Here is a 144,179-nt window from a genome sequence, read left to right as displayed (position 1 = left end):
GTGCTAAGGCATGGAGAGTGAAAGAATGTGAGTGTTTGAAGAATAATGCAAAGTCCAGTAAGGAAAAGATGGGAGAGAGATGAATTGGATACTGTTATTTGACATTTGAATCGCTAAGCATCATTCTAAGGAGCTTAATTTTTATTTTGGAGATAATAGAGAAGAATTGAAAAAAATTACACAATGAAGCTTATAAATAGATTGGTGTTCTAGGAAAAAGAATTCTGACTTTAACGTGAAAGTTGGATTGAAAGGGAGGGAAGAGATTGGACTGGAAGAAAAGCGATCAGTTAAGAGGCCATCATAAATGTCTGGTTGAGAGATAATAAGAGAATAAAATGCTTAGTAAAATTGAAGTGGGAGAGAAGGATACAAATTAGTGAGGTATTTATGTATCACTGTGACTAATCTTATTTGTGGGTAAAGGAAGTGAACAAGTTGAATATGAATTCCCAGTTTCTGGTTTGAATGTCTTACTAGAGTTGAGAATAAGTTTTCAAATCTCAATCAAATTTATCTACAAAGTTAGACATAGACGTTGAGGGAAAATAATAAACTGGTAAACAGGGAATCAGAGGCCTGTACTAATCAGCTGAGTAACCTTGAATCATTAACTTATTTATGCTTGATTCATTTACTGCATCTATGAAATACAGTGGTTGAAACAGAGCCTTTCATCTCTAAAATCATGCCTCTGACTGACTACTTGTATTTATTAACTTTGTATTGTTGTATAACTTTATCCCTGCAAAAGTAGGTTGTCATACTCTGTAATATTTCCTTTTGAAAAATATAACAAGACTAGCATGAAGTAGGCATACAGAGGTACCAAAAGTGAAGTAAAAAGGACAGTGATAATACACAGGAGAAATTTAAAGAGTTTATATGGAATTTATGTTGAAAAACGATTAACCCTACTTAATATAAAGACGCTATTTCCTACAATGGAAAATGGGAATAGGGTGAAAGCAGCGCTCTTAGGTAAACTCCTTAATTTAAAAACCAAACCAAACAAAAAGGATCTAAGACCTTGATTTAAAAAGCAAACAACAAAAAAAACAAGACCAATGGCAAGATTTGACCAGGAGGGCTCAAGAAGTGCTCCAGCAAGCTGTGGTTTGTGAATTATTGGCCCCAATCCACTCCTCCTTGCATCCGAGTTCTTTGTCATGTGACTTTGCAGTTCCTATCTCTGGATATAAAGTATACTTCCCCACTCCTTGACTTTGAGGTCGGTCTGGAGGTAAGCTTCGGCCAATGAGATGTTAACAGTGACTTCAAACATACTGAGCGGTTAGGCTTACTCTCTTGCACCTCTGATATCTCCATGAGAAGAACTTCTCCAGTAGCTGCTGCCTCTTCAGCCTGGACCCTGGGATAACAAAAAGACTAGAACAGTCAGACTCCCAGTTTGAGGCAGAGCCACATAGCTGCCAGCTTCTATCGTACAACTATCAGCCCAAGAAGCACAGACTAGTGAGTGAGCCAGGGTTCTCAGTATAGTTTGTAATTTAGTATTAATGAGGCAATAGCTAACTGGTACACAAGCAGAATTTATTATTTTAAAGTAGCATATGAAATTTTGGGGTAAATTTTTGCTACAGATAAAATAATCTTGCTACAGATAAAATAAATGCTACAGATAAAATAAAATACAGATAAAATAATTTTGCTACTGAAAAAAAATAATCTAGCCATAGGTTTCCCCAATCTCTCTCTCTCTCTCTCTTTCTCTCTCTCTAACATGCACACACACAGACACACACACAGAATTTACTTGGCTCCTGAGATAATTGTTTTGAAAATGTGAAATAATATTCATATATTAAAAATTTTAGCATACAAAATTAGAGAGAACTCTATACCTTATAATCTAGCTTTAAAAAATGTCAATCCATTACTTTCTGTTTGTCTTTCAAGGAGCTGACTTTGAAATATAGGCTGCCACGTATTCATCCTCACCTACGTCAAATGATATTACATAATTATATCATTTTAGCACGATGCCAATAGCACAATACTTTTGTTGTTGTTGTTGTTGTTGTTGTTGTCGTTGTTGAACTTGAGGTCTGCTTTCTATATCTAGAAGGAGAAGTTCAGCATATGAGATCACTCATGGCAAGGTCCTGAACAGAGAGAAGCAATAGAGTAGAGCAGAGTCATTAAAGGATCAGAGCCAGTTAGTATCTAACCTCTGCCACGTATTGGCTGTGTTACCTTAAAAAAGCTTTTTAACTTTTCTTTTACTTTAAGGAAGTCATCTCATCTCTAAATTAATGATAATAAGCTCCTATTTGATAATGTCATTGCGAGTTTAAATTAAATCATAAAAGTTAAGAGCTCAGTACTAAGCCTACCATAAAGTAAACATACAATAAATATTAGATAGGATTCTTCCTATTATTCTCATTAAAACAAATTCATGTTCTTTTCACCAAAGTCTAAGTTTCTATTTCATGCTCAAATCTTTCAGAATTGAATCTGTGGCTGGGATCAATAATGATCAATATTAACTAAAAATTTGAGTAGGTCAGGGTGATGGTGTGAAGACTCAATCTGTTGGTTTCATAAACCACTGAACTTCACTTCCTTTCCACTGAATCTAAAAGTTAGAAGAATTCTTTCAGTTTCCAACTACCTCCAGTGGCTCCTCAAACTGCAGAGGGAGAGAATGGTTTTTGGATGGCAGTGTGCCAAAAGGGAAGGAGTTACATGATTGGTCAGACTTCTGAGGAAGTTTCATCATAGTTTTTATATTAACGTCATACTCTCATCTGAGATTGTCTTAACATTGTATCTCATTTTAGATTGTCTTAACGCTGTATTTTCATTTTAGATTGTCCTCCTTTGTATTACTGAAGCTAAATCCAAGTAGTGAGCAGGGATCTTGAATCCAGTTGTGTTTACTGCAATCAGTACATATTTTTACTCAAAAATAGACATGGATGACCACATAAGGATGATGAATGCAGGAGACTCACAGCCTACAGGTAAGAAGCACATGTAGGACAGGCTCTTGATGATATTTGTGAAGGAAACAAATTTACATTTGGTGAGTCTTTGCTATCACTCCTGAATCCTAACCTTCCCGAGAGAGTCAGTGTTTCCATGCTCTTCATCTCTTCTATCCCTGTCAAATTATTTTCAGCTATCTACCCAAGGTAGCTTATAAACAGATCCACACTGTGTGAATAAAAGATAAATGATTTTTTTTCTATTCTTAACAGCTTTACTTAGATAAAATTGACATATGTACATTGAAATGCACATATTTAAAGTGTATAATTTGATAAATTTTGACATACCTGTCATACACCCATGAAATCACAAATACATTCAAGATAATGAACATATCCATCAACATCAAAACTTTCTTCACACCTCATTATAATCTTTTTCTACTGCCACTTTCAGCGTGCTCTGCTTGAGACAGTTGTAGATCAACTTTGTGTTACTATAGATAGATTTGCATTTTCTTGAATTTTATATGGATGGAATCATACAGTATGTTGAGCACAATTATTTTAATATTCACCCATGTTGTTGTAGGTATCAATAGTTCATTCCTTTTTATTGCTGACTAGTATTCCCTCATATGGATGTACCACAGTCTATTTATTCATTCACCCATTAAAGAACATTTGGACTATTTCAAGTTTGGGATTATTACAAATAAAGCTGTTATAAAATTTTATGTATCAGTCTTTGTATGGGCATATGCTTCCATTTCTTTTGGTGAAATATTGATGAGAAGAATGGGTGAGCCATGTGGTAGGTGTATATTTAACTTTTTAAGAAATTTCTACACTGCCTTCCAAAATGTTTGTACCATTTCACATTTCTACTAACAATCAATGAGAGTTTCAGTTCTTCCATATCCTTACCAACATTTGGTATGGTCAGACATTTTAATTTTAGTTATACTAATAGGTACATGGTGGTTTCTAAATTTGGTTTTAACTTGCATTTTGCTTATGACTAATGATGATGCACATGTTTTTATGTGAAATTTGCCATCTATGTATCTCATTTCAGGAAGTGTCAGTTCAACTCTTTTGCTTATATTTTTTATTATGTTGTTTGTTTTCTTATTAAATATTGAGAATTCTTTATGTATTCTGGACACAAGTCCGTTATCAGACTTCTGATTCACAAATATTTTCTCCCAGTCTCTGGCTTGTCTTTTCATTTTGTTAACACTGTCTTTTGAAGAGCAGAAGTTATTAGTTTTTAGGAAGTCAAATTTCTTTTTAATGGATGATGCTTTTTGGATTGGACTGAAAAAATGTTTGTCTAACCCAAGATAACAATGAATTTTTCCTATGTTTTCTTCTATAAGTTTTAATGTTTAGGTTTTACATTTATTTGTATGATCTATTTTCAATTAATTTTTGTATATGGGATGTGATATGGATCAAAAATCTTTTTTTTTTTTTGCATATGGATGTCCAATTATTTCAGCACCATTTCTTGAAATGGCTATCCTTTTTTATGTCTTTGCCAAAAATCAAGTGTCTGTATATGTGTAGGTCTATTTCTCAACTATTAGTCTGTGTTTACATCAATAGCTGTAGCTTTATAAGTCTTTAAACCAGGGAATATTCATCTTCCAGCTTAGTTCTCTTTCAAACCTGGCTATCTTAGCTCCTTAGCATTTTCATATAAATTTTAGAAACAAATTGCCAATTTCTACATAAAAAAAAGGTTGCTGAGAATTTTGCTTGGAATTGTGATGAAGCTATAGATTCATTTGAGTAGAATTGAGATCCTAACAATTCTGTGTCTTCTGACTCATGAAAACAGTATCTCTCTCCATTTATTTATGTCTAATGTTTTCAGCAATGTTTTTTTAGTCTTCAGTGTACAGGTTTTGCATGTTTTTTGCCAGAAATATCCATAAGTATCTAATATTTTGACATCATTGTAAATGATATGTTGTTTTAATTACGTATTGATAATAGCCAGTATGTAGAAATATGATTGGTTTTATATATTGATCTCGAATCCCACAACATTCTAAACTCACTTATTAGTAATGAAAATTGCTTAATTTTTCTATAGGAGATGTTATCTCTTCCAACCTTGCTATTGAGTCACAAGAACCCACAAAAGGGAATAAAAAGAGACTCTGTATCTCTAAAATTGTCACCATTGTCATCTTCTTTCTGGTGATTCTAATAACTACACTGGCCACAATCTTAGCAGGTGAGTTGCCCATTTCCCAAATATGCTTTTGTTAACACTCTGATAAAATGTTTCACCATATGTGTGCCTTTCATACTTTAGCTCAAGATTAAGGGTAATTTCAGACACCTGTGTACATGCAACAAGCATATAATTCCTCTTCTATAAAATAAAGATAATGGCTGTACTAAATATTGTGAGGATAAAAATAACAATGTATATGAAATTTCCTCCTAAACCAATATTACTATAGTCTTTACAAGGTAAGGAGTTTGTGGTAAAATGTAAATCACCGCATTGCTTCCTTCATCAAGAAAATCTCATTATGAAGAAATATCAAAAGAACTAAACAGTATATTTGATGATATATTCAATTAGCAATGTGCCACAAGGTCCTTATCTCACCGTGGACTGGTAGTAAACAGTTTGTAGAACATTATCTAGCTGTGGACCACCTGGCCCTAAGCCATATGCTTTTATATAGATGTTAGTATTTTTTTTCTAAGCTGCTTCTAGTTGATGGCTGTGTTTATAAGAATGAAAATAGAGTTCAACGTGCAAAACATTTGTTCTTTCACTGGTTGTACAGGTTGTAATCACGGGGTCAGATTTCCAAGTCCTATTCATAATTCACAACCATACATACGGGTTATAGAGAATTGCACAAGAAAAAAATGTTACTGTCTTAATGACCACATTTTTTACACAAAATATACATTACTTTTAGACTCAAAAAGCAGCATGATACCTCTAAGCTTCATGATATTAAATTATGGACATATATTGTACAAATTACTTGAAACAATTTTAATAATATGTTTGAAAATGTATCCAGAAGTATATATGCATATAGACATCTATATAAATTTATATATGATTTACACATGAATATACATGTTATAAATGTTTATAAAGAATATACCTGTATAAAGTAATTTATAGAAATTAATGTGCATATATGTTATATATGCATGTATACATAACTGCGCACATATATGTAAATGAGTTTATATTATAGATATCTTAATCAAGCTTATTATATGAACTAGAGATTAATATATATGTGAATATATGTATATACATGACTGTATATGCACATATGTATTTATACTTAAATACATATTTGTATATACTGTGTGTGTGTATATAGAGAGAGAGAGAGAGAAAGAGATGGAGAGAGAGAAAGTGAGAAAGGGATCATTGTGTGAATGACACACTATGCTAGGTGTTAACAATAAACAAGACAGGTATGGTTCTTGCCTCATGGAACTTACTTAACAGGAGAAAAAGTCATGAGTCAAGTAATAAGGATGATGAGTTCTAGGAGGAGGACATAGGTAATGAAGATCAGATAAGTAAAAGATTTTGCCAAAGGGACATTGTATTGTGTGAATGGGCTTCAGTATTTACAGTAAAAAATTTTAGCACCAAATTATTTCTCATCAGGGCATGATGCAAAAGTTATAATTTTATACATAACTATAAACTAAGAAAACTGTTGCTCAAATAAGATCATAAATAATATCTATTGGTCAAGGTAAGGAAATAAATATTATTGATATTTTTACATAGCTTAAATTAAAGATAGTCATTTAGCTCTTCTGAGTAAAATAAATAAAGAAGAAAAAGAAAAAGTTTTGGTAAAACAAAATATGTATTTATAAAGCATTTTACAAGATATTTTCATACATAATACCCCATTTGTGTTTTTGAGTAACCTAGAGGGGTAGGGAAGTAAAGTATTATTATCCTTTTTTTCTTTCATTATATGTGAGGAATTTGAACTTTAGAGGTATTAGTTGATTGTCTAGACAGCTAAGCAGAGCAAAGTTACAACCTGAATCCAAGTCTTCTGATTTTTATTCGTCGTTCTTTACAACATCTATAATGTCACCTCTCTGTCTGATTGAGCTTATTTCACCCATAATTTATTTAAAAAGCTGAAATATATCCAGCCTGTTCCTAGTCAGGTTTTCTTCCAGGCCACCTCCTGAAGTTACTGCAGTCTGTCCTAGATAGGTGCTTCTGATTTTCCCTAATGGAATTTACTCAATGGAATTCTCAAGAACCCTCATTCTTGTTCCCCTGGTTCAAGCTATGTTTAAGAGAGTATAAACTTGATCGCATAAAGTATAGATAATTTTTAAGGATTAAAGCTGATATCCAATTTTAACCCTCATAGTGATTTGAATCCTTTCAGATATACGAAAATGTAGGCCGAGAATTCCATTTCCAGGTTTTGTCATTGGTGAATTAAATCATCCAGCATCTAGCATCCCAGTTTCCCTATCTATACAAAACAGAATTGGACTGGATAATTTTTAAGGTCACTTGTGGTGCTAAAACTCCCCTATTTCCTAAAGTTATTAAGCAACAGTAAGGAACATTTGACACAATCTCTGGGAGGAAAAATAAACAAGCTAAACTCAGATGGCCCAAGTCAGATGACTAATTTTGTGCTTTGGCATAAAAACAGACTTTTCTTATTTAACAGATATTGATATTTAGGTTAAAACAGTCTATAACACAACAAGTCAAGGATCTAATCAGATCTAGAATAAAAATTATTCTTACACTTAGATATTCTTTTTTTTTTTTTTTGAAGATCGGCACCTGGGCTAACGTGTTGCCAATCTTCTTTTTTTCTTTTTCTTCTCCCCAAAGCCCCTGAGACATAGTTGTATATTCTAGTTGTGAGTGTCTCTGGTTGTGCTGTGTGGGACGCCGCCTCAGCATGGCTTGATGAGCTGTGCCAGGTCCGCACCCAGGATCCGAACCAGCGAGACCCTGAGCTGCCAAAGTGGAGCACGTGAACTTAATCACTAGGCCACAGGGCTGGCTTTCACTTAGATGTTCTTAAGAAGGGTTATGTGGATTTTTCTTAGAGATATATGACCGTTATCTATCAATAAATGACATAATTATATACATACACAATTTTATAGATGATACAAAAGTTATATATAGCTATATCTATATATAAACATACATGTACACAAATACAAATGTATATTGTTTATATATTTTGTTGACATTCAACAAACAGGCACGAGATAATTATCAGGTACTGGGATAGAGAAAGAAGAGGAAAAATGGTAATTATAACTATAACACATTAAATTTGATAGTTCATTAGAAGCAGAGAGCATGGAAAGGAGAGTATGATCAATGCCACTGGGGTGGGATGGAGGAGATTCACAGAGGAAATTATGCTTTAACAGAATAGATGATTTAAATACAAGTAGATTCTTTCTGGTTGGACAGGGATGGAGTGTTTGATTGCTAGTTCAAGGTGGGGGTACGGCAGTGGAGAACATAGATCAGCATGAACAAAGCCCCAGATATTACATAAAGTAATACGGCATGTATAAGGGACTATAAGAAGTTTGGTATAGAAGGAATTAGATAGAGAAACAAAATGCCTACAGAAAATATAAAGCTACAAAAGTAAACAGAGATCAAATCCTGATGGTATTTTTCATTAAAGTTTAACCAAAAAGATAGACTGTAAACACAGTTTAAGCATAGAGTAAGCATATGCTTAACTGGATCAGATATATCCCACTTAGCTGTTTTATACACTTTAAATTGAACAGGTCTTTTCCCCAAATCTGTTTTTCCTCTAACAGTAAGTTTTATGAATCAGTATGCCATCAATCTAGTACATACGTCATTATCTATCTCTAATTTTGAAACAAGCCTTTAGTGTAAGATTTAAAACCTTACCATGCATATAAGACTGGCTCCTGCTCATCTTTCTGAACTCAGTTCTTGTCATGCCTCCTCTTTCTCTCTATACTCCAGTCATGCTGATCTTCTTCCTTTCTCAAGTGAAAAAGTCACTCACTCCATGGCCTTTCATGTTCACTTCCTCTTTGCTGAGAACATACTTTTCTCATTCTTCATCTAGTGATCTCTCTGCATCGTTAGTGTGAGCTTAAAAGTCTACTCCAATCCCCACCTCGAACGAGGTCCTCTCTCCTCAACACGTTTTAGTATCTATCATATTCCTTTTGTATCATTCCTTGAATTCACAATTATTTGTTGAACATCTATCTGGCCCACTAGACTCTTAGCAAATAATGGAAGGGAACATGCCTATAATAAACATATACAACAGTGCTTAGCACATAGTGTGTACTCACAAATATTTTGTTATTGAGCAAATGAGTGTCCATTAGGTAGTTGTATGTAGGAGATATCTGATGAGAGGCCTGGGTTGGACATATCAATTTAATGATTATCAGAATATGCATGATAGGTAATGTCATGAGAATGAATGCTATCACCTGGAGGAGTGTGTCACTTGAGAAGAGCACCAAGCCTTGAATCTGAGTAATAACAGCATCTACATGAATGGCATCCACCAAAGATTTCTTTCAACCTAGCAAGAAAATAAGTACAAAAATTTAGGAGCTGTTCTCATTTGCAAAAAACTACAGTGATTAATGAAGTCCAAAACCTTTAGACTGAATGGCCAAAACTAAGCTGGATAATTTTGTTCATATGGATAGATAAATATTTTAAATTAAATTCTACTGTATCTCAGAGCAGGAATTCAGGGCATTCTACCCCCTCAGTACTTAATATATTATTAAATCATTTTTAGTTGAAAAACACAAATCTTCCACTGAACACATGTCATGCCTGGATGGCTGGATTGGTTATCTAGGAAAGTGCTTCTATTTTTCTGAAAATACAACCTGGGCAGCAAGCCAGAACTTCTGCGCATCTTATGCAGCAACTCTTGCTGTATTCAACACCACAAAAGAACTGGCAAGGAAATACTTTTGAACTATAATTGTGTTTTCAGAGGTTATAGCTGATATACAGAATGCACACTGGAAATGGAAATGGTCCAGGAAAGACCCTCTCACCCAGCATAAAAGAGGCCCTATTCCAGCTCAGCTCAAAGGACCATAAAAAGAGCTCATATCAGGGTCCAACCACATTCACCTTACAGGTCAGGTCAGATCAAACTTCATGGTACAAATTACTGTGAAACATTTAGGAGATGACTTCCCCTGTTTGACTTTTCAACTGACAGTAGGAGTATTTAGAAACCAATTACATGTTGGGCATTTTCCCTTTGCTGTATATACAGCAATTTATATACTGCTGCCCACCAGAATGACCTCAACTGTTCCTCGAAGAAGTTCAACTGCATAATTACCTAGCTCTACATTTTCAAGTGGAAATAGAGCACCAAAATCCAGGGAATGTCCAAAATCATTTCCATAGTTCAGATCTGGGAAGCCTTAATAAAACCCTGCTAATAAGCTATCGTTCACCTACGTATTCTATACTAAATGGAAATTGTCTTTTGTGGGACTGTATTAAAAAAATAATGAGCAGAAAGTCATGACAGACCATTTGTCAGAGATACTGGAAAGAATTAATAAATGAGTCAGTATAACCAAGAAGATCTGGGAGGTCTGGAGCACAGAAAAGGGTAAATGGAGAAACTCAAAAGCGTACAATACAAACCCCTCAAAAACAGAAATAATGGAGATGTAAAATATCAGAGGTGGTAAGAGAAAGAAAAGACCTCAAGGAACATAGGAGTATATAAACATTTATTGAACACCTACTCTACCAGAAATGGACAGAGGAGGGATTGACCTAATCTGAAATTAATTTAGAACATTTTGCAAAGATTTTTAAATACATTGGGTTGACTAAAAATATAAATGAAGTCATACATTCTATAGAATAATAAATTAAGAAACTAAAGTGGGAAAAAATAAGAAAGTATCATATGAACATGGAAACAGAACAAAGAAAAGAAATATTTTAACTAAAAAATGTAGTCATTGAAATAATTTTTGGAATAAAAACAAGAGAAAAAATAGAAAAAGGAGTGCAACAAAATAAATGAGGACATACAAAAGCAAAATTGGTTCTCCAAATAGTTGGGACAGATCACAGGAAAAAGAGAAGACATACCCACCCTAATAAATACAATTACAAACAGCACAGATTTAAAAGGATAAAATATTACAAATAATTTTATGTCAATAAATTTGAAAACATTGAAGAAATCGATAATTGTCTAAAAAATTATTGAAACAATTTAAAAATTGGAATATATATAGATAGACATATTTCTTAAAAATTAAATGACAAACATCAAAGAATAAAAAATGTGTAAAAAAGCTGAAGTGTCTGAATAAACTAAAGGCATACAAAAAGTACAAATCTAACAGAATTCAAAAAAGGTAAAAGAAGAAAAAAGTAGTAGTCAGAAAACACAACATTGATAAATCCAAATATAACAGCAATTATGATAAAATGTTTTTAATTTAACTCTTAAAAGATAAAAGTTATCAGATTGGTTTGAAAAAAACAAGAGTCCGGTTACATGGTACTTACAGAGACATACCCTAGCGCGTGTACACAAAGACACACACAAGTTAGAGATGAAGTGAAAGGAAAAGGTATACAAAGCAATTACTAACCAAAACCAAACCAAACAAAAAAGCTGGTCTGGTCGTAATAACAACAGAAAATATAATGTATCGGAATAAATTAAGAAGATATATAAAACCTGAATGAAGCAATACTCTTCAATATATTTACTGCTAGCCAAAATTCTCCCATCCTAAAAGGCACCAAACCTAGAAAGATTTACTGGCAAATTTGACCAAGCCTTCAGAGAACAGATAATTCCTGTCTCATAAAAACCCTTTTAGACAACAGAAAAGAGAGAGAGCTACTCAACGTAATTTCTACAGAAGTTGTTATAGAAGTAGCACAACCCATAAACTAACCCATGAACCAGATAAGGACAATGTCCTCTAAGATCATTTCCAAATCTGAAACTCTATATTTTGATGGAGTATAATGAATTAGACAAAAGAAAATCCAAGAGAAGGAAGCATTTGCTATTCATCCTGTAAATCTACTTTACTACAGGATTTCCTGAAGCGATATTCTGACCATTCTCAATATTGGGTTGGACTGAGCCGAAAACCAGGACAGACCTGGAAGTGGATAGATGGAACCACGTACAGTGGTTGGTAAGTCCAGAGTGTGTAATTCACACATCTAAAGCTGGAGCTTAGAGCCCTTTCCCACCACTGAGAGATCTGAGTTACAATCCATGCACACCATTCCCCTGGAGACGTTCTTTGTGGTGGAGAATAAAATGAGCCCTGACAAAAAGCAGTAATACAGATTATTATACAAATCATTTAATACCTATAATATCCCAAACACAATGCTTCATAATCGTTATATCATTTGACCTCCACAACAATTGTAAGAGGTGGGTATATACATCTCCATTTTGCAGATGAAAAAATTGATGTTTAAAAATGTTGCATAATTATAATATTTTACAACGTATGTTTAAAGTATTTTTGTCAATAAATCCTGCACTTCTCTATCATATAGGTTATAGATTTTTTAAGGTTATTAAGCTACATTTTAGGCCAGGCAAAGTATATGAATTCGGTTTGCTTTAATTCAAACAATGTGGTATTGGGTTACAGAAAAAGCTCACAGCAGAGGAAATTTTTTCTCTAACTCTTCCAATCAGTATCCACTCATTCTGTGGCCTTTTTTTGTGTGTGTTTTGTTTTAGGTTTAAAATAATTGGAATTGGAGAATGTGCCTATCTGCACAAAATTGGAATTAGCAGCGCCAGTACCCATTTGGTCAGAAAATGGATTTGCAGCAAACCAGACACACATATATCAGGAAGTTAAGACATCATAGATTTAAGATGTTTTGCACAAATGTAGTTTTTATTCGTTTTAAAAGATATAGAACACATTAATGTAAAAGTACATGAAATTCATGCTTAATAATTTTCATTGATGTTTCACTCTAAATCTCTAAATTCACTTTTTATGAGTCTATTAGATTCTTGGCATTCAAGAAGTATATGCCTCAACATATTTAACAGTTTGCAAATCTCTTATAGAATAACATTTCTGATACATAATACGTTAAAATATGAATAAAAATTTAAATGACATTTTAAGATATTTAATCATATGAATTCAGACTAATGTCATTTAAAATTACTTGTTTTTCAAAGAACTCATGTTTTTGCACTTCTTCTTACCTTTATTATCAACACTAGTTGTTGGTTTTCTTTTAGTTTTGCAATATTTGAATCACTTGATGAGATTCACTCATGAATGTAGTATAATTGAAACATAGGATAATGTTTAAATGTGTTGATTAATAGCTAAATTAATCTCTTTCACACACCAACCTCACAGCAAACAATAAAACAACTAAGAAAAAGATTTCATGTTCAGATCATCATATGAAGGGCATCAAGATTACAAGTAAACAGTCTGAACTAGCAGTGTTCTATTTGTGAATGCCAAGGGCCTATTGCATAATAGATAATATGAATAATACAATTTGGGGTGCAGATGGATGAGGGAGTGGTTTGAACTTTGCTGCTCAAGCTTCTTTCTATTTGAGAAACAATAAATTAGGTTCTGCATCAGAATGTATACTTTTTCAGAGGATATTATCTGCATAATTATTCAAGGATAACAATATCCCTTTGTAAGATATAATCCTTTTCTTAAAGTTATTGTGAAATCTGTGATCTGCATCCTGTCCTGTACTGCTTAATGTACGCTCATTGATAGAAATTAAAATAGGTGTATTAGGAGAACACATATTGGAGAATGGGACTAGTAAAAATTTAGGAAAATAACTTAGTAAAGTCTTATTCCTTTTTTAAAAAATTTTTTAATTGCTTTTTTTGGTGAGGAAGTTTGGCCCTGAGCTAACATCTGTTGCCAATCTTCCCCCCAACCCCACTTTATCTTCTCCCCAAAGCCCCAGTACATAGTTGTACATCCTAGTTGTAAGTCCTTCTAGTTCTTCTATGTGGGATGCCACCATGGCATGGCATGATCAGCAGTGTCTAGGTCCACACCCAGGATCCAAACTGGTGAACTCCTGGCCACTGAAGCAAAGTGTGTGAACTTAATAACTACGCCACCTGGCCAGCCCTAAAGTCTCATTCTTCTATCTTCTATTGTAGACCATACAAAATTTTCCATCTTTTTATCTTTTCTCCTCACCCTCGTTTTCATTTTCTTTCTTCCATGCACTTCCCCCTCTACCATTCTTTATAAATACTTATTTGATTATTTTAATCTCAATAAGAATAAGGGAAATAATTGTCCATAGTCAAATAAGTACCAAGACAGTAAAAAACTAAAAGGAAAATTCCCATCTAATTAAAACTGACCACTACACGGATCCTTAGAAAACTCAGGTCTTTATTCTTTAGGTCTTTACCAGTTTGTACTGTATTATTACTCCATTGTTCTCCTGTATCAGGAGTAAGTAAAACTATTTTTAATGAAAACTGAATTTAAAAAATGGTAACAAGAGACTTAGCATTAAATCTACAATTAGTTTAGAAAATGAGAGACTGGATAGATGAAACTTCAACATTTAATTACCAAACAGTGTAAGAAGTACAAAAACAAATGCATAAGAGGTATGAAAATGTTCAGTGGCAGCAAAAGGAAGAAAGTATTCAAAACTTGAGAAAGAGGTGCCTAGCAAAGTTATTATAAGGAAAATATTTTTAAATTGATAAGTAAAGAAAGTAAGGGTTCTTCAGGAATAGAATTCTCAGGAAGAACATTGCCAAAAGAGTGAAAATCATATGTGAGTGTTCCAAGTGCTGCACAATTGAGAATTTATAATACTCTGGAAGCACTGGAATGAGAGGTGTAAGATAGGAAAGAATAAGAGTTGGGGTTGAGGTAAGAGATGGGGAGGGAGGGAGGGCATGATTTAAGGGGAATTGTACAACATGCTAAGTGAAGTGCAGCCTTGATGCTCTACATTGCTGTTCTATAGTTATTGAATATTTGTAAATAGGAATAGTGCTATCTTTAAATATAACTCTCAGGACAGTATAAAATCAAACTGAGGTACTAAGAAAGTATTTAGAAGGCTTTTCAACTGCCTAGAAGAAGAAATGATAAGAGCAGTGGTAGAGAGAATGGGGAGGAGTGAATGAATTCAGGAACTTTTTCAGGAATAAACTCTTAGAAAATATCGGGTGAGGGAGATTAAGGAGAAATAGTTAAGAATAAATTACAGGTTTCTCTGTAAGTCAATCAGGTGAATAGTGGTGCTATTAACTGATATAAAAAAAGATATTTCAGAATTACTGAGTTTCGGGAGTCCATAGGAAATCCCAGTGGAAATGTTTAGCAGGAAGTAGGATGTTTGGAGCAAGTCTGGCTGGATATAGGGAATTGATGTAGATGGAGCTGAAAAGATCTGAGGTAAAAGCTTACATGACAAAAGTAGAAAAGTGAATGGTAGCAAAGAGCAGATAATTATTTGCTTTAAGGAAAAATAATTTTCTTCCACATATACTTATTTCTTAAGTTTTTTTTATTGTTTAGGTGAGGCCTAAATTAAGGTCAAGTTTTGTCACAGAGCTGAATCTGTGCTTATAAGAGCATAAGTAGAACAGTAGTAAAGCTTCAGACAAATAAATCAGTTCATATGTATTTACAGAAGCATAAAATAAGAGTAATGCATATTTTTCAGATTCTATAGTAATCTGAAGTATTGGATCTGCAAAACTTCTAACACTGAATAGTGTACAGACCAAGTAAGAAAATGTACTAATGCTTCTTTTCTCTTTCAAGTTATAGTTTTAAAAATTACATCTTCACTGTATCAGCCCTCTCTAATAATAGAGAAACAATGTTAAGAATCTTTTTGTGTAACTAATGCTTTTATGGTACCAAATGCTATTTCATAGTTAATGGCATAGATTTTAAATTGCCTCAAATTTGTTAATGAATACTAAAATAAAGTTCTTACTTTAAGAGCAAATTGAGAGTTTTGCTGCTTTTTAAATAAAATCACAAATATTCTCACATGTCTCTTGTGGAATGACAATGAATAATTATGCCTGGAAGTGCATCTCTAAAATTTTGGAAAGATAACTTCTAAGGGTTAAAATTTCTTTATACTAGATTAAAAGTTTTGTTATACTTTTAAGCATTATTTACATATATGCACTTAAACGTAAGAATAAATGTATGTGTGTGTATATATGTATACTCTTAAAAATACATAAAGTAGGAAAGTAACATGTTAATTTTTACAACAATTAGTGGGAAAGCCAAGGTATTCAAAACAATGAAGTATAAGTGGGGAATAAATATGTTTAGGAATATAATCTTATTATTATGTGAGAGTAAATATATGATACCTCATTTGACTTGAATGATTCTTACTTGGAAATGCAAATGTTAACTCAGTTAATACATGGTATCTATGGACAGATTTTCCCAGAATAGTAAGTTAATACTTATGGACATTTTACAATTAAGGCTTTATTGATTGATTCTCCTATCTTCTTGGAGTTCTGCTTTTCATTTTGTCTAAAGCAATACCCAACATGCACCTCAGGCCTACCACACTTGAGTTGCCACATCATCCAATATACATTCTAACTATTAAAATAATCCCAATTTGTCTTTGGCTTTTAGGAAATAAACTATTTTCTTGGAATTAAAAAGAAAATCAATAGGAAAACAATGATAATGGTGGAAAGGGAGCCCACAATAGAATAAACAAGAAAAGGAGTATGGAGAGTTCATGCACTTTAACCAAGTGTACTCAAACATGTTCATCCTGCTGAACTGGCTGCTCAAAAAATAAACAAAGCAAAGCTTTGAAGGGCAGCATTCAATAAAGTTCACCTTGCCACATCAACAAAATGTCAGAGAGAAACATGTTGAGAGTGGCAACTGTGCAGGTGTGACTTGCCATTTCTGTATTTTCACATTTCTATCATACCTAATGTTAGGTATTTTTTCGTTGTTAGACATAATGCATCAGATGCAGTCAAAAATAGTTAACATAGTATAAATTATTTCAAAGAAAAAAGGACCAAAGAGCAATGGAAGCAGAAAATGACACAATAAAAAAGATTTCAGGAGCAAAGAAATATCAACTACTTTTCCATTCTGGGAGAAAGAAGGCGGATTTATCACTCAATTTGAATGAAGGAATAAGTGGGAAGTTGAAAGCAGTCTCATCAGAGCCCCTACCTAGCGAAGCAATGATTTTCCCCAATTGCAAACCCATACAAAAACACATAAGCATGCATACGTTATAAAGAAATCTAAAGCTTAAGACAAAAACTTTTGAAGGGCCATAAATTATAATTATCACCTTTATTCCTAAAGATTTTTCCACTGAGAATCTTCAATTTACATTTTTTTAGTATGCTCCCTTCCCCACTAACAGGACCACTATATAATTAAAAATATTAGATCATCATGGCAATGTGAGAGGATCCCTTTATTTCTCCCCTTTAATCAATGGTGATAGAACATCCATAACCCAATAAATGCTACATTGCCCAACACAATAGGTTTACTGAAGAGATGCACACATTGGTACATATGAAGGTGGGTGGACTGGAGCAGATAGAGGAGGCTAAACAAGGGAACAGCAGAGACAGAGCCCAGGACCCTGGATTCCCAGCTGTGGTGACTAAGCCAGCCACATCTAGATCCTGAGAACTCGGTGGGCAGCAGTGAAGGTGTGCCTGCAACTCCAGCTAGCCAGTTCTGGCAACACATGCAGCAATAGGAAGTAGAATAGCAGCAGAGGTGGAGCCCCGTGAGCCCAGACCCCTGGCTATGGCTTGGAGCCTAGTAGCAGCAGTGGAGGTGTGTACATGAATCCAACATCCCAATGCTGTGATGCCTGCAGCCACAGGTAACAGGCAAAAGCTGAGCTAGTACTCCCAAATGTGGCTCCCTCCTCACCCTCCTCCTCTCCATGCCACGGTGGCAAAGCTTCCAACCCAGGTGATCCCAAACACAGCTGAGGCCTCAGTGATCCCTGTGACCTCTAATGGTGAAATCAGGGAGGACAGTTACACCAGCAACAGCAAGGCATCAGTGACCCCCAGAGGTATGGGCAGTGATGGCAAGAGTACCAGTGACGCTCTGAATAGAGGCAATGGAGGGTGCAATGTGGAGATCCTCAAATATAGCCAGAGACAGCTCAGGTAAGAGAAACCAAAAACTAGCACTGTAGGACCACCTACTGAAAAACAAAAGAAAGACTTCTAAATCTCCAAGTGGTTGAAAAGTTTGAATCAAAACTAACAAAGTTATGTCTAAATAAGAAACGTGTTTACTATAACAAATGCACCAGCAGAGGAATAACTCAGCAAACATCACAAAAAGCCTTGGTAACATGGCATCACGATAAGAAAACAATTCTTCAGAAACCAAACATAAACTCATGGAAGACTGTGATCTAACTGATAAAGAATTCAAAATAGAAAATGAGCTACAAGAAAATTAAGAAAGGTGGTTCAACAAGAACAGGGACAAAATCATTAAATAAGGAATTCTTTACCAAAGAAGTTGAAATGCTAAAAAAGAACCAAACCGAAATTCTGGAACTGAAGAACTCAATAAATGAGATGAAGAATAAATTAGAAAGCATTGGAAATAGAGCAGATCATGTGTAAGAGAGCATTAGAGAGCTTGAAGAGAGACCTAGAAACAATGCAGGTAGAAGAAGAGAGAAAACTAAGACTTAAAAACAATGTATAAATTCTATAAGACTTATCGGACTCAATTAGAAAGGGCAACATAAGGATAATGGGTATCCCAGAAGGAGAAGAGAGAGAGAAAGAAGCAGAGAGCATATTCAAAGAAATACTAGCAGAGAGCATCCAAACCTGTGGAAAGAACTGAATATACAAATCCATTAAGTTAAAAAAATACTCAACTCTCTCGACACAAAAAGACCTTCTCCAAGACACATGATAATAAAACTGTCAAAAATCAATGACAAAGAAAGAATATTAAAGGAAGCTAGGGAGAAAAAGACAATAATCTACAATAGAGCCCCTATTAGGCTATCAGTAGATTTCTCAGCAGAAACTCTACAGATCAGGAGAGACTGCAAAGACATGTTCAAAGTATTGAAAGATAAAGACTGTAAGCCAAGAATACTCTATCCAGAAAAGTTACCATTTAGACATGAAGAAGAAATAAAGGCTTTCCCAGATAAACAGAAGCTGAGGAAGTTCACCGCCACTAGACCTGCCTAATAAGAAATGTCAAAAGGAGCTTTCCTCCTGAAATACAAAGGCAAACTATACAAAGCTTTGAGCAAGGTGATGAATAGATAGACGGAATCAGAACATTGCAACACTGTTAGAACAGGATAGTATACACTTAATTATAACATAAAGACTAAAGGGAAAAGAAGCATTAAAAATAACTCTAACTACTTCAACTTGATAACAAACTCACAATACAAAAAGGGATAATTTATGACAACAAAAGCAAAGAAGGGGAAAAGTAAAAGGATGAAACCTGCATAGCCAAATGAAGATAAGATGCTATCAGCAGAAAAAGGACTATCCTATCTATGATAACTTTTATGTAAACCTCATGGTAACCACAAAACAAAAATTCACAGCAGAGTCACAAAACATAAAAAAAAGACAAAACTGAGAAGCACATCACAGAAAACCACCAAACTAAGATGACAGACAGATATACAAGGAAAAAGAAATAATGAAAATATGGAGCAATCAGAAAGCAAAAGATAAAATGGCAGTATTAAGTCAGCATATATCAATAATCACCCTAAATGTAAATGAATTAAATTCACCAATCAAAAGACACAGAGTTGCTGGATGGATTGAAAAGCAAGAGCCAACAATGTGCTGCCTTCAAGAGACCCATCTCAGCTCTGAAGATAAACATAGTCTCAAAGTGAAGGGATTAAAGATGATACTCCAAGCAAATGACAACCAAAAAGAAAAGAAAGCAGGTGTAGTCATAATTATGTCAGACAAAATAGACTTCAACCCACAAAAGAGACAGAGATGGACATTATATAATGATAAAAGGGACTATCTTTCAAAAAGGCATAAAATTTATTAGTAGATATGCACCTAACATAGGAGCAACAAAGTACATAAAGCAATTATTAACATACTCAAATGGAGGACTTTAATACACCTCTTACATCAATGGATAGATCATCCAGACAGAAAGTCAACAAGAAAATATAAGCTGTAAATGAAACATTAGACCAGATGGACAATAAATATATATAGAATATTCTATCCCAAAACAGCAGAATACATATTCTTCTCAATTGCTCACAGAACATTCTCAAAGGTAGACCACAGGTTGGGAAACAAAACAAATCTCAATAAATTTAAGAAGATTGAAATTATATCAAGCATCTTTTCTAACCACAACGGTATGAAACTAGAAATCATATTAAAACAAAGCTGGAAAAGTCACAAAGATATGAAAACCAAACCACATGCTACTGAAAAGCTGTTGGATCAAAGGAAAAATAAAAAAATACCTGGAGACAAATGAAAATAAAAACACAACATACCAAAATCTATGGGATGCAACAAAAGCAGTACTAAGAGGGAAGTTTGTAGCAATACAGGCCTACCTCACAAAACAAGAAAAAAAGTCTCAAATAAACAAGCTAATATTATACCTAAAGGAACTAGAAAAAGAACAAAGACCAAAGTCAGTAGAAGGAAGGAGATAAAAATCAGAGTAGAAATAAATGAAATGGAGACTAAAAAGACAACAGAAAGGATCAATGAGACTAAGATTTAATTCTTTGAAAAGGTAAACAAAATTGACAAATCTTTAGCTAGTCTCACTAAGAAAAAAAGAGACACATCTCAAATAAATAAAATCAGGAAGAAAAGAGGAGAAATTACAACAGATACCACAGAAATACAAAGGATTATAAGACAATACCATAGTAAGTGACATGCCACCAAATTGAATAACCTAGAAGAAATAGATAAATTCTTAGTTTATACAACCTTCCAAAACTGAATCAAGAAGAAATAGAGAATCTGAATACAGGAACACCTCAGAGATCTTGTGGGATCAGTTCCAGAACACCTCAATAAAGCTAATATCACAATAAAGTGAGTCACTCAAAGTTTTTGGTTTCTCAGTGCATACAAAAGTATGTTTAGACTATAATATAGTCTATTAAGTGTGCAATAGCATTATGTCCAAAAAAATAATGTACACACTTTAATTAAAAATACTTTATGGCTAAAAATTGCTAACCATCATCTGAGCCTTCAGTGAGTCATGATCTTTTTCCTCGTGGAAGATCTTGCAAAAAACTCAGTATCTGCAAAGCACAATAAAGTGAAGTGCAGTAAAACGAGGTATGCCTGTAGACAGATCACTAGTAAGGAGATGAAACAGTAATCAAAACCTTCAAAAAAACAAACCCAGGACGAGATGGCTCCTCTGGTGAATTCTACCAAACATTCAAAAAGATTTAATATCTATCCTCCTCAAACTCTTCCAAAAAATTGAAGAGGAGAGGATGCTTCCTAATTCATTTTATGATGGCAACATTACCCTGATACCAATACTAGACAAAGACATTACCAAAAAAGAAAATTACAGGCTGCTATCACTGGTGAACAGAGATGCAAAAAAATCTCAAGAAAATATTAGCAAATAGAATACAATACATTAAAAGGATCATATACCCCTATCAAGTAGGATTTATTCCAGAGATGTAAGGATGGTTCATCACCCTCAAATCAATCAACATTATATAGCACATTAACAAAATGAAGAATAGAAGTTACATGATCATCTTACTAGATGTAGAAAAGGCATTTGACAAAATTCAGTATCAATTTATGATCAAAACTCTTAATAAAATGGATACAGAAGGAAAATACCTCAACATATTAAAGGTCATTTATGAGAAACTCGCAGCTAACATCATACTTAATGGTGAAAACCTCAAAGCTACCCCTCCAAGAACAGGAACAAGACAAGGATGCCCATTGTCACCACTCTTATGCAACATAGTATTGGAAGTCCTACCCAGAGCAGTTAGACAAGAAAAAGAAATAAATGATATCCAAATTGGAAAAGGGGAAGTAAAACTGTCACTACTTGCAGATGACATGGTTTTATATATAGAAAGCTCTAAAGAATCCACCAAAACTTTTAGAAATAATAAACAAATATAGTAAAGTGGCAGGGTAGAAAATCAATACACAAAAATCAGTTGTGTTTCTTCACACTAACAATAAACTAGCAGAAAGATAAATCAAGAATACAATCTTATTTACGATTGCAATGAAAAGAATAAAATACCTAGGAATAGGGGCTGGCCCCGTGGCCGAGTGGTTAAGTTCGCGCTCTCCGCTGCAGGTGGCCCAGTGTTTCGTTGGTTCGAATCCTGGGCGCGGACATGGCTCTGCTCATCAAACCACGCTGAGGCAGCGTCCCATGCCACAACTAGAAGGACCCACAACAAAAAAAGAATATACAACTATGTACTGGGGGGCTTTGGGGAGAAAACAGAAAAAAAAAATACCTAGGAATAAATTTAACCAAGGAGGTAAAAGATCTGTTCAGTGAAAATTATAACACATTGGTTAAAGAAACAGAAGAAGAAAAAAGGAAATGAAAGATAAACCATGCTCAAGAACCGGTATAATTAACATAGTTGAAATGTCCATAAAACCTAAAGCAATTTACAGATTCAATGCAATCCCTACCAAAATCCAAACATTTTTCAAGGAGATCTAACAAAGAATCCTAAAATTTATATGGAACAACAAAAGATCCCAAATAGCCAAAGCAATTCTGAAAAAAAAAAAAGAACAAAGTTAGAGGTATCACAATTTCTGATTTCAAAGCATACTACAAAGCTACAGTAATCAAAATAGCATGGTATGGGCAGAAAAACAGATACACAGATCAATGGAACAGAATAGAGAGCTCAGAAATAAATCCATTTATGGGCAGCTAATTTTCAACAAAGGACCCAAGAATGTTCGATGGAAGAGAACCAAATTATCTTCAACAAACTGTGTTGAGAAAACTGGACTACCACATGCAAAAGAATGAAACTGGACCATTGCCTTACACCATACACAAAAATTGACTCAAAATGGATTAAAGATTTGAATTTAATACCTGAAATCATAAAATTCCTGGAAGAAAATATAGGCAGCACACTCTTTGACATCAATCTTAGAAATATCATTTTGGATATGTCTTCTCAGACAAGGGAAACAAAAGAAAAAAATTACTAAATGGAACTACATCAAACTAAAAATCTTCTACACAGCAAAGAAAATCATCAACAAAATGAAAAGACAGCCTGCCAATTTGGAGAAGATACTTGCATATCATATATTCAATAATGGGTTAATATCCAAAATATATAAAGAAATCATACAACTCAACAACAAAAAAAGCAACCTGATTTAAAAAATGGGCAAAGGATCTGAGCATTTTTCCAAAGAAGATGTTCAGATGAGTAACAGGCACATGAAAAAATGTTCAACATCACTAATTATTAGGGAAATGCAAATCAAAAGCACAATGAGATATCACCTTACATCCCTCAGATTGGCTATGATTAAAAAGACAAAAGTTAACAAAGGTTGATGATATAGAGAAAAGAGAACCCTTGTACATTGCTATGGGAATGAAAATTGATGCAGTCACTATGTAAAACAGCATGGAGATTCTTCAAAAACTAAAAATAGAACTACCATATCATCCAGCTATTCCACTTCTGGATATTTATCAAAAGAAAATAAAAATAGTAATTTGAAAAGATATGTGCACCCCTATGTTCACTGAAACATTATTTACAATAGCCAAGACCTGGATACAAACTAAGTGCCTATCAACAGATAAATGAATAGAGAAGATGTGGTACATATATTTACAATGGAATACTACTCAGTCATTAAAAAGCTGAAATCTTGCCATTTGCAACAACACAGATGGACCTTTAGGGTATTATGCTAAGCAAAATAAGTCAGATGGAAATAATAAATACTGGATGACTTCACTCATATGTGGAAGATAAACAAACACACGCATAGATGCAGAGAACACATTGATGGTTACCAGAGAGGATAGTGGGAGGGGAGCGAACAAAAGGAGTGAAGGGGAACTTTTATACGGTGGACAGATGGAACTTAGATTTTTGGTGGTGAATTCGATGTAGTCTATACAGAAGTTGAAATACAACAATAGACACATGAAATTCATATAATGTTATAAACCAATGTTACCTCAATAAAAAATAAATTGCACTTGGTGACTGGGTGATCTAATAATAACTTTAGCTGTGATTTAGGCAATCTAGTCCTGCAAAAATACACATATAAATAAATAAAATGAAAATAATAAGTCAAGCTTTGGCTTTTATTAGGATTTTTAGGCACAGCTGATTGAATTCACAGTAGTTTTTAGAATTCTCATATCAGAAGTTCACAGGTGAGACATTGCTTTACGTGCAAACATAAATTTTATAACTTAATGGGAAATATGACTTCAAAAGTAATTCTTGGATAATAATGAAAAACGAAACGAAGCCAGAATACTTGTTTCATGTTTTAATGTTTAATTATTTAAATGCTTGAATATTTAAATCAAAATCAATGTTTTAAGGCCATCAGTAACTTGGCTTTGACTATAAAAGAAATCCTCAGATCTCTTACTCTTTGATCTTTTTTTTATCTTCCTTTCCTTCAATTGCAACTTCTCTCTAATCCTTTTTGTCTGTATTTCTCAAATGTTCACATTAATAAAATAATACATATTTTCACATTTATAGACTAAATAAACATGATTTTGTGTTTGTTTTTTTAATTGACATTTAGTTGACATACAATATTGCGTTAATTTCAGGTGCAGAAATTTATTTACGTTACAAAATGATAACCCTTATAAGATTAGTAGCCATCTCTCATCATACAAAGTTATTGCAATATTGTTGACTCTATTCTTTATTATGTTGCACATTACATTCCTGTGACATTCATTTTATGACTGGAAGTTTGTACCTCTTCATCACCTTCACCTATTTTTCCCTTCCTCCCACTTCCACCCCTATGGCAACCACCAATTAGTTCTCTGTGTTTGTAAGTATGCTTCTGTTTTGTTTTGTTTCTTCATTTGTTTTGTTTCTTAAGATGCCACATATAATTGAAATCATACAGTATTCTTTCTCTGGATGGCTTATCTCATTTAGCATAGTACCTTCTAGATCCCTCCATGTTGTCACAAATGGGAGAATTTCATTTTCTTATGGCTGATATATATATATATACACACACACACCACATATATATGTATGTATATACACATACATACACACCACATATATATGTATATATGTACATATATGTATATGTATATATATATATATACACCACATCTTTATCTACTCCTCTATCATTGGACATTTAGGTTGCTTCCATATCTTTGCTATTGTAAATAATGCTGCAATGAACATAGAGATGTATATATCTTTTTGAATTAATGTTTTTGCTTTCTTTGGATAAATACCCAGGAGGGGAACTACTGGATCATGTCATAGTTCTATTTTTAATTTGGGGGGGGAGTTTCTATACTCTTTTCTCTAGTGGTTGCATCAACTTACATTTCCACCAACGGTACATGAGGATTCCCTTTTCTCCACATCCTCACCAACACTTGTTAATTTTTTCTCTTTTTGAATAGCCATTCTGACAGGTGTGAGGTGATATCTCATTGTGGTTTGGATTTGCATTTCTCTGATGATTAGTGATGTTGAACACCTTTTCATCTACCTGTTGGCCATCAGTATGTCTTCTTTGGAAAAATGTCTATTCAAGTTCTCTGCTCATTTTTTAATTGAATTAATTTTTTCTTCATATTGAATTGTATGAATTCTTTAATGTTTTGGATATTAACCCTTTATTGGATATGTCATTTGCAAATATCTTCCCCAATTTAGTAGGTTGCCTTTTTGTTTTGTTCATAGTTTCCTTTGCTGTACAAAGCTTTGTAGTTTTGTGTAGTCCCATTTGTTTATTTTTGCTTTTGCTGCTCTTGCTTGAAGAGATGTATCCATAAAAATATTGCTAATGCTGATGTCAAAGAGTTTACCAACTATGTTTTGTTCTAGGAGTTTTCTGGTTTCAGGTATGTTTAATATTTTAAGTGACTTGAAGGTTTTATATTTCATTTCTTATAAATTATAATTAATTCTGTTTACACATATGAATTTAAAATAAATGTTTCTCTTTTAATTTATACCTGAACTTTTAGTTTTACTCTTAGTGGATCCAAGGTCTTGAAGAAAGTTTCCTATTGGTGAACTTACATTTAATTAACAAACATTAATGTATTACTCTCTCTGCTAAAAACAAAAACAAACAAAAAGTGTGGGAAATTTTATTTATTAACCCATGTAAACCTAACATTGGGGAAGTTGTGCTGGGGAAACAATTGAACGTGTTACAAACAATACTCAACAATATAACAAGTACTTATTTATCATTCATTATCCATCAGGCGCCTTGTTCCATACAATGATGAAGACTATTGACCTTACAGAGCTTACAGTGCATTAATAAATACAAATAATTAAGCAAACAATGGCCCAAAAATAGCATTCAATATTAAGATTAGATAAGTACAGGGAGCTATGAAAATATATATTAAATCTTTATAACTCAGTCTGGAGTGGAGAATGGTCAAGGAAACATTTTCCTCCAAATGGTATTTCACTTGGGACCTGAAGAATAAGCAAGAGTTAAACAGTTGAGCAAGAAAGGGAAAAATGTTTGTTAAACTAAGGCAAACAACATATGATTAGATTAGAGGCAAGAGAAAGCGTAACACATTTGACGAACTGAACAAAGTTTACTGTGTCTCCATTGTTATAAGTATGGAAGTGGGAGAGGAATGAAGAGAAGCCAAGGCACAAAGGGTCTGCCAGGAGATGGAAAAGGGTTTAAGCGATGAAACGCCACTGAAGGGAAGTAAGTAACTGAGTAATGTGGTCTGAGATGAGGTTTAGACCGTCTCTATGGTCACGATATGGAGAACAGACCTTGGCAGAAAAACTAGAAGCAGAGAAAAAGACTAGTGCAGCAATTCAGGATGATAAGGTCCGTATGAAGATACGTAGATTCCAGAAATAGTTATGTGGTAAAATTGACAGGACTTAAATGAGTGTTTGAACATTGAGAGTGAAAAGAAGGAAGAAGTCATGATTGATTCCAAGGACTCTGGATTGGACTAGTGTGGGCATGTCACTACCATTCACTAAATTAATGAGTTTAATTTTTAACAGGTAAAGATCGATAGACCTTGAGATGTCCAAATAGAGATGTCCGATGGGCAACCAGCTGTAATAAGGTCTAGGCTAGAAATATTGGTATGGAATTTATCAATAAATTGATGGCAACTGAAGTTATAGAGTGAATGACTTCAGCCAAGAATTGTGTATGATAGAGGATCCACACAAAATTCTGAGGAATACCCATATTTAAGAGATCAGAAGAGGAAACAGATGCTATAGAAAAGACTGAGGAGGAATGACTGAGGAGGAATGACTGAAGAGGCAGATAGAAATTTGAGAGAACACTGCATCACAGGTGCTGAGGGTAGAGAATATTTGGAAAGGAATAGGTCAGTAATGAGCAATATTGTTGAGAGTTAAAGTAAAAGCTAAAAAGTCCTCACTGTATTTTGCCAGAAGAAGGTCATTGGTGAAATGATGAGAACACTTTGGTGAAATAGTAAGAAAAACAGAAGCCAGATTTTAGAAGAACTTGGAGTAAGAGGTAGAAAGAGGGGGAAAGCAAGTATAACCAATTTTTAGGAAGTTCAACTTAAAAAGAGGTGGAAGAAATTGGCCAGAAACCAGAAGCCACATGTGGTTAAGGGGAAATTTTCTTGTGGCTCTCATATGTTTAATTGCTGATAGGAAAGGAGGCATAAGAAGAGAGAGATTAGGGAGATAATTAATGAAGGGATCTCCTTGAAAAAACTAAAAAGGATACAATCCTGACAACTTGGGAGTTCAATTTAGACAAAAAGAGGATACTCCTTTTTTGGAAATAAGAAGAGAGAAAAAAGTAGTAAGTACGATGCAGACCAATGTGTAAACTCAGTGGTAGAAAGTTCAGGAAATATATCATCTGAGGACTTCTTTTTAAAAACAAAACAAAACGAAAAGAGAACAAGCTCCTCTGCTAATGGTGAATGAGAGAAGTAGGGAGAGAATTATAGAGGAGACAAAAGCATGGTTTCCATCTGAAATAGCCACTATCACGAATGGCAGATGACTACGGAAATACAGTACAAGTGACCAGGTGAAGCTAAGGACCAGTTAAGGCTGATTGCCTGCATTTACAGTAACACAAATCTACCATTATCATTTACCACCATAACATTTGTTGTAGAAACAAACCGCTTCTACAAAAATACATAAATAAAAAGTTTTTGTGAACTTTTTTGAATGAAGAGGATACCTGTGTTGAATTCAGAGGTCATTGTCCGAAGAAATCACATCTTGACAAATCCAGTAACTCTGAATGAGACATTTTTCAGAAAAAACACCCTTCTTTGTTATCACAGCACAGGAGTTATCTTCAACCTGGCCCATGACTTGAAATCTGTAGAGGAAAAGGGACACTCTGTCCTCACTCTGCTAAGAGCACAACTGTGTGTATTTTGTGTGTTTTCCGTCTTCTTAGGAAGAACGTATTCCTCAAGCTGGAGATCTAAAGTATTGTCATATTTGGACAGGAAATGTACATTAGTAAATGATTTGCTTAGAATTGCTCCAAAATGCAATAAAAAAAAATTGTCATTTGTAGATGGAAACACTGCATGGAATTAAAATGGAAATAACAATGTGAGCAAGAAACAGTAGTTTCTCAATTCCTTGAGTTCACATGAAAGATAAAATTCTTAGAGGACTGCTATCATCTTAATGTTTGTACGCCCCCAAAATCCATATGTCAAAATTCTAACCCTTAAAAGTGATGGTATTAGGAAGCGGGGCCTTTGGGAGGTACTTAAGTCATGAGGATGGAACCCCCGCGAATGAGATTAGCTCCTTACATAAGAGACCCCAGAGAGATCCTTAGCCCCTGCACCCTGTGACGACACCGTAAGAGAGTGTCAGCTACCAGTCAGCAAGAGGGCCCTCACCAAAACAGGGCTCCCTTGATCTTGGAATCTCACACTCCAGAACTGTGATCAATAAATTTCTGTTGTTTATAAGCTATCCAGTCTGTGGTATTTTGTTATACTAAGACAGAGGACAATTATGCCATTTTAGGAGAAAAATTCATTTTGTTACTCTAAAAATTCTTCAACAATTGAATGATACAAACTCTATAGCAGACAATATCATATTTATCATTTTAAGATTTAGTAATATCAACACATTCAAAAGTATGCACAGTTTTCAAAAAGTATTAATTTCCTGTAGAGAGTAAATCAAACTATTAACCTTTTCATCTTCCAGACTTAAATCCCAAATGCCACACTTTTCAAAATCTTCCCTCACTGTCTGTGATGAATCTCCTTGCTTCTAAAAGAGATTCTAAGAAAGATGAATGCTCTTTGATGCATCTTGTCTTTACATGCTGAACATGGCAACAGTAACCCCAGACAGGACTGAGGCAAGGAGTGAGAGTGAGGAAAAGGCGAGATCTCCCTCCTTTCTGAAATGTTTTAAACTCACGTAGACACCTCAACAAAAGAATTTCTTTGCATATGTGTTCATAATATGCACATCCTTCAGCTTTAACACAAAAGAAGGGAACTTCCTCTAAATTCTGTTTTTCCACGATGTTAAAACCAACTTTTCCTGTGTTAGACAAAAAAGCCACAAGTCGTCTAAAAAAAGTCAGGAACTACTCGATTTTAAAACCCAGATCAGCAAATTAATAAATCTGAGAAAGTTTGTGTGTAGGTTGACAGAACATCTCTTTAAAAATATGCTAATAGGTTTTTATTAGAAATAATCAAACAAAATTTCTGGGTTTTTTGTTTGTGGTGTACAGAAAGCATGCGTGGGTGGGTATAGAGTGTAAATTTTATTTTACTTATTTACTATTTTTTATTTTTTTATTGAGATCACATTGGTTTATAACACTATATAAGTTTTAGGTGCACATCATTATATTTCAGCTTCTGTATAGACCACATCATATTCACTGCCAAAAGTCTAGTTTCTATCTGTCACTGCACAAATGTCCCCTTTTACCCCTTTGCCCTCTCCCCGCCTCCTTCCCCTCTGGAGATGCTGTAAATAGTCGCTGGGTAAGAGTATTCATTTGTGGGGTGACTTTCTGTTTCAGAGTATTTTTTTACTACCCCTCAGCCAGCCCAGTGGACGTGTTGTGTCACTCCAGAAGATTTATATTCCTCCTAATCTCCTTAAATCCACATCTCTTTAAGAGACATTACAAAATTAAAAATTTTAAAAAAGCTTAATTAACTTTTGATGATCCCCACAACCTTGATGCTAAGAGTAGTTTTCGCCCTGGACCCCTCAGACTTTCTGCCTATGTTTTGGGGATTTGCACATAATCCCCAAAGATTCAGCAATCTCTATTCATGGAATTTAAGCAGAAATGAATGAGGGACACAAAAATAGATACAGATATTGTTAATTGGGGCGATAGAATTAAAAAACAGTCAAACGGTTATTTGTTGCGTTATGTATAACTTATTTTTTAATATTTCCCAATAATTGAAGTTCTTCTACTAATCAAATTAAACATTATTCTGCAAACCTGTAAGAAATACTTCATAAATTTATATAAATTTACATTGAATACAATTTTCCATTTATACCTCTCCCATTATAGGTAAACTAAAAGAAAGCTCATTATGAAAATAAATCAGTTTAGGAGTTTTCATTTCTCTAAGGCAAATTTCCTAATTATTTGCAAATTAACAAACATCAAAGTCTTCAATCTTTAGGAACCAACTGGCTACTTGGACTTTCAAGCAGCCCCCAGTAGGGATTGGCTGCTCAGCTCTCATATTCCCCCATGGTACTTAAATGCCAACACTCACAACTGTCGATTTAATGGGGTGCCATCCAGCCAGGTCCGTGTCTTTTGTGGATGTGTAATGTTCAATCCAATCCAAAAGTAAATTCCATCTTGTATATTACTCTGTATGAAATCCTGTGAAAGAAGATCCAGAGGAAATTAACTGAGTTAAATCTATTAAAATAGCCTCTTAGAACTTTTGTCCAGACCTGTAAAGGTTTTGCTATTGATCTCTCTAATCAGGAAAATCTTAAGAAAGCTGAGGAGGTTTTCTATACATTTAGGGAAGGATATTGATAGGAAGATATTCAAAATACATGACTCTTGCATACATTATGTGAGGACATGTGCTGCTTAATGGAATTCCTGAGGGTGGTGATATAAATAGCAACTGACGAAGGGGCACAAAGAGGATGTGAAGCAAAAGCTAGGAATGAATGAGTCTGCCTAAAAGACCAACAGCTATCCATGGATTGCTTTTGTCTACCAATGGTGCAGTCTTGAGAAAACTGATGCCTAAGGTGAAACTACACACAAATGAAACTAAGGAGCCCCAACTCTCTTACCCAAGATACGAGGAATATTGCCAGATATTGGTAATGCTTTTGATCAGCACCTGAAAGAGCTCCTATCTTTCTCTCCGGGAGATAATGTTCGAGGATAGCATTGATATTCTAACTTTGTCATTTGCTTGAAGAGTGAAGTAGGCAACTTTATACAACCTGTCAAGTTCTATAGATTCCTCTCATGGAAATGGGGAAAATACTGCTTCTCAGATAAGGTTATTGTGAGCACCAAGTTATATAACATGTCTACCATAGTGCCTGGCATATGGTGGGAATTCCATAAATGGCAGTAATTATTAGTGCTATAATTCTTTTATTACAGCATGCACCTATTTTTCCCAGTTGTTAAAGTGATAATTTTCATGGCAAATTAGCTCTTACCAGTTCAGCCTTGTCTTGGATCATCAAAAGATGTGATTTCATTATTGAACAGGATTTTTGGCTATTGATCCATGAATTAAAGGTTTTGAAAAAGTTATAGCATTTCCCTTTCTTCTGTACCCAGTCATTGGGGCATAAATTTAGCCTAGAGTTTGCTGAAAATAGGAAAATAGGAAGAAATAGGAATGAGAACAAGATTTAATTATTGAAAACAATTTTTGCACTAATTTTGTAAATTGTTTCCTTAAAAGTAAAGATTTTGCCCCCGTTTAAGAAATGAACTCCCTCTCCACTGATGAATAGTCTTTAGAAGAGATAACTGTCAGAAATATTCAGTCATTATTTATTGAGTAATTATTATATTTCAAATAGTTTCTGAATTCTTTATGCACATGAGTACTATATGAAATACTCTTCCTTACAAGAAACTTATGAGATACATAAAATTATTAACTTCATCTTCCTCAGTTTGTAATTAAAGACAGTAAAGTTAAGGTTAAGTAAAATATAAAGTGGGAAACTAAAGGTTAAGTAACTCATTCAAGGTCATATAGTTAATAAGTGGTGGGATATAGGGAAACAAAGTAAAACAGAGAGTCTAAAAGCCATCAGGAGAAAACTATTGTGGAAAAAATGTCTTTTTAAGAGTCTCTTTTTGATGCAGAAGAATATATTTCATAACACTTTTTTTTCTCTACAAACTACAAACTCCGTCACGATGCCTTGTTTTTCTTTTTTGAAGATTGACACCTGCGCTAACAACTGTTGCCAATCTTTTGTTTTTTAATTCTTCTCCCCAAAACCTCCCAGTACGTAGTTGTATATTATAGCTGTGGGTCCTTCTAGTTGTGGCATGTGGGATGCCGCCTCAGTGTGGCCTGGTGAGAGGTACCATGTCTGCACCCAGGATTTGAACCTGCAAAACCCTGGGCCGTCAAAGCGAAGCATGTGAACTTAATCACTCGGCCATGGGGCCGGGCCGTCATAACACGCTTTATCAGAAACTTTGTAAAACAAATTTTTCATGGTGACCCCAATATCTATATGTCTTGATGACCATCAGACTTACCTCTATGAAAAGAGACAAACCTAAAATAAGTATCAAAATAAACATATTCAGAAATTGGTACGCACAGGTTTCAGATGAACTAATTCTTTTTATATTTTAAGCTGAATAGTAGGCATATAAACATTGCTTGTATGCTATTTAAAGTTTTGTATGTCTTAAATGTTCCATAATATCTTTTAAATATCCCCAAATTTATGTAAAAGTTTACCTGATTTGCTTATATTAAATGAGACTAATATGAAAATATAAACTATAAAATACTCTTCTCAAAAGTTAGATTTACCATTAGAGCCCATGGGAGATCTTTGAGAGAGAGTATGAAGAATCATATTATTTGGGGAAAATATCACATAGTAAGTTTCTGGTTGAATCAGTGAAGTGCCCTGGTTCTTCAAAGCCCTCTTCCCAAGGCATTTTATTTTATAAGTAATAACAACAAAATGGGCATTGAAATAGTGTATTAATGAACTAAGCTTTAACTGCATTGGCCAGGAAAAATACCCAATAGTACATCTCACACCAAAGCTGGGAACAAATTTTAGTTTTGCTGAAATTTACTATCATAATTTATTGACAGAAACGAATGACTTTAAGCCGTCGTGCTCATTCAGATGTTTACCTTGACATGCTTTGCTACGGTAGCATTTGGCCTCTAAAATAAATCATGAATTATTCACTTCCCTCTTCTTTTTATTTGCCTGAAAGTCATCTACCACAGGCACAAAGAAGCCCCAGCTTCTGTCAGTGCAGTAAAAGGAAGGAAATTCATCCAGTGAAAATTACAGTTGTTTAGAGTCTGCAGGACTGTTACTGCTATGCCAAAGATAAGATGATGGAAATAGTCAACAAATAGCTCTTGAGTGCAGTAGTGCTGGGACCCCCACTGAAAGAAGGCCTCCAGGTGGTCTAGAGAAGCCTAGAAGAGTACATGAATGGGGAGGAATATAGAAATGTCCACAGCAGGGAAGACTGAGTTGACCAATTAAAGAGATGGGATATAAAGGCTAAAGTCTCAAGGGAAAAGTGTCATCATAAGCATGCACATTAGTTGTATTTTTCATATTGTGTTCTATCACTCTCTTCTGATCATCAATATTTAAGTAGAAAGCACTTCCTAATTATCCATATTTAACATAAGGACTGGAAATATATTTTAGTATAATTCATGATGTTTAAACTGTGCAAGAGTTTATAGTTTTGGTAGATTTCTTAGAAAATTGTTGTAACTTGTGAGAAGTTAATTTTCTTATTCTAAAATAAGCACTTATAAATAAGAAAAAATAAGCACCGTAATTTTTTTTTAAAAAGGCAAAGATGATGAACAGGCAGTATACAGAAAAAAAAATACAAATATCCAATATATGTGATTTTATATTTAATTGCCCTATCATATAAGAAATGCAACTAAAATCAGCTATATGTATTTTATCATATTATATTAGCATGTATAGTCTCAACTATGGTGTGCGCACACATACTAGAAGGGTTCAGAGGGTAGGAAACTGCAATGAAGAGATAAATATTCAAAAGAATGGGTTGGATCAGCATGAACAAAGACTCAAAGTCGAGAGAGTATGCTGCATTATACTACCTCACAGAGGTTTGTGCTGCTGGGGACTAGTGTACAAAGAGAGCTGCACTGTGAGAAATGAGACTGCTGTTGTAGGAAATCAAGGTGCAGAGGACCTTGCAAATAAGTTAAAGTGCTTAGACTTTGTCCTAAGGACCAGAGAAAATCACAGGAGAGTTTTAAGCATGCAAGTGCCCTGGTCACTGATTTGCATTTTAGAAAGATCCTACTGGCTGCACAGAGAATGAATGGAGATCTAGATGACAGTAAAATAGCAATTAGTAATCCCCTTCTTTGTGAGACATACTGATCTCCAAATGCCTTATAATTCAACCTTTTCACGTTATAATTTTGAAAGAACAATCTAAAACACTTTAATCATATATTGTAACAAACAATAATCACAAAAACAGCAATCACTATTGCATAGAATAATATATGGATATAGTACATGGATACTATCCATATAATACTACATAAGTAAATATAGGAGCATAATGCTGGTATAATGTCCTTGAGTAGTAAAGTAAAAAGCAATCATAGCAATAAAACTATTTCAGGCCAATGAACCTTACATCCACCAAATCATCTCCAACAGTTAAGGATATTGAACTTGTTCCTTAAGGGCCTAGGCAAAATTTCCTGAAAGATTGATTTCATCTTAAATTCTTATGTAAATATTACATTCTAATCCTTAATGTACTTGTGAGTTTGATTTAATATGATACTATCTAGATTACTTTCCATTGAATAAAATTGGTATTCCAGGAATATGACTCTACTGTCATCCAGAAACTGTTATCACATCATCCTTAACCACACTCCACCCTCTGTACTAACCTCACCTTTAGAGACACTGATGCATAATGCAAGAAGCTACTCTAGACCTCTATCAGGAAGGAGTTTATTCAGCCTAAACCACATGTGGCATTGCCATTTGACTGTCTTTGCCATCTCACACGTCAATCATGAGATTCTTGAGGGCAGGGACTTTTTCTTAAATTCTTTGCTATCTTGTCAGTAAACCAAGTATTTTATATATGCCTAATAGATATATGAAGTAAAATAAATAAGTTAAGATTTTGAAACTTTCAAGAGATAGTCAGTGATATGTTTGTTGCCTAGCAAGGGAATTTCAACACTTGAAGTAGCAGCAAGCCAGCTATTGGAGACAGTGTATTTGAAGAGAGTTCTAGCAGCAGTAAGGTGAGCGAGGAAGCGGTAGTCTAAGCAGTGAACCTGAACAGACTTACAGGAACCGGAATTGGAGGTAAAGAGATGCAAGAAAAAGCCTCCTCAGAGCCTCCCTTATCTGACCAAAAGTAGAAGCTTCTGAGAAATGAGGTCGCCATAAATTCCCTCTTTCAGGTGGTTTACTCGCAGGAAAAAGACTGAGAAGAAACGTACCATACACCCCCTCTCTGGGGGAATTTTATGGCCATGAAGAAGAGAGAAAGACTGCTTATACTTGCGTAAACAGACACTATCACAAACTTTATCTCCAGTTTGTTCTCCTAAAAAACCCTCTTGTCTGGTGACGTATAAAAACTAGGCTATTGGTGGTGAGCATGATGCAGTGCATACAGAGATTGATATACAATAATGTACATCTGAAATTACACAGTGTTATAAACCAATATGACCTCAATCAAATAATTCTTTTTTAAAAAGTAGATTTCCTTGCACCATCCCCCACCCAAAAACCCTCTTGTCTTTCTTAAAGAAACATATTTATTTTTTCCACAGAAGCCAGCCATTTCTTCCCCCTCCCTTTCCTCTAAGTTAGGTATATAAGCCTTTAGCCATTTAGAGCTAGCTACATCTTTTGTTAGCTCTTCTATGCATACAAATAAATATTTTTGTCCCATTAATTGGTTCTTTGTCCATTTAATTTACAGGCTCCAAGCACTAAACTTAAGAGGGTGGAGGAAAAATTTTCCCTCCTCTACAATACAATCAAATAAAACCACTTACTTGTGGATTTTGTATTGTCCTGCTGTTTCCTGGGAAGAATATTCATACAATTGCAATCTTTGGTTCCATTCTCACTACCAAACATCTCACTGTGGTTGTCACTGAAGGAATGTATGCTTAGGTAACTTACTAAGAAATGAAGAAAAATAGTAAGACTAATTAGATTTCTGCAGATGTAAGCCTGTGCCTTTTAACTATCCATTAAAGTGAACCTGCAAGGGAATGCATGAAATGCTGGTGGACAGGAGGTCTGTTTAGAGCATTTCAACCCTCCAATTTGACAAAGAATGAATAAACTTAGAGATTCGGACATTTCTACTTATAGAAAAGTGATTAGAAACAAACAATAGAAACAAATTATCTAAATAAAATTAAAACATACTTAAATTTGCATCTGTTTAGATAGGTTAGAATTCTGTATGATCTTGAACTAGTTACATAGCCTCTCTGTTTTTCAGTTTCCCCTTATTTAAAAGAGAGAAATGCTTAACAGACTGAGAGTTGTTGTAAGGCCAAAAGACAATGTATATAACGTGTTTATTACAACTCCTAAGATGTAGTGGGTCACAACAAATAGAAACAATAACAGATACAATTATCCAGAGCTCTTATTGAAGTAGAGTTCATTTTAGAAATAGATCTTTAACTTGGCCTTAAATTTTAAAGTAACTGATAAATTTTTTAAAAACTTCAAAATGTCAAGTAACCTGTAAAGTCCAAAAGTTTTATTTAAAGGGCCAAATCAGCTTCCATAAAACTAAGTACTTTCACTAAAATATAAGACTTCAGTTCCTAGAATTGTGATAGCCAAACCCACACTATTTACCAATTAATTAAAATTATGAGCAGAATAGACTTTATTAATTAACAAGTTTAATTCCTCCTCTGTACAGGGAAAAATTACTAATTATTAGTGAAATCAGGAACTGTGTCATTTAATATCAGTGTAATTAAAATAACAATGAAAGAGAATATGAGATAAATGTGAAAAATAATTCTGAAAAGGCTAAAGAAATAAAAGTAAACTCCAAAGGAAATACATTAATCTCTATAGTTGAACATATAGCTTTCCACATATTCACCCCGAATTGTTAGTCCTATCACTGTGGCAGCGAGTAGAACCAGCGCAATGCTGGTCAGTCTCAGGGTAGTCTGATGCCACTTTGGACATTTAGGGTAATCTGTAATGATTAATTTTTCCTTCTGAAAAGTTCAGACCTTTCAAATGAACTTGAAAATGAGTCACAGAAATGTAAAATTCTGAAGGTACATATTATCTTAAGGTGAGGGAAAGAAGTCTACAATCTCTATTTAAATCATCTTGACATGAACACATATTTAATTATCTTTAAAAGGTTGGATATATTGATCCTAAGTAAGAAGTCAATATGCTTTATTTACTGCTTATTAAATACCCTTATTATGTTAACACTTCTCTTCCAAAAGTATAATTCATATAACAATCAAATGGGTGGATATTTGTTGATCAACTGCTTAGTCAAAACATTTCCTCTAAAATTTGTCCTTTACCTTCACTTACATTTTGACTGAATTGTACAGATAACATTCAGTGAGAAGAAAAAATATAGGTAGTACCAAAATAATTGAATGATAGCAAAAATGAGTGTCTAAAGGAGAAACATAAGCAAGATTGAGTACTGCAGCCATCTTCCCAAATGTTTGAGATAAAAGTTATATATCAATTCATGAAACAGAACTCAGATGCTAATCTTTATAATTATAAACTTTCCTTCAATAAAATAAGCATTATAATAGTTTAATAATCTTCAACCCAGGTCAAGTCAAATCTGACCATTACATTCAATTTAACAATATTTATAAATATACAGCTACACACCAGAAACTGGGCTGGATGCGAGGGTTGTGGAGATAGAAAACTGTACAATCTAGTGGGGAGATATCTATGTAAACATACTATTTCAAAATAAGATAAATTTTCTGATTAGATTCTAGTTCAAGTTCTTCAAAGTTCTCATTAAAAGCCTAGGATTAAAAGATCCACAGAAAATTCCAGCTGTATAATCTGTGGTCTGATGGGAGGGCTATGGATTCCTACCTTTGCATGTCCACTTGCGTTGGCAATGATAAGGAGGTTTCCTTGGCTTCTGCATCATCAGTCCCTCTGTGTTTTGTGTCTGTCCAAACATCCTATAAATAGAATAATCCATCTTTGAATGAGATGGAAAGAGAGGCATCACCTGATCAAAAGCAGAGTCAGTGGCATTAAAACAAGCCTGTAGCTGTAAAACCACAAAGGATATGGTTTATGAGTGACAGGAACCTCATTACTTAAATAAACGTTTTGTTTTAGGATAGTTTTAATTTACAGAAAAATTGTGAAGACGGTACAGAGAGTTCCCATATACCCAACACCCAACTTCTCCTATTATTACTCTGTTATATTAGTATGATACGTTTGTCAAAATTAATGAATCAATATTATTAAAAATATTAACAATATATAATTATAAATATAATTAATTAATATTAAAGCCTATACTTCATTCAGTTTTTACCTAATACCTTTTTCTATTCGAGGATGCCATTCAGGATACCATGATATGTTTAGTCTTCATGGCTCCTTAGCTGGGACAGATTCTCATTCTTTTCTTGTTTTGATGATTTTTGACAGTTTTCAGGAATGTTGGTCAGATATTTTGTAGAACGTTCCAGAATTGAGTTAATCTGATGGTTTTCTCGTCATTATACTTGGGTTATAGGTTTCTGGAGAAAGACTTCAGAGATAAATCGCCATTCTTATCACATCTTATGAAGGGTACATACTATCAACATGGCTTATCACCGTTGATGTTAACTTTGATCACTTGACTGTGGTAGTGTTTGTCAGGTTTATCTACTGCAAGTTTATCCCTTTTTCCCCATTTCCATACTGTACTCTTTAGAAGGAGATCAACATACGCAGCCCACACTGAAGAAGTGGAGAGTTATGGTCCACCCCTTTGAGGACAGAGTATCTACATAAACTGCTTAGAATTCTTCTGCAGAGAATATTTGTCTAATCTCCCATTTACATGTTTATTCAATCATTTATATCAGAAAAAAACTCATTCATATTTACTTTATAGCTTGAGTTATAATCTAATACTACTTTATTTCATTGCTCACATTGTTCCAGCTTTGCCCATTGGGAACCCTTTTGGTTGGCTCCATGAGTTCATACGGATGTCTCCACCTCTAATACATTACAACATAGATCATGCTAACCTCCTCCCTCGCATTTCTATAACCTCCGACTCCGATAGTGAGAGACATGGCTATCACCATCACCATTTGTTTACTCAGTTGTTCAGTTCCAGCATACATATTTAGTAGTTTCAGAATTGTTATCCCATACCTCGTGGGAAACTACTTTATCAACTAGAGTACAATATTCACTCACAGTTTCTTTTATCACAAGTCATCTTAGTCAAGACAACTCGTTTCTAAAGTTACTTAGATCAGCAAACTTTATCCCCACACCTTTCAATGAGGCTATTTCATACATTTGCAATACAGTTAGATCCTTTTGGCAGTTTCTGCCTTCCATACTGGGATCCACAGTCTCCAAAATATTTTTTTAATTTGCATACATTAAGATTCACTCTTTCTGCCATAAAATTCTATAGGTTTTGACTAAAGCATAACATCATGAACCTACCATTACAATATCATATAGAATAGGTTCAGGGCCCTAAAAATCCCCTGTGTTTCACTTTTCAATCCCACCCCTCTCACAAACCCTGATGATTTTCACCTTCTGTAGATACTATATATATGAAATTATATATAGAACATAGCCTGTTCAGACCGGCTTCTTTCAATATGAAATATGTATTTGAGATGTATCCATATATTTTTGTGGCTTGATAGCTTATTCCTTTTTATTGCTGTTTCCATCATGTAAATGTACCACAGTTTGCTTATCCATTCACTTTGAATGGATGTATTGAAGGATACCTGGGCTGATTCCAGTTTTTGGCAATTATGAGTAAATCTGCTATAAATATTCATGTACAGGTTTTTGTGTGGATATGTTTTCAAATCAGTTGGGTAAATACCTAGGAGGGTAGTTGTTGGATCACACAATAGACTATGTTTAGCTTCATGAAAAACTGCCAAACTATCTTTTAAAGTGGCCATACCATTTTGCATTTCTACCAGCAATGAATGAGAGTTTCTGTTGCTCCCTATCCTCTCCAGCAACTGGTATCGCCAATTTTGTGTATTTTAGCATTCTAGTAAGTGTCCAGTGGTTTTTTATTGTTGTTTTAATTTGAATTTCCCTAATGCCAATGATATTGAGCATCTTTACACATGCTAAACGTCCAACTGTATATCTTCCTTGATGAAGTGTCTTTTCCAACCTTTTGCCTATTTTTGAATTGAGTTGTTTCCTTACTGTTGAATATTGAGAACTTCGTATATTTTGAATACAAGTCCTTTTATCAGATATCTGTTTTGCAAATATTTTCTACGAGTCTGTGGTTTGTTTTTTCATTCTCTTAAAAGTGTCTTTAGCAGAGCAGAAGTTTTTAATTTAAATGAAGTCCAACTTATTTTTCCTTCATAGATTGTACTTTTGGTGTTGTATCTAAAAATTCCTCATCAAATCAAGGTTATGCAGATTTTCTCCTGTTTTCTCCAGATGTTTTAGAGTTTTTCATTTTGCATTTAGTTTTATGATTGTTGAGTTATTTTTTGTTAAAAGTGTAAAGATTATGTCTAGATTCTTTTTATTTTTATATGTGGATATCCAATTGTTCCAGCATCATTTGTGTATATGTGTATATACAGTCTGTCTCTATTGAATTGCCTTTATGTCTTTCTCAAAAGGAGTTGACTATATTAAAATGAATCCATTTTGGGGGTCTCCATTCTGTTCTATTGATCTATTTGTCTGTTTATCCACAAATACCATTCTGTCTTGGTTACTTTAGCTTTATAGTAAGTCTTGAAATCAGGTAAAGTGAATCCTCCAACTTTGTTCTTCTTCCTCAGCATTATGTTGACTAGTCTAGATTTTTTGCCTTTCCATATATTTAGAATAAATTTAGTCAATACCTATAAAATAGCTTAAAGAGATTTTTGGGGGATTTCAGTCTACAGATGAAGTTGGAAGGAATCAACATCTTTACAATAGTGAGTTTTCCAATCCATAAACATGGACTATCTCTCTATTGATTTAGATCGTCCTTGATTTCTTTCATCTGATCAATATTTCATATTTTTCCACATACAGATCATGTACATATTTTGCTAGATTTATACCTAAGTATTTCAATTCTTTTTGATGCTGTCGTAAATGGTATTTTTAAATGTTAAATTCCAGTTTCTTGCTGGACTATATAAATGCAATTGATTTTTATATACTAACCTTGTATCTTGCAAATTTTCTATATTCACTTTTTAGTTCCAAGAATTTTTTATATTGATTCTTTGCAGTTGTCTAACTAGACAATCATGTCATCTGCCAAGAGTTTTTTGTGTTTTTTTTTTCCCAATCTGTATGCCGTTCTTTCCTTTTCTTCTGTTCTTGCATGAGCTAGGACTTCTAATAGAATGTTGAATAGGACTGGTGAGAATGGACATCCTTGCCTTGTTCTTGATCCTAAATGGGGAATTATCATGTCTCTGTGAAATATGATGTTAGTGGCAGGTTTTTTTATGGGTGTTCTTTATCAACGCAAGGAAGCTCCTCTCTGTTTGCTCAGAGTGTTTATCATTCAAGGGCATTGGATTTTGTTAGATTTTTTTCCTCTGTCAGTTGACATGATCTTATCCTTTTTTTCTTTAGCATGTTGACATTTATTGATTTTTGAATGTTGACTCTACTTGCATACCTGAAATAAAACCCATTTGTTTGTGATGTATACTCCTTTTGTACATTTTTGGATTTAATTTGCTAGTGTTTTCTTGGGGAGTTTGTTGGTGTGTTCATGAGAGATATTATCTGTGGTTTTACTTTCTTTTAATGTCTGCATCTGCTTTCAGTATTATAGTAATGCTGGTTTCATAAAATGAGTTAGAGAAGTGTTCTGCTTTATTTCCTTTAAGAGATTGTGGAGAATTGATATTACATCTTTCTTACATTTTTGATAGAATTCACCAGTGAAACTATTTGGCCTTGATTTTTTCTATTTTGGAAGGTTACTAATCATTGATTCAATTATTTTAATAGATATAGGCTATTCAATTTATCTAATTCTCCTTGTGTGAATTTGGTAATTTGTGTATTTCCAGGAATTGGTTCATTTCATCTGTTATCAAATTTTTGAGACTAAAGTTGTCTGTGGTATTCCTATGTTATCTTTTTAATCTCATGAAATCTCTTATTTCTGATGTTGGTAATTTAACTCTCTTTTTTCTTAGCCTGACTAGAGTTTGATAAATTTTATTGATATTTTCAAAGGACCAGCTTTTGGTTTCCTTGATTTTCTCTGTTGCTTCTCTGTCTTAAATTTCATTGATTTCTGCTCTAATATTTATTATTTCTTTTCTTCTGCTTCTTTTAGGTTTAAAGACTGGCACCTGAGCTAACATCTGTTGCCAATCTGTGTTTTTCTCTTCTTCTCCTCAAAACACCCCAGACCATACTTGCATATTCTAGTTGTAGGTCTTTTTGGTTGTTATATGTAGGATGCCGCCTCAGCATAGCTTAATGAGTGGTGCCATGTCTGTGCCCAGGATGTGAACCGGTGAAATCCTGGAGGGTACAAACTTAACCACTCAGCCACAGGGCAGGCCCCTCTTTTAGATTTAAATTGTTCCCCCTGTCTAGATTCCTAAAGGTAATTTTAGGTTATTGATTCTAGATTTTACTTCTTTTCTAATATATTCATTTAATGATATGAAATTTCCTCTAAGTATGCCTCACTGCCTCTCACAAAAATTCCTAAGTTGCATTTTCACTATCATTTAGTTCAAAATATTTTTAAATTTCTCTTGAGAATTTTTCTTTGATCCATGAGTATATAAGCATATTATTTAAGTTCCAAATATTTGGGGATTCTCTAGCAATATTTCTGTTATTGATATGTGGTTTAATTCTACTTCATTCTCAGAACATACTTTGTATGCTTTTAAATTTGTTATGTGTATTTTATAGCCCAGAATGTGATCTATCTTCGTGAATCTATGTGAACTTGAGAAGAATGTGCATTCTGCTATTGTTGGATAGTGTTCTGTAAATGACAATTTGATCAATAGAAACTCGTTTTATACTTAGTACCTGATACTACAAAAGGAAAAAATGATTTGATATCAGAGAAGAGATTTTGGAAGAATTATTATTAGAATATAAGCCACATCCTAGAACTTTTTATTTTCCTAGTAATGCTGAAAAACTGAAAATATGAATAAAACAGAGTTAAGTCGACTAAAGTAATTTCTGAAGACCACTGTGATACCTGAAGTGAATGTGTTTGATGAAGCCTTATGGTATAGCACATGTGTGGTAAATCTTAGGTATCTTAATATCTTCTAATCCTAGGTTTCGCCTTTAAACAAATCAGGCACTTTCTGTTCATTTCTGCACATTATTCATGCAATATTCCCTGAGGCTCTTTGTATGCACAGAGATCTCAGCTTGTTAAAAATCTTCATCAGTGACTCAGTCAATCATGTAGAGAGTGCTCTTTTACAAGGAACGGAGAGAAGATTGTAATCCTTAAACAGCTGAATCACAGTTATTCTTTTCCACAACAAAAAAATTAAATATTTCAAAGGAAAAAATGGAGAAATGAAAATAAGAATAAGCTAAAATCACTTAAAAATAATCTAAATAAATGTACCTTCATTTACCACATGAACCATCAAATGTTCATATCTTTGGGTTAATGTGTTGAAGCATAATAATGGTGTTTTTTCATATTAGTTATTCTTATCTTTGAAATCTATTTTTGAAGGAAATTACAGAAGGAGTAAATGTAGGATAAGAGAAATTAAATATGTCTTTCCTGTAATAAAAAAGACTGGGGAAGAAAGAGTTGAGGAGACATATTAGGAAAAAAGAGTGATTTGATTTTGGACATAAGTTTGAGATGCCTATAGAACATCCAAATGGAAATGTCAAATAGGCAGTTAGCTATTTGAACCTGGAGCTCAGGAAAAAGAACTGTACATGAGGGGCCAACCCAGTGGAGTAGTGGTTAGGTTCATGTGCTCTGCTTCAGCTGTCCAGGGTTCACAGGTTCGGATCCTGGGTTTGAACCAACACGCTGCTCATCAAGCCCTGCTGTGGTAGCGTGCCACATACACAGTACAGAAGATTGGCACCCATGTCAGCTCAGGGCCAATCTTCCTCACCAAAAAAAGAAAAGAAAAGAACAGAACTGTACATGAAGCAGGATGAGCTCACCTAGATAGGAGTACATATTCAGGGCTGATTACTTCCCCTTAAGGAATTTCAACACTTAGAACTAAAGCAGAGAAAAGGAAGCCAGTAAATGAGATTGCTATTGGGGCATCTAAGGCTGTAGGAAGAAAAGTAGAGACATGTTCAGAAACCCATAAAAGGAAGTTTTTATTAGCAAGAGGTGGTCAAATATGTCAAACGCTGATGAAATGTCAAGAAATATAAAGACAGTGAAATGGCCATGTAATTTGGAAATGTGGAAGTCCCTAGTGACATTGATCAGAATTGATTTTATGGAGAGAAGAGAAATGGAAGGAGTTGAAAAGAAGGCATAAAATGATGAATTTGAGTGTGTATTTAGCCAAATCTATTGGTAAGTATGCTCTGAGAGGGAGAGGAATAATGGAGTAACAGCTAGAGGATATGTATGGTCAAGGGAGATGATTTTTTTTTTAAATATAGTAGGCTCTAGACCATTTTTATGGCAACAGAAATAAATCAGTGAAAAGGGAAAAATTGATCCTGCAAGAGAAAGGTAGAAGAGAAATAATTACTGAAGTAATGTTTTGAGAGGTCAAGAGGAGCTGGATTCCAGAGTACAAATGGCTGGGTTGGCTTTTTATAGGAACAAAGATTATTTCTACTGTAGTAATAGAGACAAAGGTTTTAAATAGATATTCTTAGTGCATAGAGCAACGATTATTCTATGCTTTTAATTCTAGACACATTTGGTTCATCTACCAAGAGTTGTGCACGGATCTCTAAGTTGTTTTTCTATATCAAAAAAAAAGCAGCTGTGGAAAGAGGAAAGACAAGCACAATCTCTTTCTTTGTGGGCAGCTTACTTCCTCTCAGCAGTGGGTATGGCTTTTCTTGGACATATTTTGAAGTCTGCGGTTTACCTAAAATTTTACTATGTATGTCCAGTGGTTCCTGATTTTTTTGAATTTTTCACAAAAAATGATAATTCAGACCAGCAAGCATGTAAGTAGATATGAAGCAGCGAACAGACTGCTTAGGAGCCAGGTATATTATCAGAAGAATTGCTCTGAAAAAGAGAAAGTTTGGAATTAAAGGAGATCCTTCAACAGTCTTTACTTGAAAAGACTATTCTGTAAGAGATTAGAAGGAAGTGGGGGGAAATAGAGGGGAGAATATGGCAAATAAGTGAAGAAAAAAGAAAATGGCTTAAAAAAAAGGAAATGATGACAATACTATGGCAATGAAATTTATAGAATTAAAAAAACAGAGTACAAAGCTAAGGTGGACCTCAAGGTCATTCAGTAACTATGAATTTTTATGTCCTTGTCCTTACTGTATGAGTATTGGAGTTATATGTGTATCAGGAATAGTCTGGTTTTCATCTTTGGATTTACATCACCTAGCAGAATGCCTGACAAATGTACCTTTAAAAAAAATATGTGTTGAATAAACAAATACATGAATGGGGTTGACAAAGCCCAGTTAATACAAAGCGCTTACATAAACACACATATGATTGGAGGCAAGTAATGGAAAAGATGAGAAGGGTATTCACTTATTTGGAAAACACAAAAGCACATTTTTTATGATCTATATTACTTATTTAAATAATAAATATTCTTTTAAAAATACTATTGAGTACTTACAATATTTCAGGGACAATATAATCTCATTTAACCATTCAAATCCTTCAATTAGGGCTATTATCTCCATTTCATAGATGAGGAAACAATGGCAGAGAGAACAAATTACTTAATGTAGTGTTGGAACTAGAATTTGAATCTGTGCAGTCTGATATAGAGACGACTTTTAAACATATGGCTATATCATTCTCAGAAAATTTTTTTTCTAAAAGATATCTGTTCATGTCACCTAAAAGTCTTGACTTAATTTCCCTTTATCCTACGAGAAATTCTACTAGTGAGTATTAATATGTGAATAAGTCATCTTTTTAATCACCTACTGTGAACTTGGTTCAACCAAGAATGATATCGCCCTAATTACATATTATTGAGAAAGCAACATTTTGATAGGGAAAATAATCAAAATAAGCATTGAGAACTGTAGGGTCTCCAAGACTGAGAAAGTAGAGCAAAGTGGTCTTTAGACAGCCATAGAACAATTTAGTCGTGGAGAGGTTCGACCAAAAGATTCTACAAGGGAAATAGGTTATATAAAGAATGATTTTCCATAACTGTCTAGAAAATATAGGGACAATTTAAAAAATCGATAGATTTATTAATATTCAAATGTAAAACTAGTGTACACCATAACAAAAATGAAAGACAAATGAGAATATACCACAATTTCTTTAACTATTCACTTGTTGATGGACACTTGGCTTTTTTCCAGTTTGGGCTATTACTAATGAAGTTGTTATGAACATTTCTATACAAGTTTCTATGTGAACATATACTTTCATTACTCTTGAATAAAAACCTAAGAGTAGAATGGCTCAATAATATGGTGTGTGTATTTTACCTTTTTATAAATAGCTTTGTTGACATACAATTTACATACCATAAAATTCATCAGCTTAAAATGTACAACTCAATGTTTTTTAGTATACTAACAGGGTTGTGCAACCATATATAAAAGTTTGTGACCATTAGCAGTCACTCATTCTCCCTCTCCACCCTCTTCCCTAGCTGCTCCAGACCTTAAGCAATCTCTAATCTACTTACAGTCTCGACAGATTTGCTTACTGTGGACATTCCATGTAAATAATATCATATAATACGTGGCCTTTGTCACCAGTATCTTTGACTTGGCACAACGTTTATATCTTTAAGAAGTGGCCAAATTGTTTTCCAAAGAATTTGCACCCTTTTCTGTTCCCCCGTTAACAGCATATGAATTCCAATAGCTGTGTATCCTTTACAACACTTGATGTCAGCAATCTTTTTTGATTTTGTACATTATAATACATGTGTACTGGTATCTAATTTTGGCTTTAATTTTCATTTTCCTAATGAGTAATGATGGTAAGCATCTTTTCATGTGCTTATTTGCCATCTATATATCTCTTCTGGTAAAGTGTCTATTCAAATCTTTTGTCTTCTTTTGAATTGTTTGTTTTATTATCATTGAATTTTGAGTGATCTATATGTATTTTATTCAGGTCCTTTATGAGATATGTGATTTGCAAAATGGTTTTCCTAGTCAGTGGCCTGTCTCTTCCTTTCTTTAAAAGTATCTTTTAAAGACGTGTTCTTAATTTGATGAAGTCCAATTTATATTTTTTCTTTTATGTATCTTGTGTTTGGGGTTGAGTCTAAAAAATATATATCTTTACTCAATTCAAACTCACAAAGATTTTTTTATGCTTTATTCTAGAAATATCATAGTTTAAGGTTTCAGATTACATCTGAGATCCATTATAGATTAATTTAGAAATAATTGAATTTATCCCCAGGTTAATATTTGTATATGAGTTGCAGACCGAAGTTCATTTTTTTTTTGCATATTGATCATATACCCTACAACTTTGCTAAACTCAGTGTTGGTTACAGCAACTTTTTTCTGTCTTCTCTAGTATTCTTTACAAGTCATCTGTGAAAAAGCATTTTTTCTTTTAAAGATTGGCCCTGAGTTAACATCTGTTGCCAATCCTCTTCTTTTCTTTTTTATTTCCTTCTTCTCCCCAAAGCCCCCCAGTACATAGCTGTATATTCTAGTTGTAGGTCCTTCTAGTTGAGTTATGTGGGACAACACCTCAGCATGGCTTGATGAACGGTCTTAGGTCTGAGCCTAAGATCCGAACCGGTCAAGCCCTGGGTGCTTAAGTGGAGCATGCAAACTTAACCACTCGGCCACGGGGTTGGCCCTCTGTGAAGAAGTTTTAATTCTGCTTTTCCAGTTTGGATACCTTTTATTCTTTTTTCTTAACTTATTGCAGTTACTTATCCCAGTACAAGGGTTGGTAGAAGTAATGATAGCAGACATTGTTTTTTTGCTCTGGATTTGGGGAAGAAATCAGTATTTCACAAATAAGTATGACGTTAGGTGTAGGTTTTTATTAAATGCCCCTTACCAGATTGAGAAACCCCCTTCTATTCCTAATTTGCTGAGAAATTTTATCAAGAATGGAAGTTAGATTTGGTCAAATGTTTTTTCAGCATTTATTGAAAAGATCATATGTTCTTGCTTTTTTTAGTCTATTAATAGGTTAATGACATTTATTAATTTTTCAGCATTAAGCATTGCATTCAAGCATAAACTCTATTTGGGTCATTATGTATTATCTATATTTAATTTACATATTCAACTTGATAAGAATTTTTGCATCTATGTTCATGAAGAATATTAATTTCTGTTATTCTTCTCTTGTAATGTCTTTGATTTTGGTATTAGAGTAATGCTAGGTTCATAAAATAAGTTGGCAAGTATTCCCTTTGCTTCAATTTTCTGGAAGGACTGTTTTAGTTCTTTCTTAAATGTTTGGTAAAGTCCGCAGTAAAGCCACATGGGCCTGGACTTTCTTGGTGAGGATATTTTGAACTACAGTTTCAATTTTTTTAATATAGATATAGGGCTATCCGAGTTATATATGTATTAGTGAATAAAAGATTGTATATTTCAAGGAATTTGTCCATTGCATCAAAGTTGTTGAATTTATTAGCACTAAGTTGTTCATATTATTCCCTATTCTTTTAATGACTGTAGAATACGTAGTAGTCTCTGTCATTTCTTGTATAGGGAATTTGTGTCTTCTTCCTTTTTTCCTCATCTCTCTGGCTGGAGGTTAACCAATTTTATTGTTCTTTTCAAAGAATCAGCTCTTCTTTCATTGATTTTTGTATTATTTTTGTGTTCTATTTCTTTGATTTTTCAATTTTATCTTGTTTCCTTTCTTCTGTTTACATTGGATTTCGTTTGCCTTCTTTTTCCAGTTTTGTAAGCTAAAAACTCTAATCCTTCATTTAAGACTTTCTTCTTTTCTAATGTGTATTTAGAGGTAGAATTTTTGAGTAAGTACTGCTTTACTGTCATCTAACAAGTTTTTATATTTGTATTAATTTCCAAATAGTTTCAAAATTTTCTTTTGATTTCTTCTTTGAGCCATGGATTAATCATAAGTGTATTATTTAACTTCCAAATACTTGGAGATTTCCTAGACATCTTTCAGCTGTTGATTTCTAATTTATTTCCATTTTTATCTAACAGCAGGCTTTGTATGACTTGAACAGTTCTACATCTATTAAGACTTGTCCCATTTTATGGCCCAGAGTATAATCTATTCTGTTAAGCATTCTGTGAGCACTTGAAAAGAATATGTATTCCTCAGTTGTTGGATGGAGTATTCCATAAATGCCAACTAATGCAATCCACAGATTAGGAGAAAACATTTGTAAGTTAAATAAATGATAAAGAACTTCTATTAAGAATGTAAAGAATACTTACAACTCAAGAAGAAAATAATCTAATTTAAAAATATTCAGGGGGCCGGCCCGGTGGTGCAGTGGTTAGGTCCACACATTCTGCTTCTCAGCGGCCAGGGATTCGCCAGTTCGGATCCCGGGTGCAGACATGGCACCACTTGGCATACCATGCTGTGGTAGGCATCCCACACATAAAGTAGAGGAAGATGGGCACAGATGCTAGCTCAGGACCAGGCTTCCTCAGCAAAAAGAGGAGGACTGGCAGTACTTAGCTCAGGACTAATCTTCCTCAAAAAAAAAAATTCAAAATATGAGAATAGACATTTCACCTAAGAAGATAGATAAATAACTAATAAGCACATGAAAAGATGTGTTCAGGATGCTACTTATAAATATGGGTATTAAGGACTTAACAGCAGCATTCTCCTTTCTTGTCCTTTGAAGTGTAGCTGCTTTAGTTTCTCTGATCTCTAGGCTCCTTTTCAACTCAGAGACACTGCCAGGATGGAATCTGTCTGGGTTCTCACTTCATTGCAACCTGAAAACATTCTCAAGTCAATGAGCTAGTGCAATCACAGGACAAATCTCATTTGTTTCCCATTTCTCAAAGATGACTATGATCCATTGCCTGATGTGCAGTGTTCCTGAACCTGACTTTTTAGTAGTTTCAAATGGGGAGATAAATCCATTTCCTCTTGCTGCATCTTAGCTGACAGTGGAATCTGAGTTATATGTAAAAATCAGAAACACTGCCACTATGAACAAATCTAAAAGATCATAAAAGGGGGCCCGGCGTGGTGGTGTAGCGGTTAGGTTCATGTGCTCTACTTTGGCGGCCTGGGGTTCACAGGTTCACATCCCAGGTGCAGATCTGCATATCACTCATCAAGCCATGCTGTGGCAGCATCCCACAGACAAAGTGGAGGAAGACTAACACAGATGTTAGTTCAGTGACAATCTTCCTCACCAAAAAAAAAAAAAAAATCATAAAAGAAATAACACCAAACAAAACTATGAACAAATGTTTTTTGAGGTCATAGCAGTGTGGAAACTATATATGTCTGTATTTGTGATGAGACAAGCCAACAGCACAGAAGAGAAAACAAATATAGGAGGGAATAATCTGCTGCTCTTGAGACTAAAAAAGTGACTTACAGAGTATAAGAATATATAACCTAAGTCTTTAAAGAAAGCGTTTAATTCTGAAGCAGAAATAAAAATCTGTTACTGGTGGTTTATGCAGAAAAAGTAATAAAATGGTAGCCAAGATCAGTTAAAGGTACGGTGAGGCAATGTAAATTTACCAAGAGAATCACTGAATTTGTATTAGATTTCAGAATTTCCAGAGAAGTTAAAGTTCCAGTTGGTCCTCTTCATGACAGTTTATCTATAATTTGAGGACTGAGAAATTCATCATACTACTGTTTCAACACTGAGATTATGTTCCATTCATTTATTTATTTTATCTCATTTTTAAAAATTTTAATCAGGGGCTGGCCCCGTGGCCGAGTGGTTAAGTTTGCTCCCTCCACTGTGGCGGTCCAGTGTTTCGCCGATTCGAATCCTGGGCGTGGACATGGCATTGCTCATCAAGCCACGCTGAGGCAGAATCCCACATGCCACAACTAGAAGGACCCACAACTAAAAAAGTATATATACAACTATGTACTGCAGGGCTTTGGGGAGAAAAAGGAAAAACAAAAATCTTAAAAAAAAAATTTTAATCAGATGATGGGAGAGTTTGATACCTGTTTATATCTTAAAATTGTTTTTATCCCTTATAAATAAGTCAGTTGAAATAATTAAATGCCTTCCCCTCACAAAATTATTAAAAATATTTGCTGCCTATTTTTCTATAATGAATGCCAATTCACATCACACAAATAGAGTGACTTTTTAATTGTTAGTCTACAGTGAAGAAATACATAAAATGAGATAGAAATATACGGGGTTTTTTTTTACTTTAGTTAAAATGCTCATTCAAATTCTTCATTTTTCACACATTCCAACAATGTCTTATTATTTGAAGAAAAAATTATGAGTTTACAATTCTCCAGTCAGAAATGAGGGATTGAATTATTAATTTACACTTTTTTTCTGAGCAAACATGCAAATAATCTCAGTTGTTTTCTCTGGTCATTATCACGTATTCTGAATGATCTTATGAAAGATAATTCTGTGGTCTTTTTTGCAACAATACTAATTCTGAATATCAGAGTTGGCTTCTGGAGTGTTAGAGAAAGGAAGTACCAGTCAGAGAAATCAGACACAATCTCTGTGAAAAGCAAAGATCTCCCATTTGCACGTAATCTGATGTCATTGCTACCTAATGATCAGAGAAAAGCGGAGCTTAGTCACAAGCTATACAGGATTTGGTCACTGCAACTCAACACATTATTGCAAAAATTTCCTTTGTCTTTTTTGTGCTGATGAAAACTTAATACAATTCAAAATAAACCATGAGCTAACAGAACCAAAGCATTTTTTAGGGTCTTGCTTCATAATTCTTCTGGTAATGCCCAGTTAGCATAAAAATTCAAATTGTTGACCCTGGGATGCTTTAGAAAGTGACATATGGCAATATATATTGAAACAACACAAAAATAATTATAAGATTGTAAAAAGTGTCTTTGAAACTAGTGAAATACATAACAGAATCATAGAATTTGAGTGTGCAAGGAGATAATGAACCAAATTTGTAACTTTGGAGCTGAAATCAACCATAGATGTAAGCATTGTTCCAAGTTTGTCATCACAGCTTTTAAAAAGTTCAGATTCCTTGTCCCCAGCCCAAAGATTCTAATCCAATAGACCTGGGATAGTACATGGGAATATATATTTTAAACAAAGAGCTCTCCAGATTATTATGACACACATCATAATTTGGAGCTATTGATATAAACTAACAGTCCAGTTTTGAAAAAGAAAATAAAAGAAACAATAAATCTTGAGATGTTAATTGCTAACCCAGATAACTGTAGTTAAGAAATTGGAACACAGTATACCTGATTCTGACTCCAGCATTCCTCTTAGCATACAATATTACTCTATTAATTACTGCATATGTGATTGTAAAAGTAACTCTTTTTTTAAAAAAAATGTATTTTGACTAAAATGAAATTGATACCTTGTAAGAAAAGTAAATTCAAGTGTCTTCTTATTACCCTAAATATCTCAAACTTTACTAGCTAGGTTGTATGCCAGGTAATGTTTCCCTTTAGTACCCAAATCATGATATCCAAGCTATAGTCCATTTTTACAGAAGAAAGTCGGTATTTACAAGTTTCCCCTTCCCAAATCTCCAATAATTCCAGGGAGATTTTTATATTTTTTACAACTATGCATTAAATGTTTTTTACTCCTTCAGCTGGGATGACTCTGGATACGTACCATGCATTTCAACAGTTCCTTTTTTTTTTTCCCAACCATTCATCAATAGGTTTCCTGTGTTGTTGTTGCTTTTCCCTATACAGCCTGTCCTCAAGCATTATAAAAATGTTACTCATTAATTCCCTGTAACACAGCAGACAACAGGCTGAAAATTTGGTAAAGTTTATCAAAAGTTTTTAGAATACTAGATGGGAAGTACACCACAAGATCACTCTTACCCCAATTACACAGAGCTAGAGCCATCCAGGAGCAACGCATCAATCCGCCCCTGTATGGTGAGCAGTTTTCCTCCTCCTCCTCCACTCCCAACACCCGAAAGAGCTGCTGCCATCCCCAAGCCTTGTGGTATGAGCCAAAATATCCGGGCCTCAAACAGAGGAGAGTGTTTTCTTTCATCTAAATGGAAGACATTCTTTCTAAGCCCTTGTCTCCTGCCCCAAATGAACTTCACCTTAATTTGGATAACCATAGAAATGGTCATTCCCATAAACACACAATGGTCTGAAATTAGTACATTTCTCAAAATGTGAGCTGCTCAATCTTAAATGATCCAGCTATAAAATAACAGCAGCAGGGTCCAGATGAGTGAGTCACAACTTAGTTCCACAGTTTTTTGGAAACTTGGAATGCAAATTCACCCAAGATTATCCTATTTAAAAAAATCCCTTTTGTTTCACAATATTCAATTTACCTAATAATAATGATTGATACAATTTTTAAAATTTCCACAGAGGAGAAAATATATTTTTATTCATTCAACAAATTCTTACAATATTTAATCAGTACCTGTTATGTGCCAGGCGATACCCCAGGCAATGAGGCTATAAAGATGGAAAAGCTGAGTTCTTGTTTGAAAGAAATTTTCAAAGTAGTAAACTGGGCGAGAGAGACTAAAAACAAATACCTCCCAAGATGAGAGTGCTCTAGTTGTGGCATGAATTAAACATGACTGGAACATGAGTGAGCATTCCCAAATCTGCTGCAAAGAATCAGGGAAGATTACAGGGGAAATGCTGTGGTAAAAACAAATAGTCAAATTGTTTTTAAAAAAATGGGTAAATTATTTTCAATGTAAATAATATTAAGAATATAAAGTTCATAAAAGTAAATCTGAAACCAAAAAGCACATGGGCAAGAGCTAAAGAAGGAAAATAATAAAACTTTAGTGAAAGAAAGTAAAAAGGCCTGCTGTGGGAGGCAGAATAACGACCCCCAATGAGGTCTGCACCCTAAAGCCTGGAACCTATGACTACTTACCTTCTGTCATAAGAAAGGACTTTGAAGATGTGATTAAGGTTAAGAGCTTTAATCTACAGATTCAATGCAATCCCTATCAAAGTTCCAAAGACATTTTTCACAGAAATAGAACAAAGAATCCTAAAACTTATATGGAATAACAAAAGACCCTGAATAGCCAAAGGAATCCTGAGAAAAAAGAACAAAGCTGGAAGGATCACAATCCCTGACTTCAAAATATATTACAAAGCCATAGTAATCAAAACAGCATGGTACTGGCACAAAAACAGACACAATCAAAGGAACAAAATGAAGAGCCCAGAAATAAACCCACACATCTATGGAAAACTAATTTTGGACAAGGGAGCCAATAACATACAATGGAGAAAGGAAAGTCTCTTCAATAAATGGTGTTGGGAAAACTAGATAGCAACATGCAAAAGAATGAAAGTAGAACATTATGTTGCACCATACACAAAAATTAACTCAGAATGGATTAAACACTTCAATGTAAGACCTGAAACCATAAAACTTCTAGAAGAAAACATAGGCAGTACGCTTTTTGATATCAGTCTTATCAGCATATTTTCAAATACTATGTCTGACCAGGCAGGGGAAGCATTAGAAAAAAATAAATAAATGGGAGTACATCAAACTAAAAAGCTTCTGCGCAGCAAAAGAAACCATCAACAAAAAAAAAGACAACCTAACAATTGGGAGAAGATATTTTCAAATCATAGATCTGATAAGGGGTTAATGTCCAAAATATAAAGATCTTATATACATCTCAATAACCAAAAAAACAAACAACTTACTCAAAAAAAATGGGAAGAGGATATGAACAGACATTTCTCCAAAGAAGATATACAGATGGCCAACAGGGATGTGAAAAGATTTTCAACATCACTAATTATCAGGGAAATACAAATCAAAACAACAAGGAGATAACACTTCACTCCTATCAGAATAGCTATAATTAACGAGACAAGAAAAGACTACTTTTGGAGAGCTTTTGGAGAAAAGGGAATCCTCATACACTGCTGGTGGGAAAGCAAACTGGTGCAGTGACCATGGAAAACAGTAAGGAGAGTCCTCAAAAAATTCAGAATAGAACTACCATACAATCTAACTATTCCACTGCTGGGTATTCATCCAAAAAAATGTGAAAACACTAATATGTAAAGATATATGCACTCCTATCTTCATTGCAGCATTATTCACAATAGCCAAGACTTGGAAACAACCTAAGTGCCCATCAAGGGAGAAATGGATAAAGAAGATGTGGTGTATATACACAATGGGATACTACACAGTCATAAAAAAGGAGGAAATCTTGCCTTTTGCTACAACATGGATGGACCTTGAGGGTATTATGCTAAGCGAACTAAGTCAGAGGGAGAAAGCCAAATATCATATGATCTCACTCATAAATAGAAGATAAAAACAACAACATACAAACATATAGATACAGAGATTAAATTGGTGGTTACCAGAGGGGAAGGGGGAGGGAGGAGAGCAAGAGGGGTGACTGAGTACATGTGTATGGTGATGGATGATAATTAGTCTTTGGGTGGTGAACATTGTGTAATCTACACAGAAATAGAAATATAATAATGTACACTTGAAATTTATGTAATGTTATAAACCACTGTTACCTCAATAAAATCAAATAATCTAAAGAGAAAATGATTAAGGGCTTTGACTTGAGAGATTATCACAGATCATCTGGGTGTGCCTAATCTAATCACATGAGTCCCTGAAGTGGAAGAGATGGAATGTGAAAAGGATTCCAAGAAGTTGACTCACCTTTTTCTGGCATTGAAGATGGAGGAAGGGAACCGTAAGCCAAGGAGTGCAGCAGCTTCTAAAAGCTGGGCATGGCCCTCAACTTATATCTAGTAGGAAAGCAGAGACCTGGTCACCAAAATGGTGGCATAGGAGACCCCAGTCTTTGTTCCCCAACAAATATCAGTAATTAGACACCTATCCACGAACAAAAACAGCTCTGAGTGAGATCTGGAATCCACTTAGGAAATTTCAGCCATGCAGTAGAACAAAACACCAAAGAATAACCACACTAAAAGGGAAGGAAAGCAGCTATATTTTACCTTCATCATCCCAACCCAAGGTTGCATTGTTCAGCAGCAAGAGGGAACTCCCCAGATAGAGTTCCCCTCACTGGGAAAGGAAGAGCAGAGTGAGCAACCAGCTTCCCCAGCCTTTCCCGGCACCATGAGAAAGAAACTGCTTTGGTTTCACCCTGACCAGAAACTGGTAAAGCTGAGACTTATAGAGACAACTAGAAACAAGGAAGAAAATCAGGGGCTACCAGTATCAGCCACACATAGGTGTGATTGTGGTTTCTAGTCATCTGCTCTACAGAGAACTCCAGCAGCTTTCACCACTGAAGACACCAAGGGCCAGGCCAGTACAACCACCGAGGAACCACTGCAGATTTCATCGGGTTTCGTCCCACAGATATTCACATTAGTAGATTCTAGCCTCCAGAGTCTCTCCTGGCTCCCTTTCCCCAAATCTACCCCTGAGGAAGCCCAGGACCCACACAGGTAGCCAGCCCAGGCCTCTGTGCCTGCACAAGTGCAAAACACCAGCCTAGATCCCCAGGGCTGTTTCCCAGCAACGTGCATGCTCTCAGGGCACACCCTTCCAGCTGTGCACCTGAACCCCACCAGCCTGACTCCCACCACTGGCCTCCACTGACATTATGGCAAGATACTGCAACCATAGAAGTGCACGCCAAGAGCCAAGGCCCTCATAGCTGCATGTTGGCCTGGATCTGGCTCTAGCTACTGTCACGGACCTGCACCATGGGGCTCACTGCAGTTAACCCCTTCAGCAGTGAAATTGTGTGCCCCAGCCTGACTCCAAATGCTAGCCTCCACTGCTGTGTACCCATGTCGAGACCCAGCAGTGCATGCTGAGAGCCAGGGCTCCCACAGTTGCCAGTGTTCCCATAGTTGGCCACAGCCCTTTTTGCGGCTCCTGGCCCCCACCACTACATATGTGTCTGCAACTGGTCCCTGCCACTGCACAGGGACCTGCAGATAGGCCCCTGAGGAAAGTGTGTGCACACCACTGGCTACAGACACAACCACTGCTTGCCTTGATTCCTAACTGCTGGACCTGGAGATGCTGCTGAGGACCTCAATAGCTCTTACAGCCACTGAAGACCCCTGCAGCACTCACCAAGTATAATTGAGTTGTTGATGCTGTGTACCCCAGCAGTCTGAACCAAAGAGATATTGTGCCTCCTGAGACCTGGAGTCACCACATGCCCCTGCACCACTAAACTCAAGATCACAGCATACTCCAGTATGCCTCCACCACAGGTGAAGGTTTTTCCTTACTGAGGTGAGTCTATAAAGTCTAGAAGAGGTCACTGTTTCTTCAAATGTGCAGACACCTATGCAAGGCTCCAGAGATCACAAGGAGTCAGGGAAACATGACACCACCAAAGGAACACAGTGAACTTATAACTGACCCCAAAGAAATGGAGATGAATTCATTACCCAAAAGAAAAATCCAAAGTAGTTGTTCTAAAGATGTTCAGAAAGTGACAAAAGAATCAGATAAACAATTTAACAAAATCAAAAAAATAATGCAAGAACAAAATAAGTTCAAAAAAGAGATAGAAAACATAATAAAGAACCAAACAGAAATTTCAAAGCTGAAGACTACAACGACTGAACTGAAGAATTCAATAGAGAACTTCAATAGCAGAATTGCCCAACCAGAAGAATGAATCAATGAGCTCAAAGACTAATCAATTGAAATTATCCAATCAAAAGAGCAAAAAGAAGAATAAAAAGTGAAGAAAGCTTACAGGGTTGTATGAGATACTGTTGAGAAAAATAATGTATACATCATTGAAGTCCAAGAAGAGGAGCAGGAGAAAGGGACAGAAAACTTATTTAAAGAAATAATGACTGAGAACTTCCCAAACCTAGGGAGAGAGTTGGACATCCAAGTTCATGAAGGTAATATGTCACTCCAAAATTTCAATCCAAATAATCCTCTCCAAGGTACATTATAAAAACTGTATAATATCAAAGACAAATACAGAATTTTATAAGCAGGAGGAGAAAACAAATTTTTTTCATACAAACCCTTATAAAGCTATCACTGGGTTTCTCATCAGGTACCTTGCAGGCCAAAGGAGAATGGGATGACATAGTCAAAGTACTGAATGAAAAAAACTGCCTACCAAGAATACTTTAGCCAGCAAAGTTGTCCTTCAGAAATGAAGGTGAGATAAAGACTCTCCCAGACAAACACAATTTGAGGAAGTTCATCACTACTAGACCTGCCTTACAAGAAATGCTGAAAGGAGTTCAAGCTGAAACCAAAAGATACTAATTAGTAACATGAAAATATACAACATACTGGTAAGCATAACTATATAGTCAGATTCAGAATACTCTAATACTATAATATGGTGATGTGTTAATCACTTAACTCTAATGTAAAGGATAAAGCATAGCATAAAGGATAAAATATTAAGAGCAGATACAACTACAACAATTTTCTAATGGATCACAATATAAAAGGCATAAATTGTGACATCAATCACATAAAATGTTTGTGTGGGAGAATAAAAAGGCAGAGCTGTTGTATGCATTCAAAGTTAAATTGCTACCAACTTAAAATAGACTAGTATATCTCTAAGATGTTTTAAGGAATTCTCATGGCAACTACAAAACAAAAACTTATAGTAGATGTACACAAGATAAAGAGAAGGGAATCATACTACTAGAGAAAAGCATCAATTCACAAAAGAAGACAGCAAGAGAGGAAGAAAGAAACAAAGGGACTACAAAACAACCAGAAAACAATTAGTAAGATGGCAATAGTAAGTCCTGACCTAACAGTAATTACTTTAAATGTAAATGGAGAAAATTCTCTGATCAAAATACATAGAGTGGCTGAATGGATAGGAAACAGGACCCAACTATATGCTGCTTACAAGAGATTTACTTCAGGTTCAAAGGCACATATAGAGACAAAGAAAAGAAAAAAGATATTCCTCACAAATGGAAACTAAAAGAGAGAAGTAGCTATATTTACAGCAGACAAAATACACTAAGTCAAAAACTGCAACAAGACAAAGAAAGTCATTATATAATAATAAGGGAGTCAATTCATCAAGAGGATGCAACAATTGTAAATATATATGCATCCAATATTGAAGCACATAACTATATTAAGCAAATACTAACAGATATGAAGGAAGTAACAGACAAAAGTACAATAATAGTAAGAGATTTCAATACCCCATTTTCAACAATAGACAGATCATCCAGACAGAATATCAACAAGGAAACATTGGGCTTAAACTATACTTTAGACCAAATGGACTTAAAAGACATACACAGAACATTCCATCCAACAGCAGCACAGCACACATTCTTCTCAAGCACAGACAGAATATTCTGCAAGATGGAGATATATGATCATATGTTAGGTCACAAAGCAAGTCTCAGAAAATTTTAAAAGATTAAAACTTTACCAAATATCTTTTCCTACCACAAAGGTATGACACTAGAAATCAATAAAAGGAGGAAAACTAGAAAATTTACAAATATGTGGAAATTAACACACTTCTGAACAACCAAAGAGTCAAAGAAGAAATAAAAAAAAATCTTGAAACAAACAAAAATGGAAACATAATGCATGAAAACTTATGGGATGCAGCAAAAGGAGTCCTAAGAGGAAAGTTCATAGCAAGAAATACTTAGGTTAAGAAAAAAGAAAGATCTGAAATAAACAACCTAAGTTTACACCACAAGGAAAAAAAGAACAAACTAAGCCCAAAGTTAGCAGAAGGAAGATACTAACACAGATCAGAGCAAAAATAAATGAAATAGAGAATCGGAAAACAATAGAAAAGATCAATGAAGCTAAGAGTTAGCTTTTTGAAAAGATAAACAAAATTGACAAAACTTTAGCTAGAATTACAAGAAAAAAATGTTCTCAAATAAATAAAATTATAAATGAAAGATGAGGCATTACAATTAATGCTACAGAAATACAAAGGATCATAAGATCATTTGACAATTATATGCCAAAAAGTTGGAGAAGCTAGAAAAAATGGATAAATCCCTAGAAACATACAACCTACCAAATCTAAATCACGAAGAAATAGAAAATCTGAACAGACCAATATAAGCAAGGAGACTGAATTAGTAATCAAAAACCCTCCCAACAAAGAACCTCAGGATTAGATGGCTTCACTGGTGAATTCTACCGAACATTTAGAGAAGAATCAATGTCAATTATTCTCAAACTCTTCAAAAAAATTGAATTGGAAGGAACACTACCAAATTTCTTTTACAAAGCTAGCATTACCCTAATATCAAAGTCATATAAGGACACTACAAGAAAAAAAAAATCTACAGGCCAATATTCCTGGTGAATATAGATGGAAAAATCGGAAAAGATATTTGCAACGCTTACAACAGACAATGGACTAGCATCCAACCGTATTTGAAAACATCAACAAAAACAGAGGATACAGACTACCCACAAGTAAAAATGGGCAAAAAACTATAAAAGCCTTTCACAACAAGAGGATATCCAAATAACTAGTACACATATAAAAAGATGATCGTTCTTAGTCATAATCAGAAAAACACGCAAAATTTAGCCACCACAAGATAGCGTTATAGGCTTTAGAATGGCAAAATTTAGTACATTCCAGCACTACCAAATATCAAAGAGTTATGAAGTAACAGCAACAATGATCCATCGAAGATGGAAATGTGCAACCATTTTGAAAAACAGTTTAATATTATCTAAAGTAAAGTAAAGTAGCAGATAATCATTCCCAAGGAACAAGGAATTCTACTCTTGGGTGTTTTTTCTACAGAAACTAGTGAAGGTCTTGGGATTATATTCACCAGGATACATGTAAAGAATGTTCCTTGTTGCCATTTTCATTAAAGCCTCAAAAAACAGGAAACACTTCAGATGTCCATTTAAAGAATTAATTTAATTACTATTGCAGTAATTAAAATTAATGATCTATGTAGCTACATTTGACAACAAAATTGGATCTCACAAACATAATATTAAAGAAAGTCACCATATATATAATTTTTATATATAATTATATATAAATAATTTTATTTGTCTAGATTTTGTTTTTCTGGTTTTTCTTTATATTTTGAGCACATTATTAAAAAATTTGTTCTAACTTTATGCATTATATATTCAGAAGAGTGGTAAATGTCAGGAGGAGGTACAGTTGATGCAAAGGCATGAAGTGGAAAAAGCAAGGTATGTAGCTAATCATGTCAAATTATTTTAGCAATTGCCAAATCTAATTTTATTTTTTCCCAAATAAATCACCTTAATACATACTAGAGGTTCTCATTATATAAGGATGATTGGTACTGGAAAAAGCTATTTATATAAACTGACATAAAAGAAGGACTAACATTTCATAATAAATGGTGGGGGAGTGGATTTCTCTGGGCTTTATTTTGAAAAATACATCAAAATATTTTTGAAAATAAGTTGATCTTGTACTTAAAATTTAAGCTGCAATTGTGTATATGCAGTAATTATTAGAGTGAGGAAAGAAACAAGTGTTGAGATCTTTGGAGGCCATTACTTTTGAACATCATCTTATAATAGTATGACAGCACAACTGTACCTCACGTTTGACTTTTGTAACATGATCATATAATGTGCCATTTTGTAAGAAAAAAGGAATACTTTCCAGATTTTAGTTTTCCCGAGTGTCACGTAATACTTCATTCTTCAATTCGCTCTCCTTTGAAGCATCTACCAATCTTCTTCATGTCCCAGCTTATTTTCTATATTTAATCATTAACTTGTGTAACTCTGATATTCTCCTTTTTGTCAGTGACTTTGCCTGTGATTTAAACAAATCTCTAATATTACTTTCATGGCTCTCATAAAATCATAAATACTTTGAAAGCAATTTTAATTTGCATAGCACACTACTTTTGCACTATATTATCAAGTTTTAGCATCTGACAGCTAGTGAAAGACAGTTCACATGTTCTTGATGTCATGAGAGAGATAGAGGCTAATGCCAGGTTGGAAGAGAGGGTGAATGGGAGCCAATTTGGTAGACGTCTGTTCTTCAGTGAATAATTCTGCTTAAAATAACGTTTTTAGTATTTATTGCTTTCTTACATAACCTCATAACTGCAGTGATTCTGTGGATGAAAGCTTGGAGAATGAGGCCTTTCATCATAACAGGTTAAAGTGAAAGATGCTTTAACACAATTCTTAAGTGATTCTCACAGCTCTCACGTGATGTAGTCAAGACAGATATTATTTCCACTCATCACTTGATTTAGAAAGCTTACATGATTCTTTCAAGGTCCCAGAATTATTGAATAACATAGCTGAGACTTATACCCAAATCTGTTCCTGCACCAAAGTTCTGTTTTATCTAATGTATTATGCTACCTCCTGGTGGTACAAACTTGTATTCACAGGCATCTGGAAACAGTTATATTATTTCCCTTTCTTAAGGATTTGGGAAGATTGAAGATCTGTTTACTTGTCCATCATTACAGTAATTTCTGCTGTATATCAAACATGCTCTTTTTCAATATTTGAATCTTTCTGAACTTATGTAATTTATGCTTTGGACATGTTGGGAGGAGTTAATTATATGAATAGTTAATATCATGGAATGTTTATTTTTATCCCAGGCATTGTACTACGTACCCTAAAAGTTATGGAACTATTATTATTATTCCTACTTTAGTAGTGAAATAAGTAAATCTTGTAAAGTCTATGTAACTTGTCAATATAATGCAGCTAGTATAAGCCAAGCAAAGGCTCACACTCACTTCTCCTACAAAGTCCATCCTAGTAAGCATGAATTACACTTCCTACTATAGTTTACCCTAATTATAATTTTTGTTGAGGCTCTATTCTTTCACTGTCTGTTTACTGTTTCTCCAACACAATATCTTCTGACCACCAAAAGCTTCAGATCTTTTAAAATCATTCTTTGACTGATACCTTGTTCAGGTGTTAATTTGTTAAGCATAACAAACAAATATCTGATTACCCTATGATCTATGAATGTACCACTTTTCCATGATAAGTAATCAAGAGCTTGTTCTGAAGTGTGCACTAATTTTGCCACTCCACTCCTGACAAAGAGATTGACGGTGAAAAAATTCTTCCCTAAATGCTTTAATGCCTAGATCCAAAGAACAGCTCTAGAGCTGCTGTCCAATAGATAGCCATTAATCGTATGTGACTATTTAAATTATCTCATTTAAATTAATTATAATTAAATAAAATTTTAAAATCTAGCCACATTTCACGTACTCAAGAGTCACATGTGGCTAATGGCTACAATTTTGGGTGCAATGATATAGAATATTTCATCATTGCAGAAAGTTAACTGGACAGGGCTGGTCTAGAATAAAGATAACAGTTTTCTTCCAGATGTTGAGCAAAAGGAATTTCAGCCCATTTGTTCTCAAACAATGAACATCGTATAACTCAATACATTTTAAGGCAATTGTGAACAATAACCCTCTTAACAAAGAAGTATAGACCTTAAGAACCAAGTGAAGCAAGACTGGATATATGATGAGGGTGTTTAAAGAGAACCTTTAAATAGGGGATCAAGTACAGATACCTTTAAAGCAAATAGCAGCACAAGTCTGAAAATGAAAGAAACTTCTGGTGAAGGGTGATTTCTTCCAACTTCTCATTAAAACATCCTGCAACACAGATGACGTGAGAAAAGTTCAGAATGGTACCATTAATTAAATTATAAAATGAATATGTGTCAGAATACGGAAGAAATTTCTACAAATACAGCAACTGATGGAACAGAATTAATCGAGTTCGTTAATGGACAGTAGGTGTTTTACCACCTTAGCCACGATAGATAGACAACTGAGAAGGGACTAAAAAAGTAGCCTTTGAGTACTAATAGCATTAATTCTAATGGGCATCTTTAAAATAAGTATGGAGAAAAGAAGGAGAAACTGCACAGATGAGCAATCCTATGCTAACTTAGGAAATGACATTAGGAATAGCGCAGCAGGCCAGTGAAGATCCCCTACTTGAGAAGAGGATTCCTTTGATTTTTGCACACTAGCTACACCACAACTTTATAGATGCAATAAATAAGCCATAGAATTTTCACAACTGAGGGTAGAATATAGTCCATAGCTCCACCTAAAGAGCTGGAATAAAGAGTTCAGCAAAGAGTCCCTTTGCATCGCTTTTGGTTTGGAGCACCTCCATTCTTAGAGTCCTGACGACAGCAGTAACAGAAGGCTTGGGCCTGTCTACCCTGAATGCTTCTTTCTCCTCTGAACCAAAAACACACTTTGTGATCTTCTTCCACTGGCCTAAGAGGCCACTTAGGTTTACTCATGGAGAGGAGTAGCAGCATTTGGTAATACTGTCAAGTACTAGAAATTAGAATATCACTATATGACCAAACTGCTCTCCAGTTCTGTATTAGAGATAGGTGCTCTAAAAGTTGCCAATTCTTTAATGAAAATGTCCAGAAACTGAGGGCTATACTTTCAAATTTAATGATATTTGGTTGCATAGCAGGATGTATCTCCATCCAAGGATGAGAAAACAGAAAGATATGCATTTTATGAACACATTCCTCTGTGCAGAAGAAAAATAATGTTATGAGAAGAAACAGAAAAAATCTATTACTTTGAAAAATATTTGCCTCAGTTAACTCTCCAAATTTGAAAATATATTAAACAATAAGTGTTCAGAGCAGTTGAAATAAAGAGAATAAACAGCAAAAATTTCAAAGATAACTCTGAAAGAAATAACAGAGAGAATTGAATATTATCAGACATTGAACATATTTCAAAACTTAATTTTTCTGATGTGAATCTGACATAAGAGAAAGATAAATGAAACAAAATATGTAATCTATAAATATATATTTTCATGCAAAAGTATTAAATCTGTTTTATAGATGGTAAAATAAATCAATGGAGAATAAACACATCACTCACTAAATGTGTTGAACCAAATGGGTAACAATTTTGTGGAAAAATTATTTTATTTTATACTATACACCAAAATAAATTCTAGGTGAATGAAATATGTATGCATGTATGAATCTAAATGGAATTTTCCATGAATACCAATACTCTGTCTTTAAAAGCTAAAAAAATATTGAAAATTGTATAATGGGTTAAATGGCTATTTAACCTCAACATATTTAACTCTATAGACAAAAATAACTAAATTTCAAAATAATAAATACTGAAATATTTTCAGTGACTATTGCAAATAATAAATACATTAATTATATAAAAATCTCATATAGGACATGAAGGGACTCTGACCGGGACATCAGCAACATCTTGTTTGCTAAGATTCATTTTGGCCAATCTGGATGCCCAAGAAATTGTTCTTTCTGCCTATTGCTGCTTCACGATATCCTTCCCATAAACGTATGCTTGGTTGAAGAGGAAGTCTTTCTGAGCAAGAAAAGGATCCTTCTTTAATCCTAATGCTCTGTCCTTCCACATTAGCATTCCCCTTATGGGATTTCTAAATAACAGACACAAATCAAAAAGAAAAAACATCAATACTCCAATAGATTTATGGAAAAAAATCAGAAAATTATTAGTAAAACAGTAAATATAAGTAATAATTTAACGTATGGGGTGTTATTAACCTAACTTACAGATTAATAATCAAGGACACTAAATCATACCTAAAAGAAGTTCCACCTACAATTTTCTACCTAGTGAATTAACATAAAAATGATAATAATTAGTATTTTTTAAGTGCTATGAAAAGGCCAGTCATACGTAGTTTTTGGTCATGTAAGTTGTTTTATAAACAATTTGGCAATAACTAAAATATTAATATATCACTTATTATTTAAGTAATAAGTAAGTGATTATTCATTATTTATTGATGATTTAAAATGTTTAAATAATTTGACCAAGTAGTTGCACTCTTAGGAATTTATACATTTAAAAATTCTTAAATACAAAAAACAATTTCCACAGGTATATTTCTTGCCACAATAATTTTAAAAACAAACATTGGAAATAATTTCTATCCAACAATAAGAGAGTTCTTAACTAAACTATGGAAAATTTAACTGATAGAATATGATGCAGCAAATAAAATTATAGTTACAGTAATAATGTGGAATAAGAGAGTTTTCCCCCCAATGACTAATAATACAGTGATGAAATTTAGAGATTAAAGTGTATGATGTCATGTGTCAATGCCCAATAGCCAAAGATGACCAAGAATAAACCAATAATCAAACAAAGTTGCTTTACTTCCTCTTGCCTTGAGAGAGACTCCACTCCATGGGGAACAATGGGCTTCTCAGTAAAGGAATGTTAGAAAAGACTTATTACAGAATTTGGGTTTATGTTAGATGATTTGGGGGAGTGTTAAGAAAGTAAGGCTTTGCTCTAAATTGGAAACAGTCAGGAAGGGAGAGTGACTTTGTTTGGATATTTTAAGGAATCTTATCCAGGAGGAAAAAATGAAGCGAGACTAAAGCTGTAATCTGTAAAGAAGCAGTAGTCAATCATGTTAGCAGGGGGAGGGGAGTTATTTGGTATTTTCATGGATTTTGTGACTTTGTTTTGTTGTAGTTAGGCAATTATGAGATGGTCTTGGCTTTTTTATTGTTCATTCCTTTGTTTTGGAGGTTTGGTTTTGTTTTATTATGGTCACAGAGTGGCTTTGGCTGAGGTTGGTGTCCTGTGATGCTCTGTCTGTTCAGCAGGAAAATGCCAAGGGCCGACTGAATGCCAGGCCAGCTCCTGGCAACTTCAAGTCTTGGCTCTTGGTGCCGGGCCATTCCCACATGTCGGGGGCAGCTTTCTCCTTCTTATCTATAAAGGAAAGCTGGCTCCAACTGAACTGGATACCCATATCAAGAATTTGGCCACTTGATTTGAAAATTCAGAAGTTTGTTTGTGTCCAGGGAATCTAATTTATGGAAACTAAAGTAAACATAAGATTCAGGTACACATGGAAATGCAGCTATATCGATGTTCACACAGAGGGACAGTTATAAGAACCATACGCATAAGTCCTCCTCCACTGTGAATTCTCTTTCTGTGGTCAGTCAAAGCAAAGAACTGAGACTCTTACTAAAAGTCCCTCAGCCAATATATACAAAGAAACTTACCGAGAAGATTGTGCAATTCCTTAGTTAAGATGCCTCTTCCCTAGAAAACATTGGTCAAACACCAACTAAATTTTATATATTTCTTACTTTCTCACTGGACTATCTTCCTCTTCTGTTTATTTACTTTCTTTTCCTTAATGTTGGATGTCAGCTTTAACATTATTTTTTTTTTCATGAAAAAAGTCCAAATTGCCTGGAGCTGTATTCTAATGGTTTGATTGAAAGAGGCTTTCCAATTCTTAGTTAAAATTTTTTGCTTATGATCTAAATGTTGATGTCATAGTCCAGCTCTCAAAGGACAATCTCTTCCTCCTCATTTCAAGCTTAAAGGTCACCAAGACAAATGAAAAATAAAAACAAACATTATTAATTTGTTTAACCTGTGTCATTAAAAATGACATAAATAGGTATATAAATGGCAGGAAATGGCAATAGTGTTTATATTAGGATAGCAGAATTTTACATTTGTCTTTTTCTTTGGCTTACAGATCTTTTATATATTTCCATAACTTATAAGAAAGAAAAAATACATATAACAAAGTATTTTATAGTTGTTGTTAAACATCTGTGACTAATCATCTTCACATAAAATGTGTAAATCTTTAATTCAACCTTTTTTAAGGCCCAAAACAAGCCAAATTTAATGTCCTTAGAGTTAAAGACTTTGTCAGCAGCTTATATTCTGAAATAATTTAATTCATTAATGGAAAAAGACGTCACTTCTAGAGATTTCAATACTTCTTTTTTCTTTCCTTTTTTAAAGAAGCCCAACTCTGTCCTTGAACAAAGAATGCTTACTAAGTGTCTGTGTAAGACACAGCTGGAGAACTAACCTACGTCGATTTAACAATCTCAAGATATGTCTTACCCACTGAGAATCTTTCCTACTTCAACCAAAGGGATAAGTCTGCTACAATTTTCCTGATAACAAGCTAATGGCAATGCTGGAAAAAGTTGAAATTGCCCCATTCAGATGACAGTGATCTAAAATTGTTCTATAGTTTTTCCAACTTGTGACACAAGTACTAAAGAGCTAGGCTGTCACTGTATATGTTGTATTTGAATGACTCATTTTCAGCTAAAATTTACTAAATTTTCAGCTAAAATTTTAAGCTAAAAGATACTAAGCTAGATTTATAGTTTATTAAATAATGTCATCCGCAGAAAAAAGTGAACACATTTTAATAAGTCTCTTTGAAATACCTTTAATCCTTTCCCCAGTTTACATCCAGAGGATCTGGAGGCAGGTGATATGTCTTGTATGTGTCTGCTTAATATGTTCTAACAGAGGCCTATATTAGTGAATTTTGGGTTAAGATTTTCATTTCCTTTATTAAATTCCCTTTTCCTTGTGAAATAGTAATATGAAATGAGCTGCTACATAGTTTTTATTTCTTTTATGGCTACTAATTTGTTTAAATATTTTATTCAAAGGCAGGACTAATTATTCAGTCCTCTGATTCTGGGTTTCAATTATACTTACACTGGAAGCTTCATATGATCATATCAATTGATACAAAAAGAGCAGTTGACAAAATCCAGTAACCATTCATGATTAAAACTCATAAACCTAGGAAGAGAGAAAGTTTGATTTTGATAAAGACAATAAACCTCCAGTTACCTTCAAACTTAATAGTGAAAGACTTGAGTGCTTTCCCCCTAAGATCAGAAAAAAGGCAAAGATGCTCACTCTCACTTTTACTCAACATTGTATTAGGAATTTTAGCCAGTGCAATAAGACAAGAAAAAGAAATAAAGGGCATATATATTGTAAAGGAAGAAATAAAACAGGCCCTATTTGCAGATAACATGATTGTCCATGTACAACATCCCAAGGAATCTCAAAAAAAAAAAGTTACACCTAATGAGTTCAGCAAGTTACATTATATAAGATCAACACGTACAAATACACACACACAAGTTTGTATATAACAACAAAAAACTTCTATATGTGAATATTAAAGACACAATACCATTTACAATTCTTCCAAAGAAAATGAAGTACTTAAGCAGAAATTTAACAACATTTTTATAAGATATGTATACTAAAAACAACAAAATGCCATCAGGGAAAACTGAGTGAAGGATTTATAGAATCTCTCTGTATTTTTTCTTACACTTGTATGTGAATTATCTCAAAATAAAAGTCTTGAAAAATAAGAATCAAAGAAAAATTTTAAAAGGTAATCTTTATAATGAAAAATAATCACATAAAGGAACTATCAGAAGACAGTTATGAAAAGCAAAAATGTCAATTTTCACTTCAAACAATGACTCAATAGTTTATAATTCCCTGTATAGGAACCTGCCACTCCCTAAGCCTTGATGAGAGGTTGTCTGGTACAGTGTAGTAAAATATATATTGTAGTTCCTGTGCCATTGATTGAGAAATACAGAATTTTAAACACTTTTCCTCATCTTATATGTGACAATAACATGTTTCAAAATCCACAATATGGATTTTAAATCAATTATTCATTCATTCACTATTGTGCATCTACTATAAGCCACATACATTTCTAGGCACTACAAACACATCAGTTTTTTTAAAAAAAGTGAAGTTTCTATTTCCACTCTAGAAAGAAGATACAGAAGAAAATGCATATTATGGGGCCAGCCTTGTGGTGTAATGATTAAGTCCAGCGTGCTCCACTTCCGTGGCCTGGGTTCACTGGTTCAGATCCTGGGTGTGGACCTACACCACTCATCAAGCCATGCTATGGCAGCATCCCACATATAAAATAGGGAGAGGAAGATTGCAACAGATGTTAGCTCAGCAACAATCTTCTTCAAGCAAAAACAAGGAAGAGTGGCAACAGATGTTAGCTCAGAGTGAATCTTCCTCACTAATGAAAAAAAATGTATATTACATGTCAGGCTATATTATATGTCAAGCTACAAATAGCTTGAAGAAAAATAAAACATGAAGAAAAATAAAACAGATTTGGGTGATTACAGAGGAAAGAAAAGATTGTCAGAAAACTGTTTCTGATAAGATGGCATTTGAGGAGAAATTTGAAGGAAATAAGACACAAGCCATGTTGGAACCTGGGAAGAGGGTGTTCCAGGAAGAAGAAACAACAAATACGAAGGCCTGAGGCAGAAGGCTTGGCTCAAGGAGAACAGTGTGACAGTACCACAGGCAACGAGAACTGTGGTAAGATACAAATTTGAAGAAGGACAGTAGATGGGGGCCTGATTATATAGTAACTTTTGAACTTCTAAAACCTTCAGGTTTTACCCTGTGAGACAGGAAAGCAACTGAAGTTTTGCCATGAGGCTTACATCATCAGATTTACATTTTTATGAAATCATTCTGATTTCTGTGTGCAGAATAGACTATGGGGATGAGGAGACAGGTGCAGGGACACCAGTCAAGAGCCCATCACAATAATCAGGTGAGAGGTGAAAATGATCTGCACTGGTTGGTATCCATTTTTAAGGTAGATATATCTTGAAGGGAGCGAATATCTGGATATGCTCTGGATTTATTTTGATGGATTAGATATGAAATATGAGAGGAAAAACAACTAGTAGAATGTATTTGATAATTAATGAGAAAAGAGAGAGAAGCCTGTATAGAGCAAAGTATTACACTTTCAGTTTGGGTCATGTTAAATGCGAAGTGCCTATTAAATATCATCACAAGGATGTCAGGAATCTAGTTGAATACATTAGACTGGAGCTCAGGTAGGAGACTAGGTCTAGAGATATAAATGTGGCTAGCATCAGCCCACAGATGAGACTGAATGACATCTAGGAAGTAAGTGCAGATAAAAGAGTCCAAGAACTGGAGTACTCCAACACTTAGAGAGTGGAAAGAAGAAAAGAAACCAGGAAAGGAAATTGAAAATGGACCAATGATAAAAGAAGAAGAATCCTGGAAAAAATATTGGTGTTTTGAAGAAAGAATTTCAAGGAGGTAATAATCAAATATGTTAAATATTGCTGATGGTTAGGTAAGATGATAGCTGAGACGTGGTCACTGTATACTTTTTTAAAAAATAACTTACTTTTACTAAGCCAGGAATAGCCAACACATTTTCCAAAAAGGCTTTGTGAAGCTACTTAGTGAAGTTCCCAGTAGTCTTAGTGAAAACCAACTTAACACCATAATCAGCATTTAGTGGAAGCAACCTTTTCAATTCTTAAGGTAGGAACAGAAGGCCAAAAACCTCTAGATCCAAAATGGGTGTAAGCTAGCAAATTAGGCTTTGTCTCTGTTAAAAGTTCTAGCTTTTATGTACGTATACGTGTTCCAGAAATCAGGGTTCCAATTCTAATAAAATGGTAAATTAAAATTACTATGTAGGTTCAGATGCTAAGATTGCAAATTTGTATAGAACTCTTTATTCTCTTTATCCTTCATAATAACTAACTTTGGGATATTTGCCAGAACTCTTGGCTGACATTCAATGTAACCCTACATAATTATTTTATTTTATCATTTCACTAGAATTAAAGCCAGGATCTCTGGAACTCTCAATAGTCTAAGTTTTTTCAAATGGACATAAATGAACCCTTCTTCTTCTCTACATATCAACTGTGAATAACTGTCACAATGTAGCAGCATTTTCATAAGTTCTTTAAAGCTTTGGGCACATGGAATGTCTAATGTTTGTGAAACAATAATGTCACAATTATATACAGATATACAAATATTTCAAATATTTATTTGAAATTCTCCTTGTACAATTTAAGTTCTAAAGATGCAAAAAACCAGAGTCATACGTTAATAAAACATTAAAATAATACGAGCTCCCCATTAACTTGGCACTGAATTTGTAATTACATAAAAAATACAAGATGTCTTGCATATTAAATGATTCATCATTAAAAGTGTCAAACTAAACACATTTTTTACATCTCTAGCTTTCTACACTATATATATGTCTATAAGTTTATATGTCTTTTTTTTTTTTATTAAAGATTGGCACCTGGGCTAACAACTGTTGCCAATCTTTTATTTTTTTTTTTCTGCTTTATCTCTCCAAACCCCACCTGTACACGGTTGTATATCTTAGTTGCAGGTCATTCTAGTTGTGGGATGTGGGATGCCGCCTCAACGTGGCCTGATGAGCGGTGCCATGTCCGCGCCCAGGATCTGAACCCTAGGCCGCTACAGTGGAGCGCGTGAACTTAACCACTCGGCCACGGAGCCGGCCCCCATATGTCTTATACAAAAGACTATATATATATACACACATACACTTAAGACTATATATATATACACAGACTCACACACACTTTGGAAATATTCTTCAGTACTGTGAAGTTGGTTTGTGAACTGGAGACAAAACATTTAACAGCTATTATGTGCGTTGGGGAGCATGAGTCATAATCATCAATTCACAGACTTAAAGGAACGGTATTTAAAGGAGTATACTTAAATGAACAGTAAATTTTTTTGATTTGACAGCAACCTCTTCAGAACAGATAATAGTCAAAAAACTTTTAGATCTGTTCTGGATCAGATCTTTGGAATGTTAAAGAAGTTTGTCTCTTAAAGGTGAATGATGAACAGGCCATAGGACACAGTAATTGAGATTTCAGTTCATTATAAGCAGAGTTATTTTATCTGGATTGTCAGATGTCTACTAGTTTATTTGCACAACTAGTCTTCCCTTCCTCTGTGTTCACTGGAGGCCTGGTAGAAGTCCTTCACTGGATGACTCCTTAGGGGTAGTGTACCTGTTTTACTGAAAGACTGTGATCTCACTACTGTAAGGGTAAAAGTTGAAAAAGAACTAGCCTGGTTGTGGGGAACTGAAAATTTTCGGTTTCAGATTTAGTGCTACTAACTGAGCAGCAAGAAGAAGAACAGTTTTCAGAATTATTGGAGGAGTACAGATGTCTACAAGTTTCCAACCGATATCACCACTAACTCTTTTATTTGTTTTTCTTGTTTTTTAATATGAGGCTGGGGAGAAAAGTTAGTTGATTAGTACTAGAGAAAGAGTTTGCTCTGGGGGAAACAACATACAGTCATGTGCCACATAATGATGCTTTGGTCAACGACGGACCACTACGTGACAGTGGTCCCATAAGATTAGTACCATATAGCCTAGGTGTGTGGTAAGCTATAATGTCTAGGTTGTGTAAGTACATTCTATGATGTTCACGCAATGACAATATTAACTGATGACACATTTCTCAGCATCCCCGTCATTAAGGGACACATGACTGCATTCCTTTTCACTTCTGTATCTTATTAGTCATTTTGAGTAGGATTGGGAGTGACATCGACGCTCTTGGCAGCTGCAGATGTCACTTGGTCTTTTCTGCTTCTGCAAGAAGAAAGAACTTGATTTGACCTGGGGATTTGAAAACTTTGATGTAAGTTTTAACTCCAAGATAATGTTTATGTCTTCTAAATTTGGCACAAGTGGAGTTGTCCCAGCATCTCTCCTCGATCTGGAAGTGGGTTTCAGAAGATTAGCCTCTGCCCCATCAGTCATGCTCATTGCACTGTGCACCTGATGCTCCACTCCACAGATGAGATTTCAGATTAAGTGAGTAGCCATTCCAATTCTGGATATATGCTGTCTTGTAATTTCATTTGACGTTTTGACTTGGGTTTGTTGTCTTGTCTATAAAAATGGATGATTCTTTAGATAAAAAGCAGTTGAATTTTTATCAATCTCATCTAAAGGAATCAAAAGATCATCATTACACTGTGTATCTTGCCTTTTTACCTTTCCACTGGGTTGATTCAATTTTTGATCCAAGCTGCTAAAGCATTTTCCTTGAAATGTATGCAATATGAGATGTATATGCCTGATAGTTTGATAGTCTGTCAACTTCCAGGACCATGTTGTTACTTTTGCCAACATCCCCTACATTGATTTCTGTTCTCCTCACTCCATTTGTCATATTATCTTCTGTGTTAATTGGAAAGAAACATTTCATTCTATCATTTTCTTGGTTTGGGCCCAAAAACTCAATTTTCTTACTCAGCCAACTGCCACCTCGTCATTGTTTGTATGGTATGTCATAACATATGGTCCTTCTCCATCTGTGTTTCCAGCTTCTTGCTTTATTCCGTGGAGTTCTGTGAAGACTCTCCACTATCACTGCCAGGGGTTGAGTCAGTATCATTTCTGGCATATGTTTTATACATCAGTAGATACAGAAAAAATGTCTTGTGACTTCAGAGAAATATTTTCAGCCTCTTTTTTAGGCATTGCATTCAGTTCATTTTTATCTATCTCTTCAAGCCTGGATTAAGAACTTATTCCAGACTTCAGTGATACTATGGCTGCAAAAGTCATTTCTGGGCAATCAGACACAGAAGTCTCACCTGTCAGCGTGGGGACAGGGCACTGTTGATGACTGGGAAGCCAATGGCCAAGGAGGTACCTGGGTTGGGTAACTTTTCAGCAGAGTTTTTTCTGAGTGCTATTTGCATCAACAGCTTCTACTGACTGCAGAGCATTCATGTGGTTCTTCTCATCACTTTTATGTGGGGAGTACTCTAGAGGGTGGAGAGGGTGATATTTGCTTTGTTCTTCTCAAAGACAAATCCCCAAAGATGTGGTACTGAGCTGTGAGAAGCCTGTTCTCACTATACTTGTTTCACAGAGACTCTAACTTGTTTCATCGACATTCATGGAATGCACTGCAAAAAAGCTGGTCTCCCTTGGGTGTGGGAAAGTTCCTGTGGGGCACTCTGAGGCTCTAGCATTGAAGGCAATGGATCTCATGTCTTCTTAGGTGGATCTGATGGCAGGGAGTTGAAATACACAATTTGGAAATTATAGTGAAACTCCTAAAATTCAGACAAGGCTTACTTATTAGAAGTAAATATTGATGTAACACTTGCAGTTTGCTCCTGCTTTCTCTTACTACTTTGGAAAAAGCCGAGAAACCATTTTTCTTTCTCTTCCGTAATGTCTAGGTTTTGTGATGTTGGGCAAGACTCTTTGCTGACGTCCATGGCATATCATTCTTTCGGTCCCAGGTCATTAAGGGATTTTGTTGGGTAGAGAAGCTCCTGAGTTTGACAGAGTGGGTTGATCAAAATCAACAGTTGCTGCAAATAACAGGGAGACGTAACTAACTCTCACTATTGTTTTCTGGATTTTCTTTTCTTTTTGGAACTTTGCAATGACTATATTACCATGAAAAGTAAAACACATTTCTGAATTTGGAGTGATGGAAGGCAGACAGTAAAAATCAGATATTACTTAAAAACGTTTCAATTCAATTTACCAAAGAATCTATTAGATTGTTAAGCGTTACACATAGCTTCAAAAGAATGAGGCCTTCCTTACAGATATAGAAAATCAAACATTAAAATAACATCAACAGTATTCCAAACAACCACGTAAAATTTCCCTCATCAATTCATTCAGCTTTATGTCACTAATTCTTACTCCACTGGATCTTGGCTTAGCAACCTCATGAAGTTGTCTGTTTCTCAACTGAAAAGAGTTTGGAAATCCTAATCAGCACACTAGAAAGGGCTGAGCATTGTCCAAGCAAAGCCACCAGAAGCTTGTCCCAAAGAGTCTATTCTTTGGAGTGCAGGGAATTTGAAGTGCCTGGTGCACTTCTGATCTATGGAGCTCTGAGGTGGTCCTTATTCTTTGAAGTCACAAACTCTGACCTCTAGCTGGTTGCAGACCCTTCAGACAAGTGTCAGAGTAAAATAAAGCTATTTGTAGATGACAGCTGCACACTTTTTCTTTGGCCCATTTCACAGCAAATAAAACGGAAGTTCAAAGAATTTGAGTAGCTTGTCCAGGATCACAGAGGCAGTATAGTGTAGATAGTCAAGGATTCCCACCAGGAAGCCTGGTTCCTACACCTTAATCCTAAACTGTCACACAAAATTGCCCTTGGGCCTACGTGTTAGTGCTCTTGGCAAAGCCACTTGCCTTCTGAGCACAGTCAGAGGAGCCTTCTCAGTCTTAAGAGTCTCAAGCTCCATAATCAGCCCTCTCCCTCTCCGGTTTTGAGGTGCTGCTGATGATGTACCTCCTTCAAGTAAGCCCCAGGGGCCTATGGTTTGAAGCTGTCTTTCCCGATATGACTGGAGAGAATTTAACTCTGAGACCAACCCCTTTGAACCGTGAGGAGCTGAGACAAGACCACTGCTAGTCACGCAGTGCCCTTTGTACACAGGAGGAAAAGCACCCCTTGGGGTGGTACTTTTTTATAACGGTACCTCCTCTGAGTTAAAGAATTACAAAAGGTGCCCCTTCTGGGCTGAGGTGGCACCACCTCAATCCACCCAAATACAGGACTTCTGAGTTTTCTTAAAATTGATCACTCGTCTCACAGTTTTCTCCTGTTATAAGTGTGGGGTTCTTTTCGACTCCAAAGTTGTTTACTTTAAAATTACTTTCTCCTCTTCCAACATTCCGTTTGGAGCATTTGCCTTAGAGATAATGAAATTCTTTACAACTGACAGATCAACAGCGCAGCTTGAAGGATTTAACGATACTGTGCATACAGGAATATCAACAAGTCCATCATCGGTTTACTGCCAGGAATGTAGTAGAGTGGATAAGATTCCCGGTAGAGAGATAAATGTCTATGTCATGTTTTCTTTCTGTTCCATGAGGAAAGCAGAAGATTGTTCAGAACGTCAACGGAAGATACAGTGTATTTGGTCTCAGCTTGAGGAAGTGGTGCACTGGCTTTAGGTTTTTTGTCTTTGCGGAAGCGGGGCTGTAGCAGGTGCGGGGAGCTGCTGGCGGATAGGTGGGTGGGGACATCCTGCTCTCAAAGGGACTCAACTGTCCCTTGCCCTGCAGAGCTCTGCACTCTCCCCTGGCTTTTCCTCCCACTCGTCGCTCCTGCTCCTGGTCTGGCACGCGCGGTTCAGCTCTCCAGCCGGGACTTGAATGGGGAGGAAAGTGGCAACTTCTCCGTAGCTCAGCCCAGCGCCTCCCTTGCCCCACGGGCGAGGTTCCTTGGGGCTCGCCAGACGCTGCAAGGATTTTCCCAGGCCCTGAACCATTCTCCTGCACTGAGCTCAGGACCTGGTCCCACCTCCGCTGGACCACTGTCTGGAAGTGGGAGCGAGACTGGTTGCATCTGGGCCAGGGAGGCAGCTGGCCAGACACAGGGGAAGGAGAAGGGGGTGTGTGTGTGGAGGAGGGGAGAGGTGGTAGCTTTGGATTGCTACTAACGGAGATCACTGGTGACCTTGACAGGAGCAGTTTTGGTCAAGTGGTAGGAAAAAAACACACAACAATTTCCCTATATGGGTTCAGGAGAGAATGGGAGGAGAGTTAATTGAAGAGGGGGATTATACACATCTCTTTTGAAAAGATATGCTGTGAAAGGAGCACTAAAATAGCTGATAATTATAATCATTACAGTGCAATAGTGATTACAGCTGTTTATCTTTAACCCAAAGGAATCCTGAACTTTCCTAGGCAGTGCTTTATGTTAACTTATTTAGGAGTTAAATCAGTTAGCTTGAAACCATTGATTGTTTTATTCCTGCCAGAGAGCCAGATTCTTAGGGAATAGGGAATAGGGCATAAAACAAGTGAGTTTGGACGGAATGGCTAATGATGGAGAAAAATCTGCTAAGCGCAATGTTGTTGAAAAGGGTGAGCTGGCAGAGGACAACAGAGGCAGGACTGGAGCATCAGAGTTTCAAATTGGGTACTAGAAACTGTGAATAAACTGAAGGAACAGTGTTGAAGAGGAATAGAAAAACACACCATTCTTTGCAATTTTGCTCAAGACACTCCATGCTGACAATCTTCTCATCATCCTATTTGCGTTTTGCCACGAGAGGTCTCTAGAGCTCAACTTTGTCCATCAGCCATGAAACCTTGTGACAAAACATGCTAATGGTTTTCAAAGAAAGGTGAAATACAGCTGAAAAGCAGAACAATCTCCAAAGAAAAACATATGCAATAGTCATGATCCAGGATCCAAATGAACTGGTGAGGACTTAATCATGGCTGAAAATATTCATAGTTTTAATATTTAATTATTAGCAAAGAAATTTTCTTTGCAATCATATTTTTATGTTATTCCTTTCTGTGACTTAAAAAAATAATAATCCATGATAAGAAGGGTATTTTGAGTCTCTCATTAAGGGATTACCTACTTGTTACTATTTTTGGCTCCTGGGAAATGAAACAGACAGCTTCCTCCACTCCAAGTGTTTACACTGGAGGGTGAGCATGAGTTTACCATAGGAGGTAAAAAGCCTGAGATGAATTTGAAGTAAGAGTTAACTGGAAAACATAATTTGACAGTGGCTTGAGGGTGTGGAGGAAGTTGAGGGGGCTTTCTGAGAAGTGGAAGCGTTGTTTTTGTCTCATCGCTCACAGGCCTGGTACTGAGCAGCTACTGTTTTTAAAATGAAATAAAACTGGAAAGTGAGTTTGGAAGTAGTTTTTCAGGGGGAAGTCAAGTAGCTTCCAAATAATCTCCTTTTCCAAATAACTTTCCCCCATATTCCTCTGACACAGCATTTTCTGTCTTTCTATCTCACAGCTCTTTCCTTGGAACAGTCTTCTTTCCCTTCTTTTTCCAGGAAATCCAATATATCCTGAAGGTTTTTAACTCCATAGATCTATTAGATAGAGGTGTCATAAACTATTATCTCCTAGGCGTTATAGGGGTCAATTAGCAGAAAGAGTAAATGATTTTTGCCTTTCAAAAAGACTGTCAGAAAATTGCTCAAAATTGCTGATCAATTTTTTTGCTCAATTGCTCAAAATAAAAAAATCCTAAGAATTTAATTTTGCCTCTTTTTTTCAAATTAGGAGAGGTTTTTTGTTGTTATTTCTCAAATAAGGTATGACCTACTCTTCACACAAAGCTTTTATCTATATCTCCTTAGCCCTATGACAAAGCGCTGGAACTTAGCCAAGTAATATTTAGTTTCACTCCATGACATCCTTGAAGCAGGACTCAATACCATCCCACCATAATAAATCCCTTCATTTCAAACCATTAGCAGGATGTATATGTGTTACTTCATGTTAATAGAGAAACTTAAAGGAGATGTTCACAGTGCATAGGATATTCCATTTCTCTTGAAATCTCCTCCATATGTCATTTCTTACTTCTTTAAAGCAGAGTGTTAGCTCACCCCCACCCCCAGGTGTTGCTCTGGGTAAAATCAGAACACTTGGGGCCAACTCCATGTCCGAGTGGTTAAGTTCACGCGCTCCACTGCCGCGGCCCAGGGTTCTGATCCTGGGCACAGACATGGCACGGCTCATCAGGCCATGTTGAGGCAGTGTCCCACATGCCACAACTAGAAGGAGCTACAACTAAGATATACAGCTGTGTACAGTGGGGTTTGGGGAGATAAAGCCAAAAAAAAAAAAAGAAGATTGGCAACAGTTGTTAGCTCAGGTGCCAATCTTTAAAAACAAAAATAAGAACACTTTTAGGGCATATGGTTGCTGAACATGTGGCTTGCCCAACAGCAAGCCCTGAGTTCAAAGTGTCAGTGTGACCACTGTAACTCTTCATCTTTCTTCACCGGTGTGTGTATTGTCTCCACACTTTATTCCACTCTTCTCAACCTACTGCCTTAAACAGGGCATATGGAACAAAATGAAGCTTGTGTTAATGACCCACTGTGAACATGGAGTTTTAAACAATATTGGAATATAATGAAAACATCAAGAAAAATGGAGATACATACTGCTACACAGCTCCAAACTAAGGGACTCAAAGTGACAAGCTTTTTGTTAAATATGTCTTCTTTGTATTATTTGTTTTTTCTCCCAGCTGTCTTCCCTTGCTGCTTGGTCTCATGTTCCTGTCTAGACATATGTTCATCCCTTACTTGTAATCTACTATTTATAGTTTGTGAGCTAGTCAAGTAAGCAAACCCATTAGAATTGTGCCTCATATATCTACATACCTGGGTTTGAATCAGGGTCTGAATGGGGCACGCTTCTGAATAGTACTTATCAGCTTTATTTTGTTTGTTTTTTGGGTTTTTTTGAGGAAGATTAGCCCTGAGCTAACTGCTGCCAATCCTCCTCTTTTTGCTGAGGAAGACCGGCCCTGAGCTGACACCCGTGCCCATCCTCCTCCACTTTATACGCTGGATGCCTACCACAGCATGGTGTGCCAAGCAGTGCCCTGTCCACACCTGGGACCCGAACTGGCGAACCCCGGGCCGCCAAAGCAGAACGTGCAAACCTAACCACTGTGCCACCGGGCCAGCCCCCATTATTAGCTTTATTTTGAGCACCTTGTTTCAGCAGACTTTTTATATTTTGCAAAATAACAAATCTTGGGTTCTATGCTGATGACCCTATATTTTAGTATCTCAAACAAAACAGAGATCTTATGAAGTAGGAATATCACTAATATTATGTTCATTTTAGAGCTGAGGAAACTGAGCCTCAGAGAGATTCTGGGAATAATTCAAGATCTTGTAATCAGTTCATTTTGGAATTTTTCATTAAAGTCATTTCTTCAGATTCTCAACTCCATGTTCATTTCAGACTGCCTGGTGAATGTTATTCATTCTCTGTTCTGAACAATAGGATTCAATATTATTGAACTTGGGATTTTTTTATTGTAAAAATTTGGTTTTATTGTAATTAAATCATTTTTAGGCTTTCTCAATTCTTTAAAATTATATGTTGAGAGAAAACCTATAAACTATAATAAAAATCAAAGTCTATATATGAAATAACATGTATTTAGATAGTTTTTTTAAAAAGCTTAAAGTTTTTAAAGTTGTCTTAAAGAAAAGCTGAGTAGATCATTTATTTTTTCCAGATGGCTTCAAAAAACCTCCATCAAATATCTGTTTCCAAATGGTCCAGGCAAGGAAGCAGAAGGAGTAGACATGGAAGGAATCTTGTCTTGTGGTTCTTCCTGTTTCCTCTCCTTCTTATATATTTTTATTATGTATGTATACATCAGTTAAGGCTTTTCCCTCCTCATCTGGGCATATGTGTCAGGTTTAGAACAAATCCACTTCCTCTCCGTGTAGCGCCTAGCACTGCTGGCACCTTTGTCATTCAGATAGGCACACTCCCCTCCTCCTGTGATAGGAAAGCTGTAATAGAAGAAGGAGAATCAATCAGTTGGCTTCTGGACATTTCTTCAAAAGCAGAGAGAATAAAGACGAGAAAATAAGGAAGCTAACATTAATTCAGCCTCTAAATATAAGATGGATTGCACATATCATCTCCTTAACATTAAAAATTACCCTGTGAAATATGTATTATTATCCCTTTTTACAGCTAGAGGAACTGAATTCCCCAAGATCCTATAACAAGTAAAACTAAGATTCATACCTAGATCAATGAAACAACAGGGCCTCGGCTATTTTCACCTTCTTCACTTTGGGAAAGAGAAGAGTGGAAAAATGCTGCTTGTTACAGGTAATTTTTTTTTTTTCTAAAGATTGGCACCAGAGGTAACAACTGTTGCCAATCTTTTTTTTTTTTTTTCTGCTTTATCTCCCCAAATCCCCTCCTGGTACACAGTTGTATATCTTAGTTGCAGGCCCTTCTTGTTGTGGTATGTGGGACGCCACCTCAACGTGGCCTGAGGAGCGGTGCCATGTCCATGCCCAGTATCCAAACCAGCGAAACCCTGGGCTGCCGCAGCAGAGCACAAGAACTTAACCACTCAGCCATGGGGTCGGCCCCACAAGTAATTTTTATTGTTGTTCTTAGGCCCTGATTTTCTCCTGCCTATGTATTGATCAGTAACCAGTCAATGGGCTTTGATTAGCTGGATATACGATAAACCAGCAATATACTATACAGTAAATCAAACATATTTTGTATCTCTAAGAATAGTGTTATTTCAACTGCATCCAAAGCCTGATTTGCTGGTAGAAGAGGTCTGACACTTGTTTTCTCTCCACGATTTCAGCAGTATTCTGCTGTCTTAAACAACTGAAGATCTCAGCAGTGTAAATGGCCTGACACAGAAATTTGGGCCAGCATTCAGATTATAAATTTCTCCTCTTTACTTGATGAAACTGCTATAGTCTGATATGACTTGCTAATTGTTGAAACATCCTAGGCCTTAATAAATATAATATTTTTCATTTCTATAGTGATGAACAGTTTTCAACAACTTGAGAGTTAACAATATATTTGATCCTTAAAACTCTTTGAGAATTAGACAGAGTAAATATTGCTATTTCAGTGTTGTAAAGAAAGAAATAAAGGTTAATTCTAAATATTTATCAAGTATGCACAATGTGCTAGACACTGCAGATACAACAATGTGTAAACACAAAAGTTCTCTTTGATTACTTATACTTACCATCTGTACAAGGTCAAAAAGCTAACGAGTAAGCACTAGTTTTCAAACCTGCCAATGTCCAGTCCGGTGCCCTTTTCACCAAATAAATTTATATTTCCAATGTTGACTACTTTATCATCATAAAGCAACTTTTCAAAACCTCCTCATCTCAGACAAGCAGATGTTTAGTGAAATTGTCTGAATCCAAACTTCCCAACATTATTCAAAATCTTTTCAGTAATATAAAGATCTTATGCATATACAATTGAGATTAAATTCAACAATGTCAAACTTTACCTGTCCTACACATTATAACTATGATCTTATGATAAATAAGTATTATTACCATCACTCATAATCCCCCTGTAAATGGCTGAAGATTGATGCAATGGTAGTTGTATTAGTAATTATATTTGTATATTTTAAAGTTTGAAAAGTACAGTCATATACAACAAAACCTCTTATCCTCACATCAACTCTGTGAGATCAACAAGTGCCGCTGATTTTGTTGTAGAGGTAAGAAACAGACATCAAGATGTTGTATGGTATGCTCAAAGTGGGAGAGTTGGTAAATGACATAGATGAGGCTGGAATCAAGTTCATAGTCACCTGTGATAGGCTTTGGACTGATTCAAGGAGCAGCCTGTGCAACATACAAATTGACACTATCTTTCTTTATGACTAAACCTAAAATAATTTTTACAGCCTATAACTGAAGAACACTAGGTTTCAAGCAAAGTAAATTCAAACACAAATATTGCTGCCATATTTTTAAAACCTTACCATCGGATCCATTCACTGCCATTTATCCATTTCCAAGATTGGCCTTGTTCTCTGCTCAACCCAATCCAGTGGTCAGAGGGGCCTTTATACCTCAGTAGAAAACCCTTTCAGAAGACACAGAGATGATATCCATTATTCCATCATTACTCAGCCTCTCCCAGAAGAAATCGGGCATCATTGCTATATTCTTAACTGTTCTTGTAATTTTCTTCTTTTTAATTTTGTATTATGTAATGTTAATAGAGGATAGGTATGCTTTATTATCATACATACATAGAGAAGATTAAAACTGAGAGAAATAGTTGATAACTTGTTGCTTTTATTTCAACATAATACCCCTTTGTATTATTATTCCACAATTTGTTTATCTATTCTACTATTTATTGACCCTAGGGTTATTTCAAGTTTGAAATTATTAAGAATGTTATTATGACATTCTTGGCACCTGTCCTGGAATAGGATTACAGTTGACCCTCCATATCCACGAGTCCCACATTCACACATTCAACCAGTTGCAGATTGAAAGACCCAAGGTGGTTGTATCTGTACTGGACACGTCCAGACATCTTTTTCTGGTCATTATCCCCTAAACCATACAGTATAATAACTATTTACATAGAATTTACATTGAATTAGGTATTATAAGTAATCTAGAGATGATTTAAAGTATATGAGAGGATGTGCAGAAATTATGTGCAAATACTACCCCATTTTATATAGGGGACTCTAGCATCCGTGAGAGGTCCTAGAAGAAATCCCTCATGGATACTGAGAGACAACTGTATTAGGCTATAGCGCATGCTTATTGTCAGCTTTACCAAATGATACCAAACGGTTCTCTAATTTAATTGTACCAAATTATAGTTATAGCAGCAGTGTAGACCAGTTTCCTTTGCCACACATCCTTGTCAACACTTATAGTGTCTTTTTATGATTACAGGTATTAATTTTAATGTAATTAAATGTATAATTTTCCTTTATGATTGGTGGATTTACTAACTTCTTAGGGAAAATCTTTACTCTTTTGAAGGCATAAAGATGACCTTTCTTTTTGCTTTTCTTTTTTTAGTTCCTTGAGGTATACAGTTAGGCTATTGATTTGAGATATCTCTTCTTTTTTAAGCTGTGCATTTACAGCTATAAGTTTGCCTCTTATTACTACTTTCACTGCATACCATAAGTTTTGATATGGTATGCTTTCATTTCATTTGTCTCAAGGATTTTCTTTTCCCTTGGGATTTTTCTTCCGATCATTGGATGTTTAGTAGTGGGCTGTTTAATTTCTAAACATTTGTGAATTTTTCAGTTTTCCTTCTGTTATTGATTTCTGTTTTTATTCCATTATGATTGCAGAAGGAATTCAGTATGATTTCAATCTTTTCAAATTTATTGACTTGTTTTGTGGCTTATCATATGGTCTATCCTGGAGAATGTTCCATGTGCACTTGAGAAGAGCATAGATTCTCCTGTTCTTGGGTGTAGTGTTCTGCATATGTCTGTTAGGTCTAACGGGTTTATAGTGCTGTTCAAGACCTCTGTTTTCTTATTGTTGCGCTATCCATTATTGAAAGTAAAGTATTGAAGTCTCTAACTATTGTTGTAGAATTCCCTATTTTTTATTTCAATTATGTCAAAGGTTTCTTCATCTATTTGGGGGCTGTATTATTAGGTAAACATATGTTTATAATTGTTAGATCTTCCTGCTATATCAAAACTTTTTTTTTTTTTGAGGAAGATTAGCCCTGAGCTAACATCTGCTGCCAATCCTCCTCTTTTTGCTAAGGAACATTAGCCCTGAGCTAACATCTGTGCCCATCTTCCTCTATTTTATATGTGGGACACCTGCCACAGCATGGCTTGACAAGTGGTGTGTAGGTCAGCAGCTAGGATCTGAACTGGCAAACCCCAGGCCACTGAAGCAGAATATGAAAACTTAAGCGCTGGGCCGCCAGGCTGGCCCCTCAAAAATTTATTGAGATATAATGTCCTTCTTTGTCTCTTGTAAACTTTTTTGCTTTAGTCTACAAGTTTGACAAAAATATAGCCACCCAGCTCTCTTTTTATTACTTAGCATGGAATATCTTTTTCCATCATTTTACTTTCAACTTCTCTGTGTCCTTATATCAACGGTGAGTCTCTTGTAGAGAGCTTATAGATGGATCTTGTTTTTTAAATCAATCTTCCAGTCTTTGCGTTTTAATAGGATAGTTGAATACGTTTACATTTAATGTGATTATTAACAAAGAAAGACTTACTTCTGCCATTTATCTTCTTGTTTTCTATATATTGTATGTTTTTTATTCTTCAATTCCTCTATTACTGTATTCTTTTGTATTTAGTTGATTTTTTTATCCATTTTGATTTCCTTCTTTTTTTGATTCTTTGATTTCCTTCTTTCCTTTTATATATACTTTTTAGTAATCTTATTAGTGGTTACCTTGGGAATTGCAATTAACATCTTAAATGATTTAGTTTATAATACAAGCTTTGTTTCAATAGTGTACAAACATTTTGCCCCTATACATTTCCAACCCTATCTCTTTGTGTTATTGTCATAGATTACATATTTATGCATTGTATGCCCATTCATATAGATTTAGAATTATTGTTTTATGATGTTACCTGTTAAACTATACATGAAAAGATAGAAGTTACAAACTAAACTAAAAGTACAGTGATTCTGGCTTTTATATTTGTCTATGTGGTTATCTTTACGAGTGTTTTTTGTTCTTTTGGCTCCAAGTTACCATCTAATGTGCTTTAATTTTAGCCTTTATAATTTCTTGTAGGATAAATCTACTAATAAGAAACTCCCTCAGTTGCTGTCTATCTAGAAATGTTTTAATTTCTCTTTCATTCTGAAGAATAGTTTTGCCAAATACAGAATTCTTGATTGACAGTTTTTTTCTTTCAGGACTTTAAATATGCCATCCCACTGCTCTCTGGCTTCCATGGTATCTCAGGATAAGTCAGGTGTTAATGTTGTTAAGAATCACAAGTACATGACCAATTGCTTCTCTCTTGCTGCTTTCAAACTTCCCTGTGGGTCACAAGTTGACTCTGATTTGTCTTAACGTGGTTCTCGTTGAGTTTATACTGATCGGAGTTTGTTTGAGCCTCTTGGACGTTTATATTCATCTCTTTCCTCAAATTTGGGAAGTTCTCAGCCACTGTTTCTTTAAATATTTTTTCTTCTCCTTTGTCTCTTTTTTTCTGGGATCCCTATAATGTGTGTGTTAGTCTGCTTGATGGTGTACTACAGTTCCTTCAAGATCTGTTCATTTATCTTCTTTCTTTTTCCTTTCTTATCCTCAGATTGGATACTTTCAATTGTCTTATCTTCAAGTCTCATGATCCTTTCTTCTTCTTGTTCAAATATGCTGTTGACCCCTCTAGTGAATTTTCCATTTGAGTTACTGTACTTTTCAGCTCCAGAATTTCTATTTGGTTCTCTTTTATAATTTCTACCTCTTTATTGATATTTTCATTTTATTTCTATGCTATTTTACTTATTTCTTTTATATTTATGTCTATGGTTTTCTTTAACTCCTTGAACATATTTAAGACAGCAGACTTAACATCTTTGACTAATAACTCCAATGTCTAGGCTCCCTGAGGGATGGTTTCTGTCAGACATTTTTTCCTGTGGATGGGCTATACCTTCCTGTTCCTTTGTATTGTTTTGTTATTTTTTGTTGAGAACTGGACATTATGAGTATTTTGTTGAGGGAACTCTTGGAATCTAATTCTCCTGCTTTTCAAGGTTTGTTGAATTTTGATTACTGAGGTGTGGAGCCATTTATTTGTGACTTTTCCAAACTATTTTTGCATAATGTGTATTCCCTGTATTCTGTGGTCCCTGAAATTTCTGTTCTGTAATCTCCATGATCAGCCAGTTATCTGCCAAAGATTTTCTTAAATGCCTGACTCCCAAAAGGAGAAAAAAAGCATGCACTGTTTCTTTAACTCTCATGAAAGCTGCTTCATTTGCTGGGGGTTGAAAAAGATGGCAGCCCACCTCCATGCCTGCCACTCAGCAATGAAAAGTAGCAATTAAAATAACAATACATAACCCCAATATTTGGAGAACACGAATTTTTTGCCCACCCTGGCTCCAGCAAGCTACATCAAGAACATGAAAGTAGTCCTCATAGCTCCCTGTCACAATAGGGTGTGGGGAATTGTAGCCACTACTGAGTGGAAAGCCCAAAATTCATTGAGATTAACTAAACTTACTGACATCTTCAGCAAGCACTCCTTTGGATGATGCAAATATTCAACTAGATTCCAGAGTTTCAAAGTAATTACTTTAAAGAGTTTCTTCCAGTTGAATAGTTGTTTAGGGGAGGTACAGATTTCAGGAGCTTCTTATTCCAACAACTTCTCAGACATCACTTCTACTTGTTTTATTTCAAGGCGATGTTATTAACTCAACATGTTATTATAAAAATTTTAAATTATGTTTCCACTTTTAATTTTCTAAACTTTATTTTCACAACTCTTGCTGATAACTCAAAGAAGGCACTGGCTATCTTCCTGCTATGAATGTTAAGGTAACAATAGAGGGTCCACTGCAGAATGTAGTACCTGCAGGGTTCCCCTCTCTTTATACTGAAAAATCAATGTCTAGGCAGGTGTCTAAACCTGTATCTTAGACACTCTCACATGGAATGACATGGTGTCTTCATAGGGCCAATTTTTTTATTCTAGCAAGAACTATTTTCTTACCAATTCCTGGAGAGTTTCAACCTGAACAAGATCAGCACCTTGTAAGTCACAAAACCTCTGACTGAAAGTCCAATTCTTTGTGTCATCAGAGAAATGGAAACAGTTTCTTTGGAAACCAATCCAGTTTTCTGGGCAAGCAGCTTAAGACATTCAGATGGCTTTTCGTGGAATGTACTTCTAGATACTGAAAATAAAAACAACTTACTTTTATATTTTCCTTTATATATTACCAAATACTTTCTAATACATTTCCCAGTAGTCTTGTGAAATACTAACTGTGTTATCCTCATTTTTCAAATGAAGAGTATGATGATGAAAGTTGTTGTGTACATGACATAGCAAATGGCAAAGCTGAGATTGTATCTAATGCTTTAAGTAATAGATGAGCTGAAGAAGGAGTTAGTAATGCCTTAAACTCTGAGTCAAGTACCTTTCTTCTTGGATTTCAGCAATGCTACATTTCTTTAAAGAGTCAGATACATCAATAGCAACATTTAATCAGCCTTAGAGAACAGATAGTTTTCCAAGTGCTCTAGATACTTCTACTGAGGAGCTTCCTTCAACTAAACAAATTTTGTGAGACTCTCTGTATTTTGAAGCCAACAATACTCAATTGGTCAGGCTTTTCTGATTCACTTCCCATATAACCAGGAGAGATGCTCTCTTCAAGTGGGATTGAGAGCTAGGAAAGTCTCTCCAGATGGTCTTTACTGAGCTGCTAGCACCTAACTGTTCAGCTTCTATGACCCACGAGGGCTATCCCTGAAAGCAGACTGCCTTCCTCCAAATCTGTGCATACCTATTATGCTATCACTGCTTCTATATCAACCAATTTAATGACGAGGGTCAGATTAGAAGATACCTGCAGCTATTGACTCCTCATGAGGAATCTTTTCGAGTTAAAGTGCTGGTTGAAAGGAAAAGAAACACAGTATGGGTAATGAAGGAAGGCAGTCATAAGTATCTATTAAGTTCTTATGATTATTCAAAGAAATGAGGGCTATAGATTTAAAATGTGTTTCAAAAAACATTTTCTTGATTAATACTGAGATATTCACAACAGAAAAAATGCCTCCTTCCAGTTTGTCCTGTTCTCCTTTATTAAATAGGTACTGTTGATTTAAATTTCTACAACCTTAAGAACTTATTTTTGCTTCATCAATGTATAATATATTTTATTTTTGCTTACAGAATGACAAGAATAGACCATCCTCTGTGAATTCATAAAAATATTGCAAGAGAAATGAGGATCACCTAGAACATGGACTATTTCAAGTATTGCTGACTCTAAGATTTGTAAGCAGCATTTGAAGGCTCATTTATGATATTGCCTGTGGATGTAGTAACAGGGTTAGTTTTGAAGCTGGGTTGGGGTAGAATTAAGAGAAATGTCCTTATAGTTTTCTACGTCTTAGTTTGGTTTATTTTGGGTTCAGTGCAAGCATGTTTCAAGCTATAAGGGCATCTTCACAGCTAAGTTGGTTCCAGGATATGTGATCCAAGAAAGAAGTTTTTATCAAGGAAAACTGGCTATATCTGCCAAATAAAAAAACAAGGGCTGGAACACGCTAGAGTATCTAGAAGAGAAGACCATAATGCACCTGTGCCTGCACTGTTATACAGTGCATAGATTAGTAGCATAGATTCGCTCTCTTTCCCTCTCTCCTCCAATCCCCCAACCATCTGGTCTGTTCTTATTCATGCAGCATGTGTGTTGTGGAAGTAAAATTAAATTTTTGTCCTTAGCTATGACAGATGAGACAAGAGACTGCAGTATATAACAGGGGACAAACATATTGATAAATGATATTTGTTTTACAAGGTTCAGTTTAGGTAGAGAAAGTGATGAATAATCACTCTGTTCAAGGTTTCTGCCCAGGGATCATCGTGAGTAAATATCATGCTGAGAAATCTTTAAACCAAAGGTGACCATGATAGGTTAATTTTTACCCCTTCTATCTTTTCTGTATCTGTAACCTTATAACATTTCCATTAAGGATGATAATCGTGGTAGTGATGTTGATTATGGTAATAAAAACAGCAGCAAACAGTTTTTGAAGGCTTTATTTTTATCAGGAGTGATCTAATCAGTACATATGCATCAAGATATTTAATCTTAATAGCATTTTACTGCACTAAAATTGCAATTATTTATTCCATTACCTTTCCACTATAAAGCTAAGGGTAAGATTTGTGTCTCTCATCCGCTAATGGCCTTTTTCAACCTAGATACTGAAAAGCAGATTCTTTTCAACTAAAAGACACTATATAATCTCTTATTGACACCATAAGGCAGAGTCACAGATTTCAAAACTTATGGTATGACATAATAAGGGCAACAGTCACAGGTAAAGGTAGGCACTATTAGAAAGTTGTTTACATGTCACATCATGCTGAGTGGTTTGTACCATTGGTCCCAAAATAAGTTTTCAGTCAAAATAATACAAGAAATTAAGAACTAAAATAAATAAATAGTATAGTTTACACAGGATTGGAAAATGTGCCTGTTAGATATCAGCCATAATTATGTTGTAAAACATACAGAAGAAAACCAAAGCAGAAACTGATAAGAATTATCTTTTAAACGTATTATTAGATTCCCAGCAGGGGTCTATGTACTCTATTTATATTAGCTTATTTATCCTCATAACAACTCTATAAGGTGGATTTATCATGCCCATTTTATATAGGAAGAAATTAAGAACAGGAGGTGAAGTAATTTTCCCAAATTTGCACAGCAGACACTTGCAGATTTGGGATTTGAACCAAGATAGTTTGGTGGTGTAATGTATATGTGTCTAACCATTTGACTACTATCCCTTTCTAACTTTTAGAAGGAAAAGTCTCTATCTAAAATTTTAGTATGGACAGTATGGTTAGAGAAGTTGGAAAATGAATCTTAGATATTTAAAATTGTATTCAAAAGGGTAAAATATTAAAAATTTTTCAATTAGCGATAATTTATTGAATACTTACTCTGTACCAGGTAAATGGGCTAAGGGCTAAGGATACAGAAACAATAATATTTTTCCCTGAAGTTGCTAACAGCAAACATAAAACACACAGACACAACAAATAATTACACAGATGCTATAAGAATTCAAAGGATGCAACCAGTATTAATTAATATACTATTCCTGAAAGATAAAAACACTTTATAAATTTGTGTGAAAATACATTTGCTGCAAAGGAGAATAAATTCTGGGTAATTCAAAACAATGGGTCAGAATTTTGTCTATGCCATATATGAAATACATGACTTTGGGACAGTTATCTAACCATTTCTGATTCTCATCAAATTTTGCTACATTATGGATTCATGTGATTTTAGAAAACTTTGACATTTTTAGAAATATGCTTATAACTGTAATATTGTATTTTAAATAAAAATAATTTGCGTTTTCTGATGAACAGTGATATTCACTATATACTTACTATGTTCCAAACGTTGCCCAAGTTTGTGCAAATTCATTTAATCGTTACAACAACTTTGAGTAAACTGAAGAATGGGAAAGTTATTAGAGTTGTCCAAAGTGAGAAACCCTCACAAGTAAAAGAGCTGGAATTCAAGCCCAAGCAGACTAAATCCAGAATCAACACTCAAATCTGTGCTGTTAAACTCTATACTCTAATTTATAATTTGGCTGACAACTTGGTAACCCAAGAGAAATTTAATAAACAATGAACAAGTATGTATTTAAATGTGGTGAGGAGAAGAAAGGGCATAAAAATATAGGAAGAAATTAGCATATATTTCAATAAGTTAGCACCTGTGTTTGACTTAAATCATGGATTTTGTTTTAAATTACTCAAGGTTACATTTCTCTGTAACATTCTGCTAATACCAAGACTTATCAAAGAGTCTGACTTAGTGTAATCTATCACTGTCTCCTGGGACGTGTAAGTTTGTCTAGGCTATACCTCAACAGCAGACCTTTTCCTGATAAAACTATATTAATCCAAGATTTTTTTTGTTACAGCAATTCTTACATATTTCTTGTAGTAAAAAAGGAGAAACAGTTGCAGGGAGTGTGCACTTGAATATCTTCCTCAAAAGCACCCCCCTGGGATTGGAAGGCAGCAAAATGGTGGACCAGGAAACTCCAAGCTCTCGTTTCTCTAGAAAAACATTTTATAAAAAACAAACAGGGGCCAGCCCCGTGGTGTAGTGGTTAAGTTTGGCATGCTCCATTTCAGCAGCCCAGGTTCACGGGTTCAGATCTGGGGAGTGGACCTGCATCACTCATCAGCCATGATAAAGCAGCAACCCACATACAAAATAGAGGAAGATTGGCACAGATGTTAGCTCAGGCCTGATCTTCCTCAAGGCAAAAAAACAAAAAAAAAGAGGAAGATTGGCAACAGATGTTAGCTCAAGGCAAATCTTCCTCAGCAAAACAAACAAACAAAAAAACCCCAAGAAATTAGCTGAACTAATCTTATAAGACCTTTGGAAAATACTCACAGGTTTGCAAAAAACAAGCAAACGTTCAATCAAGAAAGAGCCATCTTCAAATGGTAGGAGAACTTTGTAGTGTTTTTACTCACTCTGACTAGATGCAGCAGCAGACTCGTTATGAAGAAGGAGGCAAACCAGTTCTCTGTTCCTTCTTTCAAAATAGAGAGAGCAGAGCAGACCTTTTTGCAATGTTCTAGCCAGTCTGGGGGTGGGGGCCTGAAGACCTGATCTCTATTTTGCCTAACCTGGATATTAGACAGAAAAAGAAGCAGGAAATGTTTGTGAAAGCTTCAAGGGAATTACAGACCTGCAAATGCCTGGGACCAGTGATAACAAGTGGACAAAGACAATAGACCATCTGAGATGCTGAGAAGAAACTAGATGGAGACCCTTTAGAAAATTAAGACTCAAAAGCAGTTATGCATATAGGGGAACTTAGAAAGCTAAGTATAGGCTCAGGAAAGACACATAATCAGAAAATACCTGAAAAGACCTTAAACTTTCACTTCAGTTTGATTCCTAGGCTTAAAGAAAAACCAAGATAAATGATGAAGGACTACCACTCTGCAAAGCCTGGGAGAGGTGATGCTTTTTTCAAATGCCCAATTTTCAACAAAAAGTTACAGGGTATGCAAATAAACAGGCATTTATAGCCCATTCAAAAGTAAAAAAAAAAATTGACAGAAACTGCCCAAGAGGAAACCTAGACATCTCACTTACCAGATGAAGAATTTAAATCAACTATCTTAAATATGCTAAAAGAGCTAAGTGAAAACATGGACAAAGACTAAAAGAAATTAGGAAAAAGATACATGAACAAAATGAAAATATCAAAAAAGATAGAAATTATAAAAAGGAATCAAACAAATTCTAGAGATGAAAAGTATAGTAACTATAATGAAAATCAATAACCTTACTTTACACCTTAAGGAACTAGTGAAAAAAAGAGCAAACTAAATCCAAAACTAGTAGACAGGACATAATTGTTTACAGTGCAGATGAAATAAAATTGAGAATGGAAAAACAAAAGAGAAGCACCTTTATAGGCAAAAGGTGTTTATTTGAGAAGATCAACAACACTGGCAAACCCTTATTAGATTGACCAAGAAAACACTGAAAAGTCTCAAATTACCAAAATGAGAAATTGAGAATGGGGAAATTACTACCAATTTTACAGAAATAAAAAATATGAGATGCTATGAAAAATTGTATGCAAACAAATTGGATAGTCTAGATGAAATGGACAAATTCATAGGAAAACAGAACCTACAAAGACTGAATCATGAAGAAATAGAAAATCTGAGCAGACCAATAACAAATAAAGCACTGAATCAGTAATCAAAAACCTCTCAAGAAAGAACGATGACTTCACTGGAGAATTCTACCAAACATTCAAACAGAATTAGTGTTGATATTTTTTAAGTTCTTCTAAACAATTGAAGAAAATGAAACACTTTCAAACTCATTTAATGAGGTCAGCATCAACCTGAAACCAAAGCCAAAGACATCACAAGAAAAGAAGGCTACAGGCCCATATTCAAGATGAATACATGTGCAAAACTCCTCAACAAAATACTATCAAACTGAGATCATCAGCACATTAAAAGGATTAAACCCCATGACCAAGTGGGATTTATCCCTAGGATGCAAGGATGGTTCAATATATACAAATCAATCAATGTGATACATCACAGTAAGGGACTCAAACAAAAAGCTCACATGATCATCTCAATGGACAGAAAAAGTATTTGACAAAATACAACACTCATTTATGATAAAAATGATCAACAAAATAGATGTAGAAGGAGCTTACTTTGACATAGTAAATGCCATATATGAAAAGCCCACAGCTAACATCATAATCAACGGTGAAAAATGAAAGTTTTCCCTCTGAGATCTGGTTCAAAGCAAAGGTGTGCATTCTTGCTACTTCTATTCAACATAGTACTGGAAGTCATACCTAGAGCAATTAGATAAGAAAAAGAAATAGAAAGCATCTAAATCAGAAAGGATGAAGTAAAGTTATCTCTGTTTGCAGATATGATCATATATGTAGAAAATCTTAATGACTAAAGAACAGAAAAAAACTGTTAGAACTAATAAACAAATTCAGTAAATCTGGCTGGAGAGACATGTCAGCAACATGGTGGAGTGAGATGTTCCCTTTATCTTTCCCCATTTCAACTACAACTAAATGGACGTTCGTTGACCAACAGAGGATACCCACACAGCTATACATCTGAAGGTGGATGGACTGGCTCCCCAGGAAGTGGTAGAGATAGGTGAACACTCCACTACCATTCCCTGGCCACCCTGTGCATGTGCCTGAATGATTTCCCAGCCAGTATCTGTAGTACCACTGCAGCCCCAAAAGTGGGAATGCACCTCAGTACAACTGTGGAAAGGGGAAGTAGCAGCCCTGGGCCTGTACGTGAATGCTTTCCCAGCCAGTGGGAGAGTCCACTGTGGTCCCACCCACCACTGCAGTCCCAATAAGTGGCCCAGGCTTGGACCCTATGAAGAAGCCCCACCCACCAAGCACAGTGGCTGGCACAACCGTAAGAAGAGTTGGAGGCAGATATACATGCACACAAAAGCTTTTCATAGCCTGCGCAAGTGCCCATAGTACTCCTGCAGCCCCAAAAGTAGAAATGCACCTCAGCATGGCAGTAGCCCTAAGCTTGCATGCAAATGCTTTCCCAGCTGGTAAGAGCAACCACCATACCCACACAACTTCTAGCAGACGGAGTGGTATCAGAAACACAGCTGCTGCTTCCCCCTAGTGTTAGCAGGTGCAATCTGTGAACTGATGCTGCCACAAATGCACCAGCAAAGGATTATTTCATCAAACACCATGAGAAACTACAGCAACAATTCAGAGCAGAAGGAGAATGACAAATCACCAGAAACCAACACTGAAGTCACAGAAATTTACAATCTAAATAAAAAAGAATTCAAAATAGCTGCCAAAAAGAAACTCAATGAGTTAGAAGACAACTCAGAAAGACAGTTCAATGAGCTCAGGAATAAAGTTAATAAGAAGGAATACCTCACCAAAGAGATTGAAACTACAAAAAAAAAAAAAATTCTAAATATGAAGAACACAATTAATTAGATAAGAAATAACCTAGAACCCTTAAAAAATAGAGCTGATATTATGTAGGAAAGAATTAGTGAATGGATAAAGAAAATGTGGTATACACATACATTGGAATAATATTCAGCCTTAAAAAAGAAAGAAATCCTGCCATTTGTGATAATCTGGATTAACCTGAAGGAAACTGTGCTAAGTCAAATATACCAGGCATAGAAAGACAAGTACTGCATGATCTCACTTATATATGGAATATAAAATAGTCAAATCCATAGAAGTGGAGAGTAGAGTGGTTATTGCTAGAGGTAGGGAAGTGAGGGAAACATTGAAATGTTACTCAAGGTGTATAAGTTTCAGTCATGCAAGAGGAATAAGTTCTGGAGATATAATGTTGAACAATGTGACTATAGTTAACAAGGCTGTATTGTATACTTGAAATTAATAAAGAGGGTAGTTCTTAAGTGTTCCAACAACAGCAACAAAAAGGTAATGAGAGGTGATGGATATGTTAATTAGCTCAATTGTGGTGATTATTTCACAATGTATACATATATCAAAACATCAATTTGCACACCTTAAATATAAACAAATTTTGTCAATTATACCTCAGAAAACTTGGGCGGGGAAGAGATTAATTACTGTGACCAAGTGCAATTAGTCCTGGAATGCAAAGATGGTTCAACATACAAAAGTCAATTAACATAATACAGCTGGTCCTCTGTATCCATGAGTCCTGCGTACACAGATTTAACTAAGTGCAAATTGAAAGACCTATGATGGTTGTGTGTGTACTGAACATGCACAGACTTTTTTCTTGCCATTACTCTCTAAACATAACAGTATAACAACTATTTACATAACATTTAGATCATATTAGATATTATAAATAATCTAGAGATGATTTAAAGTATTGAGGAGGATGTGTGTAGGTTACATGCAAATACTATGCCATTTTATATAAGAGACTTGAGCATCCACTGATTTTGGTATCCATGGGGGGGAGGGGGCCGATCCTGGAACCAATCCTCCATAGATACTGAGGGATGATTGTATGCCACACTAATAGAATGAAGGGAAAAAACCTGTGATCGTATCAAAGGATGAAGAAAAACCACTTGACAAAATTTAATACCTATTCATGATTTTTTTAAAAAAAGAGAACGAGAGAGATACAAAGCATTAGGAATAAAAGAAAATTTCCTTAACGTGATAAGGGCCATATATAAAAGACTTGGAGCTAATATCATATTCAGTGGTAAATTACAAAAAGCTTTTCACCTAAACTTTAGTACTAAGATAAGGATAAGACAAAGATGTCCACCTTTGCCACTTCTATTCAATATGGTATTGGAAGTTTTGGTCAGAACAATTCAACAATAAAAAAAATAAAAAACATTCAAATTGGAAAGTAAGAAGTAAAATTATCTCCATTTACTGGTGATATAATCTTGTATATAGAAAATCTTTAAAGTCCCACAAAAATATGTTAAAACTAATCAACAAATTCAGTAAAGTTGCAGGATAAAAAATCAACACACAAAAATCATTTGTTTGTCTACACTAGCAATGAACAGTGCAAAAAGGAAATTAAGAAAACAATTCTATTTATAACAGCACCAAAAAAGGATCAAATAATTAGGAATAGACTTAACCAAGGAGATGAAAGACTTGCCACTGAAGACTATAAAACAATGCTGTAGGAAAAAATTAAAGAAGACACAAATGAATGGAAAGACATCCCATGTTCGTGGATTGGAAGAGTTAACATTGTTAAGATGACAATACTGCCCAGAGAGATCTACATATTTGATGCCATCCCTCCCCAAATCCCAATAATGTTTTTGCAGAAATAGAAAAACTCATCCTAAAATGTATATGAAATCTTGAGGAAATCTGACTATCCAAACAGTCTTTAAAAAGTTGAAAAACCCACACTTTCTGATATTAAAACTTAGTAAAAACTACAGTTACCAAAAAAGTGTGATATTGGCATAAAGACAGACATATAGATCAATGGAAGAAATAGAGATTCCAGAAATAAACCCTTACATATGTGGTCAAATAGTTTTCGAAAAAGGTGATAAGACCTTTCTATGAGGAAAGGACAGTATTTTCAACAAACAGTGATGGGAAAACTGGATATCCACATTCAAAAGAATGAAGTTATACTCTTACCTTAAGCCATGTAAAAATCAATTAAAAATGCATCAAATACCTAAACTTAAGAGCTAGAACTATAAAACTCTTAGGTAAAAAAAATAGGGTAAAATCTACATTATATTTGCTTTGGCAATGATTTCTTGGATATGACACCAAAAACAAAGGCAACAACAAAAGAAGACAGACAAAGTGGACTACATCAAATAAAAAAATTTGTGCCTCAAAGGACTTATCAACAGAGTGAAAAGACAACTCATGGAATGGGATACAATATTTAAAGTCATACTTGATGAGGAATTAATATGCAGGATACAAAAGGAACTCCCACAACTAAATAACGAAAAACAACCCAATTAAACATTGGGCAAGGGGCTTTCATAGTCATTTCTCCAAAGAAGATGTAAAAATGGCTAAATAGTACCTGAAAATATGCTCAACCTCACCAAGCATTAGGGAAATGCAAACCAAAACCCCAATGAAATACAACTTCATCCCTATCAGGATGGTGATTACAAAAAAAAAAAAGAGGAAAATAGCAAAGTTGGCAAGGATGTGGAGAAATTGGAACACTTGTACCTTGCTGGTGGGAATGTAAAGTGATGCAACCACTGTGGAAACAGTTTGACAGTTCCTCAAAAAGTTAAACATGGAATTATCATACAATCCAGCAATTCCACTTCTAGGTATATACCCAAAATAATTGATAGCAGAGACAGATATGTGTGCACCAATGTTTAAAGCAGCATTAGACACAATAGCCAAAAGGTGAAACAACACAAATGTCTATCAACAGATAAATGGATAAATAAGACATAGTATAAGCATACCATGAAATATTATTCAGCCTTAAAAAAGAATGCAAATCTAATATATACTGCAAAATGGAGGGACCTTGAGAATATTATGCAAAATTAAATAAGCCAAACATAAAAAAACAATCATTGTGTGATTCCACTCATATAAAGTGTCTAGGAAAAGCAAATTCATAGAGATATAGAGTAGAATGATGGTTACCAGGGGCTGAGGCACTGGGAGAATGGGAACTGATTGTTTAATAGGTATGGAGTTTCTGCCGGAATGATGAAAAGTTTCTGGAACTGAATAGGGGTTATGGTTGGACAATATGATGACTATACTTAAAACAATTAGATCGCACATTTCAAATGGTTAAAATGGTAACATTTATGTTATGTATATTTTACCACAATAAGAAGAATACAAAAGAAAGCACTCACACCAAGCCTAAAACATAGAAGGAACATCTGGAAGGCTATACTCAGTACAGTAGATTATGGACGATTTTTATTTCTTACAGTTCTTTATTTCCTGAATATTTTCAACAAAAAACATTACATTCATAATCAATGTTTATAAACTCCTGACCTAATATCCGTTTCTGAAAGTTTTTTGTTAATAAATATTTTTGTCTCTGTATAGTAGAATGGAATGAGAGACAGAAAGAGAAATGAGACCATGATCACTGGATGGTGAATTAGTGAAGGTGACTTTTCTGTATTTCAAAGAGCAGATCTTTTCTCCTCCTGGAAGTTTATGGAAAGTTTAAATATGATTAGAGGTTACAATTATATGTAATTTTGGCAGAGACTGTAAGTTGTCTATCAAAATCTGTTTTCTTCTCCTTCTATAACAATTTAGTAGAACCTGGGCAAATTCACATTTCCCAGACTTCTTTTCATTTATTTGTGGCTTTGTTACTAAATTTCCACAATTGAAACTTGAGTGGAAGAGATGTATGCCACTTTCTGTTCTAGGTCTTAAAAGATTGTGTATCCCTCCTCAACACACTCTTTTCCTTTCCTTCAGGAAATCCAAGCTTGATGGTGACATCCTGCAGAAGCCAATGATATCCTAGAGAAAGATGGAAAATAACAACCCCACAGTCTAATTCACTTGTCTCTGGATTCTTAGAGGTCAAGGAAGTCTATGTTTTGGAAACCACCATGTTTTTTCAGTCCTCTCTTCTTTTGACTATCACCTCAGACCATATATTGTTTAAAGAATATATTGTTTAAGGAATACGTGCTGAATTCTTGTCCAATATTCAGCATAAACACAATTTCATAAATCATATACATAGGCTGCTACTGCTCTATTTTGAAATGCCCTCCATCAGGACCTATGCATAATGACTATGAAGTAATTTTATCTGAAAAAGTAATTTCTGAGGAAAAAACCCATATATATAGTAAAACCACAAGATAAAAAGCCTAGCAATAATATAAGTTAAAGCATAACATGACTAGTAATTGGGTTCCACCTTCTACAGATTCTGTTCATTCATGAAACTTGAAATAATGTGACCCCTATCTTATGCAGTTTAATTTTTAGATTCCACTTCTAAGGTTACTGTAGTTTAACTCAATTAGTGAAACTTTAAAAATTACTAGGAGGTGTAAAGAATATAAAAATTACCAAGAAGTCTTCTTTTGCTAACTGGAATTCTCTGGATTCACAAATATTACAATTCACTTACCTAACAAAGCAGTACACACTCCACACACTGCAATTGTCAGACATGTAATTATGATGAAAACCAAGCATTTATTTGAGGTAACTTGACTAGAATGCTTTTTTGAAAGCAGATAACCTGGAAAAATTATTGAAATGTACATACCAGTTTATGAATTCACCTGTTGAAGGACATCTTTTACATTAAATGCAGACATCAGACTACTAGAAACGTTAACCATCAAAATGTTACTCCCACTTAATCTCTTCCCTTTTCACCTGAGGGAGCAATTTGGTCTGTTATGTTATGAATTTAAAGTTTTGTCTCCGGGGTTTGTTCACACAAGTTAAAACTAATCCTGAGCATACAACTCGTAAAGTAACCTTGCACCACTCCCCCAAAATAAATACAAACCTGATTAAACCTTCAGACCCAGCTACCAATTTACTAGAAATATAGGAGAGAGAATCATGTCAATTAAAAACAGAGATGAAATCAACAAAATCCAGACTGTTGAAATTTCTACATAATAACTCATCTTGATTCCATAAAAAAAAGTGTAAAGGAGATTTTAAAAAGTGATCAAGTGATTGATTAAAAGGGACTTAAAAGGCAAAACTAAAGTGAGAAAATGATTACCAAAAAAGTCAAATTAGTGTTATCTGTAGGAGGAAAGAAGAGCTAATGGTGCAGAATTCATGGACGACTTCTGAGCTGGACAGCAAGCGTCTTCCTCTGATAAGGATAGCGTTTTCAGATTAGCTTTTCTCTCTTAGCAGTAAGCATTTAAGATTCCTTCACATGTTTTTGTGGCTTGAAAGCTCATTTCTTTTTATCACTTAATAATACCTTATGGTATGTAAGTACCAGTTTATGAATTCAGCTGTTGAAGGACATCTTGATTGCTTCCAGGTTTTGGCAATTGTAAGTAAATCTGCTCTAAACATTTATGTTCAGTTTTTTTGTGTGGTCATAATTTTTAATTCATTTGTGTAAAAAAAGGAGTGTGATTACTGGATCATATGGTAAGTTTCAAAGTGACTGTACTATTTTGCGCTTCAATAACGAATGAGAGTTTCTGTTGCTGTACATCATCACCAGCATTTGGTGGTGTCAGTGTTTTGGATTTCAGTCATTCTAACAGGCACACAATGGTATCACACTGTTTAATTTACAATCCCCCAGTGACGTATGACATTGAGCATAATATGCTTATTTGCATCCTGCATATCTTCTTGGATGAGGTGTGGTTCAGATCTTTTACCCATTTTTTAATTGGACTTTTGCCTTCTCACTGTTGAGTTTAAGAATTCTTTATATATTTTGGATAATAGTCCTTTATCAGATATGTGTTTTGAAGATTTTCCCAAGTCTTTTCACTCTCTTACTGGTGTCTTTTATAGAGCCGAAGTTTTTAACGAAATCCAATTTATTAATATTTTTCTTTCATGGATCATGCTTTTAGCGTTGTACTAAAAAGTCATTGCCAAACCCAATGTCACCTAAAATTTCTACCTAAAATTTCTACTATGCTATCATCTAGGAGTTTTATAAATTTGTGTTTTACATTTAGGTCTTTGACCCATTTAAATTTTTGTGAAAGCTGTAAGGTCTGGGTCTAGATTTATTTTTTGAATATGGATGTCCAATTGTTCCAGCACCATTTGTTGAAAAGAATATCCTTTCTCCGTTACCTTTGCTCCTTTGTCAAAATCAGTTGACTATGAGTGCGTCTATTTCTGGGATCTCTTTTCTCTTCCATTGATCTGTCTATTCTTTCACCAATACCACTCAGTCTTAATTACTGTAGCTTTATAGTAAGCCTTGAAGTCAGGTAGCATCAGTTCTCCAACTTTGTTCTTCAGTATTGTGTTGTCTGTTCTGGGTCTTTTGCTCTTTTGTATAAACTTTAGAATAAGTTTGCAGATATACAAAAAATAACTTGCTGGGGTTTGCATTGGGATTGAATTGAACCAATAGATTAAGTTGGGGAGAATTAACATCTCAACAATGTTGAGTCTTTCTATCCATGTACATGGAATCTATCTCCATTTAGATCTCCACTGATTCCTGCCATCAGAGTTTTATAGTTTTCCTCATAAAATCTTATATATTTTGTTAAATTTATCCAAGTATTTATTTTTTTAGTGCTAATAGAACTGGCATTGTCTTTAATTAAAAATTCCATTGTATCTTTAATTACTCTTTTGTATATTAACCTTGTATCCTTAAAATTTGCTATACTCATTTCTTAGTTCCAGGAGCTTTTTTGTTGTTGTTGATTCTTAAGGATTTTATACATAGACAGTCATATCATTTGTGAATAAAAGGAGTTTTATTTCTTCCTTCCCAATCTGTAAACGTTGTATTTCCTTTTTTTGTCTTATTATATCAGGTAGGACTTCAATACAATGTTGAATAGGAGTGTGGGAGCAGACATCCTTGCCTTGTTTCTGGTCTTTGTGAGACAGCATCTAGTTTCTCACCATTAAGTATGATGATAGCCATAGATGTTTTTGTAGATGTTCATAATCAATTTGAGAAAGTTCCCCTCTATTCCTAGTTTTCTAAGACTTTTTACCATGAATACTTGTTAAATTTTGTCAAATGTTTTTTCTGCATCTGTTGATACGATCATGGGATTTTTCTTCTTTAGCCTAGTGGATTACATTAATGGATTTTGAAATGTTGAAACATCCTTGCATATATGGGATAAATCCCATCTGATGGTAGTATACAATTCTTTTTATATATTATTGGATTTGATTTGCTAACATTTTGTTGGTGATTTTTTTTAATCTATGATTATGTGAGATATTGGTCTGTACCCTTATTTTCTGATAATGTCATTGTCTGGTTTTCATATTAGCATAATGCCAGCCTCGTAGAATGAGTTAGGCAGTATTCTCTCTGCTTCTATTTTCTGGAAGAGTTTGTAGAGAATTGGTATGATACCTTCCTCAAATGTTTGGTAGAATTTACCAATAAACCCACCTGGGCCTAAAGCTTTCTGTTTTGGAAGGTTATTAACTATTGATTCAATTTCTTTAACAGATATATTCAGATTGTCTATTTCTTATTGTGTAAATTTTGGCAGATTGTGTCTTTCAAGGAATTGGTCCATTTTGTCTAAATTATTGAATTTGTAGGCTTAGAGTTGTTCATACTTTTCCTTTACTGTCATTTTGATGTTCATGGATTCTGTAGTGATGTCATCTCATTAATTTCTGATATGATTAATTTGTGTCTTGTCTATTCTTTCCTTATTTAGCCTGGCTAGAGGCTTCTCAATTACATTGATCTTTCAAAGAACCAACTTTTGGTTTTATTGATTATCTCTGTTAATTTCTGATTTTCTGCTTGATTTCGGCTTGAATTTTTATTATTTTTCTTCTGCTGCTTACTTTGTATTTAATTAGCTCTTCTTTGTCTAGTTTCCTGAGGTTGAAGCTTAGATGACTGATTTTAGAAGTTTATTCTTTTCTGATATATGCATTCAATGCTATAAATTTCCTCTAAGTACTGCTTTCATTGTCTTCCACAAGTTTTAAGTTTTATTTTCATTTAGTTTGAAAAGTGTTTTAATTTTCTTGAAACTTCTTCTTTGACTCATATATTATTTAGAAACTTGTTTAATCTCCAAGTATTTTGTATTTTACAGCTATCTTTCTGTTACTAATTTTTAGTTTAATTCCATTGTGGTCTGAGAGCATACATTGTGTGATTTCTATTTTTTTAATTTTTTTAAGTGTGCTTTATGGTCCAGAATGTGGTCTAACTTGGTGGATATTCAATATGACCTTGAGACAAATGTATATTCTGCTATTGTTAGATGAAGTAGTCTATAAATGTCAACTACGTTATATCCAGTTGATTAATGGTGCTGTTAGTTCAACTAAGTCCTTATGATTTTCTACCTGCTGGATCTGTCCATTTCTGATAGAGGGATATTGAAGTCTTCAATTAGTAATGGATTCATCTATTTCTCCTTGCAATTCTGTCAATTCTTGCCTCACATATTTTGACACTCTGTTGTTAAGCACGTATACATTTAGAATCATTATATCTTCTTGGAGAATTAATCTTTTTAGTATTATGTAGTGTCCCTCCTTTTCCCTGTTCTGATAAGTTGTGGTTCTCTGTATCTTTCTTCAATTTTGCAGCAGTGGCTTTCTATGTAACCACAGTTCTCTGATGGATCTAAGAAAAGATGTTGATTTCCAGTTTTTTCAGTTTTTTTTTGTGTTATATAGATCAGAGCAATGATTTCCAAGCTTCTGACATGCTAGACCAGAAATCTGAAGTCCTTTAGCAGACAGTTTTCTCTGTTAGGCCCTGATGCTAAATTGATATACCTTACAGTATAGGACAGAACAGAGATCTCAGGCTAAGCCTAAACCAGAAAATTTAGGCACTTATGAGCATTTGTGAGGGCAAGAGGACAGGCCAGTCAAGGGACCTCAAATGGAAAGTGGGAGCTGGAATTGAACATCTATCAAGGCACAAACAGAGCACCAGAAGAAGCACTCTGGCTCTGGTTTAAGGAGTAGGAAAGTGACCTCCTAACCTCGAGAGAGAATATGAACATATCTCATTTTTTTTTTCTCTTTCTTCTCCATTCTTGAGTGCCTCAAACCTCAGGCAATTTCATGATGGCAGTGGCAGTGGCAATGCTGACAACACCTAATAGCCAAAACTTGAGGGAGGTGAACCCTCCTTTTCATTCAGTAGCGCTGTGATTCTAGGAGTCTGAGACCAAATCTCTTGCCTTTTTTCTTCTCTTTTCTCCTGCCACATGGACTTATAGATGCAGCTGCAATTGCAGAAGTGCGTGGTAGAGCAGGGTAACAGAAGTCACAAATTTCTGGCTGAAGAATGGAAAAGAGGAGCCCCTGGGAACCATTAAGTATTAAGCAGATGGTGGAGAGAGAGGAACTTTGAAAAGGGAACCCTGAATCTTATTTGTGAACTCTTGGACTCACTCCTCACCACCCCACGAGCTGCACATGCCTAGATCTGACCTTAATTAACCTGCAAAAGATATGGAGACCTAAACTAATGAACAGAACATTGCCCAGATCCAGGTCCCAGACCACCAGTTGATGCACATGCAAGAAAGATCTGAGTAACGCTACAAAGTCTCTGAAAACTGAACTGACATTGGACCCAGAGCCCACAGAAGAAGGCCTGAACCTAGCCAGAGTGATTGCCTGCTAAAACCAAAAATATCAATATACCCCTCAAATTTAAACAAAGTCAAGATTCTCAGGACAAAATTATATTCAAAATGTCCAGAATACAGTGCAAAATTATTCAGCACATGAATAACCATGAAAAATTTCAACGTGTATGGGAAAAAACAATCTACAGAAGCCAATGCTGAGATGACACAGATGTTGGAATTCTCTGACAAGTATTTTAAAGCAGCTTCTATAAAAATACTCAAAATACCAAATGAATGAGAAATAAATGAAGTCATTTAACAAGAATTAGAAATCATCTTTTCCTTATCTGAATTGGCTTCTTTCTAAATTGATTATTTTTATCAAGGACAAAAACATTTTTTAGTCCTAAATTATGACACCTCAATTTTCCCCAAATGGTATAAAATTACTTTTTTTACTTATTAAATCATCCTGTTAATCCTCAAATGCAAGGCTTTTTTAAAATTTCAACCTTCATATAAATATGTAATATAAATGATATTATACATATGATTTTTGTTTTATATTTAAATTCTTTAACTAAAAAATTTTCTAATATTTAAAAATATATTTAAATGTTAAAGTATTTAAATTAAATTTAAATTAAATATTAAAATATTTTAAACATATATTTTATAATTATATTTTTTTCATTTTGCACTACATCCAATGTAAGATAATTCCATTTGAATGCTCTACTAGGTTTTTCCTTGGACTTATGTTTACTATTTTATTTGTAGGTGTCGTTTACTTACTTTTTAATTTTTCCTCTCCTATGAGCTTCCATGATTGGTTTTCTGTATTATTTTAAAAGGATAATACATTGCATCTGTGTAATGCTTTACAGTTTGGACTTTCTTTTCAGTGAAATTAATCATTTTTATTCTCAATCATAAATTTAACCTAATCCCATTTTCTTACGTCTTTATCTAATAGTTCCCTTTCCATACTTGTTCGGACAAGGCTTTAAGTACATGCATATTTTTACACAAATTATAAATGAATCTATGACCTCTAGCACCCCATCTCTCATCTTGGGAAACCCTTCGCCTGTTATCATTTTTCCTGTGTAGAAACTGTATCCCACCACTGCCTCTACCTTACCACCCAGGTCCACACTCACTCCACACAGCTCACCTTCTTACCTGGGTTTTCCAGCAATTCAGTTGGTATGAAATCTTTTTCCCTATTATTAGAATTATACATTCTTGCCTTTAGTTTCCATGAGTGAGCTAACCTACAGTCAACCAGAATTCTCAGCCTCAAAAAATAAGTTGAAAAAGAAAAGCCAGCAAAACTTCCATTACAACTTCCTCTATAACAAAATGTCAAACTTTTAAGCTAAATATGAGTAAGAGTCAAAGAAGAACACAGTGAGGCAGAATGTGACCTTTAGTCAGAAGGTAACTTGTCAGAAGGCAACTTTTAGTCATAAAGTAAAAGAATAGACTGGAGTTTGTAAGAATTTTTTAATAGACATTGAAGCTAATTCATTAATTTTTTAAAAAATTCTTATTTTCGAAAGGTGCACAGATTGTCTTTATCTAAAGATTTCTTAAGTCTCAAGATGCTTGAGTAGTCTCTTTTATCATTGAAATATAGGATACATACAGAAAAGTAGTTGTGAAAACATCAAGAATGAGAAATCTAACCTAGTTTAGGGGGTCAAGAAATGACTCTGTAGTAGAGAGATGATTAAACTAACAATAAGGGTAAACAGACTCAACTCCCTCACAGCAGCCGCCTCTCTCTCTCCATCACCCCTCACCCGATGGTGGCCCTTTGCTCCACGAATGACCCAAGAGAAATCTTTCTCCTCTGCTCTGGAAATTAGAGGTTTGTTGCAGTGCCATTACAATTTGGCTATAACTTCAGCTATTCTAAAACCTTTTGAGATATTTCAAGAAGTTACTGCTACAATAGCTGCTCCCAAAACTCAATGTTATTAAAAAATGGACATGAAAAGTATATAGTTCCTGTGTAAGCTCTGGCTGAAAAAGTTGCTCCCGCTGTAGTATTCCCGTAGACAAAGAGGCTCTTCAGTAGCAGTAGCATCTTATCAAATTTATCTCTCTCTTGTTTATAAACTTAGGGAAATGTGCACAAATCATAAGTGAACAAATTTTTAAAATTTGACACACAGTATAAGTGCCCAGATCAAGATATAAAACATATATGTCCTACACATGCCCTGTCACACTCATTACCCCAAAATATAACCAGTATCCTAACTTTTGACCCCATAAACTATTTTTGGCTATTCTTGAACTTTATATAAACAGAATTGTACAATATGCTGTCTTTTGAGTCTGGATTCTGTCTCTTAACAGAATGTCTACGAATTATCTGTGTTGTTAGTCTTATCAGTAGTTTGTTAATGTTTATTGCTGAGTAGGTTTACTTATCCATTTTTTACTCATTTATTTGTCTGCTATTAATGAACATTTGAGTTGCTTCTATTTTCTGAACATATGTACGCCTTTCTATTGGGTGTTTACTGAGGAGGGAAACTTCTGTGTGATAGGTTTGCTTATATTTAGCTTTAGTAGATTTATTAATTTTTCCATTTCATTAATTTTTTTAAAGAACCAGTTTTTGGTTTGGCTAATTCTTTCTATGCATGTCTTTTTTGTTGTCTTAAATTCTGATCTTTAAATTTTCCTCTTTCTTTTTTGAGGAGGGTCAATTTGCTGTTTGTTTATCTCACTTTTTGAGATAGATACCTTGCTCATTGATTGTCATCCTTTCTCTTTTACCAATATGTGCATTTAAGGTTATAAAGTTCTTCATAGGCACAGTGTTAAGTCCTAGAAGTTTTGATATAGGTTGATTGCCATTATTTGTGGTAGCTATGTTCTATAAAATTTCCAGGAACACTGAATTAGTGAATATTGAGCCATTGTTCCTAGGAGAAATACAAGGTTAAGTTCCTGTGATACTCTAGTCATAAAGTTTTTATCAACCAGTACACAACCTTGTTTTGTGTGTGTTTCTGTTTAAAGACATCTTATTTGATAGATATTAATTCATTAATATTGAACTTATGGCCAACAGCACTATAAGTCACTCGCACCTAAACAAAGCTTACAGAACACACGTATTTTCCCATAAGGCGCATCATAGTCTTCTTTCATTTAGCAACACTAGACAGCACTTCAGCTCCATGCTTGTGGACCATTGTAAACAGTGAGATCACCAACAAAACTGCAAAAACAAAAAACATGACACTAAATTGATGGCAAAAAGGATGCTTGTTTACAGTATGAGAGCTGAAATAAGAAGATAGAGCATCATCTTGTTCAACCTCAGCTAAGAAAGTGCTTGTTGAGAGACAAGCTTTTGCCACTCTGCACGTGTCCTCAAATGACTATAAACACACCCCAAGTATTGATTTTGGAGTTACAAATAAATTTTAGCCAGGAGGCTATTTTGCAATACAACTGTGAATAATGAGGTTCAATTGTATCTTGTTTTTATTTCATCCATTTAAAATATTTTTAATTTCTGTTTTGGGGCAGGGTGTTATTTAGAAGTGTATTGTTTAACTTTCAAATATTTGGGTTATTAAATTATCCTTTCCTTATTGATATCTATCTTAAGTCTACTGTGGTTGGTGAAAATACTCTGAATTATTTCAATCCCTTAAAATATATTAAAACTTACTTCATAGCCTGGCATGTAATCAATTTTACTAGACGTTTCAAATTCCCTAGAAAAAAAGTATATTCTCATTATTGGTTAGCGTGTTCTCTATGTCAACTGGCTAACCATTATTTTACTATTGCTTTAGTGAATATTCTAAGATTAAAATATTGTCCTTGACTTCATGGTGTCTAATATATTTTAGTGCTTTACCACTCCCAAGAAATACTAAGATCTTAGAGCACTTTTGCACAAATTACTTCTTTCCCAACTTTTTATTGGTGTCATGCATTTGATTCTACTTTCATTTTTACACTTCTCAAGGTATTTTATTATTGTTTTGTACAATCAACATTAATTTATATTACCCTTTCCATGACTCTTCATTTCTTTGCTGCATTTCCATGTTTCTGTCTGGATCATTATCCTTCTGCTTGAGGAATTCTTTTTAATATTTCTTTCAGTGTAGGTTTGGCAGCGTAGGGGCACTAGCCTGTGTGCACTTTAACAGCCATGTGACCTTCTGGCCCCCTTCGGAGCAGTATGCCAACCTTGGGCAGGGTGCTCAGCTGCTAGGATTCATAATGATCCAGGGCCTGGCCAGTCGGGATCTCACCTTATCCTACTCAAAGAACATCAGGTCTTAAAGGAATACAGCCATTCCACGTGAGCTACTATTCCTGGGAATACTGGCTGTACCAGGGACAGCCCCTCTCAACAAGTATACAGCCTTTTTCCCCCTGCTTTTATAAATGACCCCTTCTTTTAATGTCTTTTGCTGACTTTAACTCTGAAACATATCTTCATCTGCTGGAGTCCAGCTCCAGCAGAGTCCAGGTTTCCTGAGGGATGGACGATGTCGGAGAATGAGAGGCAGTGAGACTGGAAGTGAGGTTTCCAAGTATGATTTATTCAAAGCATTCAAGCACTTATATAGGGTCCAGGTCACGCGTTTATGATTTCATGGAATTATCCCAGTACATAATTTTGGCAAACCCAAGCAGAGTTTTATGCGGTTGGCAAGAATCCCACTCAATATCTCCGAGTACAAAGGTTATTTCTTGATTATCTAATATATTTTTAACAAACAAAATGGATACATAAGCATATCTTGTTATAATATTAGCACAGTATGTCTATGAGAAGCAAGCAACCTTTATTAAATATAGATATTGACCTTTTCTATATGTCTACTAGGCGTCTTGATGCCTAAGACTGATTGCAAAACGGGGTGCCACATCTAGACTCAGTTCCCCATGGGTCGAATGACCCTAAGCCTCTATCTTTATTCCTGTAATAGCAGGAGTATTGCAAAGTATAAGGGGACCAAGTACACGGAGGCCCTCATCTCCGTCTGAGCGAAAGCCATACAGGCACAGTGCCTGGGGTTTCTCTTTTACCATTAACTATGTTATAGGGTTTCCAATCCTCATCATAATCCCAGTTCCTCTGTGTCAATATATTATGATATTTCTTTGCAACCTCATCAGGGTTATGGGTTGTTTTAGGAGAGTGCACCTTTTGCATACCTTTGCTCCTGGGTGGGTGCCACCATTTACCTCCTGTCCTAACAGGCCTAGGATAATAATACTTGAGGAGGGAATGTTCTTTTTTGAGGCTGATTATTGGAAGGCTTCCTCCTGGAGGGCTGTCCAAGCTCCCTTTTCCGCCTTTCCAGGAGGGGGTCAGAACGTTTTTTCCCTTCAGGCTGTTGCTCCCCTGAACCTTCCCTAGAAGGCCAAGTTACATCAACCTTTTCCCCCTGCTTGGAGAGATTTTCCCCAAGATATCCCCACGTACAGAAAAGGAACAGCAAGAGCAATATTGGTAAGATTAGTAGCATGAGTAGGATCAGGAGCGGCCGACCGCCATCTTCTGAGTGTCCGCCGTGCGTTCCCTCATCTCTCTCCCGGACCGTTGTCCTTGGGTAGAGGCTTAGAGGACTGGTGGGCGGCTCCCGGCATTCATTGGTTTTAAAAATCTAGGTTTTCTGTTGATTCCTTTCACCACTTTAAAAAATGTCATTTCCTTCTTCTAGCTCCCATTATTTTCATTATAAAGGCACAGATCCACAGCTCTTTCTTATCATTCCTCCTTCTTTTTACTGCTTTTTCTTTCCAACTTTGCCTTTAATTTGCAGCATTTTTACTATGATTTTCCTGGGTGAAATTTTTAAACTGTCTTGGTTAAAATATGCTGAGCTTCCTGAACTTGTAGCTTGACGTCTTTATTCTCTTTAAAAATTCTTGGCTATTATCTCTTAAAGTATTATTTTCTTCCTTTCTCCTATTTTTCCACTTCTGAGCATCCAACTGCACTGCATTAGATCTTTTTATCATTGCTTTGTATCTGGTACAGTATTTTCTGTATTGGCTCTCTGTACTTTCTTTAGTCTGGATTTTTTGCTGAACTATCTTGCATTTCAATAATTCTCTCTTCTGCTGAGATCAATCTGCTTTTGAACCTATCTATTTCATTGCCAATTCCTATTGCATTTTTCAATTATAAAATTTCCATTTGCTTTTTATTTAGAGATTCTACTTCTCTGGTGAAACCCTTCATTTTTGTCACCTATTCTCTAAAGCATGTTAATCACAGTGATTTTAAAATTTGTGTTTGGTAATTCTAATATCTGGGTCATCTATGTGTCTGTTTCTTATTTATATATATTTGTTTGTTTATTTATTTTACCTCTTGCTACAATAAAAGAATTTTTGCTTGAATGTTGTCAGGGTAATGCTTGTTTGTCCTAGCTCCTATGGTAAAACCTCTACTAAAGCTCCTTCTCCTTGTCAGAGGCTGAATCGGAATTTTTCTTTCAACAGCACGTGACTGCCAAACCTCCACTCTGCTTTTCACAGTTTTCTTCTTAGTGTCTTTCCCTGTGAAGTTTGATAATTTGACAAATGGCTTGAGGGAAAAATATTGATCTCACTTCTTTGGCCCTCCCTTCTTTTTGGGATTTTGGCCCTTCAGGTGCCTCGGCAGAGATTTGTATCTCCCCTAGGAGAGGAACTGTTAGCCATGGCCTCTGCCCGGATTCTCAGCATGTGACTCATTGCCAAGATGCCCCTAGGAGAACAGTAACTCCCAAAATGTTGACTCACTTCTTTGTGGTCCCCCTTCCAGAGTATTTGCTGCTCCTCCAGTTACCTTGAAATCTCTCCAATGCATTAAAAGAGATTTAAAAAAAAAACAAAACCTGGCTCTTTTAGTTGATCTCAGTGAGCTTGGTCTCTCTCAACTTGTATTATCATATACAGAAGTGGATATGAACTTTTAGGTTTATCCTTTTTACATTTTTTATGATTTTGTTATCAGTTTAAAGAGGACAAGAAGTAAACCTTGAAAAATTTCACATCATCTAAAATTTCAACACAGGTGGCAGAACTAATAATATTACTCTTACTGTTATTATCATGGAATGATAACATAAAACTACAGTTTATTATCACTTATTATGATCCAGAAACATTTACAAAAGATTTAAATATGTACTCTCATTTAATTAGTACAACTAGATAATGAGGCTGATAATTACTTTTGCTTTAAGATGAACTCCTTGGGTGAGGGACTAAGTAATTTGTCCAAGTTCACACATCAGTGGTAAAGTCCACAATTAAATGACTGATTTGAAAAACAGTTTGACATTTTACTGCTCTGAGAAATCACGAAATAGTTTTGCCTTACTTGGCATTTGTGTTAGTCACCAAGTCCATGAACAAAAAATCTTTCAGTTTCTACATTCTTGTAATTGCTCCTCAGTACGAGAAATGGAAACTGAAAAGTAAGGGCGTGCAGTGGTGAAGTGATTCATTTGCCATTTGGCATGTATTTTCAGAGCCTCATAGCTTTCAACCACTGTGCCAGATGGGCTCTGAGAATACACTAATGAACAAGATGTTGTACTCTCTGTAGGGGAGGAAGACATTTCCTCTTCCCAAAGTGGGTTCATCTGGCCGGAGAACGAATTAAATTCACATAAGACAGAATAGCAAGAGAAAATTAAACAAAGCTTTATGAGGAACCATGGCCCGGGGCTTTTCTTCCCGAAGGAAGAAAGGGCACCCAAGAAGTGGGGTGCACATAGTGGTTATATACCCCCAAACAGGGTGTTTCACATGTGATTGAAATATCCCTCCCACAATAGTCACAAGATTGCCCTGTTGGCACAGTGCTTGGTGGACACAGCAGGTAATGGTCTGCTATCTTGGTGGGCGTAGCAGGAGGCAAGTCGATTGTCTGGAGCTGGGCAGTCACAGGTGAGCTCAACGATCAGTTCCTAGCCTAAGGAAAGATGCTTAATCCTTAAAGAAATGCCAAAGTTGGGAGGGGGAGGGAAATTAGTTACAGGAGGTTACCAGACAAGCACAATAAAATGCAGATTTAAGTCCTTGCCTTCGGTATTGATTAAGAGTTTCTAGAGAGAAAGTCATCTCCTTTCTTCTTCCTGGTACAGAGAGGGAGGCACCTTTTACAGATAGAGATTTACCTTACAAATGTAAATGTGTCCTAACAAAGGGCAAGTTCCATTCCTCAGAGCCTCCTTCCCTGTCCCAGTTTATCAAAAGCAATCAGCCTCAAATAATCCTGATGCCAAAGAGACATATCTTGGGGTGGCCAATTCCAGGTCCCCACATCTCCTTTGAAGAACTTAATAGGAACTTGAAAAGTAAATGGGTATATTTGATTCATTGTAACAAGTTGCAAAAGACAGTAGAATAAGTTTAAGTTTAATGAGGATACCTATCTCAGGGAGCGTTTTCTCAAGGGAGTGTTAACTAAATTTACAAACTGAAGAACTGAGTAGGAGTTAACTAAATGCAAAAGTGAGGCATTTGAGATGGAGGGAGAAGTGTTTCAGGTGAAGGGTACTGCATTCATTTATGCCCAGAGAGAAGAGAATATATAGTATCGTTGGGAAATTACCTGAAATTTAAGAGGGCTTGAGCACAAATTATGAAATGAGAAATGTGAGAAAATAACTTTCCAATTAACACAAGGGCTTTATATTAAACTATGTGAATTTCATAACTTCTAAGACATGTCACCCTGTTTCTTATGCAACCCTATGTCTAATAGCTGAAACCATTGACAGTGACATGTTTTTACATGGTCCCTAGGGTGTTGCAGTGTGAGGGGAGTGAGTACACAGAAAGAGTGTTCTTATAATTTCACTCAAGAAAAGGATTTTTTTCTTTTCCAAAAAAAGACTGTTAGAATTGGGCCTATATTTGAGAGACAGAAATGAGAGACTAATTGTGACAGAAATGAGAGACTGGATGTGAAAGGAGAGGAAAAAGCCCCTTCAGGATACCCATTACTACTCAATAGAAGAAATGACTATCTCAACCGACTGATATAAAAGTAATATTATCAGATTTTTAAAATTGGAACAGCTCACTGATGTGAAGTTACAGGAAACAGCAAAACCTCATGAAAATTATTAACTCCTAGCTGACCTCTGCCCCACTTCCCTTGGGCCTTTCTGCCTTTGACAACAGAATGTATGGTAGATATATTCAATGAGAGAGGAATATAAAAGGCAGTACGCTATAATATGAAAGAACACAGCCTTTGGAGAAAAATAAACCCAACCCAAATATGATTCTTGTAGCCTGATAGCTGTTTGACTTTACACATATGTGGTAGGCAGAATAATGGCCCCCCAAAGATGCCATGTGCTAATCCCAAAAACCTGTGAATATGTTACCCTTCATGAAAAGAAAAGTCTTTGAGGATGTAGTTAAGAATGGTTTTTTTTTGATGTTGCTGATTGCCTTTGGCCACAGAATCTTGGTGCCAACCATTTATGGTTGATTTTCTTTTTTTCAATGTTGGCTCCAGAGCCAAAATTTGATGACAAAGATTGGCCCTGAGCTAACATATATTGCCAATTTTCCTCAGTAAGCAGTTGTACATCCTAGTTGTAAGTCATTCTAGTTCTTCTGTGTAGGATGCCACCACAGCGTGGCTTGATGTGCTGTACATAGGCCTGCACGCAAGATCCAAACTGGCAAACCCCGGCCACCGAAGCAGAGTGTGCAAACTTAACCACTTGGCCACGGGGCCAGCCACCTTTTTTTCCTCTTGTTTCTTTTTTTTTTTGGTTAAGAATTTTGAGATGGGAGATTATCCTGGATTTATCCTGGATTTTCTGAGTGAGCCCAATTTAGTCACATGGATCCTTATCAGAGAAAGGCAGCAGTATTACAGTTGGAGAGATTTGAAGATGCCATGCTGCTGGCTTTGAAGATGGAGCAAGAGGCCACAAGAAAGGAATACAAGTGGCCTGTAGAAGCTGCAAAATGCAAGGAAACAGATTGCCCCTTATAGCACAAAAGCAACTCAGCCCTACCAACATCTTGATTTTTGCTGAATAAGATCCATTTTGAAACTCTGACCTCCAGAACTGTAAGATAATAATTCCTGTTGTTCTTAAAATGCTAATGTGATAATTTATTGTTCTACAAGTTATTATAGCATATTAAGTTCTCTCACCTTTAAGATCCATATGGTGACAGCCTTGTTCTGAAGAATGAAATCTATGATTTAGGTAAAGATGTCCAAACTTCAGTTGTTAATATAGCTATCATTCAGTCACTAATAATTCTTGCTTGGTTAAGGAGATATTATGAACTTTAGTATCTAAAATCTTCCTGATGAAGCTTTGATCTGGAAGATACCTGCAACCTTTTTTTTTTCCTGAGCTCAGATAAAGCTGTTTCCCTCAAATGTACAACACTGGAGAGAGACTGTTCTGACTGGCCAGAGCCTGAGTTCAGATATTCTGAATGTCAATGTTTTCAAGGGTAGGAGAAGTGGTGTGTTTCACCCTAGTGCCTCATGAAAAGGACCTGAGAGAAATGAGTGAAGTCCGCTAAGCCAAGCAACTACCATTAAGTAGGTCGACACAGAAAAGTACCATCTTCAAGAAGCAAAAGCACTGAGCATGAGCTGTCAATAGTGAATTGTGACTGGCCAAAAAGTGATTCTATATGCAAGACAAGCTACAAGGGCATGCAGTCTGTCCAGTAGTCCAGTTTGCCATGCTCAAAAGGGCCCCACACTTAGTTTAAGAATCTACCATCAATGTATTGAAGTTAATAATTTTTAAACAAGGCACTCCACATATTTATTTTGCACTTGACCCTTAAACTTAAGTAGTGGGTTCTGACTCTGTGCATGAAAGGGAGGAATATAGCTTTTATTTATTTATTTATTTTAAGATTTTATTTTTTCCTTTTTCTCCCCAAAGCCCCCCAGTACATAGTTGCATATTCTTCGTTGTGGGTCCTTCTAGTTGTGGCATGTGGGACGCTGCCTCAGCGTGGTTTGATGAGCAGTGCCATGTCCGCACCCAGGATTCGAACCAACGAAACACTGGGCTGCCTGCAGTGGAGCGCACAAACTTAACCACTCGGCCACGGGGGCAGCCCCTAGCTTTTATTTTTTAATTAAACTTTTTTATTTTCAGATCATTATAGATTTCCATGAAGTTGTAAGAAATATTACAGATCTCGTGCCCCCTTTACGTAGTTTTCCCCAGTGGTAACATCTTAAAAACTACAGTACGATATAACAACCAAGATAGTGATATTGACACAATTGTGATACAGAACCATTCCAACACCTCATCGATACATCTTGTAACTCCTTTGTAACCACACTCCTCTTTCCTCTCCCTTCATCCGTCCCTAGCCCCTGTTCTCTATCTGTACAATTTTGTCATTTCAAAAAGGTTATATAAATGAAATCATATATTATGTAATCTTTTGTGATTGGCTTTTTTGATTTAACATAATTCCCTTGAGATTCAACAAAGTTGTTGCGGGTATCAATAGTACATTTCTTTTTTACAGCTGAGTAGCATTCCATTGTGTGGTTGTAACATGGTTGTAACAGCATTTGTTTAATCATTAAGCTGTTGTGGGACATCTGGTTCTTTACAAGTTTTCGCCACTGGAAATAAAGCTACATGTTTAGTTTTAAAAGAAACTGTCAAGGTCACAACAAGATGGCAGAATAGGAGACTCTGGACTCTTCCCTGCACCCTGGGTGAGTGTGAAACTGCCTACATGAAGCTGGTAGAAAAAACTGACAACATTCTTTCATCATACTCTCCATCCCTCATATATAGTGCCATATAATCAGGAGGGGGTGCCTAGCTCCCAGAGTCTCCCAGAAAAACAAGAAGTTTGGACAGCACATCTAGCATCCCAACTTTTCCAGGTGCTACCAAGGAACTGGCTTCTAACTTGCATGTCTTGAAGAGCTGATGACGCTGGGCAGAGACTAATCCCCTGGGAACTACAGAGAACAAAGGGGCAGTTTTGGATAAGCCTGAGTGCACTTCCGACAGCTCCTCCCTTCAGCTCAGTGTAGAGTGAAAAGGTGATAAAACCAGCTCCCAGCTTCTCATTAGAAGGAGTTGGACCGCACTTGAACCACAACTTTTCTGGCTTCTACCCAAGGGTCTGGCTTGTAACTTGCCTGTCTCAGAGAGCTAATGAGGCCCAGCACATGCTAATACTGATGGAACCTGGCATACTCTAAATTCCTGGGGGCCTCTAAGAACAAAGATAGAGGTTTGGACAAGCATAAAGATTTAAAATGTTATACATACATACAATGGAATATTAGTCAGCCTTAGAAAAAAGGAAAATCCTGCAATACAAAACAGCATGGATGAATCCTGGAGGGCATTATGCTAAATGAAATAACTCAGTCACAGAAGGGCAAATACCACATGATTCCACTTATATAAGGTATCTAAAATAGTCAAACTGATAGAAGAAAAGAACAGAATGGGTGGTTTCCAGAAGTTGCGAGGAGGGAAAAATGGAGAGTTGCTAATTAACATGTATAAAATTTCAGTTAGGCAAGATGAATAAGTTTTAGAGATCTACTGTACAACATTGTGCCTATAGATAACAATGCTATATGTACACTTAAAAATCTATAAAAGAATCGGGCCAGCCCTGTGGTTGAGAGGTTAAGTTCTCACACTCTGCTTCGGTAGCCCAGGGTTTCACTGGTTCGGATCCTGGGCACAGACCTAGCACCGCTCATCAAGTCATGCTGAGGCGGCATCCTATATAGCAGAATTAGAAGGATCTACAACTAGGATACAACTACGAACTGGGGGGCTTTCAGGAGAAGAAAAAAAAAGATTGGCAACGGATGTTAGCTCAGGGCCAATCTTCAAAAGAAAAATAAAATCTGTAAAAAGCGGAGCTCTCCTATTAAGTGTTACCACAATTAAAAAAAATAAACTGTCAAACTATTTTCCAGAATGTCTGTAACATTTTACATTCTCACCAGCAGTGTATGAGCCGGTTTATCTACATCCTTATCAGAATTTAGTGTTGTGACTCTTTTTTAGTAATTCTGGTGAGCTTGTAGTTATATATCATTATGGTTTTAATTTGCATTTCTCTATGGCTAATGATGTTGAGCATCTTTTCTCAGGCTTGTCATCTGTATATTCTCTTTTGTTCATATTTGTTCATGTCTTTTGCCCATTGTGTAGTGAAGAATTAACTTTACCCGAAGAGAAGTCTGACCCCTTGTCCTGCTTGCTAGGAAGTAACCTCTAAACCTTTGGAATTTCCCAAGTAATAAAAGCATCCTGGTTAGATAGTTTATGCTAAAGTGAGGCTAGCCACACACAGCAGAAAAAATAACCATGTGAATAGAAGGTTGGGGTTTTGAGCCACATGATATTAGCCTTATGTCTGGGAGTTGAAGGAGACTATACTAAAGTCTATTGATTTCCCATGCACCAACAATGAACAAGTAGAATGTGGAATTTAAAACAAAATGCCATTTATATTAGGACCCTAAAAATGAAATATTTAGGTATACACCCAACAAAATAAGTACAAGTTCTATATGTGAAAAAGTACAAAACTCTGATGAACAAAATTGAAGAACTAAATAAATGGAGAGATAGTCCATGTTCATGGATAAGAAGACTCAATATTGTCAAGATGTCAATTCTTCCCAACTTGATCTATGGATTCAATATAATCCCAATCAAAAATCCCTAGCAAGTTATTTTATGAATATTGACAAACTAATTCTAAAGTTTATATGGAGATGCAAAAGATTCAGAATAATCAACACAATATTAAAGGAGAAGAAGAAAGTTGGAGGACTGACCCTACCTGACTTTAAGACTTACTGCGTGGCTACAGTAATCAAGACAGTGTGGTATTGGTCAAAGGATGGAATGGAATAGGGAGCCTAGAAATAGACTACCACAAATATAGTCAACTGTCTTTCACAAAGGAGCAAAGGCAATACAATGGAGCAAAGATAATCTCTTCAACAAATTGTTCTGGAACAAATGGACATCCACATGCAAAAAAAAAAAAAAAGAAAAGAAAAGAATCTAGACACTGAGCTAATACCCTTCACAAATTAACTCAATTGGATCATAAACCTAAAGGAAAGTGCAAAACTGGAAAACTCATAGAAGATAACATAGGTGAAAACCTAGATGATCTTGGGTACGGTGAAGTCTTTTTAGATATATCAAAGACATGATCCGTGAAATAAAAAATGGATGAATGGAACTTCATTAAAATTAAAAACTTATGTTTTGTGAAAAGCACTATCAAGAGAATTTAGAAGACAAGTCACAGACCAGGAGAAAATATTTGCAAAAGACACATCTAATAAAAGACCGTTATCCAAAATATAAAAGAGCTCTTAAAACTCAACAATAGGAAAATAAACAACCCAATTGAAAACTGGGCCAAGACCTTAACAGACACTTCACCAAAGAAGATACGCAAATGCAAATAAGCATGTGAAAGATGATCCACATCATATGCCTTCAGGGAAATGCAAATTACAACAACAGTGAAATAACACAACACACCTATTAGAATGGCCAGAATTCAGAACACTGACAACACCAACTGCTTGCAAGGATGTGGAGCAACAAGAACTCTCATACGTTGCTGATAGGAATGCAAAGTGATGTCATCACTTTGGAAAAAGTTTGGTGGTTTCTTACAAAACTAAATATACCTGACCACATGATTCAGCGGTCGCGCTTCTTGGCATTGACCCAAAGGGGTTGGAAACTTATGTCCACATAAAAACCTGCAGAAAGATATTCTTAACAGCTTTATTCATGATTGCCAGAATTTGGAAGCAATTAAGATGTCCTTCAGTGGGTGAATGGATAAATAAACTACTGAATATTCAGACAAGGAAATATTATTCAGAGCTAAAAGGAAATGAGCTATCAATCCATAAGAAGGCATGGAGGAAACTTAAATGCATATTACTAAGTGAAAGAAATCAATCTGAAAAGGGGGTATGTGTCCAACTGCATGACATCTGGGAAAAAGCACAACTATGGAGGCAGTAGAAAGATCAGAGGTTAAGGGGTGGGAAGGTAGAGGACATAAATTGGCAGAGCAAAGAGGATTTTTAGGGAAGTGAAAATATTTTGTATGGCATTATAATTATGGATATAGGTCATTATACTTTTGTCCAAATCCATAAAATATACAACACAAGAATGAACCTAAGGTAAAGTATACACTTTGGGTGATGATGATGTGTCAATGTAGGTTCATTTTATTTTTTTAGAGAAGTTTTGGCTTTACAACAAAATTGAGAGGGAAATCTCTGCACCTTCCTCTCAATTTTTTAGTAAACCCAAAACTTCTCTAAAAAACATGAAATCTTTCTTAAAAATAGTCACTGCACCCATTTTCTAATTGATTTTTTTATTGTTGAGTTTTGAGAGTTCTTTATATAATCTAGATACTAGTCCTTTGTCAGGCAGCTGGTGTGCAAATTTTCCTCCCAGTCCCTAGCTTGTCTTTTCATGATCTTAACAGGGTCTTATGTGGAATAAAAGTTTTTAGTTTTGATGAGGTCCAGATTATCGATTTTTTATTTTGGTATCAGGCCTAAAAATTCATTGCCTACCTCTATATGCAAAAATTTTTCTCCTATTTATTTTCTAAATTTTTCTAGTTTTGTGTTTTAGATTTAAGTCTATGATCCCTTTAGGCTTAATATTTGAGATGTAAGGCTCAGGTGAAGGTTCATTTTTTTGCCAGTGGATGTCCAAGTGTTCCAGCATTGTTTACTGAATTGCTTTTGTACCTTTGTGAAAACTTGATCACGTTTATGTGGGTCTATTTATGGGTTCTCTATTTTGTTATATAAATCTGTGTGTCCAGAATTCTGTCAATATTACTTTGATGATCTCAGCAATACAGTGAGTCTTAACATCATATAGAATGATTTCTCCCACTTTATTCTTCTTTTTCAATATTGTTTTAGCTAATCTAGGTTCTGTGTCTTCCCATTTAAATTCTTGAATAAACTATTCTATCGTCTATGCCTACAAAAATCTTGCCGAGATTTTGGCAGAAATTGCATTAAAGCTACAGATCACTTTGGGAAGAACCGTAGATCACCTTGGGAATACCTTCCCTATGTTAAGTTTTCAAATTCATGAAAGCAGTATGTACCTCCATTTATCTAGATTTTCTTTCATTTCTTCTCATCAGCATTTTAAAATTTCAGCATTCATGTCCTGAATATGTTTTAATTTTATACATAAGTATTTCACTTTCTTTGGAATGATTACGGAGGCTATTGTGTTTTTAATTTGTTTCCACGTATTAATTGTTGGTACTATATAGAAATGTGGTTAATTTTTGTGTGTTGTGTGTTGAATGTAACCTGCAACCTTTGCTGAGCTCACTTATTAGTTCTAGGAGGTTTTTGTTTTGTTTTGTTTTTTATATTCTGTAGATTTTCTACATAGACAATCTTGGGCTCTGCAGATAGAGGTAGTTTTATTCCTTCCTTTCTAATCTTTATGTCTTATTTATTTATCTATTTTTGTCTCATTGCACTGCCTAAAACTTCCACTACAATGTTGAACACTGGCAACAGTGGTGGCAAGAGGTGGCCACAATAATTCCCTTGTTCCCGATATTAGGAAGAAATCATTTAGTCTTTCAACATTAAATATGAGGTTAGCAGTATGTTTTTTGTAGATGCCTTTTATTGACTTGAGGTACTTCCTCCCATTCTTAATTTTCTAAGAGTTTTTGTCAAGAGTTTCCCTGGTTCTTGATATGCTGGGTGATTTTCTATCGTATCCTGGACATTTTGGCTATTATGTATGGAGACTCTCGGAAGTATTTATTTATTTTTCTTTCAGCAGGCAGTCACCCTGTTTAGATTTAGTATTCATGTTCTAGTCCATTTTTGTGATCTGTGGTTCCAATGACACTCTAATTTTCAGAGACTTTACAGTGTTATTTTGGTCTTCTTGGTTTTTCTGGTACCACAAGGGCTCCCCTGGTCTCTGCTGGTGCTGCTGGAAGGGGCAGAAGGAGCTTTTCCAAGCTGCTCAGGCTCGCGCATCTAGGTGGAGGAAGGGAGTCTTCAGCCCAGAGATAAAGGAAGCTTCCTGGATGGTGTGCTTGTTGTGGTGGGTTCATCTCTGCTGGTGTTCCTGACCCTGTGTGTCTCTGAGTGAGAGAGGGGAGTCTCAGGTCTGGAACGGTGAGTGCTTTCCTTGGCTGCACATTGTCAGTGGGTCTCCCAATATCTCCTCTTTGCTGGTGCTGCTGGACTCACCTAATCTTGTCAGTGGGAAGCCATCAATCAGGATAAGGGAAGAGTCTACCTGGGTTGCCTTTTATTCTTAGGTTGGGGGTCAGGAAATGCCAAGTCATAGTAACTTTCTTTTGGATGTAGTGAGAAGAGGACACAAGATGCCCTGCCACTGTGTTGGTTCTCCAGTCCTGGGGGCCAAAACCAGCTCACCTTCATCTTGTCATCTTTAAAAATTCTCTACTGGTTTTCCTTTGTGCTATTTTCAGATGAGGCTCAGGGAGACATGAGTCTACCCTAGCTTGTCCCACCAGAAGTTGTGGTCCCACCCACAATTTCCATCTGAATTCCTGTCGCAACAAATCTAATATGAGTTCACTTCTTTTGTCCTGGCTCCTCTCTTTTTCCATTTTTATTACTTTGAGTCTTTCTATTTCTTGCTCTCCACCTATTTTTTGGTTATCTCTGCTCTTGAGGTCTCAATGTCCTTTCTGGTCATTACATCATATTCTGAGACACAGTAGAAGTCCAAGTCTAGTTCTGACTGAAATATTAAAAGCATCCAATTTGCAAAATGAAACATCTCAAATGGGATTCCCACTGAAAAGATTTAAATATCAGCACTAAATCTATTTCACACATTGAAAAATAATAGTTATACATACATTGTACATTCATTTCCATTGAACAAACATCAAAATCTATTTCCAGTTTATTTATTTATTAGTCATAATATAAGTATGATGAATGATGACCTCAAAAATGTTTAAATATAATTTGCATCATTGCTATGTTTAGAATAGATACTTTATCTTAAATATTTCCAGGTTATTTTGGGGAGAGTTTGTGTAACTGCTGTATTTTCCTTGACTCAAAACCAAGAAACTCAGAAGATGTTAAGTATATTCCATGGCACAGAAGGACTACCCATGTTTTTAAGCCACAAACTATTAAGAGTAAACATGATTTTAAAAAATACACAACAGAAAACTATATTCAACATTAATTCATTTGATAGATATTAACTGTATTCCTACCGTTAGGGACTACACAAAGCACTGAGAACATAGTGAAGGAAAAGTCACTGTGTCCCCTCCCTGCATGTAGCTACATCCTCACAGAGAAATGAGAAAACTGATTAAGCAATAGCAATACAAAGTAATGAGGTTTATATTGGGGGAAATAACAGCTTTGAGAACACAGGGATGGGAAAATATAACCTAATGTAAAGATCAGAAAGCACTTCCATGGAAGGTGATGATTACATTAAAACTAAGGATGAACCGATCAAACTTCGTCTCTGTGGTTGCATCTCTCAAGTCATTTGCCACCCCAAAAGTTGATTGGCTCCTTTGGAGCTTTCATCCTCTACACTGGAATTCAGTTCTTTCGATCTTTGAGCTGCTGATGTGGCTCTAATCCCAATTACTTATAGATGGCTGTGCCCTGATTGCTTCTAGAATTGCTGAAACAGTAATATTATTTCCAATGGACATGATCACTCTGGAGTTTCTGTATAAACTCCGGCTTGATATTTGCACCTTCTTGGATCTTTCTACAAGCTGGGATGCTGTACACTAGCAGGAAATGTACTTGATATATAATTTCTTTTATTATTACTTTTTTTGGTGTCAAATTTTGGGGGAGGGCAGGGATTTCGAAGGGGACGACTAGGAGAAGTAGATGGAGAGGAAAGCAGTGATATAATCACATGATCTTGATTACCATTAGGAGTTTGGGTTGTATACTAAGAGTAAAGGAGAAGTCACTCAAAGATTTTATGCAAGCGATGACCTGATCATTTTTTTGGATTATAATGATCACTTTGGTTGCAATGTAACAAATGAATCAGAATGGGTTTAAAGGGGAAGGAGGGGGTAAGTCCCAAATGATGTAGATTTTTCCTATGTGATACACCATGTACTTTTGCAGCCTTGTTCCTGTGAAGAAATGTTTCCCACATGTGCTTTGAATGATTAATTCAATGAGTACTGATTTTCACTGAAGCATTAGTAATTGATTAAACAGCTCACTGACTTTCTGCTCAAAAATGACAATGAACTTAACGTTACTTAGAAGTTCCCACTCTGAAAGTAGATCTATAGCTGTTATTTTTACTTTTATTTCCATAAAAAGATAACGGAAGAACAACAATTTATTAAACATTGACCATGAGTCAGATATGCTGGCAAGAGATTTTCATCTGTTATTTCATTTGAATCTACAACTGGCCACTGAAACTTGTTTTATTACATTAATTTTTCATATGAAGAAACTCTGCTTGAGGGGCTAGATAATGTATCAAGGTCACAGCCAGTAAGAAATGGAATTTATGCTTTAGATATTTGGCTTAGAAACTAGTTCGTAAAAGTTTGACTCAAATTTCATTTGTGAGCTGGTCACACACAGTTTATAAATATAAAATCTTGGTTTTTCGCAACTTTCTAGATTTCTGTAGAAATTTAGCTTTCTTTGTGAGAAAGGTAGCAGAAACCAAGCAAATAGGGCAGAGTCTCATAGCCATGAAAGTATAGCCACAGATGTATTTTGAAAGTATCCTACATTTAAGACATTGTGCTAGTCTCTGAGGATACAGAAGTGAACTATACATAGTCTCTGCTTCTTAGAAAACTTGAGATAAAATGGATTGTACAGCAAAAAGCATTGTTAGAGTTAACTAAAGTTACTGCTCACTGAAAAAAAGATCCAATTCCTGAATGAAATTTATTTGTATGCATCTAACAACATAACCTTAAACTTTATACAATAAAATTTAACAGAATTAAAAAAGAAATTGACAAATACACCAATAAATAGGAGAAATGAAAGTACCAAATAGAAAAGATGCATTGTAAATTGTTATTTCGTCCTTTTTGGGACTCATCAGTACAGTGTAGCTTATGCCATTAAAAAGTTACAACATTTCATTTCTAAAACTCAATAGTATATAAAGAGTTCTGAGATTGGGCATTGAATGCTTAACGAGTTCAAGTAATGTAACTATTTGTGATTTAATCTGGTATAAAAGCAGAATTTTAAATCCAAGAAAAGGTAAAATAAAGAATGTATTTGTTTATAGGTATAACATTTATTTAGCACACTGTAATTTAAAATATAAACACTGAGAATTAAAGTATAAAAAGCACTTCATCAGTGTATGTATGTTTTAAAATACAGAGTACAAAATAAATATTAGTTTTAGTACTCTTAAACTTTCCTTTATATTTGTAACTGAAAGTGAGAGAATTTTGAATGTGCTTACAAATCTTTTTAAAGGTCATAGAACAGTTGTTATTTTTCTCATTGATTTTTAAAATCATTCTGTATGGTTCCAGCTAGCATGGTCATTTTTATGGTCCCATGTATGCAAAGAAAGGAATATCTGTATAGGAAAAGAGGTGTTCACTGATACTGATTACACTCTGTGTTTAAAATATAAATACCATTTAATCCCCATTTAATTTAGAATCATGCTCTTCCAAATCTGTGTATTATACACTCTATGATAGTTTGCATCTTTACCATCAACGAATATGATGAATGCATATTGGTAATATTTTTGGTAGACCAAGAAACGGAGCAGCAACTGCATATAACAAATTTACAATGCATCTTTTCTAAATTTCCTAAAAAGGGTTTGGACTCTTTTGGCACCTGTAGATATCATTTGGCTTGCTACAAATCCATTTCCTATCCGTGTAGGTCCTGGCACTACTGATTCCATTGTCATTCAGGTAGGCGCATTCTCCAACTCCTTTGATAACATACCTAAAACCAAACACAAAAATGTTAAAAATTCATGGGTTGGACACCTACATTCATTTCTCTACTATAATCTTCAGCATCCCCACTCCAGGGTTTTTTTAATGTGAATAAGAGGAAAGTAAAAATCTGTCATTAATATGGCTTCTTAGTAATATACAACACTTCTGTATTCAGTTCCTTTTATGTTCTGAAGGTCCCTGCTTGACTATCACAAGTTTTCATCCATCTATACCAAACCCAGTTATGATGCTGATTAGGTATTTAACCAGTACTTGCTGTTGTAGCTAAATGAACTGCTGCATCAGTGGCCTTCAGTGAAGATTATTTTCAGTCTTCTCCTGAACTGTTTCACAAATATGTGAAAATAAATATAGTTACTTACTTGCAAAATCCTAAAAGAGCTTAGCTTTGATTGATGGGAGTGATTGAGACCCTACGTTTTATCTGCTTCAATGTAATGGCTACAATCAAAATACCCCCATTGAAATGTTCACAATCCAAGGAACTATTACTAAGATCCTTCTTTTGGTGATAAAACTTCAGAAGAGATTTCCATATGTTTCCTGGAGACCTGCCTTTTATGAATGGATGGATGCAGCAGCTGGAAGAGTGGACTTTAGAATCTTCTGGATATCGGTCCTTCAGTGGCTTTCTATGATTTTAGGTCCCCTGCTGTGCATCAGCTGTTCTCTCTACGTTCTAAATAGGGATTTCAGCAAAGTTTAAATCAGTTGATGAAAGTGTAAGAACTATGTCAAATGTCATCATCATGTTAAGAATTTCAACTGAAATCAGTAAGTGAAGTTTTTCTAAAGGCACAGCTAATAAATGGAAGAGTATAAAAAACATTTATATTTCTCCCCTCATAATGCAGTTAGCTTTCCAGGAAATTAAATTTATTGTCTCATAAACACAACTCACATACATAACCACACATAAACACAGTAGAAGAAAAAGTGGTCGCAAAACGTACGAGGCATTATATTCACTGTCATCTGTCCATTTCCAAATGTGATATGATGATTCTCTGCTAAGACCAATCCAATGATCAGAAGGGCCTTTGTATCTCTTCAGGAAATTCTGTTATAAAACACAGAAGTGAAAACACGTCTCTTTCTCTCATATTACTCTTGAGTCTCCCTTCCCCTCAGCCTTCTCTTTTTGGATGGCAGCGTGGTATAATTGAGAAGCTTAAACTTTGGAATTAGACTTTTTCCCCAATTTTCAGCTTAAGTCATTCAATGCCTCTGATCCCAAATTACTTTATTTAAAGTGACCATACTTCCCCGTTTGACTAGGAAAGTCCCAGATTATGCCTGTTGTTCCAGCATAATATCAATATTGTCACTTTCACTCCCCAAAATGTCCTGAGTTAGATGATAAAATTATATGATTACCATATTCCTTTGTACAATGGGAACAATTCTTCTAAGCTTGCAGGTTAACTATGAGGATTATATGAAAAAATGTATCTAAAATGTCTAACAGAGTTCCAGGCAGAGAATACAGCCCCAACAAATGTTAGGCAGTATTCTGCATCCCATATCCCCAAGTCTGCCTGGCATGGGATCCTTCATCCTTCCGCTTTAACTCTGTACAGTCTCCCTTTCTCAGGGGTTAAGTGTTCAATAAAGAACATAATCTAAAAACATTTCTTACCAGTTCTTCCAGGGTTTCAAACTGAACAAGATCAGCTTCTAATGAGACACAGAAAGCCTGGCTGAATGTCCAATTCCTTGCGTCTTCAGAAAAATAAAAACATTTACTTCCAAATCCAATCCATTGTTTTGGGCAGCCAACAGACACAGGGACCTCTAAGACTGATATTGCCTGTCCCACTAAAACTTGGAAAATCACAAGAAAGTATAATAAATAAATTTTCTCATCCCTTTTATCTATCTTTCTACTTACCATCCTGAGGTCCATTTGGAAGTATGTATGTTCAATATTTGCTTTCCCAACTCATCACTAAGAGTCTTATCCTAAGCACAATAGTCATCAGTCTTGAAACAGGTAGCCGTGCACCTGACTTTCCAAGGGATACATAGACACTAATGGTTTTAAGGAAGTCAATTTCTATAGGATTTAACTTCCACAGTACAGTAGTACTCTTTTCTAGTATCATAGATTCTCCTTTCCCACAGCCTCTTTAGTATTAGCCCTCTTTCCTCTTGACAAAAGAAAGGCAAACTCCTTACCTTTCCTAGGTTTTACTATGGTACATTTCTTAAGGGGTACAAAAGCTTCCAGTAGACAAAACATAACACAATTCAAATATTGACTTGGGTACCAAAAATACAACATATGGATTCCTGTAGTTTTCTCATTTATATGTATTTCTGTTAAATATGTATAAAAAATATTTTTGTCCTTGTTCTGAAACCAGCAAGATTACAGAGTGTAGGCTATTGGAAGATTCAAATTTTTGTTTCATAACCTCACCTTTTCCTCTCTTAACATCTAAGAAAGAATACATTGCTTCCTGGAAGTTCTAGTGAAAGCAAAGCAAAAAGAGATTTGGTAAGAAATACCAAATACCAAAGATGGCTTTTATTTTCCCTTATATTTAAAGGTAAGCAATTTCTTTACAGCTATTCTTAATCCTCATCCCTGGGTAAGTCAATGGATAATGGAGTGAAAACGAATAGCTGTAAATGTTAGTATGACTGCTTTCTTTTTTAGATAACTGAACTGTTTTCAGGTATTAAAGTTGATCTTACCAAATAAAATCATAAAATATTTACTTCCATTTTAATGCTCATCTTATGTTCTCATATAAAACATTTAATATGCTCTTTCTGTTATTTTAATTTTTACTTTTTTTTAAAGATTGGCACCTGAGCTAACATCTGTTGTCAATCTTCTTTTTTTCTTCTTCTTCTCCCCAAAGGCCCCCAGTACATAGTTGTATATTCTAGTTGTAGGTCCTTCTGGTTCTGCTATGTGGGACACTGCCTTAGCATGGCTCGATGAGTGGTGCCATGTCTGCACCCAGGATCTGAACCAGCAAAACCCTGGGCTGCTGAAGCAGAGCAAGTGAACTTAACCAGTCAGCCATAGAGCCTGCCCTGGTTCTTCCTGTTATTAACAAAAATAAAATTTGGGCCAGCCCAGTAGGGAAGTGGTTAAGTTCACATACTCCATTTTGGCAGCCCAGGGTTTGTGAGTTTGGATGCTGGGCATGGACCTACACACCCCTCATTGAGCCATGTTGTGGCAGCGTCCCACATTCAAAATAGAGCAAGATTGGCACAGATGTGAGCTCAGGGACAATCTTCCTCAAGTGAAAAGAGGAATATTTGCAGCAGAGTTAGCTCAGGGTCAATCCTCCTCGCTAAAAACATAAAATAAAATAAAATAAAATTTGATGCTTACTGCTAGACCAATTAAGGTTTGTTTTTTGAGGTGGAGGAGATTAGTAGATTAAACAATCTCTTTCATTATATTCATAGGAAAAAATTCATCACAACGTCTAGCTTTATTAATGGAGATATCTCTGAGATTTTATAAATTATTCTAATTTAATTACACCAAAAGGAAACTACTAGAGTTAAATGCACGATGTGCAGGCATGTACTGAAGAATTAGCACGCTTTTTGTCATACTCCACAAATAACAACTTATAATTTTAGCTATATGTGACAGACACTGCATTTTGGCAAACTATCAAGAACAGCATATACATTAATTCACATTTTATGATTTACTAATAAAATATATAAATTTACTTTTCTCTTGATAATTATCAGAATTTATAATGTTACTTTAAAATATTGAGTATTACTAAAAATTATAATTTTGACTTAATCTAGAAGAAATTATTTTAAGAGAGGCTTATGGTTATATGATTTTTTAAAATTAAATTTCAATGTATATATGTATTTTGTGGCAGAAAAAATGCAAAAATGTATTAAATAATAAAAGGTAAGTGACTTTTAAGGATACAAAGATATTACATATTATGCTGTGATAAAATTATCAAGTAGAAATACAACATACAAACAAGCATTTGAAGATGACAAAGTAAAATTTTCCAAGACTGGGGCAGGCTCCGTGGCCGAGTGGTTAAGTTCACTCGCTCCGCTGCAGAGGCCCAGGGTTCGGATCCTGGGTGCGGACATGGCACCGCTCGTCAGGCCACATTGAGGTGGCGTCCCACATCCCACAACTAGAAGGACCTGCAACTAAGATATACAACTATGTATGGGGGGCAGTTTGGGGAGATAAAGCAAAAAAAAAAAAAAAAGAAAAAACGGAAGATTGGCAACAGTTGTTAGCACAGGTGCCAATCTTAAAAAAAAAAAAAATTTTTTCCAAGATTAAGGAAGTTTTTGTTCACGTATTTTTTTAAATGGATAATGGCAAGTATCAAATCACAACAGAATTTGGATTCCATGAGATACGTTTAAGAGAACAATATAACAGATTAATTTTAAAATGCAACATTTACAATGAGCTGGAAGTTACATCATTGCAACTATTTAAATCTCTGATGAAAAATGATAGATAAAAACACAAAAATTTGCTGGGGATGTTTAATTTTCAAAATGTTCAGGTCACATTTAGGAGTTGTAGAAACAAAAAGCTTTTGAAGATCACTAATATGATCAGAATATACATAATAGTTATTCACTAAAATGATGCTATTTCTTCCTGAACAGACCTTAGCGTGCTAAGCAATGCTAAGAACCTATCACCTCTATATACAATGGAATTTTTTTTAATATATAGTTCTCCTTTACTTTTGTACATTCTCAATCTGTGTAAGTAGAAGATAAAAACTCAGATCTCACCTGAGTATTTCTTTAATCAAATGGCAATTTTGACTAGGATACGTTAAGAAGTAGCTCCACAGATGGAACTCCTACACCCACAGCCCTTCTCCTATCAGGGATGGCAACTACATTCTTGCCACGGCTCAGGAGAAAAATCTCTAGAGGTTTCTTTGACTTTTATCTTTCTAAAACTTTATATCCAATCTGATATGAAATGCTCTTGACTCAGCTTTTAAAATATCCAAACCTGACCACCCTATCCCACCTCCACCGTTATCATCAGGCCTAAGCCATCATCATCTCTCACCTGGATTTCTGCAGAATTGCCCTCACCCGTCTCTCTCATTCTACCCTTGTCTTCTAAAAATCTATTCTCAACGTAGTAGTTAAAATGTTTATTCTGCAATGAAAGTCAGATCATGACATTCTCTCCTACAACTTTCCTCTTCCCTACTGTACTCAAAGTAAAAGCTAAAGTCTTTAGATGACCTACAAAGCTATTACCTCCCTGCCCCCGGCCTATTCCTCTTCCTTATTCTCACTTTGCTTTAGCTGCATCAGCCTCTTTGCTGGTCCTCAGAAACACCAGGGAGCTTCCTCTCCTGGTCCTTCACTCTTCTTGCTCTCTCCCCAGAGTGCTGTCCCCAGGTAGCCACATGACTCTTTTGTCTCCTTCAAAAGTTTCCTGAAAGATCATCTTCTCAAGGAGGCTTACCTTGGCTACTATACGTGTACCACAAACTGTCCCACCCCTACTTTTATTTATTATAGTATCTGTGTCTTTCTAGTAGAGTATAAGCTCCCATGAGCAGGGATTTTTGTGTGTTTTGTTTGCTGATATACCTCCACATTTCCCACAGCACCTAGCATGTAACAGAGCTCAATAAATATTTATTGATGACATAAATACGTGGAGAACATTGTTAAGTTTGGAGAACAAGTAACTTACCTGCCAAAAGAATAGAAAGCACAATCACACTTGCAGTTAGAACTGCTATAAGGCTGAAGCAACAATAAATCTTGGCAAGGGTTACAGGAGCTATTATTGCTGCACATTTTCTTTGGAGAGTTTTACCTATAAAATACAAATGTCATAATCACAACCTCATGAAGGCCTTAAGGGAAAAAAAAACTTAACTTCATCACAGAGTCAACCTCTAAGGTAAGCTGTACCTCAATTCTCCTACTGTCAACCCCTTTCACAAAAGGTCCTGGTCTATAAATGATAGCCATGGCCCAAAGAGGGCCAGAGATAAGAGAAACTGAATTGTTTTCCCCTAGAGAATCTTCCAGTTATTGGAAGAAAAGTTAATGAAAGAGTAAAAAACAAAAAGAGTAGAAATCAGGATGAAAAAGACATAGACAAACAATCCAGATTTACCACCATAATTAAGAGATCTGGTTAAAAGTACTGAGAGAAGCATTAGAAAATAAATCATGTAATTCATCACCTTAGAATATGAGAAGAGAAAGCTTAAGATCATCTCAATAAATAGAGAAAAAGCATGGAAAAATTTAATATTCAGGGGCTGGCCCCATGGCCGAGCAGTTAAGTTCGCGCGCTCCACTGCAGGCAGCCCAGGGTTTCATTGGTTCGAATCCTGGGCGTGGACATGGCACTGCTTCTCAAGCCACGCTGAGGCAGTGTCCCACATGCCACAACTAAAAGGACCCACATTGAAGAATATGCAACTAAGTACCAGGGGGCTTTGGGGAGAAAAAGGAAAAAATAAATAAAGAAAATTAAAAGAAAATTCATGAAAAATTTAATATTCATTCACGATAACAAATTCCAAAAATTAAAAATTGAAGGACTCTTCTTAACCCAATAAAAGTCATCTACAGAAAAAGTACAGTTAGCATCATACTTAATGGTGAAAAGAGTGGATGCTTTCCTCTAAAGAGCAGGAAGAAGGTAAAGATGTCTGCTCTCAGTAGCCCAATTTCACATTTTACTGGAGGTTTTATGGGGACAAAAAGGCAAGAAGTAGAAAAAGAAATAAAAGACATATAGATTAGGAAGAAATAAAAGTGCTTCTAGAAGTAGCATCAGCTGGTACTCCTCACCCTGAAATATCAATTTAAACTATCTGCACATAAAAATACCTTCACAAGAGCCAAGGACTCCAGGGTCTCCCCACATGCCTCATCTTAGAGCTGCCTACTCCAGTGGCCCCAGTCAGCTTCCACAGCAGGGCTTCCTCTGGGCTCTTGGGAACCCAGGCCCCTGTTTTACCTTTGCACCTGCCAACTTCAGTAGCCCCAGCTGGCTCCTGTGACACCAGGATCCTGGCAGGCTCCTGGGAACCCAGACCTCTTTTCAGCCAGGTGCCTGCTGGCTCCAGTGGCCCTTGGCAGCTCCTGTGGTGACCTTGTAGACTCCCAGGGATCAAGAAATCAGCTCACCCCAGTGCCTGCCTAATCAAGAGGCCCCAGATACTATCCATGACTCCAGGCAGCTCCCATGGCAGGGCTACCTGCAGGGTCCTGAGAACCCAGGCAACTGACAGCTCCAGTGGCTCCAGGAGGCTCCAGCGGCTCCAAGTGGCATCTTTGGCACCAGGGTGCTGGCAGGCCACTGTGAATCCAGGCTCTTGGTGCCTGTTGTCCCTCACAGCCCCAGGCAGTTCCCATGGCACCAGGCTCCAGGAAGGTTCCCATGAAATCAGACCCTGGCTCACCCTGTAACCTGCTGTCTCTGGCAGCCCCCGGCAGGTTGCATGGCCTCAGGCATCTTCTTCAGCCCCAGGCTCTCAGAGGGCCCCTGTGAACTTATGCTCTTGGCCAACCTGGGTGCCAGCTAGCTCCAGTGGCTCCAGGTGGCTCAGTGGTCACAGAGGGCCCACAAGGAGTGCTCATGGCTCCAGGTAGCTTCCAAGGCTTCAGGTTACTAAAGGGAGCCCATGAACCCAAGCTCCTGATCCACTCCATCACCTGCAGGCTCCCATGGCCCCAGGCAGTTTCAGTGGCCCCAGGCTTCTGGTCTTTGTTAACAGACTCCTGGTAGGCTCCCATGAACCCGTATCCCCAGCTCACCCCAGCACTTCACAACTCCTATGTCACCAGGCGGTTCTCAGTGAGCTCCAGCAAATAGCTGGCCTCAAAAGTCTCCTGGCACATCCCAGCACTAGCTGGCCCCTATGGCCCTGGGTGACTCCTGTGAACTCAAGTTCCCAATCAATACCTATGAACCCAGGCTCCAGGGGGGGACCTGTGAACCCAGGGTCCTCATGGGGCCCAATACCACGTTGAATACTGCTGCCCAGGCTTTTAACCATTCTCAAGATGGGGCTGCCCAAGGACTGCAACAGCAAGCCCACCTACGAATAGCACTACACTACCCACCCAAAATCTCTAGACAGGCTGACTATTGAAGGCCTTTGCCTTCCAAAGCCACTCTGTAAGGACTGGACAGGTGCCTACATCCTCAAGTGCACAAACACCAACACAAGACCATAAGGATCATAAATAATCAAGGAAACATGATACCACTTCCAAAGGAAACTAATAAAATTCCAATGATAGGCCCTAAGGAAATGGAGATCTATGAATTGTCTGACAAAGAATTCAGAATAATCCTTGAAAGAAATTCAGTGAACTACAAGAAAACACAGATAGACAACTAAATGAAATTTGGAAAACAATGTATGAACAAAATGAGAAGTTCAACAAAGAAATAGAAAGCACTAAAATAAATCAAGCAAAAATCCTAAAGTTGAAGACTACAATGACTAAACTGAAGAATTCAATGAGATCAAGGAGACTCAAGCAAGCAGATTAGTGAACTGGAAGACAGGTCTTTTGAAATCATACAGTCAGACGAGCAAAGAACGAAAAAGAGTGAAAGCCTATGTGAATTATGGGACACCATTAAAAGAAATAATCTGTGTATGATTGGACTCCCAGAAGGAGAAGAGAGGGAGAAAGGAAGAGAAGGCTTATATAAAGAAATAATGGCTGAGAACTTCCCAAACCTGGAGAGACACTTAGATGTCCAAGTTCACGAAGCTAACACATCACCCCAAAAGTTCAAGCCAAAACAATCTTCTCCAAGACACACAATAGTAGCACTGTCTAAAATCAAAGATAAAGAGAGAATTTTAAAAGCAGCAAGAGAAAACAAATTTCTCACATATAAGGGAACCCTCATAAGGTAATCAGTGTTTTTCTCAGCAGAAACCTTGCAGACTAAGAGAGACTGGGATGATATATTCGACGTAGAGGAGGGACGAACTATTCTGTATCTTGGTTGTGATGGTGGCTAAATGATTGTAAGTGTTTGTCAAAACTCATAGAAATGGACATCAAAAGAGTGAATTTTACTGAGTGTAAATTATGCTTTAAAAAAAGTTCCTGCTGACTTTCTGTCAACAACTACGTCTCACTCATTTCATATATATCTCCCATAATAACAGGGAGCTTCAGTTTAAATTCTAGGCAGGGAAGAAGAAAATAGGATTGGATTGTCTTAAACAGTATATGATGACAAATGGATTTTGACTCCATATAAAAATCCCAACTTTCATTCTTTCTGTTTCTACACTAACCGCAAAAGTGTCTTAAAAACTCAGAATATCATGACTTTCACAATTTTTTCATTGTTAGAAGGGTAAGATGTAAATCTCCCCAATAAATCTCCTATTTGTCCATCTTACAAATCTTCTAAAAGCCCCTTTTTCTCTTCTCCTTTATTTCTCTATATCTAGCTCCTGCTACTAACATCTTCCCTTATATCATGCTCCATTTCTCTCTCTGGCTTACTTATTTTTCTTCTACCTTTCTTACGGTATGTCCTCTTCCAGTCTCCCTCCAAATTCATATGTCTCTTATACTACACTCTGAACACATTAATCTTCAAATTTCTAGTTGGAAAAATGGTATTAGGAATTATCTCAGGAGAACAAATAAATTAACTATATAACTAGTCTAATTTTAATTATTAGTTTCATCATCCAAAATACTTAGTTAATTTACAAAATCATTGGCGTTTCAAAACATGTTTCATAACTGCAATGTGTAACGTTCTGATAGGTCAGTGTTAACAAGTATAACTTTCAGCTTTGTGAGCACTTGGCTTAGCTGGTAAACATTAACATTCTTTAAAAACTTTGTGTTTTCATTAAATATAAACACTGTTTTTCAGAGAATCCAATATCCTGTTCTGCAAATAAAAAATAAATTCAAGGAGGGAGGAGAAAAAAGAAGAAAAAAATGAAAGATATGTTTTTTAAACAGCAGAAGATAAGAGGTTCAGTATAAAGCACCTTTCTGCTGGACTAAGTACAAACATGCATCCATTATGTTCTTCCTTTCTCATCAAATTTGTTACAAGCTAAAAATGCTAAGAGATTTGCTGGAGGTTTGGTTCAGCCTTCCACCCCCCACCACGACCCTCCACATGTGTTTTTAAATTACAAAGGATACATACACCCAAAGCCTCAGTTTTGCAAGCAACTTTTGTCAGTAAATACATTACAAAGTGTTGGAGTCTGGGTTTGCCATCACTCTGGGATATAAATGAGCTGTTCTTTAACATCATAATGTGACTTGCCAGGGTGCAAGTTGCCAGGGACCTGTGAAAAATATTAGAACTAACACAAAGAACATTTTCCCCTTATCCTCTTGTAATTTAATTCACTGTTCATCTCTCCTGCCCCAGAAATGCTTAAGTAACATACACAGTAATCCAACAACTAACATAACAATTATTTACCTGTCCTCCCACCTACCTCTTTTCCCTCAAAACATATCTCCTTTTTTAGAGATTGACTCTGAAGTGCTAACACTCATGAAATGCAGTTTCCAACATACTTCAATTGAGGAAAATCTCCTCTCCTCTCTTTTAGTTTTTTCAAGTTTAATCTATTTCACATTACCAGATTCCGCATCCTCCATGCCATCTCTGGAAATAAGGTCTGTCTGTAGTACTTTCGGTGAAGCCTCTGTCATTTTGCTGCTTAGACAAGCGACAAACCGTCTGAAAACGACAAAGCCTCTGAAAAAAATGGCAAATCCTCTGAAAAAGCGGCAAAACCTCTGTGCTGTTTGTAAGAAGGTCGGCTCTAAGCAGGAACAGGAAAGTGAAAGCAGAACACGCTAGAGGAAGAGAGATAATGTGTTATGTAAAATGCGAGCCCGGCTTTCGAACTTTAAAACGCAAAGTGCTTTCAACTTAGAAAGATCAACTCTACAAACTTCTGTCCCCTGTCAAAATAGAATAATAGGGACCAGATTTATTCTTCTGCCTTAATCGACTAAAAAGAAAAAAAAGATAAAATATATGAAAAAATCCTTTTCAAGTCTGGCTATCATGCAATGAAGGGCAGTGATCCTCTGAAAACAAAATTGTTGAGCTCCACAGCTGCCTCCACTTACTGCTGAGACAGCTTTATAGGCATAGATTAAAAAGGAGAAGTCCAAGCAAACGCCAATGGAGTCAGTGAGTTGAGTAAGCAAAGCTCAGAGACAATGCCTCTAGGAGACAGACTATCAGAAAGGAGAAAGATACACAGAGAGAGAACTCTGGAGATCTACAGAGTGTCCTCCTTGAGTGTTCAGCAGGATGTGTTTGAGGAAGCTACCAGAGGACAGAGGAAAAAAAACATGAGATGATTAGAGGAAACAGTATCCAGGCTCCATCCAGATGGGAACAATGCCTGTTCAGACCAGTCAGACTGGAGAACCGCATCATTTATGGGGCATTTCAAGAGCACTCAGAAACATCTTGCTTCAGTAGTGGGGAACCAGTAGCCATAGACTAAATGGGGGCCTGGTCCCCTCTAACAAACTGTGAGATAATAGAACACACACACACACACATATATGTGTGTGTGATATATATATATGTGAGATATATATATCTTTCTTCAGTTCCTGGCACAGAGCTCCCAAAACCCTTGTAAATCCCTAACTGATAAGAGCACTAGGTGCATCTTTTGTTCTATTGAGGTAACTCTGGGTGGGCTGCTGAATGGGGACTAGTCACCAGAAAGACCAGGTCACGATTAGAAGCTTGAAATTTTCTGCCTCACCCTCCATCCTCCAGAGAGGGAAGAAGGGCTAGAAATGGAGTAATAATTAATCATGCCTCCATCAAGAAGCCTCCATAAAATCCCAATAGTACAGGGTTCAGAGAGCTTCCAGGTTGGCAAAAATATCCATACTGGGAGAGTGACGTACCTTAACTTCCCGTGTGCTGGGGACCCCCAGACCTCACCCTATGCATCTCTTCATTTAGCTATTCATCTGTGTCCTTTATCATATCCTTTACTAAACTGGTAAACATAAAATAGGTGTTTCCCTGAGTCCTGTGAGCTGCTCTAGAAAATTAATCACACCTGAGAAGGAGGTTGTAGAAACCTCCAATTTGTAGCTAAATCGGATATAAGTTGTAGGTAACCTGGAGACCTACGACTTGCGATTGGCATGTAAAGTGGGGTGGGGAGCAGTCTTGTGGGACTGAACCAGGAACCTGTGGGAGCTGACACTATCTCCTGGTACCTAGTGTTAGAATTGAGTTAAATTTTAAGACATCCAGCTGATGTTGCAGAGAATTGCTTGTTGTGAGGGAAAAATTTTAAGAAATAACAGAGAGAGCCTTATACCCCTTACTTAGTTTCCCCCAGCAGTAAATGTTTGATTACAAAAACTACTGTAGTGTAGAAGAAAGACAAATTAAGAATACAATTCCATTTACAATTGGAACAAAAAGAATAAAATACCTAGGAATAAACTTAACCAAAGAGGTGAAAGATCTGTACACCGAAAACTATAAAACATTGTTGACAGAAATTGAAGAAGACACAAAGAAATGGAAAGATATTCCATGCTCTTGGATCAGAAGAATTAACATAGTTAAAATGTCCATACTTCCTAAAGCAACTATAGATTCAATGTAATCCCAATCAAAGTTCCAATAACATTTTTCACAGAAATAGAACACAGAATCCTAAAATTTATATGGAACAACAAAAGACCTAGAATAACCAAAGGAATCCTGAGGAAAAAGAACAAAGCTGAAGGTATCACACTCCCTGATTTCAAAATATAACACAAAGCTATAGTAACCAAAACAGCATGGTACTGGCACAAAAAACAGACACACAGATCAATGGAACAGAATCAAGAGCCCAGAAATAAACCCACACATTTATGGACAGCTAATTTTTGACAAGGGAGCCAAGAGCATACAATGGAGAAAGGAGAGTCTCTTCAATCAATGGTGTTGGGAAAACTGGACAGCCACATGCAAAAGAATGAAAGTAGACCATTATCTTACACCATGCACAAAAATTAACTCAAAATGGATTAAAGACTTGCATGTAAGACCTGAAACCATGAAACTTCTAGAAGAAAACATAGGCAGCACACTCTTTGACATCGGTCTTAGCAGCATATTTTCAAGTACCATGTCAGACCAGGCAAGGGAAACAAAAGAAAAAATAAACAAGTGGGACTACATCAAACGAGAAAGCTTCTGCCCAGCAAAGGAAACCATCAACAAAACGAAAAGACAACCTAACAATTGGGAGAAGATATTTGCAAGCCACATATCGGATAAGGGGTTAATATCCAAAATATACAAAGAACTCATAAGTCTCAACAACAAAAAACCGACAACCCAATTAAAAAATGGGCAAAAGATCTAAACAGAGATTTCTCTAAAGGAGATATACAGATGGCCAACAGGCACATGAAAACATGTTTAACATCATTAACTATCAAGGAAATGCAAATGAAAACTACAATGAGGGGCCGGCCCCGTGGCCAAGTGGTTTTGTTCGCGTGCTCTGCTGCGGTGGCCCAGGGTTCGGATCCTAGGCCGGACATGGCACCGCTCGTCAGGCCACGTTGAAGTGGCGTCCCATATGCCACAACTAGAAGGACCTGCAACTAAAGATATACAACTAAGTACCAGGGGGGATTTGGGGAGATAAAGCAGGAAAAAAAAAAAAAAAGATTGGCCACAGTTTTTAGCTCAGGTGCCAATCTTAAAAAAGAAAAAAACTACAATGAGATATCACCTCACTCCCATCAGAATGGCTGTAGTTAACAAGACAGGAAACAACAAGTGTTAGAGAGGATGTGGCGAGAAGGGAACCCTCTTACACTGCTGGTGGGAGTGCAAACTGGTGCAGCCACTATGGAAAACAGTACGGAGTTTCCTCAGAAAATTAAGAATAGATCTACCATATGATCCAGCTATTCCTCTGCTGGGTATTCATCCAAAGAACTTGAAAACACTAATGTATAAAGATATACGTACCCCTATGTTCACTGCAGCATTATTCACAATAGCCAAGACTTGGAAGCAACCTAGGTGCCCATCAAGGGACGAATGGATACAGAAGGTGTGGTATTTATACACAATGGAATACTACTGAGCCATAAGAAATGATGAAATCCGGCCATTTGTGACAACATGGATGGTCCTTGAGGGTATTATGCTGAGTGAAATTAGTCAGAGGAAGAAAGGCAAATACCATGTGATCTCACTCATAACTAGAAGATAAAAACTGTGACAAACACGCACATAGAGACAGAGATTGGATTGGTTGTTACCATAGCGGAAGGGGGGAGGGGGGAGGGTGAAAGGGATGACTAGGCTCACGTGTGTGGCGATGGCTTATAGTTAGTCTTTGGGTGGTGAACCTGTTGTAATCTACATGGAAATACCTTACGATGTACATCTGAAAGTTACATAATGTCATAACCCAATGTTACTGCAATAAAACATTTTTTTAATTATAAAAAAATATAAAATAAAATAAATTACCTTAACTAGGAGCTCTGGAGAAAAAGTAGAGATGTGCGGACCCAGGGATCTCAGGGCTGCAGAACTCTCTGCTGCTCCCCAGGCCCACGCCCTCTCCGGTGGCCTCAAGGTTCCTCACCATCTGCAGAACCCCTCCCAGCCAGGCCTCAACTTCCTGCCACGTTCTCAGAGAAGAGAAAGGAGGCTTCACAAAGGCCAACAACCCCCCAGCCCCCAAGAGAAGAGAAAAACTGAAAACTTGTAAACAGTTTTTTTTTAAAGAGAGTTTATTTTATTTATTTATTTATTTATTTTTTGAGGAAGATTAGCCCTGAGCTAACATCTGCTGCCAATCCTCCTCTTTTCACTGAGGAAGACTGGCCCTGAGCAAACATCCGTGCCCATCTTCCTCCACTTTATATGTGGGACGCCTACCACAGCGTGACTTGCCAAAGTGGTGCCATGTCCACACCTGGGATCTGAACTGACGAACCCCAGGCTTGGTGGGGGACCGAGCTGAGGCCTCCACCAAAGTAGGTCTCCAAAACTCGGTCCCTTCCTGGTAGAGCAGGGGAGGGTCTGCTAAGCAGTCCACAGCCTGAGAGTCGCCTTGCCCTACCAAAGATGAGGACAGGGCTCTGCCCCGTTGGAGTTAAGCCTGTCTCCATCACCCTTTCTTGGACTTTCTTGAGGTGATCAAATTTCAAATTGAGGATCTGCCCACATTGAGAGTTATCTGGTTCGAGCGGTGTTTACTTAAATACTGTTAAAACAGGACAGTAACTGCAGAAATCAGTCTTAGATCAACATATTTTTTTTTCTTCTGGTGGACTATTCTAGTCTCTGAAATTATTTAGAAGTTTCAGCAGGTGGTGATGAAAAGCAGGTGGCTCTTTGGAAAACAGTTTGGCAGTTGCTTAAGAAACTAAATACTCATCATGTGAGTCTCACTCCTTGGCGGTTAGGCAAATGAGTTAAAAACCATGTCCACACAAAGCCTGAACACGAGTGTTTCTAGCAGTTACATCCATAAGTGCCAAAACTTGGAAGCAACCAAAATGCCTCTCAGTAAGTGAAAGGATACACACTGTGGATCATCTAAACAATGGCGTATTATTCAGGAACTTAAAGAAAACCTCTCAAGCCAAGAAAATCATACAGGAAATTTTAATGCATGTTGCTAAGTGAAAGAAGGCAATCTGAAAAGGCCGCAAACTGTGACATTCCAATTATTTGACATTCTGGGAAGGGCCAAACTATAGAGAAAGTTTAAAGATCTGTGACTCACAGGGCTCAGGGGGCAGGCGTGGGAGACAGGAATAGGGGAAGCACAGGGGATTTTCAGGTTGGTGAAACCATGATACCATAATGATGGATACATGTGTCAACCTGCATAAACAGAAACCAGTTTAAGAGGCAAAGTATTTATCTGGGATCAAAGAACTGCAATTGAGGGAGAATAGATTCAGGTAGAAACTCAAATAGGAGTAAAAGTCAGGGGCTTTTAAAGGCAACGAAGGGAGGTTGTATTACAAAGAATTTTAATTGGAGTTGGAGGCAAAGAGCTAGTCTTGGCTAAACATTGACTGTTGATTCTGTCTTCAGAAAATCTACAGTTCTCAGTCTTTGTAATCAGTATGTCTGTTACCGAACCCACTGACTGCATAAATATTAACCACAGCCCTGCTCAGAACAAGCCTAACATGTTCCCCTTAGCTTACAGGAAACCACAAATACAGGAAGGAGATAGCTGAGAGATATAGCTGAAACTAGTTAACACCAGTTGAAGGCAACAAGGGGGTCTGACTTGACCTGACATAGGCCCCACAGCTTATTATATGCTTATTGTAATACATTACCGTGCTACCTAACACACTCACCTGCACCATGAGTTTACAAGTGCCATGGTAATGGCGGGGTATAACCAAATAAGGAAAGAAAAGAGGTGGCACCCTTGTCTTATATTTTATTTAAAAATTGTGCTATAAAGTAACATGTTTCCAGAAGTTATAAAAAGTACTTATAAATTTGCTAAGCCACAGAATGCTAATGGAAAAGACTGTTTATGATTGCTTACTCCTTGTTTTCACTAGAAGTTAAAGTCTATAGGGGTTAAAAATTCTGATTAATATAGGTACTTAAAGCTACTAAGAGTAAATAAAGAGAACACATTTGTATTCAAGGGAAGTAAGATGTCTCTCCCTCCCCCGCCAGTGAGAAAGTTTAATTGGTAACATGTTTTCCTGTTAACTTTTCAAACAATTACTTGTAAAGCAATTTGCCTTTTGGCCCAGTCCAAGGTTCAAGACAGCAAGGCAGTTTCTCTGGAAAGGCAGC

The 144,179-nt window shown here is 35.8% G+C and overlaps 2 protein-coding genes, 2 long non-coding RNA genes and 1 pseudogene across 4 annotated transcripts in view; 2 read left to right on the top strand and 3 right to left on the bottom strand.

Moving 5' to 3' along the window:
- LOC139041607 (uncharacterized) overlaps positions 1-14,931 on the top strand; it is a 16,025-nt gene extending 1,094 nt beyond the window's left edge. The window contains exons 2-5 of the long non-coding RNA XR_011497071.1: positions 2,837-2,990; positions 5,062-5,205; positions 12,100-12,203; positions 12,770-14,931. This is a non-coding gene — a long non-coding RNA (uncharacterized lncRNA). The remainder of the gene's footprint in view (positions 1-2,836; positions 2,991-5,061; positions 5,206-12,099; positions 12,204-12,769) is intronic.
- An 11,515-nt stretch (positions 14,932-26,446) lies between these two features.
- Positions 26,447-38,854, bottom strand: LOC106837453 (killer cell lectin-like receptor subfamily F member 1). Its single transcript, XM_044756058.2, has 6 exons — positions 38,725-38,854; positions 36,648-36,776; positions 32,035-32,189; positions 31,110-31,222; positions 28,544-28,687; positions 26,447-26,799 (listed from the first exon to the last, which is right to left on the bottom strand). Exons 1-5 carry the CDS (start codon positions 38,834-38,836, stop codon positions 28,555-28,557), a joined length of 642 nt encoding a protein of 213 aa, XP_044611993.2. The 5' UTR covers positions 38,837-38,854; the 3' UTR covers positions 26,447-26,799; positions 28,544-28,554.
- Positions 38,855-74,434: 35,580 nt separating this feature from the next.
- LOC139041511 (uncharacterized) lies at positions 74,435-102,044 on the top strand. Its single transcript, XR_011496793.1, has 3 exons — positions 74,435-74,699; positions 90,106-90,210; positions 100,452-102,044. It is a non-coding gene; the product is annotated as an uncharacterized lncRNA (long non-coding RNA).
- LOC106837449 (C-type lectin domain family 2 member D-like) lies at positions 83,751-107,507 on the bottom strand (annotated as a pseudogene).
- Positions 107,231-141,928, bottom strand: LOC106837420 (C-type lectin domain family 2 member E-like). Its single transcript, XM_044755646.2, has 7 exons — positions 141,864-141,928; positions 137,965-138,184; positions 133,038-133,163; positions 128,973-129,157; positions 128,287-128,393; positions 127,203-127,316; positions 107,231-109,505 (listed from the first exon to the last, which is right to left on the bottom strand). The coding sequence occupies exons 2-7, from the start codon at positions 138,035-138,037 to the stop codon at positions 109,457-109,459; spliced, it is 654 nt and encodes a 217-aa protein (XP_044611581.1). The 5' UTR covers positions 138,038-138,184; positions 141,864-141,928; the 3' UTR covers positions 107,231-109,456.
- Positions 141,929-144,179: the final 2,251 nt, after the last annotated feature.

This window comes from Equus asinus, chromosome 22, assembly GCF_041296235.1.
Source record: "Equus asinus isolate D_3611 breed Donkey chromosome 22, EquAss-T2T_v2, whole genome shotgun sequence".
NCBI classification, from domain to species: Eukaryota; Metazoa; Chordata; class Mammalia; order Perissodactyla; family Equidae; genus Equus; species Equus asinus.
Note: the sequence above shows the minus strand (reverse complement) of the source record. Positions and strands in the feature narration are given on the sequence as shown.

Bases quoted from the DNA above. Each gene is read 5' to 3' on its own strand.
- LOC106837453 (XM_044756058.2), bottom strand. From the start codon at position 38,836: ATGGATTATTCTATTTATAGGATGTTTGGACAGACACAAAACACAGAG. The intron at 32,190-36,647 runs GTAAGTGGTTTT...TCCTATTTTCAG, and splicing joins GGACAATACAAAATCCACAA to CAAACTCTAGGCTAAATTTA. The intron at 28,688-31,109 runs GTGAGTGTTGGC...TTTCCTCTACAG, and splicing joins ACCCCATTAAATCGACAGTT to ATTTCAAGTCATGGGCCAGG.
- LOC106837420 (XM_044755646.2), bottom strand. From the start codon at position 138,037: ATGACAGAGGCTTCACCGAAAGTACTACAGACAGACCTTATTTCCAGA. The intron at 128,394-128,972 runs GTAAGAAATGTT...GTTTTATAACAG, and splicing joins TTGAAACCCTGGAAGAACTG to AATTTCCTGAAGAGATACAA. The intron at 109,506-127,202 runs GTGCCAAAAGAG...TTGTTTTTGCAG, and splicing joins AAGCCAAATGATATCTACAG to TTTTGTTGGTGATCTCACTG.